Source organism: Artibeus jamaicensis, unplaced genomic scaffold (assembly GCF_021234435.1).
Source record: "Artibeus jamaicensis isolate MK-2021 breed Jamaican fruit bat unplaced genomic scaffold, CSHL_Jam_final contig_519, whole genome shotgun sequence".
Taxonomy (NCBI): domain Eukaryota; kingdom Metazoa; phylum Chordata; class Mammalia; order Chiroptera; family Phyllostomidae; genus Artibeus; species Artibeus jamaicensis.
This window is the reverse complement of record NW_026521871.1, coordinates 50722017-50830740: the sequence shown is the minus strand read 5'-3', so window position 1 is coordinate 50830740 and position 108724 is coordinate 50722017. Positions and strand designations below refer to the sequence as shown.

The following is a 108724-nucleotide window of genomic DNA, read 5'->3' as shown; positions in this document are numbered from 1 at the left end:
CCTGGGGCGCAGGGCCCTTCCAGCAAAGTCCTGTCAGGACGCAAGTCTCTGAGAGGCTCTGAGACTTGGCCAAGTCACACAGCTGACAAGTAGCCAGTCAGGATTCAAAGGGGATCTGCCTACCTCTAAGGGCTTACAGCTCCCCACAAATTAGCAACGGCAAGGCCAACAACAAAAAGGTCCATTAATCACAGTCTCATTTTCCAAAGACCGGGACAGAAGGTACTGATTGAACCATGAACCTATACTTACCAAGTGACTCCACGATGTATTTTTAGATTATGATGAATCCCATAGTGCTTACTCCCTACCAGGCATCGCACTAGAATATATTTATATGGCTCATTCATTCGCGGAGAACCTGCTGGGAATTCAGCAGTGAACGTATCAGGCAAGAATTCCTGTCTTCATGGAGCCTCCATTCAGCTGGGGGTGGGAGAAAGACAGCAACAAATAGTTATACAGTGTATCAGCTGGTGATAACTGCTATGGTAACAAACACCGTAGGGTGTGTGGAGCGACAGGTGAAGGTGGTAACGATTTCAGGTGCAGTGGGCAGGAGGGTCACCATATTTGAGCCATGGGAAAGGAGGGCTCCCGGCAAGGGCACAGCTGGAGCAAATGCCCTGAGGCAGGAAGGTGCCTGGCTCCTTCCAGGAACAGCAGGAGGCCAGTGGGGCTGGAGCAGTGAATGAAGAGGCGAGGATGGGAAAATGAGGACAGAGAGGGAAGGGCGAGGGGAGGGCGCAGGACCACAGGCAGTTCCCCCTCCGTGAACTGGGAGCGGCTGTTTATGTTTTCCTTCTAATTTGGGAAAATGGGAACATGCACAAAAGTAGACAGACTGGTACACTGACCTGCCATGTACCCATCGGGCACTTCAACAACTGTCAAGTCACGGCCTGGCCTCTGCCGCACCCGCTCTGTGAACCACCAGGCAGAGGCCCAAGGGCTGGGTGAAGAGAGAGGGAGACCACCTCCCTCCACCACTTTGCACTGAATCAAAGGAAAATGCCATCTGGTTTCACCCTTTCGATTTTTACTCATTTAATCTTCACACTCTCATCATGAGGTGGGTATTAGAAATGGACGTTTAGTTGGCCAGCAAATAGGGATTAGTCATATGTTGTTTTTAAACAATAAACTGCGCATATGGAAAGTATACGATCTGATAAGTTTTGACGTGTGTATATACACCTGTGAAACCGCCACCACAGTCAAGGTAGAGGACGCATCTGTCACCTACACGTTGCCTCGTGGGGCTGGTGACACTGGGCACCTGGCCTAGGGGAGCCCCTTCTGTTCTCTCAGGCAGCAGAAACAGAGACAAATTACAAATTAAGTTGTCACTGGAACCGCAAAAGTCGACCTGGGCCTGCTGGCTAACCCTAGGCAAGGCAACTGCTTGTTTAAGAAGAAAAAAGAAAAAAAAAAAAACAACCCGGAGTCTTCTAACACAATAGCCAAGATGTCCAGGATACAATAAAAAATCACCCGTCATAATAAGAACCAGAAAACTCACAACTCAAATGTGGAAAGAATCAACTGACAGCAGCACTGAGGCGCGTCAGATGCCGGGGAGGTCTGCCAGGGGTGCTGAAGCGGCCGTGGTGACAGCGCTTCCATGACAAATCACACGTCCTCTCCAAACAAGTCCGTACAAATGGAAAATCTCAGCAAAATCCTGGGAGTTGCATAGAAGAACCAAGTGAAATTATAGAACCAAAAAATGGAACAACAGCGATAGAAACTTGTAGGATGGCCTCGCAGGAGAGGGGGCGTGACAGGGGGTAAAGTCAGTGTCCGTGAGGACAGATTAAAGGACATACCCGATCTGAAGAACAGAGAGAGTGTGGAGTGAAAAGTAAACCGGGAACGGCACCGCAGGCCCACGGGACAAGAACAAAGGACCCAGCATCGGCATCCTTGGGCCCCAAGGACGGGAGAGGCTGAGAAGTTCCAAAATCTGGTGAAAGACACAAACACGCAACTTCAAAGAGCTGAGCAAGCCACAAACGGGATCCATGCCAAGACACATGATTAAACTTCCAGAAACTGAAGACAAAGAGAAAAAACCTTGACAGGAGTCAGATAAAAACAACAGAACCCCAACAGGGGACACCAATTTAAATGCCGGTGGATTTCTCATCAGAAGCCACGGAGACCAAAGAAAGTGGCGTAACATGTGTTAAGAGCTGAAGGAACTGAAAATGGTGAATTCTGTACCTGATGAAGCTCTCTTTTAGGAACGAAGGGGGAATAATCGCAGGGAAGCTACAAAACAAAACAAACAAAACACAAGAAACTTCTAGGAACTAAAAAATGAATTTGGAGGCTATAAGAAGAATACACAGAAATCAACTGCATTTCTATTTGTTCACAATGAACAGGTAGAAACCACAATTGAAAACTTACTAGCATTTATAATCACTCCAAGGAAAGTGCAACATTTATGAATACACTTAACAAAATGCAAACGGGCTCTGTGCACTGAAAATTGCAAAATGCTGATGAAAGAAATCGTAGGAGACCTAAATAAGGAGAGACTCATATTGTGTTTGTGAATTGGAAGATTCAACACAGTAAAGATGTTCATTCTCCCCGAATTGAACTATAGGCTTAATTCAGTGTCTTATCACAATCCTTGAAGAGTTTTTAATAGACACAGACAAGCTTGTTACAAAATCCAGCCCTGGCTGGTGCAGCTCAGTGTATTGAGCATGGACCTGGGAATCAAGGGGTCACCAGTTCGGTTCCCAGTCACGGCACATGGCTGGGTTGCAGGCCTGGTCCCCAGTGGAGGAGTGTGAGAGGCAACCACACATTGATGTTTCTCTTCCCCTCTCTCTAAAAATAAATAAATAAAATATTTTAAAAAAACATAAAATAAAATCCACATGGAAAGGCAAAAGCCTCAGAATAGTCAAAACAATCTTAGCAAAGAAGAGCAAAGTGGGCTTGATCACTCGACCTGATCTCAAGTCCTCCTGTGTAGTCACAACACTTAGGACTGCGTGGTGCTGGCCCAGGGACAGACACACAGATCAGTGGGACAGACCGCAGGACCCAGAAATAGATCTTAAACATGCTCAACTGATTTTGGACAAGGGTCCAAAGCAACTCAGTGGAGGAAGGATAGACTTTTCAACAAATAGTACTGGAGCGCAGAGGGGAAAAAAGCCTCAACCTAAATCTCACACTTCATATAAAAACTAACTCAAAGTAGATCATGAACTTAGAATGTAAACCATCTAAAACAATGTTGAAAAAAAGGAACCAAGTTGGAGATCTCACACTTCCTGATTTCAAAACTTACTGCAAAATGACAGAAATCAAAACGGTGTGGCACTGGCCTAAAGACAGGTACGTAGAGCACTGGAATAGAGCAGAGAGCCCAGAAATAAACTCTCACGGATATTGTCAAATGATGTTTAACAGGTGTGCCAAAACCATTTGCTGAGGAAAGGGCAGTCCTTTCAGTAGTGTTTGGAAAACTAGATATCCGCGTGCAGAAGAATAAAGTTGTTGTCCATCATCTGCAAAAACCAACTCCAAGAGGTAAAACTACAAAGCTTTCAGAAAACATAGGAAGAAAGCTTCACGATATCGGACCTGACAATTTCTTGGTTACGATGCCAGACACACAGGCAATGACAGACTAAATAAAATATTTTTAAAAACATAAAAGAAAATCCACGTGGAAAGGCAAAAGCCTCAGAATAGTCAAAACAATCTTAGCAAAGAAGAGCAAAATGGGCTACGTCTAAACTTAAAACTTTTGTACATCTAGGGCAGAGCGGACAGAAAAGGCAACCCATGGAATAGTACAAAATATTTGCAAATTATATATCTGATAAGGAGTTAACATCTAAAATATATAAAGAACTCCTAAAACTCAACAACAACAAACAACCTGATTAAAAATGGGCAAAAGAATTGAATAGGCGTTTTTCCAAAGAAGATAGGCAAATGGCCAATAAGCACATGAGAAGATGTTCAGTGTTACTTGTCACTAGGAAAGTGTGAGCCCAAACCACAAGATACCACCTCACACACCTGTTGAAAAGTCTACTGCAGAAACAACAAAACAACGGGTGCTGGTGAAGATGTGCAGAAATCGAACCCTTGTGCACTGTCAGTAGGAATGTACGTGGTAGGGCCGCCGTGAAAGACAGTATGGCCGCTTGTCATAAAATTAAAAATAGAATTACCGGGGACCCCCTTCTGGTTATACCCCCAAAGGTACTGAAAGCAGAGTCTCAGAGAGAGAGATGTGTGCACCCGCATTTGTTGAGGTATTAGTCACAGTAACCAGAAGGCAGAAGTAACCCAAATGTCAACAGACAATAGACAGACGAATGGATAAAATGTGGGACCCACACATGTACAATGGAATATTATTTGGCCTTCAAAAAGGAAAGGGATTCTGACACACACTGTACCATGGATAAACCTTGGGGACATTGTGGTAGGTGGAATAAGCCCATCACAAAAGGACAAAGAATGTGTGATCCCACCTACGTGAGGTATCCAGAGTCGTCAAATCAGAGATGCAGAAAGCGGGGCAGTGGTTGTCAGGGGCTGGGAGCGGGCAGGGGGAGCAGGGAGTAACTGTTCACGGGGACAGAGGTCCGGTTTTGCGAGATGCCAGGAGTTCGGTGGGTGGGTGGCGGTGACGGCTGCACCACAACGTGATGCGCTTGGTTTCAGTGCGCTGTCGGTGGGAATGTACGTGGTAGAGCCGCCGAGAAAAACAGTACAGCCGTTTGTCATAAAATTAAAAACAGAATTACCAGGAACCCCCTTCCGGTTATACCCCCAAAGGTACTGAAAGCAGGGTCTCAGAGAGAGAGATGCGTGCACCCGCGTTTGTGTGCTGCCTGCGTGCAGCTCGTCCTGGTCAACTTCCCAGCCACGACTGCGAAGGCCGCGTAACCCGGGGTAGGTCCAAGGGCGCTGCCAAGCCGGGGGCGCATGGCTTCCTACCTCACTGCGCCCTACTGTGCCCGAGACAGAAGGAGACCGGCCTCCTCCAGCAGCCAGCGCCTCTCGGACCTGCGCTCCAGGTCACGGGGTGTGAGTGAGCTGTGGGGTCCCAAAGAGCGAGGCTGACGAGAGTGAGGCTCCCGCCGTGTCGCCTGTGGTGCCTGCCACTCACGGCCAGGGCCACCCATCGGCCTCTGCCTCCCGGTCTCACGTGGCACATGTCCAAGGCTCCGTGGAGGGGACTTGGAAATACAGTCGGCCCTCGAACAACACCGAGGGGCCTCCCTCCCTGAACTGCATGGGTCCACTTATACACAGATTTTGGTCAGTAAGTACATACAGTTCCATAAATATATTTTATCATTTTCTTTTTTCTAGCATATTTTATTGTAAGAATACAGTGTGTAATACATATAATATACAAAATATGTATTGATTAGTAGCAGTAAGGCTTCCTGTCATCAGCGGGCTGATAGTAGTTGTTTTAGGAGATCAAAAGTTGTCTGCGGATGTCGACTGCCATGCGTTTGGCGTCCCTGACCTCTGGTGGTTCAAGGGTCAACTTTCACGACAGGGGCGGCGAGGCGGGGCTGCAGGGAAAGAAGGTGTAGAGACGTGACCCGAAAACAGATGGGCAGCAGGAGGGAAGGGAGCAGGAACCGAGAGAAACAGACCCCCCCGCCCCGCAGAGACCTGGGTGGGGGCGTGGCGAGGCCCTGGTCCCTCCGAGAGCCTTTTTCCAGGGTGGTCTGAGTGAGCCCTGCTCCTTACAGTCCAGGAAGTGGGACTTGGGAAGACTGTCCACACCCTGGGGACCTGCACCTCCCTGGCTGGTTAATGAGTCCACGCTCCAGCCTTCTGTCCTCCCTCCCACCAGCCCCGCCCCATGGGCCCAAACTAAGTGGCACCAACACAGGGGCCTCATTCACCTCATCTCCATGGGGCCTAGAAACGACCTAGAGCGGAGCCAGGGCTCCGGTGGTCCCAGGGGGAGCCACACGCTCCCCCCTCAGAGGTCCCTGCCTGTCTTCCACATGGGCTCCTGCCTTCCCAGCGCCATGACAGCATCTCCCATACTTGCCCCTTTCAGACTCACCTGCCCACGAAGTGAGGGGTGAGTCCACGCTGGCTGTCACAGAGCCCCCCCTTCCCCCGTGCTGAACGTTGAGTGCGTGGGGCTCCTGAGCCCACACACCTGGGGCTCCAGCCACCACACCTGCAGGGGAACCATACCTGCAGGGGAACCACACCTGCAGGGGAACCACACCTGCAGGGGCCCTGGCCTCTGGGCCTCTGTCTCACTAGCCCCTCGCTAGCCCTCAAGCGTGTTCTGCACCTCCCCCAGCCCCAGCATGAGTTTGGGGGTGCACCTCTGCTCTCGCCTCACTCTGGGTGCTGCCCGAAGTCCAGCCCACCGTGGGGGGAGAGAGATGGGGTCCGGGGCATGAGGCCCCTGCGGTCTGCAGCCGAGCTGTCGGGTTCCCTGCTCTGGTCGTCTCTCTCAGCGATAGTCAGGGCAGTCGACATGTAAAGAAGAGGCTGGGCAGCCCCCGCCGGGTGGCTCAGGCGGTTGGAGCACCGTCCCACAAACTGAAAAGTTTGCCAGTTCGATTCCCAGTCAGGACCTACACCTAGGTTGTAGGTTTGATCCCTGGTAGGGGCGTGTTCAGGAGGCAACTGATTGATGTGTCTCTCTCTCTCCCTTCCTCTCTCTCTAAAATCAATAAATGTATCCTTGGATGAGGATAAAAAAGTTTTAAAGAAAAAAAAGAGGAGGCTGGACCAAGGAACAGTTGTACTGACTTTATTCCCCTCACTCCACTCTTCTCACTCCTCCGCCTGCTGCTCCCCACACACTTTACGGGGCGGGTCCCCGGGCCTGGGCACAGCTGTTCTGCCCCCGCTGTGAGGGGCACTGTGGCAGCCCATGCCAGTGTCAGAGGCCCAGGCTCTGAGACCAGCCCGGCTCCCGGAACTGGGGTGGTGGGGCCCGAGTCCGGAGCCCTCGCCTCTCTGGCCACTCACCCCCACCTGGCCCAAGGCCAGGGAGCCCCAGAGGAGCTGGGCAGGGACAGGCCCAGGTTCCAGGCCCGAGGGCTGGTCCAGTGGGTTGACAAGTCCAGCTGGACAGAGGGACCTCCTCACCGCCAAACTCCAGGGAGAGGGGATGATCCTACACCCCACTCCCCACCACTACCGCCAGCCCTGGGGGATGGGTACGAACCCCGGTCCCTTCAGTCCAATATCCAGGTGCTTATTAATCTGTTGTTAAAATAAAAAGGAAATGGAAGAGCTGGTGGAACAAGAACCCCGTCCGTACTGGCGCTGCTGAGGTTCCATTATTGCTTCAGACCTTCGTGGTCTGGCTGGAAAGGAGTTCCCTCCCGCCATGGCCCGAAGGGGGAGAGCATTTAGCACCAGGGACACAGGGCTCCTGTCCCCACTGGGATGTAGCTACAGGACCATCCTGATCAGAGCCCAGTCTGCTGTCTGGACCCCTGTCCTGCCCTGGAGGGAAGGGATGAAAGGACAGGAAACCTCAGCCGTGGGACAGGGTTTCGTATCAGCTCCCCCACTCCCATCTCTGGCCTCTGCTTGTCCAAGTCTGGCCTGGCCAGGGCCCCAGGCTTGCTAAGGCCGCAGTGGGGCTAGCAGGTGACAAGGCCACCAGCCCCTATGGTAGAGCCTGGTGTCAGTGACAAGGGGTTGGGAACCCATGGGGGTCCCGGCCTGGAGCCCGTTGGGGAAGACCAACTTTTGGGGGGAAATGTGAGCCCGCTCTGGAGAGCTGCCAGGCACTGGGACCAGAGGTTAGAAAGAGCAAGCATTGGGGAGTGGGGAGGGGGGACCCTGAGGACATCATGGAAGCCCAGAGATAGTGGGTACGGGAGAGGGAAAGAGCTTCAGTAAAGCAGGGGCCGAGGAGGCCCAGGCTGGGGACGGGAGCCACAGAGCTGGGGCCAGACCAGAAGCCTTGCTCTCTGGGGGGAGGGCCCACTTTCAAACCCCAGAGGATGCAGGGGCCCCTGAGGGGGTGTCTGCAGGCTCTGCCCTGCCCCTGGGGCACAGGCAGCCCCAAACTCAACCAGGCCAGGACACTGCCCCCTGTGTGCCCGGAGAGCTGGCAGGCGGTGCGGCCTGGGCTACAGACCCTCAAATCACTCGGGCTCCTTGGGCCTGCCCGTATCTGTACAGAATAAAGTGCTTCGTTTATTGATGATTAAAATGTGCCCAGTTCCCTGCCCCAGTGCCACGGCCTCGCAAGGAGGCCAGAGGGGTTCGGACCCCCTCAGCCCATCGGCTGATGGGGCCCAGCCACCCCTGGTCCCCCTTGGGCTCAGGCCTCTTCCCACTCCAGCCGTGCTGGGAAGGTGATGGGGGGTAGTCGTGGGGGTTTAAGGTGCAAAGAGTATAACAAACAAAACCGTATAAACACAATAGGAAAGAGCTTAACTAGGAAACATGTAGCTTATGGAACCTTCCTCCTCATTTGAAAGGCAGGAATAAAGATGTTAAATGACAACCAAAAAGGGTGACCTATTAGTGCTGGCCTCACGGGGGGGGGTGAGCACTGTGCACAGGAAGGGGCTCCCCCACCCCCTGGACTCCACCCTGCCCTCGGGGCCTGAACGTGCAGGTCCTTTCACTAACGATGCCACAGGCACCCTGACACCAGCGCAGGGGCCCGGGGAGATGATGATGCCGGACACCAGCCAGGGCAGGTTGTGGTGGGGCCGAGGAGGGCATGAGGCCTGGCATTGCCCTCGGGGAGCAGGGACGAACACAGACACACGCGTCTCCTCCAGTGTGGGAGGCACGGCCAGGGCAGCCGGTGAGGGCGGGTGCTCAAGAACAGAAGCCCCTGCCTGCTGCCCCACTGATAGCACCTTGACACCTCAAAACAGGTGCCCGAGCCTCCCCCCCGGGCCCTTCCCCTGGGGTCCACTCATTTGCAGGGGCTCCTTGACGGCAGCCTCTGGAAGCTGGTGCTGTGGGAGCCGACCCATCTGCCGCCCAGGGCTCGATGCGTGGCCTGGTGTAGGTCGGGTGATGGGTGGGGAAAGCCAGTGCCTGGGGTCCAGCCCCTGCCTGCCCCGCTCTGCACAGCGCAGAGCTGGGTCTAAAGTCTTCACGCCTCACCGCTCCCCACCCACCATGCTCACGGGCACTCAGTCTCAAGCCCCTGTTCCATGTGCACAGATTCAGACTGAGCCCTCAACTGCTCCAAGGGGGCTGGGATCCCCCGCCTCCCTGAACCCCCCCAGGACAAGGGGGAAAGTCAGGGGGCACAGGGGAGGCAGGGGCGAGCCGCTGAGGCTGGCCAGGGCTCCACCTGGACGACCGCCTGGCTCAGGCCTCAGCAGACTGACAGGTCACACCTGCTCTCCAGGCCCCCCCTTCCACTGTATCTGCTGCCTCTAGCGCCCCCTCACCTGGAGGGGGGCACTGCAAATAGTTTCCTCTCTTTTCTTTTTCCTTCGCTTTCAAAAAACAAAAAACAAAAAAACAGGAAAGGCTTCAAGGAGTCGCTGAAAGGGAGCACTTGGGAGTGAGGTGTCCTCCAACAGATCTGGGGTGCCTCCAGCCTGCACCCCTGCTAGGGGCAGGGGCCTCAAGCAGAGCGTGTCCAGCCACCTCTGGGGATGGGGGCGCAGCGGTGCCAGGCAGGTGGGCACTCCCACAAGGCAGGGAGGGTGTGGGGGTGCTCCCAGCCGCCCCTGGGCTCTCCAGGTCCTGCACGTGTAGAGCAGGGTTAGTTGTCGGCACTCATCCGCCCTCCGCTGTTGGCAGTGGTGGGGAAGAGTGGCGGAGGGGTGGGCAGGTGGGGCGGCGGTGGCAGGGTCTGGGGCAGCCCGGGGAGAAGGGGCAGGGCGGGAGCCTGAGGCTGGTTGGGAGGCAGGCCTGGTGCAGAGGGGGGGCCGTCACTGGCCAGTGGGTGGCTGACGCGGAAGCATTTCTCTTTGTGGGCCTTGAGCATGTTGGAGAAGCGGAAGCGCTGGCCACAGACGTCGCAGGGGTAAGGCTTCTCGCCCGTGTGGGTGCGCCGGTGCCGCTTCATGTTGGGCCGGCTGGTGAAGCTCTTGCCGCAGATCTCGCAGATGTACGGCTTCTCCCCTGGAGGTGGGCAGTGATTGTCACTGGGGGGCTGCTACACCCCAGCCCAGGGCCGGCCTCCCTGCACCCACAGAACCACAGTGGGGCTCAGCCCTGGCACGCCAGGATCCTCCCCCGCCTGGGCCGCTTTGTACCAGCCTCACCGACCCTGGGAGATGGGGAGTGTGGGCCCCAGCCTCAGAAGGGCGAACTCAGGTCCCAGGCGGGTCAGGGCGGGGCCATCCTGGGCATCCTGAGTGGGGCAGAGACGGGTGGGGCCCGGCAGTCCCGGGGCCTGGGTACCTGTGTGGGTCTTCATGTGCTCGTCGAAGTACTGCTTCATGTTGAAGTCCTTGCCGCACCACTGGCACATGAACTGCTTGTGCCCGATGTGGATGCTCATGTGCGAGCGCAGCTGGTACTTGTACTGGAAGCGCTCGTTGCAGTTCTGAGGGCGGGGTTGGGCGTGAGGCCAGGGGCAGAGAGGGGGCAGCTTGCAGGGAGAGAGGCACTCACTCGCCCTGGCTCCTGGGGCAGAGCAGTGCAGGGCAGAGGTGACGAGGCCATGGGGTGCAGTGTCCCCGTGGGAATGGGGACGGGAAGCAGGAAAAGGCCACACAGTGGAGGCCGACCTCATGCTTAAAGCCGAAGCGCCCCCAGCCTTCTTCGTTGCCCTCGGCCCCACACCTGCGGCTCCGTCTGTCTACCTGAGGTGCTCCTCTCGCCCCCTCTCCCCCAAGTCCGCCCTGTCGTTCCAGCCCAGGCAGACTTCCCACCCCGAATGTGTGTGGTTGGGGTAGGGGTGGAGAAGCAGGCAGACGGGTGACCAGGTCAGGATGCAGTGGGACGTGACAGCCACAGACATCACACGGGGGGCCCCTCTCAGAACCCTGCACCCCACTGCCCTGACCCCTGGCTTCTACGTAGCTGCTGTCCCTGACCTCAGTCTCGGCCTGGGTGGCACCTGCGGCAGGGGAAGAATGGAACTCACCTCGCACCGGAAGGGCTTCTCCCCGGAGTGCTGCAGCGAGTGCACCTTGAGAGACATGCTGCGTTTGAAGGACTTGCCGCAGGTCTCGCAGGTGAAGGGCATGTCCTTGGTGTGAGCTACGGGGCATGCACCATGGCCGTCACAGCTCTGGGGGACCCTACCTGCCCTGGGTCCCACCATCACTGTCTCAGGACCTGAGGCTGCCTCCCAGGCCCCCCGCGTCCCTGTAGGCTAGGTGTCTGCCTGCTCTGAAGTCTGGTCAGACAAGCATGCAGGCCCTTCTGGTTCTTGAGCTTCTGGCCAAGAGAAACAGCCCAGGCTGCCTCACCCACTGAAGTTTCTGGGAGAGATGGAAGAATCCCGTGGGACTGACCCCGCTCCGACCCCGGCCCAGCCACTGGCTCCCCGCTCGGCCTCCATGGGCCTCAGGGTCTTCTATAAAAGGAGCTGGGAGTGGTATTGTGTCGCAGCGGCAGCTTGCGTTACAGGGTGTGACCCCTCCAAAGGTTGGCTGCACCCCCACCCCCCACCAGAACCTACAGATAGACAAGGGAGAAGGTCTGGGAGGCGTGATTGGAGGCAGGTAGGGCCCCCTCAGAGCTCACAGCTGGTGAACCTGAGCCCAGAAAAGACCACTGGTTCTGAGTTACCCAGCATCTCCTGGCTGAGACCTAGACCCGGGGGGTCCCAGCTTGCAGGCAGCTCATGCTGGAGGCCCCCAGCACTGTCTGGTGGAGAAAAGGGGTAAGGCCCACTGTGGCCACCTTTCCCTTGAGCCCAAGTCCAAGAGCAGGCAAGGCGGGGAGGGCTGCAGGGACAGACTCCCAGCCAGGCCCAAGGCAGAGAGGTGGCCCAACACACCCTCAGGGCGCATTCTTACTGGGTCCAGGTGTAACCCTGCGGGGAGGGCTGCCTTCATAAGAGCTGGAAGTCCTGTGACGGCCCCGATGTGAGAGGGAACCAGAGGCACAGCTGTCCTCAAACAGCCTGGGCCAGTGCCAGCTGGGTTCGGACCCTGTCTGCCAGGGTGTCCAGGAGTCCATGTGCAGTGCGCAACCCGCCTGACTGGACACGGCCATCCCGGCCTCAGAGCCTGTCCACCTGTCACTGCCACCAGCGACCCCAGGCCCCCCTGCCGAGAGGGGCCTTCTCGCCCCTTCACGATGCCCTCGGATGTGAAGTTTGGCCCCACACACCCACCGGCCGGCCAGCTCTGTCCTCAGGCTCCACGCCCGACAGGCCTGGACTTACCCACCATGTGCTTGCGCACGTGGGCCATGGTGTAGAACTTCTTCTCGCAGATCTCGCACGAGAACTTCTTCTCCGCGTAGCCGTGCACGATCTTGTTGTGCTCGTGGAGGGACCACAGCTTCTTAAAAGCTTTGCCGCAGGTCACACACTGTGGGGGGAGATGACTTCAGGCGTCGGGTCCCAAGTCGGGACCCTGTGACGGAGGGCAGGCCGCTGCCCCTCTCGGGCCTCACTCCTCCCCTGCATGGTGCTGGGCAGTGAGCCCTTGAGTCCAAGGAGCAGCCAGATCTGATGTTCTGGGGGCTGGGTGTGGCACCTCCCTCAACACCCGCCTGCCAGGGCCGCAGCCCGGGCCCTCCTTCATTCCTTGAACTTAACTAGGGCCCCGGGTCACCTCTCCCAGGAGGCCCCTCCTCTGGGCTCACTTCAACAAGGCATCTCTCTATGGAGGGGAGACCCACGACTGGCGGAAGGGCCCCCATGGGTATGGAGAAGCCCCTCTCAGGCCCAGACATGAGCTCTGCCACCTCCCTGCTGGGACCCATGCCCTGACACCATGGAGATGGCCAAGGGGACAGGTCTCAGAGGGCTGGCTGCGGGAAGTGTGGGGGTGGGGGTGCTGTAGGACCAGGTCCCATTGGGCAGTGCAGGGTGGTGGGAACCTTAAGGCTGCACCTGCCCCCTCCTCTCCCCCTGGGTCCCCAGGCCCATCCCTGCTGGACACCCTCAGAGACCTGGAGGCCAGACCAGGGCTCAAGCAGAAACTGGGTCAGGTTGGTCGGGCTGCCCAGGTCAGAAAGGGAACAAGGGTCTTCCCCCTTCAGAAGGGAGGCTCAGGTGTGCGGCAGGTGGAGCGCCAAACAGCGGCCTGGCAGGCAGGCAGGCAGGCAGGCGGGAACAGGTACGCAAGGGTGGGGCAGAGACCAGGCAACCCCCAGGTAACACTCTCTCCAGCCGCACTGCAATTAGCAATCAGTTCAGGTAATTAGCACCCACCTACCTGCCCTCACCTCACCACACCTTACCACCTCCCAGCCACAAAGGTGGTAACCTGTGCCGCCCACACTTTGAGAGGCCAGTCTGGCCCAAGGCCTAGCTGCCGGCCCAGCTTCCCAGCTTGGCCCCAGCAGCCCCTGCTTTTCCCAAATGTCTCATCCAGTCCCTCTTTCCCCAGGCCCAGGCCAGCTGGCATCTCCAAGAGATGAATGCAAGGGCTCCTTCCTGCCAGCTGCCCCTTACTCAGCCTTGGTGGCAAGTGGGAAATGGCGCCCCCCTCTGGGCAGGCCCTGCCTCCCTTCATCTGTGCTGCTGTGCACGGAACACACCACCGAGTGGCCCTGCTGGCTCATCCCCCTCTCGGCTGGCTGTCCCCCAGTCCTCTGTGCTCTGGCCACTCTCTCATCCTCCCGAGTCCATGCTCCCTTACCCTTCTGGCCAAGGGCACTGTTTGTTCCGATCCTGTCTGCACTTCTTTCCATGTGTCAAAGCCCGGCGCTATCCATTTCCTCCAGAAAGCTCTCCTTGACATTCTCACCGGCTTGGGCCTGGGCTGGCCCTGCTGTCCGGAGGAGGCTAAGTCTGATCTGCCCAGACTGCGCGTGCAGCGGCAGGATCCCGGGCGCCCAGGTTGGCCTGGCCTGGCCCGAGTGGCCGCGTAGCCTCAGCTGGCCTTCTGCCCCGTCCAGCCCCGTCCAGCCCACGGAGCCACCCAGATGCCCACCTGGATGTTGCGCTCACAGTCTGTCTGCCGGTGCAGCAGCAGCTCACTCTCCAGCAGGAAGCGCTTGCCGCACTGGTCACAGATCTGCATGCGGCTGTGGGTCACGTTCATGTGCTTCTCCAGGTACCAGCGGTTGTTGAAAACTCGCGGGCACTTCTGGCACGGGTGGTGCTGCTTCTCCTCCAGCTTCACCTTGGCCCCCAACCCGTCAGGGGCCTGCGGGCCTCGAGCCGGCGCCGGGGCCGCTCCAGGGGGCTGCTTTGACCTCTTCCCACCACGCTGGCTGGCCTCCTCGGGCTCGGCGGGCGCCTGCCGCCGGGCGTTCTCCCGGGACCGAGTGGCCATGTGACTGAGGGGAGGGGGCTCTGCCCGGCTGCCCCTGCGCCCTGCTGGCCCCTGCCTGGCCCCTGCCTCCCCCTCCTCCTCTTCCTCCTCCTCCTCCTCTGAGCTCTCTTGATCCTGGTCACTGTGTCCTTCCTCCTCCTCCTCCTCGTCCTCCTCCTGTTCACTGTGCCCTTCCTCCTCCTCATCCTCCTCTCCCTGACTGCCACCTTCCTCTTCCTCCTCCTCCTCCCCTCCACTGCCACCGCCCTCCTCTTCTTCCTCCTCCTCCTCCTCCTCCTCTTCCTCATCGTCCTCCTCATCCTCCGAGTGTCTTTGCAGCCCGTCCTCCCGGCCCAGCACCATGGTGGCCGGGCCCCCAGCGGCCCCCGGCTTCCCCTCAGGTGTCGTGGACACGTGCAGAGTCTGGTTGTTGAGGTTCACCTCCACGATGATCTGAGACTGCTCCTGGCGGCTGTAGGTGCCAGAGCCCCCAAGCTCTTCCTCTAACTCCTCCCCACCCTCCAGCTTGCACAAGCTGGCCGGGGGCCCGCCAGCCTCCTCCACACTACCCTCCTTCTCCTCCTTGAAGAAGGGCTGGGCTGGCCCAAGGGTGGCAGGCACCTGGCCCCCTGCAGTCCCCGCCCCGTCCTCGACACGCACAGAGTAGGGGTCAGGCCCCTCGCGGGCATAGATCTTGGGCAGGCCTGGGGTGTCGGCCTCCTGCTTGATGTCACAGTAGTAGGGTGGCGCAGCCGGGGTGCAGCTGGCAGCTGGCTGGGCTAGAGCCACAGCACTGGGGCCTGGGGGGCCCAGGGAGCGGGCATCCAGTAGCTCCTGGCAGGACGCAGCGATGTCAGCCATCTGCAGCAAGGAGGCGGCGCTGAGCACCTCGTGCACGTTGGCTGCGTTGACCAGCAGCTTGGACGTGTAGATGAAGTTGAGGATCTGCTGCAGGCCACCTGGGGCCAGCGCCTCCAGGGACAGTTCCACCCGCTGCAGCTGCTTGTTCTGGGTGAAGAGCGAGTGGAAGAACTGGCTGTAGGCGGCCAGCACGCCCTTGTGGGCCGGGAAGACGCTGCGCTGGGGCACCAGCACCAGGTCCACGTCGCAGAGGTCAGGCTGGAAGAGGCGCTGCTCGTTCAGACGGCCCATCAAGCAGGCGAAGTGCAGCGCCACGTCCTCCACCAGCGAGAACTCGGCCGCCGGTGAGTCGGTTGTCTTCTCAACCAGCAACTGCAGGGCAGAGGGCACAGGTCAGGTCACGGCCAGCCGAGCCCGGCCCACCATCCCAGAGGCAGCCCACCCATCATTCCTGGTTCCATGTTACAGAAAGGAGCCAACACTCCAGTGAAGAGGAGAAGGAGGAGGAGGAGGAGGAGGAACCAGAATGCGAGCTCAGATCAGGCGCCCGTCAGAGCTCAAACTCCAATTGTGATTTTCTGAGGCTGCAGACCAGTTAACTTTTCTGGGCCTCCAGCTCTTCCGCTGCAAAACAGGAAGTCCTCTGGGGAAGGGAAGAGGAAGAGGGGAAAAGGGACTGGGGCGACCCACGGTCCAGGTGTGCCAGCAACCTAGGGGGTTCCCAGGATGCAGGGCTTTCAGTGCTAAAAGCAGGACCATTGTGGGCAAACGGACTGGCTGGTTATCCCGGCAGGGGCACAGGCATTTTCTGAGCCCCGTGAATTCTCTCTCCCACACTCACACAAATAAAACCACACCCGCGCAACCCTAGACCCCTCAAGAATAGAAGCCAGGCTCCCTCTCTCACTGCCGACCTCTGGCTACTGCGCCCCTGGGAGTGGCACCTGAGGGAAACCCTGGCCACACCAATGGCCAGCCTCGCCTGGCCTGAGTGTGGCAGAGGTAAAAAACTCTGTGAAGCACTCTCCGCCCAGGGCCTGTGGCTTCTGCTGGCCCGGTGCTGCTGCCCCGCTAGAGGAGGCTGCTGAGACCCAGCCAGCCCCTCACCACCTGCCGGAGCTTGGGCACACCTGGCCCCCAGCAATGCCCCCTCACACAGGGGTTCTGCGGGGCGGGAGGACACCCAGCCTGTGTCGGTCCCAAGGCCTGCCCCCCTCCGGAGGCTCTGAGATGGCCCCATCTTGGAAGGCCACCCCATCCAGGGCCTCTGCAGCCACCGGGGGGCCCTGGAAGTCCAATGGCTCAGGTTGTCTGGCCCCTGTGAACTGTGGCAGTAGGGACTGGCTTAACCTTTCCTGGCTGCACCACAGGGGCCTCCCCAAGAAGTAGGCAGCACAGACAGGCCGGCTGCCCAGTCCCTTGTATAGGTCTAGCACACAGCATCTGCTCACGAACGTGCTAACTACCTGCCTGGTGGGCCCCAGCCCCACAGGTTCCCGGTTACGGCCCTCCTCAGACCCTGTCCAGCGGGGTCAGAGCATCCTGTATCTGAGGAACTTGCTCCAAAGCCATCACCTCCACCCCCCCACCAGACGACTCCCTGGAGGCCCTGGGATGAAACCCGGGGCCCCTCTATCCTCGCCCCACCCTTGCTCCCCATGCTAGTCCTTCCCTGGCTGGGGCAGCAGTAGATGGGCCAAGACTGGGCAGGGAGGTGTGTGTGGGTGTCTATTCTCAACTTCGGTCCCTTGAGTGAGAATCCGTCCCGGGCCTCAGGGAGCTCCCAGGGACAACAGGGGCCCAGGACAGCCCCACCCCACTTTCACTCAGACCCCACTCTAGCCAGGCCCTTGGCCATGGGCATTATCTTCCCCTAGTTCTCCCACCACACCTCCTGCCCCCCCCCCCCCCCCCAGCCAAGACGCCACCCATCTGCCCCTCCGTGTCGGGCTGCTGCCCAGTTCAAGCCTGGCCGACACAGCCGGGATCTAGTGCCAAGTCCCTCCCTTTTCCCTTCCCTGACTCGGTCTGATTCATCATCTGGGACCAAGTGCTATTGTACAGATGGGGAAACTGAGGCTCGGCATGGGAGAGTGCCGAAGCAAGCAGTGGCAGAGTGCCTGCCTTCTGGATTTTCTAAGGCCACCCTTCCCTGCTACGCTGGACACTACTCTTTGAAGACAGATTTCTTGACCTTTAATAACTTAAAAAGCAGGAAGAGGCAACTCAGGGCCCTCCTCAGACTCTCCCTTCTCGACCTCCTCCCAGAGCTGCTGCTACCTGTAGTCTCAGCAGTGAGGGCTCAGGGTGCAACCTGGACAGTAACCAGGGCTCCTTAGGGATGACAGTGGCCAGATAGTGGCGGAAGAAGCAACTTGGATAAGGACTCATCAAAGCCAGGCCTGTTGGGGGGAGCCCACCCCAGACCCCTGGGCCCTGGTCCAGCCTGCTCCCCTTCACAGAATGCCCTCCGGTGCCCAAGCTTTCCATGTGCGGGTCTGGACTCAGGGCCCAGGTGAGGCCTTGCCAAGGCCCTCTGGCTCTAGCCGAGGACGAGCAGTTAGCCTGTGGGGTAGTGCTGCCCCAGTGACTCCATGCACATGGCAGCCCCCCCCTCCCCCCCGCTAGGCCAGCACCATCCTCATCTCCTGAGGGGCCAAGAACCCCGGGACCAGGCACTGTGACTGCACTTCTTTGAGAAGACACACAGATGCCGCCTGAGTCCGGAGCTGGCAGCCCTTCAGCAAGGCACAGCTGCCCCCTAGCTTGGCGCCTTCCGTGCAGGGCCCACCAGCTGTGCCCGCCTCCCCAGCCAGATGTGCCAGTTCCCTGAGGCTGCAGATGCCCCTCCCCAGGTGGCTGTGCCAGCTGTAGCCACACACCCCGCCCTGAAGGCCAGCCCAGCCAGGCTAAGATGCAGGGCCAGAGGAGTGGTCAGGCACTCCGGCTGCCAGAGGGTTTCATGCCCTCACAGCCCGGCCCCCAAGCCAGGCTGGGGGAAAGCCAGGTGCCAGGGACACCTGCCCCGGCGCTCATCCAGGTCAGAGCTTCTACACCTGGGGGGTGCCCCACCTCATGGCCAAGAAGTCACTGCCTCCCTAACCTGCCCAGCGCCTCCCTGGAGGCCCCAGGATGAAACCTACACTCCATCTGCACCCCCAACTCCCACGACAATCAGTCCACCACCAGGCTGCGGTGGGTGGGCTGGGTCTGAGCAAGGGGCACAGACTCATGACTTCCAGGCTCCTCCTTTTGGGGACTGGGGTGTGTAGTCCAGTCTCCTCTGTGCTTATTCCCCTCTCCTTCCTGGGAAACAGGCCCAGAGAGGGCGGGGGACCGGCCCAAGGTCACACAGGAGTTTGGACTGGAACTGTGATGCCCCCCCCCAAACACCCGCTTGGCCCAGGAGCCCCAATCCCCAGGCAGGGCGGCTCCAGCGCCCACGTGGCCCAAGGCCCAGGCGGGAATCCGACCTCCCCCTTCCCCGTCACCCAGTCCGAGGGCGGCGCCGTCAAAGCTCAGGGGAGCGCCCCCCTCCACCAGTACCCAGCGAGACCTCAGCCTCCCGAGCCCAAGGCCCCCACCCCAGGAATTTAACCCCCTCCCCACCGAGGGCCGCACCAGAGCGCAGCAAGCGGGGCCCACGGGGCCCCAGAAGGGGGTCGGGAGACTCGGCGAGGGGGGAGATCCCTCTAACCCTTCCACCCCGAGTCAGCGGGCCGCGCGCTCGGGAGGGCAGAGCGGGCAGGTGGGCGGATAAGCGGGGGGACAGGCAGGGCCTTGCATACCATGGTGCCGTGGCGCTGGGGGCTCACAGGGCCCCGCGGGATCGCGCTGCCCCCGGCGGCCAGGCCGGGGCCGCTCCATGAAGCGCCGCGCTGGGGGCCGCCCCCGCGCAGGGCCCCGCGACCATGGCCCCCGGGGGCGCGGCCGGGCGGGCGGAGGCGCAGGGCCGCAGCGAGTCCAGCAGCCGAGCAGCTGCGGCCCCAGAGCCTCGGGCGCGGCGGGCGGGGGGCGCGGGGCGCCGATTGGAGCCCGCGCGTCAGCTGGGGCCGCCGTCTGGACGCTTAAAGGGCCAGGCAGCCCTGCGTGCCGGCGCGGGGCATGGACACGCGTGGTGTACTCCGTCCCGGAGCTGCCCGCTCTGCCTCGGGCCGCTGGTCCCTGCAGCCAGGCCCCGTGCCGCCCATCCTAGCGGATGGACCCCGGCCTCACTCTCCCGCGCTGAGCCCCCTTTCCGCCGCCGGGTTGTTAGTCCCAGAGCGCAACTTCGGTGCCCTCCAGCTGCGCCACAGAGGCGGGGTCGGAGTAGGAGGCGGCCCTGAGATCTAGAGGCTGGGCGCGCCCGCCCCCCAACCAGCTGCAGAAAAGGCTTCCACCTGCTCCCCCGAGCGATCCCACGCTGAGGACCAGATCCAGCACCCTAGCCGCGCTCACCACCCCCACCCTCTGCCCTGGGCTGCTCTGAGGGTGAGTCTGGAATCTCCAACCAGCCGGGCCCCTCACCACGACCCCAGGGCAGCCGAGGGCTCGTTTTGCTCTCTGCTTCTAGGACGTGGTTCTGGTGGGCCCGTACCTACCTGATGGCCTCCTCTGGCTGCCCAGGTCCGTCCACCCAGGGCAGGGGATAACAAGAACAGTACCACAGGCTCAGGAGGAGAGACTCGAGGAGTGGGGGCCAGAGGCCCAGGCCCCACTGCGCCTGCAGCCCTGGGACCTGACGGCTGCTCAGCTTCCTCCCTCAGTCCCTGCTGGGGAGATGAAGCCAGGCCTGCGGAATGCTGCTCTGGCACGGACGCCAGTGGGGGCAGGGGGCTGGCTGTGCTGGCGGGAGGCTACAGAGGAAGGCTGCCAGGCTGAGCCGGCAGCAGGGTGGGGACCACCGGTCTGCCAGGCACTGGGCCTGGCAGGGCCCAGGTGGTGGCTGGGCCACTTGCAGAGGGGCCTCTGTGGGCCTCTCATGTGGCCATGTCATTATTCAGATGCACCCTCCACCCCCCCAAGTTGACTGTGGCCCCACATCCTGTCACCATCCCAGTGCCCATCCTGGCAGTGCCACTCGGCCCCTCCCCCCTCCGTCCACGCCCTGGTGCTCACACATGGGCCACAGGAGTAGCCCCTGAGTGTGCCACCTGACTCTCGAGTGGGCAGGGACTCTGGGGCCTGTTCAGAGTGACTTGCTTCCAAGTGCCAGGGGAAAATGAGGCAGGGGCCATGAGCCCGGGAAGGCACCAACCTACCACCTGGTGGTCTGTCCTGCAAGATTGAATGGGCCTCCCCTAAAGCCAGAATGGGGAGGCCGTTACGACTCCACCGTCTCCGAGCAGGGCAGAAGAACACCTCAGGGACAAAGACAGGTGCCTGGGGGAAGGGAAGAAATGCACCAGCCGGAAGGAGGGTCAGGAGAGACCCTGGTGGAAAAAGAGATGGCGAGAGAGGAAGGGGCATGGATGGGGGCATGTCCCCAGAGGCAGCTGCTGCAGACATTTTGCTCTTCTGTGGCCATGGTAGGGGCAGACCAGCTCCCACAGGCCTCCGGCTACAGTCAGGCCACAGCGGCTTCCGTGCCACTCTAGCCTGTCACCTCAGGGCTGCCTTCTGCCTCTTCCTCCCAGCGACCCACCTCCTCATCTGACTCAGTGGGTCCCTGCCCCAGCCTGAGAGGTGGCAAGGGAGGGGTTGTGTGGCCTTTGGCTGGATGAGGACAGTGAGACCCAAAGCAGGACAAATCGCACAGCCCAGCACCAGCATCAGGAGCCAAGGAAAGGCAAGGCTGGGAGAGGGGGGCCTCCCCCACAGCTGGGGGGAGCCGGGCAGAGAGGACGGCAGGGCCAATCCTGGGCCCACTTCCCAGTCATGGCTTGGTGGGCCAGCGTGACCAAGGTAGGGCTTTGGGATTGGCCTTGGTTGCAGCAGTCAAACCAAAGGAGGGGCTGGAGGCTGGGTGAGGAGGGAATGGTAAGATCTCCACAAAGACCCCAGCTGTTCTTGCTTCTCTGGCCTACCACCCATCGGCAGGAGTCCCTGGGCAGAGCTGGGCTCTCTGTGAAGCTGCTGGCTCTTGGGGCACACTAGAGCTGGCAGGAAGAGGCTGTTGGAGGAGCCACTCAGAGCTGAGGCCTGCAAGCTGAGTGAACATCAGCTAGAACAGAGGGAGGGAAAGGATGCTCTAGGCAGGCAGAGCACCAGGAGGCAGGATGCAGGAGGCAGTTTAGCATCTGCAGGAACTAGAGGCGCTGTGAAGTCACGGGGTCCAAATTCTAGTTGGGCAGGAGTGCCGGCTGCATGGAGTGCTCTCTGGGCCTTGGCAGGGGCCCTGCCAAGGAGCTTCACTGCAGGCCTGGTCAAGGCCAAGGTGGGCTTTCTGGAGGGGGCAGGGTGAGACTGGGTTCCTGGGGAGGAGGATCCTGGGCCAGAATGGCATGCCCCGCAGGAAGCCAGGAGTTTGTGGAGACAAGGGTGAGCTTAAGGAGCCTTCAGACACCTGGGGCTGGGTCGGCAAGATCAGCAGCCAAGCCCCTGCCTCCAGAGGCCAGCCCGCGGTTTCCTCCCCACTTCCGCAAGCATCCAGCCCCGAGTGGCTCTCCTGTGTCAGGGACCAAACCAGCAGCCCTGGGCTTGGTTGGGGAAACCGGACTCACCCTTACTGAACCTGGAAAGATGGGGGAGGGTGCCCCCCCCCATGTGTGGCTGCGTGGCCATGCAGGCTCGGCGCCCCCTGGGCACCTCGGAGCTGTGCACCTGCTGTGGCTGAGGTGGGGGAAGTCGGGAGAGCAGAGCGGTCACTGGGGCTGGCACTTCAGCCCCGGCCATCCAGGGCCTTCCACAACTAAAATCTACCACCAGACCCTCTGAGAAAGGAGCACACCGACCTCCATGCCTCTGGCTTCATTTCATTTCGAAGATACAAAGTATCTCTATGAGCAACTATTCTGTGGCACCGTCCCTAAGGGTTTGGGGCCAGAGCCAGACTGCCTGGGTTCAAGTTCTGCCCTGCTGTTTCCTAAAGTTGGGGAACTTTCAGAGAAATTGCTTGGATTTTTAGAATTCAGCTCCTTCTCTGAAGAACTGGGATGGAGGCCTCCTCCCTCCTAGAACGGGATTAAATGCTTAGAGCCAGGCCCAGAGCCAAGCGGTTCGGGAGGCTAGTCCCAGGCCTGCCTCCAGGAGAGGAGGCCCACGGTTCCACGCAGAGGGCCAGGCTCAGTCACTAATGAGAGGTCTGGGGTCCCTTGTCCCAGGGTGGAGAGAACTCCAAGCACAGCGAGGAAGGCCTCGGATGCCAAGGCCATGACGCCCGTGCTGCAGGGGGAACAGGCAACCTGCTGGTTTGAATTAGGTCCCCACCCGCCAACAGCTGTAGCCTGTTAGTGCCGAGCTCTGAGGCGGCAGAACCTAAGCAACACCCCTCCAGCCCCCCACCCAGAGACCTAGCTCCCCTACCCTGCAGGGCCCTGGGTCAGCTGGGGTTGCCCCAGCCACCCACCAACAGGGAGGGAGAGGCAGGAGCAAGAAAGCACTGCCTTTTTCTACTGGAACCCTAAAAAACCCCAGACCTTTCAGGCCTCCCGGCCCTTGGTGTCGGCTTCTTGCCTCGCCCTCACCTGGCACTGACCTGAGCTGCCCAATCTGTCCGAGGCCAACAGCTACTGTCCCCTGAGAAGCTGCTGCCTTCACAGCATCAGAGGAAGGCTCCCCGCTGAGCGGGAGCCCCGTAGCACCCCTCCCAGCCCCTCCCAGCCCCAGTTCCTCAGGGGACTTCGGGCTCTGGCTGTCACTGTGGGCAGCAGCCCAAGTGGGTGCCCTCGCCCAGGCCCCTCGCCTGGTCAGGGGCTTATCTGCAGGCTTCCCACTGCACCGAGTGGGCTCTTTTCCTTTTTCGTGGCACGGTGGCCCACAAGGGGAGTTTTCTTTGGATTGTCTTAGCTCCTGTTCGAGGGCCAGCTGATTCAGAACAGTCAAGACCAAAGCTCCCCACGCCTTTCCCCCCATCCCGCCCTGCAGATGAAGACACCCACCACCGGAATGAGAGTCGAGATCCCAGTGCTCCCTAGAAAACGAGACCCTGAAGAAACCTCACTTGGGGATTTTCCACGGCAGACTTGCAAATTTTCTTGCAAGTTTAAAAGTTTAAAGCAACATATCCAGATTGGACTGTTGTCAGGGGCCTCCCGACTTGAGGGGCGGTCTACTGTGGACAGAATTTTGAAAACAGAATCTCTGCAAGCCTTACTGCAAGAGGTTGTGTTGTATTCACCAAGCAAATACAAATTCCTTGGAGTCTGGAGGAGAAAAAAGCTAATTGTACTTGCTCCAAAGATTCTCCCGTGGCTGCTTAAAATATCCCCATGTTTCCTCCAGGAGTGCGTGCCGTGTGCCTGGCTCGAGAGCCGTGGGGACGCAGGTGCACGGCTGCGCAGGTGGGTTAGCAGGGTACCGCCGTCCCCAGGCAGCCACTTGCGGGTGGAATGGCACACACATCTGCGTGTGGTTGCAGCCGGTGGCCACAGCAAAGCCCAGAGCCACTCTGGAGTCCCCAGCGGGGGCGCCAAGCACCACTGGACCTTCTCAGGAGAGGAGCGGCGGAGGCCTGAAGTTCTTGGCTATGGACGAAAAGGAGCCTCAGAGGTGGCTGGCAGAGGGGCCCAGTCCTGCCGCCCCCTCTCCCCCCCCCCCCCAGGAGGACTAGTCCGGTCTGCGTGGGGAAAGAAGGATGAAGCAGGCACACGCACAGGCACAGGCTTAGACTAAGTATATGTTTTAATTTCTACAAGGCACCCCTTTCAAGTTTTAGGGGAATTTAAATGAAGTGTATACAAATTAGACATTGCTGATATGTACAAAAGTTCTTCTAGTTTTTAAACACCAGCTATATCATGTTGCATTTGCAGTAAACAGGACGTTACAAAAACAGCCCAATAATGCATTTTCTATTAAGAAGCACAGTACGCAACATAATTCAATTTCATTAAAAATTACCTTAAATACAGAATAATCTTGTTAGGAAGAAAAGCCGTCTCTGTCGTCCATTCGGTAAACACGCTGAGCGCTGCGGCTGAGCGCCGCTCTCGTCCACAGAGACAGCCACCGAGGCTTCTGGGGCCCACCTGCCCGGCCCCAGTGGGCAAAGGGACTGCCCGCGGAAGGCAGACTTCTGATTCCATGCCCCAACCCAGGAACCTGTGCCTAGGGGATCACTCCTGTGTGATACGCTCTATGACCGTGAACTAGGGGGACTGCCTCAGTGGGCTCGATGGAATCGCATGAACCTTCAAACAGGAGGAAGGAGATCGGAGGCACGAGGACTCGCTGGGCCATCGCTGGTCTGCAGACGAGAGGAGCGCACGAAGAGGAGCCGGAGCCACCTCCAGGAGCCGAGAGAAAGGCCCCCACCAGGGGCAGAATAGTGCCAGCCGCCTGAATGAACCTGGAAGCAGCTCCTTCCCCAGAGCCCCCGGTGAGGGAAACGCTACCCTGCGGACCCTCGGTCTCTGCCCTGTGGGGCCCCAGCAGAGTCCAGCCATACCGAGCCAGACTCACGAGATACAGAACTGTGAGCTAAGAAATGGGTACTGTTTTAAGCCGCTAAGTTTGTAGTAGTTACTCACAAAGCAACAGAACACCTATCCACTGCCCAACAGTAACTTTTCTTAACATAATGAGATTTGGCAGTTTTTGTTTGGGTTCTGAATACCGATTTTTCCCAGAGTATTATTAAAGCAATATTCTCCACTGCAGGCAACTTCTGAAAACCGTTCATACGAATCACAATGTTTCGTATTCACCAGTGAGTACGGCTGTTTGACTATGGTCTTGTTTTCTGATGCAGTCCCCTCTGTCAACCTGGCAAACAACTGACCCCTTGACCCTGTTTAAGAACCGTTTCTGGGTAACGGTTTGAACACATCCAAGACCATCCATCCCTCTACCGAGGTGCCCCCCTCCTTCCCAAGCACACCGGGCGCGGCCTGGGTAGGGTGGCACCACATTCTGCCCGAAACACCCAGTGTGAATTTCTTCTGCGTGACTGGACTAAACTGGCACTAAGGTGATAAGTACACTTGGGGGAACACCAACTAGATTAAAAAAAAAACCACACCGGCTTTTGCAGACCACACATTTTTTGGAGGAACCACCCGGAACCGTGAAAACGTGCAGTTTACGCTGTTCCATTCACCTCTCTCCCTTTGTCCTGGGCTTACCCGTCATGCAAGGCCCCACCGAGCCGGCATGGGTCACGGTGCAAACTCGGAGAGCAGCTGGCGCTGAGGCCCGCTCGGCTACCGCTGTCGTCTACTTCCTGACTCAAAAGACCTGCGAAGTGCCTAGGATGGAGGCAGCTAGGTTTCGCCGCCACTCTGGAAGTCCGTTCCTCCATCCACTCTTCCAGGGGCTCACAGGCCAGCTGTGTGCAGGAGGCCTGCGTGGCCACACGGTCCCCTCTGCCAATCCTGCTGGTCCAGGAGACCCCCCACAGGCCACACCTGTGGCTTGAGAGAACCCCTCCAAAAATTCAAAGTGAATACAGCTCAGAAGGAACCATGTTTTGTGCCGGTGAATAAAAAAATCAACTTCTCTCTCTCACGAGACTGTAATGTATAGTAGAGGAGAACAATGCTTAAAGGGGCACCGAAAAGCACCAAGCACCGGAGGGTGAACTGGAACGGAATTGTTTTTACAGTCGAAACTTCTGACCGTATTGGTCAGAAAGCATGTGAAACAGGAGGCCCTTGGAGACAGTGCAGGGACGTGGAGTTAAGGCTGGTTTACTCTTCTCACCCTCGCCCGCCAGCTGGAAGTCGTACAGACAGCAGGCTGTACGAGGACCCCTTTACTGGTCCTTAGAGACGACAGAGGAAGGAGTGTGGAGAGTCCAGCGCCACCGCCCCTACTCCGGCTGCCAGCAGTGCGCATCTGGGTGGTGTGTCTCTGAGAGCAGGGTACTGGGCTCTGAAATGGGTATGTGGGCACCTGGCCGCCTTCAACAGCTCTCCACAGGTCTGTGCTCGGCAGCACAGATACCAAAACTGGAAAATGGGCAGGACGGATCTGTATTCTAAGGAATACGTGAATGGAGAGAAATAGTCTATCCAAAGTAATATTGCAAATTATATGAAGAGTTCATGGTTTCTTGATTCAAGAAAATGAAATTTCACTTCCATAGCTGGCTACTGTAAAATGTGGCATAAAAATATTTTTAGGAGACATATCTGTACTTTAAATTCTGCACACAAAGAACGAGTAACAAGAAGTGTCTACTTTTGAAATTCATCTCTAATATTGAAATAGAACGACAGACTGCCATTACGTTTCTTACACTTTTAAGTTACCAGGTATTTACAAAGAAGATATAATCTGTATCAAAAAAGGGGACATTTTCAACTATATCTGCTGCTTTCACTGGGACTCCGGCGATGAGAGTAACTCCGGTCACTTTCGCTGTCAGAGCCATAAGATCTACAACTCCTGTGCGACAAAACAAAACAAACATACAACACACTTTAGCCATCAACCCTCTGAACTCCTCTGGTGGCTTCCCTTTTCACCAGACTGGCTGAAAGCCCTACTGAGGTGGCATCCGGCATGATGGGTGGACGGGGGCAGGGGGCTGCTGGCTGTGGTAACACTGCGGACTTTTCAGAGATGCTTCACATGGCAGAGAGCAGTAATAGCACGGTTAAGATAAAGAAACATCACATCTTGGAAAGTTACTTGAAATCCACTCATGCAAATAAGCAGAATAATTTTCCGTATTACCCAAATGAACATCAATACTTAGTTAGACTGAGGAGTGAGGAAGTAAGGGGAAAAGGCGCAGGAAGAGCGTTTCGTTACAGATATGGAAATCAAAATGGTGCCCAATGGGGGCGACAGGGCGGCACAGAAGGAAGGAGCACTGGACAGGGAGTCAAGAGGGAACTGGCCATTTCAAGAGGCAGGAGGGGCGTCTCTCAGCAGAAGAAAAGCTTCCCGCACATTGAAGCAGGGAGACAGAAAGGCCTGGGCTGTAGCTGCAGGTGGGAAGGCCTTAGGGCAACGCTAAGGAGCCTGGCCCTGCCCGGGAGGGCAATGTGGACAGAGCCCTTGAAGCGTTTAGGACAAGGAAGTGTCCAGATAGCAATGACCTTCTACAAGGGTCACTGGTTGTCCCTGTAGGGGATGAGGGAAGGGTAAGGCTGAAAGCCACCAGGAAAGGGACAAAGTAAAGTCACCACAAAAACTTGCAGTATTGGGCAAAATGTTACATAAAACATGATATTGATAAATAAATAAAAAGCTATTTCCCCCAAATAAGTGTCGAGATATGAAATTTAATTCTACTGCTGAAGCAAATGACTATATCTTACTATATAATTTTTAATTAAAAAATTAACAAACTTGCCTTGCTATTTCTAGCAATGAGTCCCCTTTTAAAAAGTGGGCCTTGGTTTGGGTGGCCTTCTCTCTTTATTCCTCCCGAGAAATACATCTGTCCAAAGACATGTGGCTATCTAAAAACCCATTTCAGATCCAAACGTCCACAATGACCCGCAAACATTACCCAGCACCTTCAACACGAAGGCCACGTCTGCGGCTGCCTGTGGGCTGCTGAAGTTCAAGAAGAGAGAAGGGGATTTCTGTCCTAAGATCATTACGTTGTCTCTTCTGAGTCTGCGGCCTCGCAGGCCGGGCTGCAGGGAGAGACCCACCTGGATCGCCTGTTGTAGCTCCTGCCTCGGTGGTAACTGTCGCTCCTCTGACTTCTGCTGCGACTCCGACTCCTGCTGTCGTAGCTGTCGTAGGTGTAGGACCTGCTTTGACAGCGACAGCGAACACTAAGGTTTCCTATTCAAAAGTTCACCTGTTCCCACCCAACTTCAGGACCTTAAGAGAGGTCTCTGAGACCGTGGATGCGGTGTGACGGTGAGACACGTTCACATGACAAGTACCAGAAACGTTCAACAACCACCCCAGACCAGACGTGCTGCGCCAAACGGAAAAACATCACAGAATTAACACTGAGCTGGTTGGGTCAGGTCTGGCGGACACTGCACATTGTGCTCAGTGACGCCTGCACCTACAGCCTGACAGTGATTGTGCCTTCTGACCCTGGGGTGGAACCAGCCACCAGGAAAAACTGTCAGAAAGACCTCGTTTGGAAAGGGTGTGATTTCACGAGACAAACGCCATGTGTTTAGGTTCCTCAACAAAATACAACACATTTAAAGGGAATGAGGGTTTTATAAAACAAGGCCTCTCGTTCCGCCCCTGTAGGGCCCACCCCCATGCGTACCTGGACCGACTGTGGGGGTCATACGAGCTGCTCCTGGACCTGCTCCTGCTGGACGTCCTAGTATGAATCACATGAGGGACCATCACCGTGTGCGGCAGGGCAGCTACACCAAAAACCTGGACATTCATTTGCCCGTCAAGGAGAAAACAACGAAGTCCGGCAGCTGTTCGTCTTTATATGGAAAGTGTGTCGAGTTTTTAAAACAGCAGGTTGGATCTCATAAGGGGGCCTGAGTTTTATGCTCTTCTCTTCTGAGCACCCTAAAGAAGGTCCCTGGGGAGGCTCTAACTGGGTGCGGGGGGGGGAGGGAGGCTCTAACTGGGTGCAGGGGGGGAGGCTCTAACTGGGTGCGGGGGGAGAGGTTCAAGGCCTGCCCGGGCAAGACGCTACCTTGTAAGTAAAATGAAGCTGTAGTTGTGCAAAATACCTAAAAGGCAAATGAGGGCTTGAAGAATCTGTGAGAACTAGAAATCTGGGATTACCCTTACCCCACTTCTTTATTTGGTCCCCCTTTAAAATGCCTCCTATCCTGTCCTGGCTGGTGTGGCTCAGTGGATTGAGCACAGGCCTATGAACCAAAGGGTTGCTGGTCTGATTCCCAGTCAGGGCACATGCCTAGGTTGCAGGCCAGGTCCCCAGGTGGCGCATTTGAGAGGTGACCAACTGATGTTATTTCTCTCACATTGATGTTTCTCTCCCTCCTCTTCTCCCTTCCCTTCTCTCTGTAAAATCTTTTTTTTTTAAAGGAGGCTTACAGTTGTAATACAAATAATACAAAAATAAATAAATAATAATATAAGAATAAGCTGTTGTCTGTACTCAGAACTATAAACCTACTTTGGAAAAAAAAATAAGAACAACCCAAACCCTTCCTATCCCAATCTCTAACCCAAGTCGAGAGGTGAATGCGGATGTGAACTCAGGTTAAGGAAGACGTACGCTGGGAGTGGGAGGAGGCAGAGACATAACGGGCAGGGCCGCTCTTAAATATCTCTGCTGCTTGTCCTTCCTCATTCTGGGAAGATCCCATCCCAAGAACAGCCAGTGAGAACCTGACTGCTCCTTGAGACAGAGACCTGGCTGGGACAAGGGGCCTGACTGGTACTGAGCAATGACAGGCCTGGATGGCAGCCAGGATGAGACAGAGTGCGGGACCCACGAGCTCACCTGTGACTTTTGTAACTGCGGGAGGAACTGCTCCGGCTTCTCGTTCGGCCCCTGCTGTACCACCCTCTGCTCCGACTTCGAGAATAGCTTCTTGATCTGCAATTAGGAGTGTAAAACTACCATTGTATTAACCCCCGCGCTGTTACAATTAAATTACTTACAGGGCAGGCAGGGAAACCACAGTAAGAGGACAGGGCGTTGGAAAGGTCTCTCGGGAGCTCCTCGCAGTGTGGGTGTGATGGTGACAGCTGACAGGGGTTCAAACTGAACAGAATGACACGTGGGAAAGCCAGGAAATGCTGCTACAGGTATGCGTACAGAAGCCCTACCAGTAACACCAGAAGAGAGAGTCCAAGCCAATCTCAGAGATTGGCAGAATGGGTTAAAACACTCACTCACAGCTATATACTGAAATATTCTAAAGCAGGAAAATGAATGAGCTATAGCCTCGTGTATTAGCTGAGGTATCTCTTTGGAACGTAATATTGAGTGAAAAAGGCAAAGGTAGAACATCTCTATATAAAAGGATTTTGTTTGAAAACGTGCAAAAGCAACACTGTCTAAGGATAGAAACATGTGAGGAAAGACCACACAGAAAAGCACCAGACCTGTACCGACAGTTCGGAGTGAGGTCGGGGAGGGAAGAGAGAAAGCAGAGCAGCAGTGCGTAGGGCCACACCAGGGACCTCAAAGCTCTACCAAGGTTCGATGGCATTTTAAATTACGCTTTACACCTTAATCATGTATTTTATATCTATTTAACCTTTAATCAAACAAAAAAGGTAACGCAATCCTGCCCTCCGCACTCCTGCTCTTCCCCCCACTTCATGCCTGTCACTCAGGATAGGGACCGTAACCCTCCATTCGGCCTTTAACACATTGTGTTCTAGTGAGATTCTAGTTGTTAACAAACAATCACAGAGCAGACTGGGCGGGGACTGTAAGACCAGCAGGAAACAGTCTGGATGAGCAGACATGCAGTCCATCCGAAATGTCCACGGGCATCTTCAGCTGATGCCAAGTGGTCCTGTCCACACTTAAAAAAAACATCCCGGTTCAGATAACTCATTTACTGCCATTTTTACTTAATACATAAATAAAAAATCCATCATGTTTCAGTGCTCCAATAACTGTGGTGTGGCTGTATTGCCAACGACAGCCCCGCTCTCGCCTTGGTGGCCTAGGTGGTGACAGCACTTGGGGCCAGGCAGGGAGATCGGTTGGCATGGATCGGTCTCTGTCGGGGTCTCAGGTGGAGTCAAGATGGTCTCTGCAAGGTAGTCCCTCACTTCATCGAGTTCACAGCCTAGTACGGGAGTCAGACCCAGGCGGGGAACCAGATCAGGGAGGCAGAGTTTAGCTACCTCAGTCTACTACCTTGGCTGAACGGCGTAGAGCAAACTGCTTAGCCTCACTATGCCGGTCTTCATTTATAAGATGAAACACCAGCCACCCGAAAGGCAGTCGTCGGAAGGTACTAAATGAGAGTGGCCAGCATCACCAACGGCTGAGACCCATCAGTGAGCAAATGGGAAGGCAGACATTGAGCAGAGCGGAGGCTGGAGCAGCTCGACAGGTAACTGTACCCAGAAACATGAAACGCCGGGATTCATCAGCTGTCTGGGCCTGCTGGGAGTCGGGGAAGGAGGAGGGAGAGGAGTCCACAGCACAAACGCAGAATGGGGTGAGAGGGGTGAGGAGCGTTAGCAGAGGGCTTCCAGAAGGCAAGGACCGAAAACCTCAGTCTACTGAGGTGGGGGAGGGAAGGCACAGAAGACAGACGGCGAGCAACTGAGGAGTAAATGGGAGGCAGGTACTACAGGTGGCCAGTGTTGTTTCCTGTTTTTAAAGGAATCTGGGTAAGGAGAAAGACTGACAAGTAACCAGAAAGGGAAACAAAAACACTCAAAGACTATTACTGTACTTTAGGTTCAAGTGATGAAAATCAAGCACAAAATAATAAGACACGTGAGTAATTAAGAGACAGTGAGGTAAAACCAAGAGATATTTATAACACAAAGAATATGAACTACTATGAATAAGCATATGAATTACTCCTATCCCCATCACCACTTCTTTTTTAGTTAAACTTTCAGGCCATGCCAGTGACACGAGTTAGCTGCAACTTGAACTGGAAATAAATAAACCTAAAGATGACGGTTTTGACCGTCCCGCCAACCCCATCCCCGCCTTGAATAAAGATCATGGAATTGGGCAGAAAAGGCAAAGGGATTAAGAGGCACAGTCTGGTAATTAAAACAGTCACGAGGATGTACAGTACAGCGCAGGGCATACAACCAATAATATTCTAGTAACCATGTACGAGGCCAGGTAGGGACTGGAAGTACCAGGGGAGCACTTTGTAAAGCCCACGACTATCTAACCACTGTGCTGTCCACCTGAAACTAATACAAAACAATACTGAATGTAAACTATAATTGAAAAAGAGAATCAGAAAGAGCTCATCTAGATGCTCGCCATGAGCAGGCAGCTTGGTCTCTATGGTCCTCCGCTCCCTCTTTGTGGGGGGTTGGGCTGAGGGTCTCTAAATCCTCTCCATCCTGTCACTTGCCACCTCCCAAGGCAACCGATTCTGCTGCCAGAGAGCTTCAACAGAAGTGATGGCTTTTTACACTGAGCCCCAACTTCTTCCCTGAAATCCGCTCCATGTCCTCAATCTGCTCTCTGAGTCAGCCGGCACAAGACTTCTCCTTATTCACCTCCCAGATATTTGGAAATAGTGATCTTGTCCCTAATTCTGGTGTCCTTCCAAGCTAAACAGTAACAGACTCTCTTTGGGAGAAAAAAAGGAAAGAGAATAATATTGCTCACCGATAAGATGATGTGGAACTTCGCGATCGACTTCTTGAATGACTGTAGGAGACAGACCTTGTTCTGTGTCTTGACTTGGTTTCGGATTTACTCCGAGACCGACTTGGACTCCGGGACTGGCTATCGCCGTCCCGACTAGGTGTCTGCTCATCACTTGAACTCTCCTGGTTCCTTGGCCTCCGGTTTAAGCGTGCCGTCTTTCTTACTTCATCAAAGAGAGACCCAGGCCGCACTTTATTTTTGCTTTTAATTTCGATTCTCAAGCCCTGCGGCTTCACTTCAGGCAAAGCAGTCAACGCTTTGCCTTCCATGGCACTGGATGTGACAGCTGCTGGTGCCACCAGGTGGCCTGCCCCTTGTAGGGGCTTCCACTTATTGTCCAGGAGGCCGAGCTGGCCCCTCTCGGCCACCTCCTTCCTCGCCGTGCTTTCCACGGTGCTGGCCGAGCCCGCAGACCCGCTGTCCACTTTCCCCACCTCGACCACCACGGGGCCTTCAGCCACGTCGCTGTCCTGGGTCTGCGCCTCTGCCTGGGGATGCTCAGCCTGCACTTCCTGCTTCACCAGGCCTGCCTCGGGCACATCGAGCCTCGAACTTTCGAGAGGGGACGACCCCTCCACCTTTGCTGGGGAGCTCCTATCAGGAGTGCAAATCTCCATGTTGTCGTCAGCTTGGAACACATCCTCCAGTCCGCTGGGGACGCTTTCTTCGACAGGCTGAGCGGGTGGGGGCGAACTGGCCACCTCCTCCTCAGCACCTGCAGGTGTGGGAGAGGTGCTGAGTTTACCATCTTCGCTGGCCAGTGGCTCGGCACCTGAGGTCGCCGTCGTTGTCTTCGGTTTACCTGAAAGGCTGCCATCTTCACGGGGCTTCTCAGTTTGGGGGATATTTTCTTTTGTGGTTTCACTGTTTTCAGAAACTTGTTTTTTCTCTTGGGACTCCTGAGTCACTTGCTTTTCACTAACCTCCTCCTCCTCCTCTTCCCCGAACTCTAGTGGAGGCTGCCAGTGGAAGGCCTGTTTTCGCTTCGGAGCCTTGTGCTTTTTGTCTTTCTTGCCCTTCATTTTCTCTTTCACTTTTTTGGTGTGCTCCCTTTTGAGGTTCTCCTTTGACCCATGTTTGCGCTTCCGCGGCTTCCCCCCGGGGTTTTCTGAATCGCGACAGGACCCCTCGGAGTCCGAGGCCGAGGGCCGCTGCCTGCCTGACTTCCGAGCACCGAGGCCATCACACCGCGGGGCACGTGCTGCAGACTGCGCTGCGGGTTTGGCTTTGGGGTGAGTTCCAACCAACTCGGACTCCGAATCTGATGTGGCCTCCCCCTCCTCCTTATCGGAAGTCGGCCGGGAGTTCCTCTGACTGTTTTTGGTTACGTCTCGTTCGGAATTGGACTCCGAGTCCCATTTGCTCCCAGCGTAATTCCTCCTTTTGGACTTACTGCCATTTCTGAAGTGATCGGCAGGACCCCCTTTCCGAGTTCTTTTTGAACAAGGGCCTTCCCGTTCAGGCTTGGATTTCCCTCCATCTCTGTTTTTCTCTTGTTTGTTATTCATTTCCACTTGGACTTGCTTCCCTTTTCCCTGGGCGGACTGTGTAACCTGGACACTTGACCGTTCACTGTCTGAAGAATAATCCAAAGATGACCTGCTTTCGCTATACTTTCTCTGGCATGAAGACTTGTCTCTGCCCTTCACATATTTATTGCGAAGTGTCTTTTCAGAGCTGCTGCTGTGCCTTTTATTTGAAGCGCTATTTTTTTTCCCACGGGACCTAAGTTTCCTCTTGGCTCGTCTTCCAGCATCACTGCTGACAGAAGAGTACGAAGATGATCGACTGTACTGTGAACGGTCACTGTATTTGTTTCGCGAATGCGATCTGGAGGAGGGAGACCTGGACCGCGAACGGGAACTAGCTGCGCTTCGTGACCTGGAGTACGACCTGGAGTACGACCTGCTCCTGGAGGATCTGCTTCTCGACCTTGGTGAACTTTCTGAACTTCTGTCACTGTATTTTGAATACGCACTCCGGTCACTTTCTGAGTTTTTTTCTCTTTTGTGGTAGGACGATGAACCACCAGTCTCTTTAATACTTGCTAAATTGTAAGTGCTTTGGATGGGCAGCAAATGGGTTGTTTTTGCTTTCATTTCCTGAATTCGCTCATAAGAGGGCTTCCAGGGCTTCTGTCCAGGCTTCCACCTCGAAGGAGGGGGACTGTCACTCAGAGGTATGACAGGAATATTTTCTGCCACCACTGGTGGCTGTACTATGACGCTTTCATTTTGTGGCACTGCTGCTCTTAAAGGTTCTGTTTTAACCGGTTTGTTTTCACTCAGCTGAGAGGCTGTTCTTCTTGGTGATTCTGATGCTGTCCGTTGGTGCCCTGACTTAGAACTAGACCTGGACTTCGATCTGCTTCGAGAAGGTGATGAGGATTTCGATGGCGTCCTTGATCTTGAGCTTCCTCTGGAATAAGACTGTGAGCGAGATTTTGATCTGTATGAGTCTCTGCTGGAATGAGTCGAAGAACTCTGGTCATCCTTATCAGATTTAGACCAGTCCCTCTTTGACGAGTGATGAGAGGTCAATGAGGAAGATCTCGACTTCCTTTCTCTATCACCAGAGGGTTTCATCCGTTGGGTGGAAGATTTTGAGGATTCTATATCAGACAGTACAATAATCCTTCTCTTCTTAGTCTGTTTGTGTCTCCTGCAATGCTTCTGCTTCTTAGCCTTCTTTTTATGTTTAACCTTCTTCTCTTTTCTGCGTTTTTTATGGTGACCATCAGAGTGTCTTGCTGTACTAAGGTCTGAATAATACCCATTGTAAGACCAGGATCTTGATCTCTGGGACAAGCTTCTTTCATCCCATCGGCTTGAACAGGGGTCACTTAACCTACAGAGAGAACATGATATGCACGCGTTACTTGCAAGCATGCTTTCTATCCTTTGAAATGAACATGCACATCCATTCACTGTCAATACAAACGCACAGATGAAGGGCTAGTTAACAGCAGAGTGCTGACTCCGTGGGCGCACGTAGGGAGGCCACGACCAGGAGTGTCGGCCTGGTCCAGTGCAGACATGTGAGCAACTAACTGCTCACAGAGCCACTTATAAAAGGACTTTCCCAAAGCTAAGCAGAGAATTATAAATTTGTTAGGAAAATGGTTTTGAGAACCAACCCAACTAACCACAAGGCCACGGCTGACACACTGAACTCCCGGCTGTGACCGGCTCCTAAGCCGCTGCCTCCAGGACGCTGTCCAGCCTCGTTCCCAGGCAGTTTCACTGATCCGGTACAGGATCGCTGCCTGAACTCTAGGAGAAACCCCTTTTGCTCAAGAAGCTAGCAAGACTGTTGCTTTATCTCAGCCTCACAAAGGTAATTGAAACCTTCCCCTAACCTTCAAACACTTACTATGGGAACTGAGGAAAAAGTACGCAAACGGAAGCAGGCTTCACAGCCTCACCGGTCACAGCCAGGCTAAAAACCCACAGTTCTCAGGACCACCGCGCCCGAGCCACTTCCGCACGGCAGGTGCGCACTTTTTCCTTCCTCTTCCAATTTCAAACATGCCACAGGACGCCCCCACGGACAAAGACAATTTTACCATGAACGACTACAGAGGATCCCATTGGTGTACTTTCACTTTTTAGTATATTTTCACCAGCTATTCCAAGGCCAGCCCGTTTCTAAAATAAATGTTCCACTGCAGGGCAACACTGAGGGTAAGAGATGGGCACACGTCTGAAGAAGGCACACTCCCCGGGGCCAGAAGTCACTGCACACACCGGGCACAGATTTTCCCGTCTGCCAATTCATTCATCAGTCAGTAACTGTGACACCTGGCCGTGAAAGACTTCCTGTTCAATTTCCTAAAATTGAACAAGAAGTCTTTAAGAGGTCCGGCAGGCTGAGAGTCTTGGGAGGGGAAAACAGCCTCCTGAGAATAGCGCTGGCTGCTCTCACCAAGTACCCCAATGTATTCTCAGGTCACACTCTCATTTTAAATTTAAATCTTTAGTGAAGAGTCCAAAAGCAGGTCTCTATCCCCTTACACTTCAAGCGCAGCGGCAGTGGGACTGTGGGCAGACGGAAAGCCCTTACTTATCTCCTTTGCTCCACTTCTCCCCGCTGGGTGGTCTGTAGGCTCTCAGTCTCTGCATCTCCTCCCTCCAGTGAGGGGGCGTCTCGCTGCTGTCGTCATCGTCTGACTCCGAACAGGACCTGGACCTCGGAGGTGTGTGATAGCGCTTTCAAAACAAAGACGGGAGTCACGGTTTCAAATGCCTCTCAGGTACAGACTGCTCCGGAACAGAGTTAGGGGTGAGACCCAACCTCAGACCCCGTTCAAAGATAGTAATGACCGAAGCACCGAAAGGATGATATGAAGTTATGCCAAACATAAGCAACTGGAAGAAATGGGGACGGGCTCAGATGTGCCTGCAATCACACACGAAGACTCCCTCTTCGAAGTCCAAACGGTTGCATGCATTAGCCTAGAGTATTCAGCACACTAAGATTTCTCAACACACTCACTGGCTGTCTGACATGGTCATCTCCTCCTTAAACCTACTCACACACGGCAGCACATTCTGATCTAACAGCAATTCCTCCCCAGGATTATGGACAACACAACTAGCTCCTTGCACAGATTTTGGATTACACCTAAAATCAAAGCTAGTGTTTTGCCTACAGGAAACACATTGTACTGCTTAAATAATTTGAAAAGAGAAAAGTCTTAACAAACATACAATTGTGCCCCTTCCTTTAATCTTCCGTCCAGACTTTGACACAGATGGTTTCTGATCACTTACAGTGGGTGTAGCATCAGGAATCTTCCTGGAAAAGGTGATTGAAGATTAAAAATAAGCAAATGCAGGCAGTTTTCTCAATGTTTACATGCAGAGTTTATGCTCCTATAACACAAAAACACTTCATTTAGATCCAACACTTAGGTAGAATGAGGTACTCCACATGACCCAATTTTCTAACCCTTCAAATGCCAAAACTGGAAGAAAAAAAAAAAGTAACCCAACTGGGAAGAAATACATGATACTAGTATTTGTCTTTTAAGCACAATACTATTTTTAAACAAAATCCTCTTTTAGAAGTCTCTTGTCAGAACAGTAATGTTCTAAGGGAATTCTGAATTATCTCTGACTCATGCTTAATTGTGCCTTTTTAGTCGGTTTTTCTTCTACTTTATATTTTTTATAGTGTATTTGCCTCCATCTCTACTATTAACTGCTCCTCCTTCAATGCTCTGAATCTGCTGCCTTATCTTACAGGCAGCTTTAAGAGGACAGATTTTGTGGTGGCTACAGTTCCCTGTGCATGAGAAGTTTATTCATACCTGCTTGTTTTGTTATGTTCTTATTAACAGAATGGCTAGCTTTTACTGAGTGCTTCCTATGTGTCAGGCATTATGTTAATGAGCATTTTTAAATATGTTTTTTACTGGGTTTTTGTATTTCTCATACACAGTATATATATATACTGTGTCACACTAGAACTGGTCATTTCAAGTGTCCAACTCAGTGGCATTAATCATATTCACAGTGGTGTGCTGATGGCGCTATCTTTCTGAAACTTTTTCATCGTCCCAAATCAAAACTCTGCCCATTAAGCATGAATTCTCTGGTGCCACCATTCCCTCAGCCTCTGGTAACCTCCACGCCCATACAACACTCCATCGTGTGTGTGGTGTGTGTACATATTTGTTTATCCATTCATCTACTGGTGGAGACTTGGTTTGTTTCCACCTTTTTCCTATTGTGAATAATGTTGCAATGAACTCTGGCCCATAGGTATCTGTTTGAGTCTCTATTTTCCATTCTTTTGGGTATATAGCTAGGAGTGAAATTGCTGGGTTACATAGTAAATCTATGTTTAATTTTTTGAGGAAGCACTAAACTGTGTTTCCACAGCAGCTGCACCGTTTTACATTCCTACCAGCAATGAATGAGGATTCCTAGTTTGTTTGTTTTTTTAAATTAGAGCCATTTTCGTGAGGAGTGGTTATCTCATTGTGGGTTTGTTATTTCCCTGACGACTAATGATACGAAGCACCTTTCCATGGTTCCATATAAATGGCTTACTGGCCATTTATATATCTTCAAGATAAGAATTCATTGCCAAATCCAAGGTCATGAAGATTTACCTGTCTTTTTCTAGGAGTTTTATGGCTTTAACCCTTACATTTAGGCTATTCACCCATTTTAAGTTAATTTATGTACAGGATGTGAGGTAGTGGTCTAACCTCATTCTTTTGCATGTGGAAATCCAATTGTCCCAGTGCCATTTATTGAAAAAACTGTTCTGTCTCCACTGAATGGACTCAGCACCCTTGTCTAACATCAAATGGCCACGGATGTATGGGCATCCCACTGGTCTCCATGTCTCTTTTTAATGCCGGTACCACACTATTTTGATGATTGTAGCTTTACAGCAAGTTCTAAAATCAGGAAGTGTGGGGCCCTCAACCTCGTCCTTCTTTTTTAAGATTATTTTGGCTATTTAAGGGCCCCCTGCAATCCTGTATGAATTTGGGTTTTGACTTTTCCATTTCTACAAAAAGGCTGTTGGCATTTTATAAGGATTGCATTAATACGTAATTCACTTCGACATCTTTGTGATGTTCCAACCCATGAACATGAAATTTCTTTCTGTTTATTTAGGGTCTTCCTTAATTTCTTTCAGCAATATTCAATAGTTTCATTGACCAAGTCTTTCACCTCTTTGATTACATTTATTCCTATGTATTTTACTCTTTTAGATATTTTAAATTGAACTGCTTTCTTAATTTCCTTTTTAGATTGTTTGTTTTTGTTGTTAATAAGCATTTTATAGGCATTAGCTCACTTAATTCTCATCACAACATTATGGGTAGATACTATAACATCTCCATTTTGAAGAATTTTACGATGCAGTGGTTAAAAATCTTGCCCGAGGCCACAGAAACAAACGAAACTTGACTCTGGGTTTTCTAAGGTTCTAGGAATCTGGACCCAGATCGTTCTAACTACAAACTACAGTGTAGTTTGACCAGCCATTTCATTCTCATGACACCACTCAGTTCTCACAGCGCAGTAACTAGGCGGTGTTGGTAGGCAGCTGCTGGCCCCATTTTCCTCACGAAGGGAAAAAAGCACTCAACGCCAAATGACTTACCTACAGGTGTTCAGCAAGGAATAATGTCCACATAGAACCTTTTATTTTATCTTTATTATTTTTAAAAAGATTTTATTTATTTATTGTTAGAGGTGGAGAGAGGGAGGAAGAGGGAGAGAAACGTCAATGCACAGTTGCCTCTCGCACACCCCCACTAGGGACCTGGCCTGCAATCCAAGCACGTGCCCTGACTGGGAATCAAACCAGAGACCTTTTGGTTCATAGGTCAGCGCTCAGTCCACTGAGCCACACCAGCCAGAGCCACATGAAACCCTTTAGATACTGACCCAATACCGTTCTCACCTTCCACCTCTCCACCACCTTTTGACTTGACTTGCTGTGTGGCCCAGAAATTGGTATTTTTAAAGCTTGCCAAATTGTTGGCAAGTGCAGCCAGGTTTACGAATAAAGGAACTAAAGCAAGCGTGGAACTCGGCTTCTGCTCAGTGCATTGTGAGTGATAATGAGCTCAACTGCAGGTAGGTCGGCGGGGCAGCCAGCTCCACGTGGCTGCCCAGCCCTGCGTCTAACCCTTCACGTGCGGAGTTCCTGAAGCACACTGAATTCTAGCTCCCAAACAACTCATCAAAACCTCAAAGACCTGAGTAACCTGGATCAATCTGCCAACTTCATATGACGCAACTATTGGCCACTTGTGATTTAGAATAATTCTGCACAAGATAACTTCCTGAGATGTGACCAAAGAATAGAAATGATCAAATAAACCTATCAGCAATATTCAATCCAAATGCAGGACAGTGGTATAAACTACTTTAAACAATACCAGAAAACAGAGGCCATTAAATTAAGGCTATTATGTAGGCACTTATATAACAAGACAAACCCCCAAATTTTTACAAATATTTTATTCATGAAATTTAAAATATAACAACTGAGTTTCATTTTCTGTAATACACATCTATTAATGAGGAGACTGAAATTCTTTTTTGGGGTGGTAACGTTTCACTCAACTAGGGTTCACAGCATTTCCTATCGAAACAGATGACGTTAATGCTGTTTATCTGGTAATGCTGATCTGTAATGCAATTCTACGTATTTCGTTTTTGAAAACATCTTTCCCCCCATGAGCTCTATGGCAGCACCTGCAACACCTGAGAGCCGTAACCGCAGCACTGGGAGGCACAGCGTCCGGGCAGAGTGACGGGCAGTGACAGCCCACACGCAAACCGTGCCGCCGCCACTCAGTCCTGCTGTTGCGCAGGAGCAGGCCAAGGAAAGTGTGAACAAGTGACCTGGCCGCGTTCCAGTAAGACTTTATTTATGAACACTGAGTGCTGTATTATTCTTTTGATCGTTTCCCCACAAACATTTAAAAACACAGAACCCATTTTCAGCTCATAGCCTTCACAAAAAAACAGGCAGTAGGCCAAATCTGATCCACAGACCACAGTTCGCCAGCCCCTGTCATGGGACCTGGAAACTGACCTTTCAAGTCCCCTACCTTCCAAAAGCCAATGGAGTGGATCAGTGAGCTTAACATCTTGTCTTTTAAGAAAGAAGGTCTCACTAAAATTTATTCACAAGCTAAAGTTTTTAAAAATGAAAACACCAGCATCTTAAGCTATTAACTCAAAGATGCACCCTATTTTGTAAGACCTTTTATAAAATGAGATGATTCAGGCTAAAAGCTATTTAATAAATGACATAATAACCTCATGTAGACACCTGGTTGTGGATAGAACATTTGTATGACTTCTCAGACTTTAACCTAACTGACCCTTCACCAGGAATTTATCAACTACACCAGCAATATTATTATTATATTTCTGTTCCCTGTTCACATAATACTTCTTCAAATAATTCTGAACTTGAATCTAACACACAAAGTACTTTAAATACTACCCTTTGAGACCAAATCTAAAGCTATACATTAGCTTTCCCAAAGTAGAGACATTATCACTGGGGAAGTTAATGACAATAACACATTTATGACACTAAATTCTAGCACCAACAGCCATGCAGTTGATTTTACACTATTCTAATTGGAACACGCTTTATTACTCTGTTGGACCAAAAGAGCTGGATGCTAACTTTGCTCTGACATCTAAAATTCCACCTCTAACAAAAAGCCAGGTACGTAAGATCAGTGATGCAAAGTTTCCAGGTGTCCCGCAGGAACCTCTTCCCCGACCAAAGTGCCCAGTGCCCTTTCCTACGAGTAGAACCTGAGTTCTGAAGGGCAGGGTGCGTGTCCTTCTCCAGCCCCGCGTCTCCCAGTTACCTTTCAGAGTGCTCAGATGATGGGTGTGGAACTGCGATGAGCTAACGAAATCACCAATCAGAAATGAAAACATAGGGCACCACCCCACTTACGGTTCGGGTTCAACTGCAACAAGAGGCATATCTCTTCTGAGCAAAAACCGGTTCTCAGGCACGGGGGGTATCTCTTCCGGGCGGACCACCGGCTTTTCCCTCTTAGCATTCGAATCGACTGACCTCTTTCCGTTGGTATCGCTTCTCTCAGAGTGACTGTGAGAGATGTACCAAGTCACCAATTAAGATGTGTAATGTGTGCATTTCATAGTAAAAGTACATAAAATTAGATGTTAAATAGCAAAACTACTGATACCTTGTAAGTCTCACTCAAAAGGTTTACAGTTTCCCAGAGAGAACACATAAAATATCAACCCAGGTGAAAACCCCTAGTACAAAAATTCTGAAAACTGTCAAATGAGTCCTAACTTTTTTCTTTTAAGAGTTTCAGGGATTATTTTCAACTAACTAACTAAATCTTTGATATGAAATGTCTATGTTACTTAAATTTGCCAGATTTTGATTTACATAGAAAATGCTACCCTTCTTACAACAGGGAGCGATGCTAAGTTTACAGTCACACACACCTTACCCCCCCATTCCAGAGTTGTTGTCCTGTTGGTGTTTTGGAAAGCCGATCCCAGGGTCTCGCACCTACCCTCTCGGGCTCACTGTGTGTTTACTCCTCGGCTCTTCTGAACTGCTTGCTTCCTTCCGTCTCCTCTTGGAATGTTTAACTTTCGGCCTCCTCTTATGTTTCCTCCTTCGGATTCTCTCCTGTTCAACTTCGCTTTCTGAAGATGATTCTGAAGAGGAAGAGGAATTGGAAGAGGAATCCGATTCTTCTGAATGAGTTGGTTTCTTCCTTTTTTTCTCAAAAACTTTTAAGAAACATTAACAAAAATATTAGTATAAGAGTGTCTACCTTTCAGAGTAAAAAAATGTGATTACCAAATATTACAAAACATCCTTTATGTATAGCAAACTAACAACGAAATTTAAATAAGCCTTTTCTCAAGCTGATAATACAATCTGCTGATGGGACCATAAGGCACCAAAGCCCTTGCCTCCGTGAAGTCTAGTGGGGTCGTGTAAGAAAATACCCACACGATATGACAAATAATAAGTGATAAAAAAAGCAAGCAGTGTAAAGAGTACAGGGAGAGTCAGGGGTAACTTAAGGCAGCATTTGAGCAGGGATGTAGGGGTGAGAGAGGGTCAGGCGGATTTCTGAATGAAGAGTGCACCAGACTGAGGACAGAGCCGGCACCGAGTCCCCGAGTCCTCGGCACGTCTGCGTAGTCAAGGCGGACACGGCTGGAAGACAATGCATGATGGGGAAGAAGGCGGAAACAGCAGAGTCCCAGGCAGCCCTACAGGTCACTGTAAAGACTTTAGCTTTGGCTGACTGGGAAGGAAGCCCTAGAAGATCACTCGGTGGCTGCCAAGGACAGACTGCAGAGGGCCTAGAGTATAATTAAGAAGACTGAGTAGGAGGCTGCTGCTGCTGCTGAGAAAAGACTGTAGAGGAGTAAAGACCAGGGCGAAAAGAACACTCATGAGGCTGTCGCAGTAAGCCAGGGAAGAGGCAGCATTTGATAAGACCTGCTGATGGGCCAGACACAGGGCCTGACGTTGAGGTATCAGGGCTATTGCTGTACCACTCCTATGAGGTTTTTGCACCACTGAAATCCAGGAGGTATCTTTAAGTTACAGTCTTCAACACCAGTCACCTGTATCCTAGCTCCCTTTCCCGCCCCAAACTCTCACCATCTTTTGCTGATTTCGTGGCAAGCACCCCACAGTCGATAACTCGCACGTCTGCATAAGGTCTGCTTGCAGCATCAGTTTTCAAATTTTCAATTTGCTCGATTACTTCAAAACCAGAAATAACTAGTCCAAAGACAACATGAACCCTGTCACGATACAAATTCAAGAAAGAGCTGGTTTGCTGATAATTAAGCCACAAGCAGTAATCAAGATAATTATTATAAATGACATGTCCATAGACCTGAAAATAAAAGCAGTGTTTGTTCCATGAAGGGAATTAGAACTTGAGATCTGCTTCATAAAAGGGGGGAAAAAAACAACTACTCAAACTGGGCCTTAGTTTTCTGCCTTTAAAGTAATGGCTCTTAACTACTTTACAGTAAAGAGTCCTCTGACAGTCAGAACGCACTCGCTGCTCAGAAACCATCCTTGCAGGGGCCCTTCACTGAAAGGCCCATTCATGGGTTGCAGGCAGGACCCCTGCAGGAGCATGAAAGCCATGGAGTCTCAAGACTATTGCTCCAAGTGATCCTTAAGGAAGAGTCTGGCTGTTAGGCTAATCCAGAGACCAAGAGCGCCCCCTGGAGGGGATACCCAGGTCCAATGTGTCTGGGACCAGCCACCCAAACACCTCCCCAAGGGAGTAAGAAGGTGTGTAACTCTTACCCATCCAGATGCGGAGCAGGTTTTGTGGTGCTGTGTAATAAACATCGACACAAAGATGGCAGCAAAAACCAGGTGTGTTCAGGAGAACAGAGCAGAAGGGTTTAACACAGAGCATGTAGAAAACAGAGAGGTGAAGATAAAAAGACAGGGGAAAAAGTTAAACATGATATACATGTACATTTTTACATGAAAACCTTAAAAACAGCTACAGTAGCCATTTTACTGACAAAACCCTCATAATCATAATGCATTATAAAACCATGTGTTTCTCCAATATGAGTGTTATTATATATGTATTCATACATATAAAATAGATTTGAAATAGACTAAACATTAAAATTAAAGTTACTCTCAATTCCAAAATAACAACAAAAAGAAACAAACTCAAAATTTGTTAAGGTAACTAAAAAGTACCTATCCTTCACCCCATGGAAAGAAAAGTGTGACCAGCATGTACTCCACACGCTTAACTGTGTTCTTCTATTGCGCATGTGCCGCCGCAGCGAGCAGGCGCTCTCTGCTTGTTTCTCATGCTGAGTCAGTGTGCATCTTCTAGGGAGGCAGATGGAGTCAGGGCACAGGAATTCTGCTTCCAGAATTCCCTGCCTCTGCTCCTTCCCCGAAGGTCAATAAGGTGAAGCTCTGCTACCACTCACAGCAACTCTGAAAATGCAACAGGGAGCCGACCTTCCACCTGCCAGCACTTCTGACAGCAAAGTAAACAATGATGGGCAACATCAATAGACATTTCAAACTTCCACGGCCCAGAAAACGCTCAACCAGCTTCTTCCACAGCCATAAACTGGGAGATAGTCACTCTGGAGAAGCCTAGGGAGTACATCTGGTTAAGACATTTTGAACCCAAGCTGGTCTTCCCACAGCATTTTCACACACTTGTGAATTGCAGTAAGAAAAAAAAAATCAAAAGCAGATATATCTAGACTCGGAAGTATATACCACAAACCTACTTTAACTTTGTTAAACAGTCAAATTGTAGTACAATCTCCCAAATACAATTTAAACCTTCATCAAAACAATGCTGAAAACCTTTATTCTACAAGAAACTGTAGCATTTATATTAAGAAAATTCAGTTCTGTAAGACCACATTAGTTCCAGAATTTTAAAGGGAATCTTAAGTTTTTAAACCACTAATCTCAAACTTTCCTTAGAAGACTGAGAAGTGGTAATTAAAGTTAATGTAATAATAAAAATGAATAAAAAGAGTTGGAAGGAAGGAAGGAAGGAAGGAAGAAAAGAAAGAAGGAAGGAGTTGGGGAGGGGGGAGGAAGGGAGCCCTGGCCGGGTGGCTCAGGTGGGTAGAGCACTGTCCCAATACACCAAGGCTGCAGGTTCGATCCTGGTTGGGCGGGGCACATGCAGGAATCAACCAGTGAATGCACAGGTAAGTGAAACAACAAATTGATGTTTATCTCTCTCTTTCTACCTCCCTCTCTCTCTCTAAAATCAATAAATAAAAATTTGAAAAAAAACCTAGCAAACTGGTGAGACACTAATGCTTAAATCATTAAACTAGCGTCCAGAAACTACCTCAGTCAGTATCTTTAAGACAGAAATGTGCTTCCCACAGTTATAAAACTTAACCAAAGCACACTACAGAGAGGAAGAAATCAGTCCGTACTCCAGACAGTGATTCCACTGTGTGAAAGCTGCAAAGAGGTAAAAAAATATAAAGGTGAAAATGTTCTGCAATGTCAAGGCTCAGTCTCACATGTGCAGCAGTGAAAACAATGGATGGTCTGTGGTTAGACTTATTCCTCTTCCTTCCCTGGTCCTTTCTCTCTCAATCTTCTGGTGTTGGGGAAAGACTACAGATTTCTCTAAAACACAAAGAATCAATTCAATCTGCCACCCTGGCTAATAAAAGTGCTGTAAAAACACCTTACGGTAAACCTTTGGAGCCAATGGTGAGATGAAAATATTCTAGCTAACTGCATGATGTAGGAACATACTACTAGAGACTCAATTTGCAGCTACCTTTATGACAGACTAAACTTTTGTTTTTAATTCAAATGAAAACTGAACAAATGAACTTGGTCCTTTCCTGTGACAGTGAGGAAAATAAATGAAGACAGGAACCACGCTTTCAAGGGCAAGTTCCAGATGGCCTGCTGTAATAATTAAGTCCATTACTTACATCTGCAATTCAGGATGCAGCAATACAAACTTACACCTTCACTGGGTTAGACTGTATATTAAAAACGCTGAAAGGACCTTAACAAAAGAAAGCCCTCTGGGATCCTGAGGCTCCGTTCCAGAAGCAGGAATCCCAGCACAAAGCAGGCTCACTGGTACGGGGCTGGCACTCCGCCGTGGACGAACAGAGGATGGTGCCAAACAGGGTAAGGAAAGGACAGGGGAAATGATATGCTCTGTCCAAGCTGTCTATTCTATTAAAATGAACGAGATCTCATCCCAACTCTTTGTTGTACTGATCTTTCAAAACTGTGCAGTTGGAGAGTCCCATGTGGTGACAGCCTGCGCTCAGTAAGTTAAGACCTAAGGCCAGAGACTGTCGTTGTTCATACTTGTGAAAATATACCGGAAGGAGAAACAACCACAAAGAACATTTCAAATGACGAAAGCTTTCAATAATTTCATATTCTCCTGACACTTAAGACATTGATTTTCCAGGTTCCCCCAACCTTTGAATCTGCTTTAAAGTTACAGGGGTGGGCAAAAGTAGGTTAGTAATACTAATAAATGCCACAATTATTAATAAATAATACTACAAGAATAAACTCTGCATTTCATGTGCTCACAATGGTTAACCTACTTCTGCCCACCGCAGTGTACATGCAAGAGTTCATTTAAACCTCGTAAATGCTGGAAATTAAAAAATGCCACTGTTCCCCGCACAATCTACATTTTACACCATTATCAATGAAGTTTTGGCCTCACACAGAATTTAATAGTTCCATACGAAAATGATATAAACCCATTATACACAACATAGCACTCCCGCCCCGAAGACGTGTGCAAACAGCGGAAACGAGCCACTGAAATTAAAACATACTCCCCAGGTTAACCACGGGCAGTAACACACGCTTGTTTTACATGTGTTGCTGCCGTACAGATTAAGCAGAGTTTTTTTTTTTTTTCTTAAAATTGTTCAATGCACATAACAACAGGATTAAAGAGATAAAGGCAGAGAAAGAGAGAGAGAGAGAGCCTTAGAGTAATGAGACATTACCTTTGGAGCGCACGGTGTAACACTCTTTCTGTAAATTTTACACAAAAATGGCAAGAAATAAATTGTAATACACTTTTAAGACAAGACTGAATCTATGTTTTAATATCAATATAACTTTGAAATTAAATATTTTCAAGTTTTATGCAAAGCAAGAAAGCTTTTTAAAATGGAGGGCTCTAAATTTTCTTTCACACAGGTACGCATGTGGAAATGAACTGCACTTAAGAAAAGCACTGTGGCTGAAGTTGGCACCTGCCCCAGTCCTCACCACTGTAACGCTAGTGTTCGTACCTACTCACAAAATATTACCTTTCGCCTCACGACTGGCTAAGGCAACTACCACCTTTCTCGAGAAGAGAACAGTGTGTCCTGGGGCCCCGTGAGTGTCGACTCTGGCCGCCTGGAAGCCAGCCGTACCAGTCGGAGGCACAGATGCCAATGGAAAAAACTGAGGAGAGTTCAGAACACATCAAATTCCAGGAACTTTCATCCTGCTTCACTTCAGCTGCAGACCTGGCGTGCCCACACGTTTGAAACAACTCTGCCGTCACATGCCACAGCAGACCGCTGTCGGAAGTTCACAGGCAAGTGTCTGGCCTCTAGTTACTGTTCACTGCCATATATGTGCTGTAGCTGCTAGTCACTGAAAACAGTCCTAATAAAATAATAAAGCGCCATAACTAGAATTTTAAGAATCTTCTCAAAAGAAATAAGGGCAAAAGAGATGAATGTGTAAGACTATGGTATCAAATCCTGGCCACAGATAGTACTTTCTTTTCCTGTCTAACCTCTGATTTTCCCCATTATATATGTATTTTTCACAGAATATGCATGGCCTGGCCAATTTTAACTCCGACTTTAAACATATCTATTACTACTCAGATAAAAAACCTTATTATACAGAGTAGACAAAATTATTTATGGGGGTTTTGAACATATTAAATATTAAAATACTTAAAAACAAGCTTTAATTTCTTATAAGGGCATTGATACTTGAATTAAATCTGAAGTATGCTTCAAACAATGTGGAGTTTCCATGAGTGTAAAAGAAGTGGCTTTAGGCGTGAAACAGCACGGGAGAAGGAAACAAGGTAACCCGCTGCTGCCTAACGGACCCTCCAATGTGCATTTTTTCCTTCTAACTGCTGAAACTATCACCCCGTCACGGAGGAGGCACCCACAAACTGCACAGTGACAAAGCGGTGTAAGGGCAACAGAAACTCACCAAGCCACATTACAGCGCTCTACTTATGTGTCCCAAATGTCACCCCGAGGAGCTTTCAAAAATTCAGCGCTTATGTTAACACAATACCCATTGATGCATATGTCATATAAGTCCTAAATAATACTAAGACTAAATTAGGGCTGACACTTGACATTCAGAGAATTTGGCTTATGGTTAAGGTAACATTTTTGTTCTTAAAGAATTTTTGAAATGAATGTATTAGCCCAAAAAATGGAAGGAAAAAGCTAGAACCTCTCAGGTTATTACCACTTACTAGCATTTCTTCTCAAACCTACTTTTGCCATCAAAAATGTCAGTGAGGCTTTCCGAAGCCCTTCAAGCCACCCCCTTGCTCCACTACTCGGAAATGGTCAGCACTCCTCTCCCACTCAGGTGGGGGCACTGGCGAGTCAGATTTTTAAATGGCAGAACATACCCTCAAACTTCCTGTTTTCCTCCCACAGTCCTACTTAGGGCTGTTCCAATGCAAACCCTTTTTGAGCAGTCAAGTTTGATTTTTCTGTATTATCTTGTTTTCTTATCTTTTTATAATTATCATGACCACTGACAGACTTCTCCAAAGCTCTGGGGTCTATTCCATGGGTGTGATTTAAGGCCACACAGACTAAGCACAAAGGGGACAAGGGCTTAGCCACAAGCCCGAGAGTCCTGGCAGCAGCGGACAGGAGGCTGCTACTGCTGCCGCCCCGATCTAGGCACCGTGGCCCGGAGCTGCCCTGCTGCTGCCGCTGCCCTCATCTAGGCACCGTGGCCCGGAGCTGCCCTGCTGCTGCCCTGCCCTCATCTAGGCACCGTGGCCCGGAGCTGCCCTGCCGCACCCTTCAGACCAAGGGAACTGCAGCGATGGTGATGATTCCCTCCAGGCAAGGCGGTGTTTGCATAAAAATCACTCCACATATTCAGAAACTTAGCAACAATCTATAAAGCTTTCTTCTTTTTATGTCCACATTTTCACCCTAAAATATTTACTTCATCTTTGAAAGTGAGGTAGGCACTTTGTAATGTGTCATTTTATTTTCCAGTAATGCTGGAAACTTCCAATAACGGATTGAAATAAATTCCGAGTGGTCAAGAAGATTTCGTAGTTCATGGTGTGTAGCGTTCTCTTTCTAGCTACCATTCTTTTCTAGACTGTGAGTACAATTTCTACATAACCTGGACTTTATATGGGTTTTATTCTTTACTGAGCATTACCTACAGAATGAAAAGAATGGACTGGATTTCTAAGTACTTTCCACTCTAAGAATCTGTAATTCTACAGCTTTTATTGCCGTTCTTCCTAATCTTTGGCTTCAAACATAAATAACAAAAAGGACAAAATGACTAAACATTGAGTAAACTTGGTTACAGCTCTGGTCCCTGTTCTTTGACTTCTTTCAAAAATACCTCAACACGAGCCACTATCTCCTCAGTGATTCATGGGGACAGTTCCCTGTGTCACTTCCCTCGTGTTCCTTGAGCAGTACTGTTCCGAAGAGAATCAGTTTTCTTCTATGTAGGCCCCTCAAACAAAACCATGTAATGACACAGTACTAGATATAAGCAGTTTTATTGAGAAACTTACAAATAGCTTCATAGAAGAAAACCTGATTTCCATCATGTACATAACTGTTCCACCCAAAGAAATATATGCCAAATGCTGTGCAATAGCAATGCTATAAGCACAGGGGAAGTTTTCAATGTGCAAGTAACGAAGACGACAGCCACTGCACAAAGCACAAGAATCCTTGAGGGACGTTTGGAAAATACCCACACTAATAGTGTGAAATTTACTCCTCAGGAATTGCAAAGTAACAGGTTTAGAACATAAACTACGGTTGCAATTTTGCAAGATTGGATTAAAAGCCCTTGCTACGCCTGTAAACAGGAACTATAAAGCAGCTCTCGGCATTTCACCACCCAGTCTTAGGCTGCCCTTCCTTTTTCCAGAACGACTGCTCAAGATGCCACAGACGGCGCTGTGGTGAGAGGTGAAGGGCAGGGGAGCCGTCCGGCTCCCATTGAAGGGCAATGGTCTGTGACCATCGACCCCTGAACCTCAACTTCCAGACCTTCCATCTGGGATCACATACACCAACCGAAGACAGTACGTTTTACCTTTTTTACTACTTCCAACTCCTAAAGGATTTGCAAAACATGGATTTTCAAAGATTTTTCTTTTATGGAAAGAACCATCTCCATTTCCCTATCCTTTCTATAAAAGCAAGATGTTTTGTTTAGAAACGCTGACTGCTGGTTAGATTTTTGAACTACAACCCAGGAGGAAGCAGTACTTTTAGCCAGCATTAAAAAGCACATTCATTAAAAAAAAAAAAAAAAAGAGAGAGAGAGAGACTAGGATTTTTGTGAGTGTGCAAAAGCACTCTATTATTTCCAAGATTGCTTTTAACTTGGAAATTCATTTCCAGAATTAAATTTCAAACTTTAAGTAGAAAATTTTCTTCCAATTACAGGTTCACAGTGACTTTAATGCCATCTACAGTTAATTATGAAAACAAGTTTAAAACATTTAATTTTCATTCACTAAAGTTAGAATTTTCATTTGGCATTCCTTGTCAAAAACAGCAGTCTGATGTAAAATTAAGCAATGGCCTTAATTTTGTTTTGACGCTGAACACTCCTAGGAGAGACTTAAGCAAGCACTGAAGAACACAGAAACAAGATGCTCTGAATTTTCTGGAGGGAGAGCCTCACATACTGGATTTTAATTAACGTATGTAGGTGTGCCAGTTTTAACTCTAACATTTTATAAACAAGCTAATCAGTACGTAACGATGGGAAGAAGCTGCTGCTACCTGGTAAATCCAATTTTACATGTCCTGATATAAAAAAAACCTAAAAGAAACTTTAGAGCCCTCGGATGGTAGCTTCTTGACCAACGAATCATTAGTTTATCACGCGCAGTTCAGATAAGCTTAAAAATGGAAATGGGAAAACTCGATCAAAGAGCAAACAGCTTCTGTCACTAACTACCATATAAGAAGCTTTTCAAAATATTTCCCACTGCTTTTTTTTTGGCCCCGAAGAAGGTTAATAGAAAAATACAAAGAAGTGTAATAACTAATACTCTCTGCCTAAGGTCTTCCTTTTTTCCTGTATAACTCCAAGTGTCACCATCTTCTCTCAGCTTTCCATTTTTAGGACATTCTTAGGAACAGAATGCCCCTTATCTGAACTTTATCAGATCATACTGGACATCTATTTTTCAGACACATTAAAAATGTGAGATTTATTATATGTGAACTCCTTTAAAGACAGGGAAGCGCCATTCATACTCATCCATTTAGAAAGACAACCCCCCAATAACCCTGTTTCTGATAAACCAAGACTAAAACACTTCTCCAGCACACACGGCACCCCTGTCGAGATTTACTCACAATCTAGAGCATGGAACTTCGAGCTAAACAGTTACCTTCCATACCTTACGTCAGGGGGTTCTATAAAAACAGGCTTTGGAGTAGCAGTAGTTAAGAATGAAATTAATAGTATCCCAAAGGCCTTTCAGACAAGAAACAAGTACTGGGGTTCAGGTTGTTCATGCACATATATATAAGGGTGTTTGTTTTTTAAAGAGCAAATTTAGCATGCTGAAGTTTCCTGAGTGATAATCTCATAAATTTTGGTGGAAATGATAATAACATTGGGTTAATTAAATTATGTATAGAGATCTCATAAGCTTTGAGTTTTTTTTAAATACTGGCTTTACAGCAAATCACTTATTTCCACACAAAATCAGGAAAGAATGTCATCTCTCTCAAACTGGCTCAAAGAGACACAGTAGGAGAAAAAGCAACTATACAAGGATACATCTAGTACCCTTGAATGTTCATCAATAGTTGCTGTTCCAATCTAGCTTTGGTAAACTCAGCCCCCAAATTAGCTAAAAGTCAAAGACAATGTCTTTTTGTAAGATGACAACCTATTTTGAAAATAACATACATATTCAACTGATGTGTTTTAAGCATCATTGTTCAAATCCAGGATATATGCTGAACACAGAATTGGTTCCTGATACTGTAACATCAGGTAACTGGTACAGTACCAGTTACTGTAACATCAGAAATTAAAAATGAAATCCAAGTTTTCACATGAAATTTCGTTTAACTATACCATCTTTCCCATGAACAGCGCTTCTCTGTTTAAAAGCTCATCTCTGAATTACGCCTACTCACATGAAGAACTGGGAACCATTGGTATGTTTCCCTCGGTTTGCCATTGACAAAAGGAACGCTCTGTCATGTTTGAGAATAAAGTTTTCATCTGTTTGAAGAAAACACAAATTCGTCAGTCTCCAATTATACACCACTTCTCAAGTGTAATGTTCACAGAAATAAATAGAAAGCAAAAGATGAAATTCCTCTTCTGGTCAGTACAGATACTTGACTGAATATTTAGAAAAAAAGTTTTGACTAATCAATTAACAAAAGCATAAAAAGACCAAAAAATACTACTAAAGCCTTGAGGAAAAAGAACAAGTATTTAATACTTTATACAAACAGCCTTAGAACAGTCACTTTTAGTAGTAACATACTTTGGCTAAATATTTAAACGGTAACTTTCGGGGAAGACTAACAAAGGAATTTTCAGGGAAAAAACCCCCTGTATTTAGTAAAGCTCATTTCCTCCAAATTATTCTGCCTAATGTACTGTACATGGAGAAATTTAATAATCCTCTTACGTGCTTAATTTCTATATGGTAAATTTACTACTTAGCTGAACCAAAGCTAGACTATGAGAGTAAAAATAAAAAATTACATAAATTAAGTTGTAGAGACATTCCTGAATTAAATTATGTGGATTCCTTCTAGTCAATAGGATCACAAAATTATCTAAGGAAGAAAGTCCTGTAAAAACAACTTAAATGGCGAAATACAATTTTAAAATACACAGGTATCTGCCACAGGGAGCCGCCACATCCGAGTGGCCCACCAGCTGTCATTTCAAAGCTACATGCTAACAGGACCGGCTAAAGAGCTGTCCCCACCACTTCAACAGATACACTGTCATGAAGATCACTTAGAGATTAGATTAATGCAAGCAGAAGTACTTGAGAATTTAAACTTGCTTTTAACATTCATACAAACAAATCTTTCTTTAGAACAAACAGAAACACAGAAAACTTTAAAAAATGGTTACCTTGGGAACAGGCTTCTGAAAAAGAGTAGTAATCCATTTCCCCCAAAAGAAATATAAAAGACTATTATAACACTGAGGCTATCATGGCATTAAAACCGAGCACTATTGGATCCCATTATAAATCTCTGCAACTGACTTTTCTAAGGCGTTTTGGGGCAAGTGCAATAGTTAGATTTATACAAATACTACTACTATAAAAATAATACACAATCATAGAGTTCTAGTGTACAAAAGAAAATATACAAACCTTGAAGAAGAAAGAAATACCAACTTTTATTCAAGACATTGCATGGTTTAGGGAGAAAAAAGACACAACTACATTCTTTTCCCTGATGTGGAACTGATAACCCATCAGGAAAAGGAAAAAAGATACAGACATATAAAATAGTATAAATAATTTTCCAAGTCTTCAAGCAATATTGAAATCCAGCCACAACCTGACCCAGACTGTCCACAAATTTATTAGGAAGGGTGCAAGGGAACAGAATTGGAGTTCGTGTTACTGAGCTTCGTTCTCTTACCTTTTCATTTTGCAAAAGACCACATTCTCTATAAACAAAAGAATATGTTGACAGTTTTAGGCAGGAAGATAGGAGTTTTCATGTATATAGTTGCCTAACCTCCATGCTGAAAGTCATGTTTAACCATAACGTTAGCCTTAATTAATCTTGTCAATTAAGTTACATATTACAATATGATTTATCCCCAAGTTCATGCAAATAAAGTATTTTCATGCAGCATTAGTTTCATGCAAAAAGTGAACTATAAGTAAACCTGTTCTCATTAAAAGTACATGATCAAACTTGCTTTAATATCAGAACTGAAACAAGAAACAATAAAATTTTAAGGCTTACCTTTAAAATATCCACCATAAATTGATTCTCCACCTTTTCCATTACCTGCAAATAACAAGCTACATTAAACTATAATGAAAATTAGAAACATACTAGTATACATAAATTACTTTTTATGGTTTCAATTTGCTGAAGGAGATAATACCTTGTAATTGCTTCAGCAATCAAAATCCTAACAAACCTCATTCCATTATAATAAACACTATTACAATAATTATCTCCATAATCTATTTATTTCAAACACTAATCACACCAGAAGAATAAATACAATCAAACAGTGCTTTGGCATTCATCATAAGGTAATTCACCAAGTACTTATATTATGAAAATAGCATAAAAACAACTAAAAATGTCTTGGTATTTTGTTTTTTCATACATTCTTGGTCTACAACATTTATTCATCCAACAACTACTCAATGGCCACCTAATATTTACATTATACTGTAAGTGACAATATTTACAATGAAAAATAACGGCTACTTTAGAAACTGACAGATGAAGTTATTAGGAGCATAACTTTTAGCTCTACCTTCACTGAAGTCCCCACCCTGAATCATAAAGTTTTTAACCACACGATGGAATGTAGAACCTTTGTAACATAATTTCTTCCCAGTTGTTTTCCCAAGGCCTTTCTCCCCTGGAAAAAAGAGGAAAAAAAGAAAAAGGAAGTTTAGCTGCAAAGACATCCTTCCATGGAAAATACCATCCAATTACTCCTTTGTCAAATCACTCCTGAGTGTTGGGCACTGTACAAGAGGCACACAGCATGGCAAATTAAAACACCTCCCACCTCAATAAATAACACAAAGCAGCATATAAATGTTAAATCGAGGCCTGGCTGGTGTGGCTCAGTGGACTGAGCTTTGGTCTGCAAACAGAAAGGTTGCCAGTTCGACTCCCTGTCAGGGCACATGCTTGGGTTACAGGCCAGGTGCCCAGTTGGGAGCATATGAGGCAAGCGATCCACATTTCTCTTGCACATCGATGTTTCCCTCCCTTCCTTCGCCCCTCTAAAAAAATTTAAATAAAATCTTTAAAAAAACAAGGAGAAAACCTTTTTTTAAAAGGGTTACATTGTGTGGTGCGGACTCTACATGCTACAGGAGAAAAACGGGTCAGGACCTGTTACCATCCCAGAAAAGAACGAGAGCAGGGCGGTGCAAAGGCTGCACATGCGTGTGTGGACACCCGAGTCCGGACTGAAATGTTTCAATTTGCTGCTTCTAAGGTAACGTTACAGATGTTTCCCTCTCCATGTTCGTACTTTTAAAAAATATCAACCCAACATTATATAACAAAGAATAACTTAACTATCTTTTGCTTCTCTCTCTAAATCCTAAATTACTTGTGAAGTCTGGATTGCTAAATTTATACAGAGTACTGAAGCTTCTGAAACTGTACCAAATTGGTTTTCAAAATGCTATTACTTTATAAACTACAACGTCAAGAGATTTTATTACACACAGTAGTCCTTTATTTATCATTTTTAAAGACCATTTCTTTCTTCTCTCTTCCCTTGGAAAAACAAAATGCTTCCCTGATTTCATGTAGGTGAAAATATTTTTTATTTGCTAAACTCATCTCATAGCCAAATAATCATTATGCTTGAATGATTTTATTTATTTATTTTTAGACACAGGTGGGAGGGAGGGAAAGAGAAGAAAGGAGAACATCGATTTGAGAGAAAAACATCGATCGGTCGCCTTTCCTACATGCCAGGAGGACCTAACCTGCAACCCAAGCATGAGCCCTAACAGGGAAGCGAACTGGTGACCCTTGGCTTTGTGGGATGATGCCCAACCCATCAAATCCCATCAGTCAGGGCTCATAGCTCATTAGTTTTTAAGTAAAATACCTACTTTGTTAAGCAAGGAAAAACTGTAAGCCATGACTTCTCATTGGAAAGAATTTTTAAAAATTTTTTACTTATTTATTTTCAGAGAGAGGGGGAGGGAAGGAGAAAGAGAGGGAGAGAAACATTAATGTGTGGTTGCCTCTCATGCACACACACCCCCACCCCCGCCCCCGGACACCTGGCCCAAAACTCACGCATGTGCCCTGACTGGGAATCAAACCTGGGACCCTTTGGTTCACAGGCTGGCTCTCAATCCACTGAGCTACACCAGTCAGGGCTCTCACTGGAAATACTTTCATGGTTCATTTACCTGAGCATAGGCAAAGGAAGTTTTTGCATGTTTTTGGACATATATCTGAGAAGAGCTGAAACATTATGCGACCAACTGAAATAAAACACAAGAAATAAGGTAATCAGGTTGATTAAATACACCACATTTTATATGAAAGGAAGAAAAATTAGATACGTAGACTTGAAAAATGGTGAAGTCCATTTTCGTCATCCATTTTAATTTTTTAAAAAGATTCAACAGGAAAGAATTTAACAAGAACTCTATTTGTTAGGATTAGAATTCACATGCAGCCAAAGTGGTTTCAGCCCTAAAAGTGCAGGATTTTAGGTGTCTTTTAGAGGGGCCTATGTTATTAGATCCCCTGTAGTACAGACCCTAACTGAACTATTGGTTTTCTTTAAAAATACTCTCAATTTAGCTGATCTACGCCTGGACTCTGCAGTGATGGGAACATGTCATGCCTTAGGACAGCCATTCGGGCCAGCTCTGTTAGAGGAAAGTTCTCTGCTCTATAGTCAGCATTCTGCCTTTACTCAAGAACCATTAGAGACAACTTCCTGCATCGCCACCTATAACCAAAATGCACATTCTATTCCCTGAAAGAGCAGAAAAGAGAATAGGTTATTGTTCCTTAAAAACAAAAACAGCTCTATGATAAACAGGAAATGAAAGAAGCAAGTCTGCAAATTCGATTAATCATGCCTTAGAGAAGTTCTTCACAAACTTTTTGGTCTCCGGACTCATACATACTGTTAAAATTGCCTCCCAAGTTAATAAACTCAGCTGATGCCTCTTTGGAAACTAATACTCCTTTGAACCAATGGGTAAGATCTCAGGAACATTTGTTACTCGACACTTCGTATAATTTAGTGGGATTTAATAATCTTTTAGAATCAATCATTACTGTCAATATTATCTTTTATATATAATAAGATTTATTCCACAGAATTACTGCTATGCCAATAAATACACGGCTCTGTAAGGATAAGACTAAATCTAAAACCGGTTAGTGTAAACATCACTATGGTGTTAAGGTAAAAAATATATGGATGGTTAAGGATAAAAATAAGACAGACCAAGAATGGCTTCTGACCTTAATCCCAACATACCAACATGCAGATCCTGAAAACTAACTAAGATGGGGAACAATACTAAGATTAATTAGTTACTATCAATACATTTTAAACACTGGCTACAGGAAGGAAAAGCCAGGACTATGTCATGCTTTAATCCTGACATGGCCACCAGGTGGCAGGAATAAAATCTGCAAGTCCCCAGAATCTGGATAAAATCAACATCACCTTTCAATAACATTACTGTGCTGGAACTGCAGGTGCAATGGTGAGAAAGGAGATACACATCATGGACATAAAACATATGGCAGTTTTAAAACTGAGCACTAGTTGGGAAAAGATGGCAGGTGGTACCAAGCCACTTACTCAAACATTATTTACTGATACCCCCTGTAAATCAGGCTGTCCGATGGTATGAAGACACAGTGCTCTTCTGGGCAGCTCACAGCTCAGCTGGAAGTGACAGGCACAATGTGTTACACAGTGTGACGAGCCACCAGTGGTGTGAATGGAGAACACTCACATCTACCCGGGGTTTGGCTGATGTGGAAGGGCAGGGCGATGGGGACCATATCTGCTTCACTCACCTCTCTATCCCCACCGATTTGCACAGTGCCTCGTACAAAATAAACATGTGAATAATAATAAAAACACTTGAAACAAAATTATTCAAAGATAGAGATTAACAAAATATAAATGAAAGAATACCTAAATTTACAGATCAAAGTATTCATTGTGTACCAGGAAAAGTTATTGTAAGTGGAAAAGCATCAAGATGTTGCTTAATAAAATCTCTTTACTTTCAAAGATATAAAGGAAAAGAATCCTTCACGCATCCAGCAGCAGAATTATGCTACCCACAGAAAAAAGAAATTGCAGTATAAATAAAACCAACATGGGAGAGTTGAGCTGGCAAGAAAAGGTACATTTCCTGATATTTCAGACTCTGCTTAAAGTAGATGAAAAAGGAAATATGGGGTTAGGAATATGTACACATGTAACCACCTGTAGGATTAAAAGTGTATGAAACGCCTTTTAAATCGCTGTGGTGGAGCAGCTCACAGAAGCGGAAGTAGTGGGAGGACCTATGGAGGATGCGAGACAAGAGAAAACAGCCCTATAATTACTTAGGCACCTAAAATGTTTTTCGTGTCATTCAATACCCAACTAAAGGTATACTGAAGATAGCACAAGTAAAAACTCAAAAGAGAATTTATTCACTGGCTCATGTGGTTAGTTGACAAGGATGTTGGCATAAATTAGAGAACCGAAAAGCTCGAAGAACCAGGATGTTGGGGAATGAGGCCAGATCTTAGAGCTGCGAAGTATCACCAGGCAAAAGTACTGACTACCATCCTTCCCTGTCCCAATCAATGCGTAGGGTCCGAAACATTTTCATTAACACATATGGCCAAAGAAAATTGAATCACTCAACTCGGGATGATAAACCACTCAACTCGGGATGATAAACACAAGCAATAAACCTAAGGAAAATATAAAGATACAAGCAGAAATAAGTTAAAAAAACAGAAAGATATTAGACTTGATAAATATATCCCAAAGTTGCCATGGTATAATGGATAAGAGAGAAAATGTGGCCTAGAGTTCTGGCCTTGACAATTGCTAGCTAGCTATGTGATTTTGCATCGGTCAATAGCCACTCCAAGAGTCTCCTCTCCTGTTAAATGGGTTAAATCTTTTATCACAGTGTTGTGTAGGTTAACACCCTGCAAGCACAGGGTATATTATCAGAGCCAAGATCATTACCCTGGTTTCCAACACATTCTGCTGTTAACATGGCTTATCAAAGGCCAGCTCTGTGAAAATGAACAGAGGCAGAGCCACAGCCCAATTTCTGTGTCCTCATCTCGTGTCATTTTCAATACACTCGGCTGCCTTCCCAGGTTCTAACATGATGGACTCTCCCTGGCCCCAGACGTATTCCACAGAGTGGCTCTCTCATCAAGCTATTAAGAAGCAAGCAGCCTTGCTGCATGATTTCAGGTCACGTGTGAAAATGAACCTTCCCAAAGGTGACAGCATTCTTAAAAAAAGGATACTTATTTACTTGGATGCAACCCAGATTAGTATGTAACAGTAAAATGGAAACTTTTAGGCTCTCCAGGAAAGATCATTATCTGGGGGCAGGAGTTCGCTACTCTGAGGTTATTCCTGCTTTCGGTCTCCTCCTACTCCTGGAATCAGGTTTCTGAGCAAGCATCACGTTTTGGGGCAGTGGTTATAGGTGAGGTAGGGAGGCAGAAACAGAGCAGGGGTGGCACTCCGCACTCTGCTTGGTTCGTCTGGGCCGTTTTCAATCTGCTAGTGTCACTGCAGTTCTCTGGTGAAAATGTCAGGCCTTTTTTTTTTGTCAATTTTGTTTTTCCATTAGTTTATATTCAATATTATTTTGTATTAGTTTCAGGTGTACCACATAGGGGTTAGATAATCACATACTTTACCAAGTGTTCCCTCCGATATTTCTAGTGCCCACCTGACACCACACAGTTGTTACATTAGTGACTACATTCCCTATGCTGTACTTTACCTCTCTGTGACTGTTTTGTAACTAACGTCTGTACTTCTTAATCCCTCATTTTTTCACCCAGAAAATGTGAAGGCCTTTGCACTATTTTACCTAAAAAGGCCCCTTCCTGCAGCTTAATTTAGGAACGTGACTCTTTCCGTTTCCGCTTCAGACTGGGTACTCACAGATTACCTAATTAAGAATCAGGCATCAGTGGCTTGTGCAAGTGTAAGGGTGGGAGCAGGAATCGGGATTTCACTGGGTGACAATCTATTTAAGACACAGTCTCTTGAAACACAACGGGACTAAAATTAAGCACTACCACAGAAAGGCATTCATAGCTAGGGGTTTTGAATGCAATTTGAGATAATCTGGAAACCATTACTTAGTTTTAGATAACTGTCAGTTACCCAAGTCTTGCCCTCTTCCAGCCTGAGCCTTTTTTTCTGCCTATCTAAAGAAAGCTTTTTAGTTCCCATCCGCTTTTTATTCCCAGTAAGGTGCGTATCTGCAGAATACCTGACCATGTGTGTAAGAAAGTGCTCTGTCTACCAAGAATTCAGGCTAAACCACATACACTCTGGAAAGCTTTAAGACTCTCCGGACCCAGAGATGAAATAAATCATGCACAAATCACAACAGAAAGGAATCATACTGGATTGCTAGTTCATACCACCAATGTCATAATCCCCCTTGCGATACTGACAAAGGTGTAAAAATGACAGAAAAGTACAGGGGCTCACATGGGTTAGGCAGACAGAACCAGACAAGCAGCAACCATTTAATGTAAAAGACAGAAAAGAAGGAAAACCTTGTGTATTTAACTTGAGCTCTGAAGCAGAGCGAGGGGAAAGAAAGGGGGGCACTAAAAGGTGAACTTTTTCTTGATAAATCCCTGTGAAAGTCCGTAAGAGTTTGCCTTCAAGACCATCCAATGGAGACTGTTGTTATTAATGGGATTCCCCCCAGGTCAAATTTCTAAAAAAGTTAAGAAAAGGGGAGGGGGGAGAGGCAGGAATCCCAAGCCCTCTTGCTTACAGAAACCTGAAACAAGACTTGTTCCTAAAATGTGAACAAAAAGCTCAATCTCCAAAGGCCTGCCTGCAAACACCCTGATACAAAAGCCCCTCATATCGACTCAGTGCTTGTGCTCATGCAACAATTTAAGCAATTTTAAAAACACACGTTATGGGGCTGGGATGGGAGTAAACGGCAGAAAACTGTACTTGAACAACAATTAAAATAAAAAAATACATGTCCACGTACACACTTAACCCACAGACACAGAGAACAGTGTGGTGATGGCCTGAGGAAGGAGGCCGGGACTGGGGGAAGGTGGGGAAAGAGGGAAAAATGGGACATTGTAACAGTATAAACAATAAAGTAAAAACAAAGAAATAAATGTCAGATACTGTGCTTTTTACAAATATAGTCTGCTCTACCGTAACATGACAGAATTTAAAGAAACTGCATTTCAAAATCACATATAAAAACAACTGTTTCCATACAGAAATAGGAGTTGGGGTGGGGGGCAAGGGAATTTCAGGCAGCGGTAAGAATGACTTTTCTTTAGGCATATTAGCTGTAAAGTATGTTATAAAACCTAAACATCTCTGCAAAAACCCTGCATCTGATGACACCTCCCTTCTGCCTCCTTTCCCAGTACTGGCACCAGCACAGGTCTTTCCAACTGCCGTCCGGACAGACAAGAACAACTCAGAGTAGCAGTGCTGACTAATTAGGGTCCTCCCTGCCCACACCACTAGCCCCTAACTTGTTGTCTGATTGCATTGTAACACAAACTGCAGTCTGCCTAATTAAAATTGTGCTTAATTAATCCATCCCATTAAATTCATGTTACAAAAACACAATCTGCAAGAGATAGGTGTAGTATTTAATTAATTATTCTTCCTAACAGCCTTATTATGTAGGCACTATTACACTGCAGTCCTATATAATTTATGAGGACATAAAAAGGGGAGACATGAGTCGACAGTGCAGACCACGGCATCCAGTCACTCCACTCACGCATGAGTTTATGATCTGGAGTGGGCTCGAGATGGGAGACAGATTTCTTCTGTTCCCTCAGTACGAATCAATCCCTAACCCTCTCAAACTATGAGCTACCTTGAGTGTGAGTCTAAAGTTCACAGGGTAATTCTGAATATGAGCAAACTACCATGCTGCTATCTTCAGAACCATATTTACAAAGAGGACAAGTGGCCTGCCCAAGGTTGTAACATTTGTCTGCCTCTACTTAAAACAAAGTTTTTGCTATCACTTCCAAATACTTTACAATGCTTAATAAGGATACATTTTTTAAAAGATTTTATTTATTTCTTTAGAGGGGAAGGGAAGGAGAGAGGGAGAGAAACATCAATGTATGGTTGCCTTTCATGCATCCCCTGCTGGGAACTGGCCTGCAACCCAGACATGTGCCCTGACTGGGAATCGAACTGCGATCGTGTGGTTTGCAGGCCTGCGCTCAACCCACTGAGCTACACCAGCCAGGGCTAGGATACATTTTTAATTCAGTGTTTTGGGTCCATGTGAATCTTAAGCAGTAAAGTAAAAATACCCACTTCAACTATACCCCCATTTTTATCTAGTTTGATACACTGCCAGGGTTTTATGACACTGCTCTGAGGCCCACATAAAGAAAAATTCCAAAGCCAAGCATTCACCCTGGTTATTACTTTCAAAATCAATTGTAAGCCTCTGACAATCACAAAATGAGTAATGTTCTCAAACTTTTTGATCTCAGAACCAGGAAAATCTCATAAGGAAAAAGACAACCAAAGACAGCATTCCACGATGATACAGATGTTGGGATATTAGACAAAGACTTTAAAACAGGCATTACAACTATACTTCACTAAGTAAGGACAAACGTGCTCTGGCTGGTGTGGCTCAGTGGATTTGAGCAGCAGCTGGCGAACCAGAAGGTCACTGATTCAATTCCCAGTCATAGCACAGGCGTGGGATGCAGGCCAGGTCCCCAGTAGGGGGTGAGTCAGTGGCAACCACACTGATGTTTCTCTCCCTCTCTTTCTCCCACCATTCCCCTCTGTCTAAAAATAAATAAATAAAATCTCAAAAATAAAATTTAAAAAATGTTTTAAAAAAAGTAAGGATAAACACTACTAAAAATTAATGGAAAGTAGAAAGCTTCAAGCAAGAGACACAAAAAATGTTTAATGACAAAACACAATAATGAAAATTAAAACTTCACTGGGCAAGCTCACCAGCAGAATGAAGATGACAGAGGGAAAAGACAGTGAACTTGAAGACCAATTAACAGAAATTATCCAATATGAAAAACAGAAAGAAAACAGATTGAAAAAATAAACAGAGCCTAAGGGACCTAAGGGACCTGTACGGTACTATCAAACGACCTGAAATCTGTGTCACTGAGGTCTAAGAAAGAGAGGATAAAGAGTATTGGAGAAAACACACATTTGAAGAAATAAAAGCTGAAAATGTCCTAAATTTGGCAAAAGATAGGCGCAGATTCAAGAAGATCAGCAAACCCCAAGAGAATAAAGGAAAAGAAACTCACATCTAGTCACAGCACAATTGCACTGCTGAAGTCTAGGGACAAAGGACCAGATCTTGAAAGCCAGTCAAGAACATATTACACACAACAACTTGAGTGACTACAGACTCCCTATCAGAAACGATGCAGACCAGAAGGCAATGGAACACTTTTTAAGTGCAAAAGAAAATATGTACCAACCTAAATTCTATACCTAGTGAAAATATCTTTCAAGAAAAAAGGCAAAACAAAATGTTCAGGTGAAAGAAAAAAAGAGAATGTTTCTAAAAAAAAAAAAAAAAATAGGAGAGAATGTGCTGCCAGAAGATTTGCTCTAAAAATATGCTTAAAACACTCTTTAGCCCTGGACAAGTGGCTCAGTTGGTTAGAGCATCCTCCTGTACACCGAAAGGTTGTAGGTTCAATTCCCAGTCAGGGTACATACGTAGGTGGTAGGTTTGATCCCTGGTTGGGGTGCATACAGGAAGCAACCAATCAAGTTTCTCTCTCCCAAAAAACAAACAAACAAACAAACAAAAAACACTTCAGGAAGAAGGTAAATGACACCAGAGGGAACTTGGAACTATAAGAATGAACAAGTAGCAACAGAAATGGTAAATACAGTATGTGGGTAAATATGAGTATTTTTTTCCTTTTAAGCTCTTTCAAATATGTGTGATGTTTGAAAGCAAAAGTTTTCAGTGTTTGTAGATATAACACATATGACAAATACAGCATAAGGTGAAAAGTAAAAGAATGTTATATGGTGAGATGTTTTCAACATTTCACTTAAGTGGTAAAATAATATTAATTCTAAGAGCACTATAAAAAGCTGTGTGTATGTGTGATAATCTCTAGAGCAGGGGTGTCCAATGTTTTGGCATCTCTGGGCCACACATTAATTACACTGTGACATGTAACCACAGAAAAAACCTCATATAGTATGCCCTGGCTGGTGTGGCTCAGTGGAGGACTGAGTCCCTGCCTGTGAACCGAAAGATGACCAGTTCAATTCCCAGTAGTGGCACATGCCTGGGTTGCAGACCAGCTCCCCAGTTGGGGGCGTACAATAGGCAAGTGATCGATGTATCTCTCGCACATCGATGTTTCTCTCCTCTTTCTCCCCCACTCTAAAAATAAATAAATAAGATCTTTTAAAAAAATCTCACAATGTTTTAAGTAACTTTACCATTTTGTGTTGGGCCGCATTCACAGCCATCCTGAACCACATGTGGCCTGTGGGCCGCAGGACAGACACCCCTGCTCTAGAGTAAATACTAAAAATTCAGTTAAAAATTAAAAATACTAAAAAAAAAAAGTTCAAATAATCCAAAAGGCAATACAAGGAAACAATAAAAAGAGGAAGCAAAAACAAATGTTGGACAGACAAATCCAAATTTAATATAAAATTATATTAAATTTAAAGTCTAAAAATGCCAATTAAAAGGCAGAGATTGCGAGAATAGATAAAACAAGACCTATTTGCTTATCTATGAGGAACCCACTTTAAATATAATGCTATAAGTAGAACAAGTAAATAAAATCTGCCAGGACACAGAAGAATTTAACAACACTCTTAGCCAATGGATTTAATTGATATTTATAGACCACTCTACACAAAAACAGCAGACTGTATATTCAAGTGCAAAGAGGAATTTCACCACACTAGAACTTGAAAAACTGCAATAAATTTTAAAAAACATTTCAGTTTTTTAAACATTTCACGCTAGTTATGTCTCTGACTATAAAGTAATTAACCTAGAAATCATAAATAAAGACAACTGTAAAATATTTAAATACTTGGATATTTTAAATCACTTCTAAATCACAGGAAATGAGAAGAAATCAATTAAATTGAAAACAGAAAATAGGGGAAAAATGAAACCAAAATCTGGTTCTATGAAATGACCACAAAATTGATAAACCTCTAACCCAACTGATCAAGGAAAAAGACAAAAGGCACAAATGATCAGTATCGGGAATGAAGGAGAAGTGATCACTACAGATCCCAGATACTCAATTAAGGGACTATGTCAAACAACTCTATGCCATAAAGTTGACAATTAGATAAAATGGACCAACTTCTTAAAAAACACAAACTACCAAAAGTCACTCAAGGAGAAGAAACATGAAGAGTTCTGTAACTAGTAAAGAAATGAAAATCTCAGTTTAAAACCTCAAAAACATTTCTAAGGGACAGTCCTGGAATTATTTCTAAAAGGAATCTTACTGGATTCACAAAGAAAAAAATCGTAGATACACTTTTCCTCTTTCGAAACATACCTGCATTCATTTGATGACTTTATGATTTAAAAGTCTAACTTGATTGATATAAAATGACACATTTCCACTGATTGCAACAAAAAGCCATACTGTGTAGTACTCAATTTTTATCTATACTTCTTGATCTCTTTAATGTGGACAGTACAGCCACTCTGAAAGGACCTTTGCTTATCAAAGTAAATCAAAGATACTATTTTGTACTCCTATCAAGTGAAGTATTAACTATTAACTATACAATAGTACATAGTTATTAACTATACAAGAGGTCAAGAGTATTACTTGAGTAGGTACTCAAAGACAAACATATTAATGGTTAAATCCCACAAAGCAAGATCACTTCAAACTGAAGTGATCCTTAAAAGTTGTACAAAAATCAAGTAATCTACTATTTAGATAATTTACTGAAAAGTGTAGGTAAAAGTGCAATTACGTGAGATTGGACCATAGCTAACTGCCAATTTTACCAGCCGATTCAACCAAGAACAATGTGTTTCCTGCTCCATATGTGATTCAATCTTCTCAAGAGTGCTACTTCCTTCTACCAGGAAGGTATTATAATTACCTTGGATGTTGGAGACTGAAGTTCATTCAACATTTACTGAACATACTTGAGATTTTTCACAACAAAGGTTATTTACAAATCTAGGATATGAACATATACCAGTAAAGGAGTAATTTACATGGCCACAGAACCTTTGGTTTACTTCTACTTTTCAAGGGTTTGCTATTTTTAATTCTTAAAAAAACAAAAACATAAGCCCTGCTATCTGATGCTTTGATTCACTATAAATACTACAGCCTATAGCCATTTCCTGCCACTCTCTTCCCTCCCCTCCCCAGCCACCCTAGGCTTTCTGAGGCTCCTTAAATGTATAAGGACTTACACTCCAAGACCCCTCTATTAACCAGTCCCTCTACCAAAAATGCTTTTCTCAAAGATCTCCACATGGCTCACCTCATCACCCTCGGATGTCTGCTTAAATGTCATCTCCTCAAAATGACCTTTTCTGACCAACTTATTAAAATAGTACTCCTACTACAAGCCACTGTATTCGCCCCCCCCCCCCGCTCCGGTTTATTGTCTGTCTTCCCCCAATAGAATATAAACGAGAAGCCTTTGTTTTATTCATTACTACAACGCCAACCATCTAGAACAGTAGGAGGCTCTCAATAAGAATCTGCTGAACGAGAGAGTGCACAAAGACTGTACATACGACTTCAATTCAGAGTTCTGTTACAGATACTAAAAAAAGCTAAGAAACCAGTTTGAAACCCTGCATGCTCTGCTACTCAGAATGAAACAACAACCCTTTAGAAGAAAATATTTTATTTTCAACAAGATATGCAGACAAAACATTAATGTTAAGCACGTGCATGCTGCAAGTCCATTGGTACAAAATGCTTTGATTTATCACAGAAGATTTCCCCAGGTCATTTGCCCATGAACCAGAAATTAGAAATTCTAGCTGAAAACACTTAAGGAAAAACAGAGACCGAGTTGACCTATTAATGCAGAATACTGTTAGTGTCTGCCACCTAGAGACACTGAGAGAGAAAAAAAATCCTTAAAGGATTGCACCCCTTTTCTTGGCTCCAGGGATGGTATGAACACTCAGTCTAGGGGTGCAAGGGGGCATGGAGTTTGGGAGAACGAGGCCCGGACTTCCGAGTTCAGGGGGAGTGGTGTACCCGAGCCACCCTCCTAACCACAGATTTTGCTTCAGGAGAAACGGGATGTTGACTGTGCCTACTCGATGCCAAAAAGGCTTGGGGGGAGTTGAAGAGGGTAAGACCCCTCCCCTTCCCCAAGGTAAGCCCGGGCCCCAGAAGGACTCCCCAGTCTCCGGCTCACCCGGCTCCCGGTTGATCTCGATGTCGAAGTGGCACTGCGGCCGGTCCTGCGCCCCCATCGCTACCGAGGCGGCGGCAAGAGCTAGGAGAGAGGGGGAGGAAAGCGGTAAGGTCTGAGGCCAGGGCGAGGGCGGGGCGGAACCCGAGCCTCGGTCGCCTCGCGCCTCCTTGTCACGACAGCGCGGGAGTGTGAGACCGGGCCCTCTCCTGCCCCGGGCCCACCGGCTCCCTTACTGCACGCACACAAACGGGCGAGCTCTTCACCTGACTGGCCTCCAGCCTGAGTGGCTCCCCGTGCACACAGGACAAAGTGCCGGCACACCGGCCGAAGCCCAACGCCGATAACGGACCCCCCGCCCCCTTCCCAGGGCCGGGCGTCCCGGTGCCACGCTTAACCCCGCGAGAGTCAGCGCACATACCGCGAGAACACGATGGTCCTGGGGCTCTTTAACCGAAATGAAGCGCACGTGGGCGTGTCTGAAAGCTCAAGCGACGCCTCTAATACGGCGCTCCAATAACTGAGCTTGTCCTTTATCGTCACGCCCATTTTCTCGTAATCCTTGGAGTAAGTTGCCCAATCAGGAAGCCCTGAACGCGCCTGCGCCCTCTACATTGTCTCGTTCCCCCCCCCATCCCCGCCCAGGGGGCCGTGAGCTTCCGCGCATCTTCAGTTATCGCGAGGCTTCTCTTTTGACAGCCAGCCAGTTGTGTGAATTAAGTCGTTGAGGTTTAAGTAAGCACATAGCTTTTAGCCTTTTTTTCTTTTTCTCAAGAATTCACTTCAGAAAACTTTTAGGCTGAGGTGCGTGTTCGCTCCGCTGGGGCGCCAGCGTCACTGAGATAGTTTCTGTTTGTGGCAGTTTTATGTTTTGTATGAGTTAGTTCAAGTCCTTTGCCCATTTTTAAATCTTCGTCTTGATGAATACGAGAGTTCCGGATACAAATGCTTGTTACATAGATGATATATGTATGTTCTGAATCCAAATCTTTTGTTGGTAAATGATTGCGAATATTTTTCTCCCAGTCCGGGCCTTGTCTTTTCATTGTTTTGATGATGGCCGTGCAAAGCCGTTTTGAATTGGAAGTCATTTGATCGATTTTTTTCCCCTCGATGTCTTTGGAGTTCAGTTTCTTCATCTGTAAAATAAGCAGGATGAAATACCTTCTAAGTGCCCTCTTGATCGGAAGTTGTTTATTCTGTCCTGTGAGTCGAAGTTACATTTCAGATGATTTGAAGGGAAGGCACGAAGGTCTGTGGTTAGGGCGAGTAAACTGCTGTGATCAGGCAGCCCTTAGCGTCCACCAGTAGGACTGATACCTCCTCCTTCATCCCCAAGAGCGGTAGGAAATGGGTATCCAAGGAGATTACAAATTCAGGCTTGGTTTGCCCGCGATTACCAGGAAGGAGAATCCTTGGTAGGAATTTTCTGGTAATAATTCTGGGTATTTAGTCTCAGAGAGGGATCACACCAGCAGCTGGAACTTCAATCAATGGACAGGACGTTGACGAAACTAATTAGGAGGGCTAGTGGGGAAACTTAGATGAAATAGATAATTTTCTAGAAAATAGAAATCATCGTATTTGACTCAAAATAAATGGCAGGATTGAATAAAAACAGTTACCATTGAAGAAATTAAAGTAGTAATTCCAAGTCTCCCTGCAAACAACTGTGAGACGTTCTGACACAGCCAAATGGGCAACTTGATTATGGTCTAGATTGTAGATGAAACCAAGGAAGTGTATTTAATTTTGCTAGATATGATCATGAAATTTCGGTTAATGAGGCTAATGACTTTGGTTTATTTAGAGATGCATACTGAAGTATGTAAGAATGAAAACACATGATATCTACCTATGATTTTCTTTCAAATACTTCATCAAAGAAAAAAGAATGCATTTAAAAATAGATAATGAGTGAAACAAATTTGGAAAATTTTTGATAATTGTTACCTCTAGGTGACAGGTATAGGGTGATTTTCAAACTATGTTCTCTGCTTTTGTATATCTTTGAGATTATTCATAATAAAACCATTAAGAACCACAGTCTTCCTTTCCAAAAAACACAAGCTCCAAACTGTTTCATAAGCAGATTTTTGTCAGACCCTCAAGGATCAACAATCCCTTTCTCAATCAGAATATTTCAGAAAATAGAAAAAGAGAGAGTTTTTCCTCTCTCTTTTTGTGATTATTTTGTGATACCAAGACCAAATAAAGATAGGACAAGATAGTTATAGATCAATCTAATTATAAACATTAATTTAAAATCCAAATAAAATATTAGAAAATGCAACTTACCAGTTTTTAAGCCCCAAAATGCTCATGACCTAATTGGCTTTAACTCAGAAATGCAAAGATGGTTCAACATCAGAAAACCTATTTCTATAATTTGCTATATGAACAGATTAAAGGAAGAACACATTATTTTCTCAATGATGTATTGGTTACCAATCTGTTGCCTCTCGGATCCTTCAGTGTATCCTCTGTAATACACAATTCAGCTTCAAGCAGGGATTCTTGCTCCAACCTCTTCCCAAAGTAACTTTTACACTTTTATGACTCAGAGAAGGGAGAAAAGAGGTGAAAAAAAAATTAGAGAAAAGGAATCCAGTGAGAAGGTACATAAACAACTCTACCTCTTTTGCTTATACTATTTTGAAAAAATATTCTAGATTTTGAATGGGAAATTGTGCAGAAATGAATTAATATTATAGTCCCGAGGCTGCTGTCTTTAGAAAGGCCTGCTTACAAGATTGGCCCTTGAGTGGAATCTGGGAACTGGAATGGTAATCAGTTTCCTACACTTAAAGAATATTTTCATTATATAATAAGAGTGCTCCACTATGCCTAAACTATTTGTGTAAACAAAAGCATTATGCTGAACACCTGCTCTCCTTTCGGGAATCTGGGATTTAGGTATGTGCTAGGCAGAAGATGCACATGTACCCAGCCGGTAACAAAAACTTTGGGCACTGAGTCTGTAATGAACTTCCCCGGTAGACAACCTGTCTCATGTGTTGTCACAGTTCATCTCTGGCTGAACTGAGCTTGTCCTTTGGGGCTGCACTGGGAGAGGGAAGTTTGAACCTAATTTCCTGTGGGCTTTGCCTTGTGTGTCTTTTCCCTTTGCTGCTTTTACTTGGAGTTCTTTTACTAATAACCATTCAGAGTACAACTGTGTGCGGAGTCCCGTGAGTCTTTCTAGCGAACCATCCAACCCGGAGGGAATCTTGGGATCCGTGGCACAGAAATAATTATTACCAGAATTTGATAACAAAATCTATCTATATTGAAAATTTGGAAACACATATTTTGAAATCTTATCATTTCTCTTTTGTGGAAAAATGAGTAGACCATTTTATGCAGTAAATGAAAATGTGTACTTTGCTAGAATAACATCCTCCTGTTAGTCAAGATCAGATTGGCTTTCTCCAGGTGGGGCAGGGAACTTGGCCATGGCATCTTTAAGCTTATATCTCTATAGCCCGACAACCTGAAGGGAAAGCATTTTTCCTGCCAGCACCAGTGAGCAAAATCCTGAGGAGAGATTCCGATTGGCTTGATGAGGTTCATATGCCCATCTCTTGATGGCCATGGCAATGGGCAGATATTATGATCGATCAGCTTGGGGTGGCGCCAATCACCAGGAGAAAGGCATGGGGGTGTGGCAGCAGAGATGGCCACTGGGGCAATGGCTTCAAACCATGAAATCATGTTCATTATGGGTACTACACCCATCTTTGACCCTTTAGGTGTCTTTTTTGCCACTAACTTGTTTTAAGGCATGGGTACGTCTTCACAAATGTCTGCTGCTTCATTCTCTTTACAGGGTAGTTTGGATCCCATCAAATTCATTTGAAAACCCCTCTACAACAAACACTTCCTGTCAGATAGGGTCCTTACTCATTTTTTATTGATCCTACTTGTTTCATTCTCTAAATTCTGCTTTGTGTCCTTGGCTCTGACACTAGTTTTTGCAAATAGATTGAGTTTTGGTAAAAAAAAAAATTCATCTGCCCTGGGGATGACCGGCACATAGCTGGGCTGGTCTATCTGGGTCTGCCCACCAGGAGTAAGGCACTAGACATCTGGTGCCTGGTTGTTTTCCTCCGAAGACTCTGAGACACAGCGGTTTGAGGGCAAGCTGCTTACTTAGGAAGTGGTCTCAGGAAACTATTCCTGGAGTGGTGAGGTGAAGCACAGGGCAGGTGGCCAATAAAGTAGGTGCCGTTGAGCCAGTCACCGGAGCGCATGATGAGAGTTTAATCCCACTGGCGAGCTCTGGCCCCCAATGTAGAACATCTCAGAATTGTTCTTACTGTGGGGGTGGGGTTACTGATACTCCCATCTCCAGAGAGTCATTAGTTGAGAGCTGTTCCCAGGGTGATACAATGCCCAGGTTCTTCTAGCCTGTTACACCTGGGGAAAGCAGACTCCCACTTTTAGGAGAAAGTCCTCAGAATAGAGATACAGATACAGACTTTGGGAGCCAGTTGGAACACAAAAGAAAAAGTTCAGCGAAGTTGGAGTCAAGTTCAAGAAATGAGAGTAGGAGGCTGATAGGCTCTGCTACCACTGGCAAGTTTTGTTGGAAAACAAAGGGGTGTTCAGGAGTTAAAAAGCATACTTTTTCTATGATGTGGAAGCACTTGATAATTTCCACAAGGAGTTCGGGTGGCCTCAATATTTTGTCCTGCATGGTGCCCTGGTCTGTGCCTGAGTATGAGTCTCCTTCATCTTGCCAGGAGCCCCTGAAAGCAAAGCCTAGTGCCTCTCCTCCTCTCTTTTCCTCACTGTAGAGCCCGGCCCTGTGCTGGTCAAATGAGGACTCAAGTTATAATTGAATGGATGACTACATAGACACACACTGCTCTATAAATGGACTCAAGAGAGGAAAAAAAAAAAAACAAGCAGTTGGAATGAAGGGTCTATGCATAGCTGTTGCATCTGCCTGCACTAATGATCTCATATCAGGTTCCTGGTTATTCCTATCTCAGCTACAGTATTACACAGGTCATCCCTGATACCATCAGTTAAAGTAGCTCCCCACTCTCCAGAACATTCCCTGTTGTAATTCTCCACAGAGCACTTATTACCACATGAAGCTTTCCTTGATTATTTATAGTTTATTGTGTCTTCCCCATGGATTACTTACACTGTATTGTCTTCTTTATACTAGAATAAAGTTTCCAGGAGAACAGGGACAATACATGGCTTCCTCATGCTGTATCCTCAGCATGTTAGTTAATAAATATTGTTGAGTGATTGGTGACAGAAATGAGAACCCCTCTTGGATCCTAGACTCTTACTGAGATTTAGGAAGAGAATGTCCCAATGATTGAAGAGAATGTCGAGATTCTAGGGGATTATGTGGGATTTTCACTGGGGGCAGATTAACTAAAAATTGCTTTTATTAAAATGGAATCAAAACGATGTATGTGTGAGGCTCAGTAACCATAAAATGAAGATGTACACAGACCATCCTCACTAGTGAAAGTTCATTGCAAAGGCTCAAGGACATGTGAGAGACCACTGCACATCATTTCCTCCCTAGCCAAGTTGTTACTTGGAGTTCCCACACTTCATACTGGGATGTTAAGAAGCCGCCTGAGAAAGTGGAAAAATAGCTTAACATTTCATGAAATTAACCTGACCTCAAATTATCTGCTTCCTTTGTCTTATTTACCATTTCCTCATCCCAGGAGAACGTAGTAATGACAAAAGTCACTGTTACAAATCCAGGCTTAGACATCCAGGACAACAGGCTCTGCTGGTCGGAGAGCGGCCTGACCTGAGAGTTGGAAAAGGACAACTGGGTGGAGTAAAAAAGTATGCTGGAAGCAGGTGGCCTGAGAAGACAGCAGGTGGCCTGAGAAGACAGCTCACATTGTCTCGGGCGGGTCTGGTCTGTGCCTTCCAACTCATCTTTCACAGCTACACTGAGCTCTCTGTTCTTCCAAAGGGAGGATAGATACTTGTGCTTCAGACTCTCTCTGGAGTAGACAGGCAGAGATGGGCTGGGGCACACACGGCGAAGGCTAGCCAGCTTCTCCAAAGGGTCTCTCCAGAACAAGGCCCTCTGCAGTGCAGGGTAAACTGTGGCTAAAGCAGCCTCACTGTTCTCGAGGCATCTCACGTGCCTGGATTCAGTTCTCTGCACACGGCCTGAAATACCTGAGACAAAGGGAAGGGAAACTGCAGGTCACAAACCACTTCCCTCTGAGGGAGAGCTGGGCTTCGACACCAAGGATGTGTATTCCCTCTGCCACGCAGAAGCCGCACTTGACTGCTGTAGGCCTGCTGCAGGCCACCCTGGCTTGCTCAGGGCCCATACTCTGCACCATGGGAGCCTCTGGTACTGTCTGTCACAGACCCTCACTCAGCTTGTCAGTAGCAGACAATTCCTTGTTTAACTTAGAGAGAGATTGACCTGCTGTTCCCTCATCCACACACTCATTGGTTGATTACTGTATATCCCCCAACTGGGGATGGAACCCGCAATCGTGGCATATCTGGATGACATTCCAAGCTACCTGGCCAGGGTTGCTTTCTACTTTCTTCTATCTCCTCTGACGTCTGGGTCCCTCTTGGGCACAAAAGTGGCTTGTTAGAGTGGGAGGAGCCAACTCCCCTGCAGGCGGTATCTCTCCCCACAACCAGTGTCTCTCAGGTGGACACTTCTGGGACGTTCTGCATGCTTACCTGAGGTCCCAACAGCAATGAGCCCCTGCTGAGATAATGCAATTGAGAGCTGGGCACTGATGTGTTAGCGCTGTGTCATCTGAGGCCTCTGACCCTTTCCAGTCTTCTCGGGCCTGGGAGGCAGCTTGTTCTTTGCTCCCTCCCCCATTCTGTCAGAACAGCCACCCCACCTCCCCCCGGACCAATGTGTGGATCTTGTTTGGATCCTGTCTCAAATAAATCAACAAAGACATTTTCTGATAATTAAAGAAAACTGAACATCGACAGGGTCCAAGATACACTACTACAAAATATGGCACCTTGGCATACTGAATATTTTAAGCTGAAGGAAATTGAGAAATGGCAGGTGCTGGAAGGATTCCCTGACGTCCCCTGAAGCCCTCCATATACCCAAAGGAGCACTTTTATCTCTAAAGACTGAGGGTCACAGAGAATGTGAACAAACAGGCCCAAGTTTACCCCAGTTCCCTACACTTAGCTCATACTCCTTCGTCCTAGACTTTCTCCTCCTTTATCAAACCTAGTAAAAATGCTCAGGTTTAACTGCTTCTTTGGGTCTTCATTTCCTTATGAAGTCTCTCCCATGTCACATAGCATGTTTATTAAATACATTTGTATGCTTTTTCTTTTTAAAGATTTTATTTATCTTTAGAGAGAGGGCAAGGGAGGAGAGGGAGAAAAACATTTATTGGTTGTCTCTCACACTGCCCCAACTCGGGGTGGAGCCTGCAACCCAGACATGTGCCCTGACTAGGAATCCAACCAGGACCTTTCACTTTTGTGGGGTGACACTCAACCAAGCCACACTGCCACATCATTCAGGGCTCGTATGCTTTTCTTTTGTTAATTTGTCATCTGCTATGGAGGCCCAGTTAAGAGCATTAAAAGAATAGAAGAAAAAAGGTATTTGTTCTCCCCATAACATCATCTACTGTTAGATGATATTAGATAATAATTAGGGATTACTATGAATTTTCTTAGCAATAATAGTGGTGTTGTTACGTACATTTTTAAATTTCTACAGTTTTCCTGGAAAAGGAATGGAATACTTAATACATGAAAATTTCTAGACCTCACCATCAGTCTTTTGTGGAAGGGCAAGCTGTGTTTCAGAGCAACCCAAAAACTGCGGTCAAGGGGCCCACCACTAGAAACCAGGAGAAAGGAGAACACAGTCACGTGTTCAGTTGGCAGGGTCTCAGTCCAGGGTCTCACCAGTTCCTGCTGGTCGCCAAGCACCCGCTCAGTTTCCTCCTCAGGCTGAAACTAAGATCACAGACCTGAAGCTGTGCATGGTCCATTATCCAAACACACCTATTTCAGGAAAGAAAACACCTGGAGGCAACTTAAGTGGGGGAATCTGCTTAATTATTAAAAATAAATATTTACATTGAAATACAGTTAATTTAGGAGCTTCCTTTACATTTTCGCACGTTGAAAAGAGTCACAATGATTTCCTTCATGTCTTCAGCAGTTGCATTGCTAAAGATCCCATCTCCATTTCACAGGAAATGGATTACATTCAATTGCTCCTCACAACGGCCGGTGGGAAGATTACTCCATTACTTTTGAAGGACTGGTTGGGTTGGCATCTGCAATGGTAGCCAAATAAATGAGATTTCTGTGTAACACATGCTGGTACCTATGGGTGAAAAACAGCAAAAATTAGTTTTGTTTTTACTGAATACGAACAGACAAATGCAAAAATTTACCTGCTCTAGTGGAATGGCTCATCCACTGACTGGATGATTCAGTGCTGTCAACCTTCTTATTTAACACATTCAAGGAAAGTATGTCCAGAATCTTACCTTTTCTCACTTATTTCCATCGCTACCTCCCTAAACCAAGGCTCTTTCACTTCTTGCTCAGACTAGGGTATTGGACCAGTCTCCTGGCGGGTCCCTCTGCTCTATCTCTCTTCTGCATGTTAGCAGCCTGAGTGATCACTGTACAATTTAAATTAAGATCATGTCTTATGCCTGCTGAATACCTTCCAAAGCTTCCCATCTCATTCTAAGTAAAGCTGAGCCCTTTTCATCACCTACAAGGCCCTACATGATTAGAGCTTCTAGTCACTTCTCTGATCTCATCTCCTACACTCTCCCTTTGGTCACTGAGTTCTGGCTACAGAAGCCTCCTTGCTGTCGCTTCAAGATATTCAGCACGCTCCAGTCTTGGGGCTTTTCTGCCTCCTGCTCTGCCTCAGAAACCTGAAGAGCTGACTCCCTTACATCAAGTTTCTCCACTCAAATGCCACATCAGAGATACTCTGTATAAAACAGCACCCTTCCACCCACTTATCCTGCCTTATTCTTATTTAAAGAGTTCTCAGCATGTGCCTAATTATATGATTTCCTTCCTCTAGATTTTAGTGTCTGGAAGGTAAGTTCCACACACCAGAGCTGCTGTTTGGGTAGATTCCTCAGTAGCTGAAACAGTGCTTAGTACTCGGTAGTAGTTAAAAAATGCCTGAGCTTAAAGCAGGGACAAAATACTTCCACAGGAGCTTCCTATAGTAGTGATTCTCTATCAGGGAGTAGAGCTCCCTACCCAAGAAGAAAAGTCAGACCAGAGGGCAGGAATCAGGGCTTGTGCAATGAGAAAAAGCCCACAAGGAGATTCTGGTAACACTCTTAACCATAAGTTGAAAATTGCTGCTCTAAGTGAAATGCTTTGCAACTATTTCCATATAGTGTTTACTACAAATTGTAAAAACTCAAATTACCAAACGCCAGAGTCGAATATAAAAACTTCCCCAAAGTGGTTATCTCTACTATTTCACTGAGCTGTTCAGTGAGGGACTGTAGGTGATCTTTAGGGGGTGGGAAAAGCATGGCTTTCTTAAACATGACTTCAGTAACAATGAAATAATGTATTTCTCTGTAAAAATTGGGGCATAATTCCTGGACCACATTTAGGAAACAAACTATTTTCTCTCATTTTGATATATGACTAGAAAGCACATTAAATTACTGTGCAGAATTTACCTGTGACTTAATTCGGAAATCTTTCATTGGTCTTTGTGTTACAAAGAAACTTACACAAAGGGAGGGAACTTAGCAACCAAATGGTCTGACTCCCGCAACTTGGAAAAAGCATGGGCCAGGGAAAAAGGGCCCGCAGGAAAGCAGCCACCAGCCTCATCTCCTCAGACTAGTTTTCCGCGGGCTTCCCTCCCCATCCCCGCTGTCATCAGCTGACATGGCTCCACGTGAAGAAGGCTTTGCAATGAGCACAATTCAACTTTTGAAGACGGTGCCACAACTGACTCCAGGCTTCAAAATGAAACGTCCCAATATACCTGTCCAATGGTCTTGGGCAGGTAAGCAGCGTCTCTGATCCTCATCTGCAAACAATCCCCCCAAACTACTAGTTCAGGACAGCCGCTGTATCTCCACATTGGCTTCCTCTCCACTCAAAAGTAAGTGGGTGGAGTTGGGGACTTACTGGACGCACTCATTCGCCCGGCCTTTGTTCTGATACTCCACGATACAGCGGATCAGCTGGTCATTCTCCTCCAGGAGCTGAAACATCAGAGAAACGATCAGTACCACACGATATCAAGACGTTAAGTAACCTGCCCAAGGTCTCACAGCCCAATGCTAGGCGGTCCAGGCCCGGTGCGTTCGCTTACTCCTACCCCTAACAGTCAAGGTACTAGACACAGTCTCAGCTGGGGCACCGCCCACTCCAGGAAGCTTCCAGGGCCCGCAGCCCTTCAGTTCACCACTAAGAAAGCCCTCCTCTTTGCATTAGCGCTCACCCGCTGGATCGTCTCCTGGTTGACTTGCGCCTTGCCTCTCAGCCAGTCTGGTACGAAGGCCACAGACATTGCGGGAGACCAGGCTGGAACCAGGGCTCAGGCCCTGTGAATCAACGCGCAGTTAGACCACAACCACCCACCACCAGCTCCAAACACCTTAAGACTGCAACAAGACCCACAATAGGTGCGGGCTTACGCTTTCTACGTTGATTGGACCCTCCCGCTTAGAAGGCGGGAACTGGCGGAACGTCGTTTGTGGTTGGGCGCGCAAGAAGGACGCGCAGCTCTTCTCTTGGGCCCCGCCCCTGGGCCCTTTGCGTTTGCGCAGTCTGGAAAGCTAAATTGGGGGCGGGGCCCGACATCAGCTCCTTGCTTTTAATCACTCTGCTTTTAATCAGACTGTGTCAGAGTACCATGCCCGGGGTCACTAGAGAATCCCGGCTGGAACCCAGATGTCTGGCTCCAAGTCCACACCTCTTTCGGCATAATTCTTGTGCCTCCAGGCTAGCGTTTGGAGCGTGAACCCTGGGCATTTCACTGTGCCAAGCCAAAACGGCAGGGCAAAACACTAGTGTGAGCTTTATTCTCTCCTGAGGGAGAAACTCACCTCAATGCCTGTTTTTCCTTTGGGCAATAATAATGCTTTATTAGGTTTACTAGGTAAAAAGCACCATTATTTTCTCCATTTTACAGATGAGAAACTGTAACTAACGTGCTGAAGTTCTCATAGCTACTCAGGGCAAAGCCAGTATGTAAACGCAGGCAGCCTGGATTCAGAATCCTCACACACTTTACCACTATTCTACACTGCCTACGCACAATTCTGTAAAAGTGGTTTGCTACAAGATACAGGGAGAAGGCTGGCCTACGCTCCCGAGCCACGTAGTTACTGTTGGCAAAAAGTAAAACTCTGAAGGGGCTGTCTTCGAGTTTGTCCAACCCATCTACAGTGGGCAGAGGAACTAGGTTGGTTTTCCCTGCAGCACAGAGTGAGCGCAGTCACATCATTTGGGTGGGAGATCCGGGAAGCCTTTGCTCCTCAAAAGAGGTCTGGGGGCAGTTCCGCCTCATAGAGCTTCATTTCCTTGAGTGAAGGCTCAGATCCAGAGCAGGCTTTTGCTGGGATTTTCCTCCACAGTCCTTTTATTCAACCTTGTGAGGAAGCAACTTTCATCCCATTTCACAGAGAGGCAAACCCTGTGAGAGAAGTGGGGCAACATGCCTAAGCTGGACCCGGACTCAGGGTTTCCTGGTTCCCAGGTCTGTACTGTTATTCCCCAAACAGGCTCCGTCCCCGTGGAAAGCTCCCAGAGCTTCTACAGAAAACAGTGAATAGAGGAGGAACCATCAGGAGCAAAGTGCAGGACAGAAGGTCCTCTCTGAAGTGCACATATATCAGTGTGTATTTAAACACGGGCTGTGTAATTGTTTGATGGATGCCCTCTGCCGACCTCTCTTAACATAGTTGTTAGTGTCAGAGTTCCTCACTACATCCACAGTCCCTGGCTGGCATAGTGCCTGGCACGCAGCAGGTGCTCAAAATTTGTTGAAAGCATAAATGGATGAACTCTGCTTCCCAATCTCCCTTCAGCTGGCCATTCCTGTGTCTCCGACCCAGACTGGGGTGTGTCCCTAGACTTTGGCACCTCATCCAGGCTGGCAGGAGGCTGTGCTCTTTGGTTTGCCTATCTCGGTCCTCCCAACCAGTGGCACGGACGTCGGAACCCACGCCCGGGGCGTGTCGCGCCTTCACGCTGAACCTCCTTGCCTCCGTGCCTGACGCACGTCAGTCCTGTCTGCTACTCCTGCAAGAATCGAGCTTAGACCGCGAAGCCTCCTCGAACCTCGCGACGTGGGAATTACAGACTTGGACCTTAAACCCACGTGGGTGAGAGCCGGGAAACGGGAAGTTGGGCGGTGCGAGTCTAGTCACGCCCCCTCCGTTTTAGGGTCGCAGCCCTTTAAGAACCACATCCTTCCAGACGCTGCCGGGCCCCTCGGAGGAGCCGCGCCAGGATTGGTCGCGTCGGGTGCGGGTGTTACTTAGCAGCAGCGAATGGAGGTTGAAAACTTGCGCACGCGCACTATCGCCTACCTGCACCCGGGCGGCCAGTGACCTGGGCCGGGTCCTCCCTGTGAGCTAAAATTGCGGAGGGGGCGGCAGGTGGCTCGGCGGAGCGGAGGGAGCCCGCTGACTGCCGGAGGCCGCTGTCGGGGCAAGGTGAGGGCTGGCGGGCGGAGGCGTCCCGTTAGCTGAGAGCAGGCGGGGTCGGGTGTGGCGCAGGGCGGGCCTAGAAGTAGAGGCGGTTCCGGGCCCGCCCCTCTCGCAGCTCAGCCTAGCCCGGTCGCGCTTCTTGGGGCTTCCGGGAATCACCGGTTTCGTTTTATCCAGCCCGCTGCTCCCCAGACTCCGGGACAATCCCAGGCGCGCACCTGCAGGAACCTCCTGCTGATGGATGCGCGTGGAGCGCTGCTTCCTGTGGGAGGAGACGGGGTGTGTCCAAAAGAGAGCGGGCGATGATTTCCTTAATTATCCACGAAGCTCACATCAGAGTATTGATTAGTTTTAATAGCAAACTTTCCTTAGCGTGCCGGTATTATGAGACTTGGTTTACCACATACTGGATGCGCTAGACCAGCTTTTCTGAGCAGCAGGTGTAGGAGGGGGTGTGTACTTTGGGTCCATTGTAAGCTGACGTCTAGACCTGCAGAGCCAGAAGGATAAAGTACTCTGGGGAAAAATCAGGGTGAAATAAATGAAAGCCACAGAAGATATTACCAGTGAAGAAAAGAATTGGTGAAATCTCTTACATGGTCAGACCGTTGGGTAGGATGAGTGTTCATTAAATTTGACAAAGAAAGGAATTAATCCTGACAAAGAATTTTAGCGAAATGAAAATGTAAATAATCGAAAACAATTTAATATTGCTAAACAGGATTAAAATGGACCTAATAGCGTTTGCTCTGGAAAACACATCTTAGATGATGATGTTATAGTGTTTATGTTTATACACAGAGGACACTTTGGGGTCCCAAAGTTTTTTATTCTTCAAAGAGCTGCAGAGGTCAACTGCCTCTGAAAGGGGACTGACAGAGGAAAACTGACTTTGTCAAAGTAATACAGTGAGTAAAGAGCACTTGTAACTGCCTCGTCTCCTAGGGTATCACATATTAACAGGTCTCTAATTAGTTTTCAGTGTCAACACCCTAAGAGAAGGCATTATTTTAGAGAAATAGAGTAGCTGTAGTACTAAGTACTGGATTTGAGAAACATTGAATAACATTATCAGTGTAAAAGTTTCTAGCACAATGCCTGGGGTATGATATTAGTTGCTATCAAGTTCAGTTCCTTAATCTTAGCTCTTAACAAATGACAGTTGACTTCTACCCTCCTCCCCAAACTATCCCCAAGCAAACTGGAAGGAGGAGCCTGTGTGGTCTGCAGGCCTTAAGTCCTGTAGCTGACGGTGAATCCGATAAGGGTTCACATTTTTCTTCTGTATTATGTTCATGAGGAGTGGGCAGTATACCTTATGGTGAAAACTTGTGTTTGAATATTTGTGTGCCAAATGAAACTTGTTTAAATTACTGTTTTGCAAGGCCTGGTCATTTAATATTGTGTTTGTCTCCCCTTTTCTTTCTCTCTTGGAGGGAGGGAGGAGGAGTGTATGGGGAAAGGATTTGGGAGAAGTTCTAAGAGTAAAGGAGAGAGGAAAAAACAATGGGAAGAAGGATGGCCTCCAGCTAGGCACAAAGTCTTTGCTGGTAGAATAGGGGTCATCTATTTCATGAGCAGTTTATAAATAGAGCTGAGAAGAGGATTTGGGAAATGGGAGGCAGATTAATATTTTAATCACACCTAGTAATACTTCGGGTGCCGTATATTTGATTACAGTTCCACTTTCTGCTTTTAAGAAATTCCATATATGTACACCTCTTTCTTTTTTTTTTGTTAGATTACTCATTCTTTTTTTTTAATATAAATTTTATTTAGTTACTTTTCAAGTACATTTTTTTTTAATCTATTTCTCCCATCCCACCCCACCCCCCTGCCCGGTCTCCCCCTTCCCTCCCATTCCCCCCCCCCAGTCCTCATCTCTGTGTCTTTCATACTTGTTCCTCAAAATCCCTCCCCCTTTTTCCCCTTAAGTTCCCTTCCCTCTCCCCTCTGGTCGCTGCCCACTTGTTCTCTATTTCAGCGTCTTTGTTTTTGTTCTGTTTGCTTGTTTGTTTTATTCTTTAGCTTCCTGTCAAAGGTGAGATCATATGGTATTTGTCCTTCAATGCCTGGCCTATTTCACTCAGCATAATGCTTTCCAGTTCCATCCATGTTGCTGCAAAAGGTAGTAGCTCCTTCTTTCTCTCTGCTGCATAGAATTCCATTGTGTATATGTACCACAATTTTTTGATCCATTCGTTTACTGATGGGCACCTAGGTTGCTTCCAATGTACACCTCTTTCTATTTTTTTTCTCCAATTAGAGATTGATTGTGGGAAAATGTTCAAAATGCAGGGTGGGCAAAAGTAGATTTACAGTTGTAACTACTAGAAATGTAGAGTTTATTCTTGGATTATTATTATATATTATTGTATAATCTTCCACATGAACAACTGTAAACCTACTTGCCCCACCCTGAATAGGTCAGAATATGGCAAGATCTGCAAACCACATTTCTTGTTTCAGTGAGAAGAAATAAGGCAGCCTCTTGGGTCATTCATTCATTGGCTTAGCAGTTTTTATTGAGGGCTTCCTAATACGTAGTAGGCATGGTGTTAGGTTCAAGGTCCACTGGCCCATCAAAGGAGCTGTTAAGACCTGGAAGACAGACCTGTGTTTCTGTGTGGCACTCTGAGGCCACTTTTGTCCTTGTGTAATTGACAATATATTTTTCTGTACTGTGGCATGATTTCCCAGACTCATGCAGTTTTCCTGTTTAAAACCAAATGCTAGTTACCTGAAAGCAGCTTTTATGTTAATGAGCCCAGAGGTAATAGTACCTTCCTGACTGAGAATGTTATGTAGTTATGCAGCTGCTCACTATAAACACACATTCCAGTGTTCATGCATAAATCATCAGAACTACAGTTAATTAGTTAATTAGTTTAAGAAAAAAGTTATTCTTCTAGTAGAGACATTGAAAAATGACATTTGAACATAAAAAGTCTGAGCATAATTTAAGTGGTATAACGGCAAGTTAATACTCTTTTTTATCAGTGTTTAAAAATACAAGTAATTTTAGTCACAAGAAGTTGGAAAGATAGAACATTTTATAAACTATAGTATAATTTCAGATCCAGGAAGTTAACATTAATATAAAGTGTGCGTAGTTATTTTTTATTGATTTTTAGAGCTAGCAAGTGTGAGAGAGAAACATGGGTTTGCTGTGTCTCTCATCTGTGCACTCATTGGTTGCTTCCTGTACGTGCTGTGCCTGAGGATCTAACAGGCGACCTTGGCATCTGTGAACAACTCTCTAACCAGACGAGTCACCCGGCCAGGGCGAGGGTGTGCATAGCTCTCTCAGATCCAAATTCCTGTGACCACCATCACAATCAAGACACAGAAGAACTATTCTGTCACCTCAGCAGTTTTCCTCTCGCTGTCCCTTTATGGTCACACCCACTCCCCACCTCCCCACCGCCCATACCCTTGGCAACCACCAATCACTGTAATTTTCTCATTTTCACAATGTTACATAAAAGAATTCATGTATATGTGACCTTTGAAATTGACTTTTTTTTTTTTACTCAACTCAGTGCTCTTGAGATCCATCGAAGTTGTTCTGTGTTCCAACAGTTTATTCTTTTATGCGGCTAAGTAGTATTACATGGTATGAATGTACTGTGCTTTGTTTAACCATTCATTATTTGTAGGACATTTTAGTTCCCAGTTTTTGGCTGTTACGAATACTTGTACACAGGTCTTTGTGTGGACATAAATTTCTATTTCTCTGGGATAAATGTCCAGGAGTGTGATTAATCATTTGGTAATTGCATGTTTAGTTTCAGAAGAAACTGTCAAACTTTTCTAGAGTGACTGTGCCACTTTCCAGTCCTACTAGAAATGTGCGAGAGATCCAGTTTCTGCATGCTTGTCAGCATTTGATAGTTATGCAGTATTTTCTTATCGCGATCTTAAGTTGCATTCCCGTTAATAGCTAGTGATGCTGAACATCTTTTCATGTGCTCATTTGCTGCCTGTGTGTCCTCTTTGGCGAAGTATTCATTCATGGACTTTGTGCATTTCTGACTGGATTGTTTTTTTGTGTGTCGAGTTTCGAGAGTTCTTTATAAATTCAGATACTGTCTAGCACGCGTGATCAGATGTATGGTTTACAGATAGTTTTCTCCCAGGCTCTGGCTTCTCTTCTCGTCCTCTTCACATGGGCCTTTGCAAAGCAAAATTCTGAATTTTGGTGACATGCAATTTGCTGATTTTTCTTTTATGGATGGTGCTTTCAGTGTCGTGTCTAAGAAGTCTTCCCCAGGTTCTGAAGATCTTCTCTTACATTTTCTTCCACTTTTGTAGTTTTGCTTTTTTATACTTAAACTTGTGACACATTTTGAGTTAATATTTATGTGATGTGTGAGGTCAGGTCAAGGTTCCTTTTTTTTTATTTGCTGTAGATATCCATTGCTCCAGCACCATTTGTTGAAAAGACTATCCTTCCTCCGATGAATTGCTTGTGCACCTTTGTCAAAAATCATTTGGCTGTGTGTGTAGGTGCATGTACTTCTGTATTTTCTATTCTGTTCCATTGATCTCTGTGTCCATTCCTCTGCCAGTACCACACAATCTTGATTACAGTAGCTATGTAATAATTTTATCTATATCCACAAACTCTCTTGTTGATATTTTTTATAAGAATTGTATTAAACCTATGTATCAATTTGGGGGAGAATTAACATCTTTGCTGGGTTGAGTTTTGCAATCCATGAACATGGTATATCTCTGTATTTAGGACTTCTCTGATTTCTTTAAGCGATGTTTTGCGGTTTTCAGCATACGAGGCCTGTGCAGGTTTTGTTAGAGTCACACCTAAGTAGTAAATCTAAAAAAAATTATACCTTTACTGATATCACTTTTTGAATGATTGTAAACGATACTTTATTTTTGTTTCTACACGTTCATCGCTAGTGTGTAAAAATACAGTTGCTTTTTGTATGTTGATTGTTGATTGTGTGTTCAATCTTGCTGAAGTCCCCAGTTTAGAGAACTTCTGTTCGTCATCCTCTCACAGCAGATGCGCTGGAAATGCCTTCTTTTAGTGTCCTTTCACCAGAGTCTATTTTAATTTTCCCTTCGCTCTTGAGAGAAATTTTTGCTGAACACATAGAGTTCTGGGCCGGCAGTTCTTTTATTTCAGCACCAGAAGAATGTGCATTCTTTTGGCTTCCACAATTTCTGTGAGAAATGTGCCATCCTGTGACCGGTGTTCCCCCAGATGTGACGTGTTATTTCTTGTCCCTCACTGTCTAGTTTCCCAAAGTTTGACTATCAGAGATGTGGGCATGGGTTTCTTTGGGTTCATCCTTCCTGGGATTTATTCTGCTTTTTGATTTTGGTGGTTTATGTCGTTTGCCAAATTCGGGAAGTTTCCAGACATTGTTTCTTTGAATACTTTTTCAGTCCCGCCTGCTTTCCCCTGTGGTGCAAGAATCCAGTGAAATGAATGTCAGATGGTTGGTTATGTCCCACGGTCTGCGAAGCTCTCTACGGTATTTCAAAATCTAAGTTCCTCTCAGATTTTTCACATTAGGAAATTTCTATGTTCTGTATTCACGTTTACAGATTCGTTCTTCCATCCCCTCCATTCTGCTGTTAAGCTCATTCACCAAATGTTTTTTCTTAATTCACTTCTATGGTGGTGTTGTTATTGGAAACTTTTACTGAGGCCCTTTCCTAAATTACTGGCTACTACCTGTGCAAAGGAATGGTTTTCATAATAACCATGCTCCTAAAAATCCCGAAGTATCCACTGGCTTGTCTACAAAAATAGCCTGTAGAACACAGCACACATGACTAGTTCCCGGTGCGCTGCAACACACCCGAACAGTACACGCGCTCTTTCTCATCTGCAGTTGTCCTCTCCCTGCCCCTCCTTATCTCTCATCATGGAACTCGAAAGGAGCACCCTAACACACCTGTCTCCCTCCTACATACAAGTTCAGTGTTTAGTCATCACTATTAATTTCTGTGTCTTACCTCCCTACGTCGCTGGCAGCCAGGACCTCACTGTTCCCACCGCTCCCAGAGACACACATGGGGACTCCATTTATTCACGGCCGCAGCCTTGGCACTTCTGTAGTGTCCAGCCTGTAACAGGCATTCAGTAATTTCTCAATATCTGTTCACTGAATTATAAAGTAATCCAACAGTTGAAAACTACATAAGCTAGTAATGACTCATGAAAACTATTAGCATTAAAATGCTTCTAGTTCCATGTACCAGTCAGGTTCTTTAAACTGGTGGTGTGGTTCGCAGCGTCTGTTCTCTTGCTACCGCCATGGGGTCTCCTCTTCCCTTTGCGGCTTCCCCTGTAGTTTTCCCGTCCCCAGCTTCCTCTGCCACCCTAACCAGGACGGTGACTTCTTCTGGAATGCTGCACCTCTGCAGAGGCAGAGGACCTTCAGCCGAGAGATGAAGCCAAACCGCTGTCTTCTCTCTCTAACCACTGCGACAAAACCCCCACAAAATGGCAGCGTGTTTTTTTAAATTCTAAAACTTCTGTTTGGTTCTTTATATTTTCTATTTCTTTTCATTTTTTATTGGTTTCAAGTGTGTTTATTACCGCTTATTGAAGTATTTTTGTGATGGGTGCTTTAAAGCCCCAGATAACGCTGTCATCTGGGTCACATTGGTGTCGGCACCAGTTGGTTGTCTCTTCTTATTCAAGTTGAGATTTCCTATCGAAATATGGACATTTTGGGCATTGTGTTATGAGACTCTTGATCTTATTTAAATCTCCTATTATTTTTTAAAGATGTTATGTATTTATTTTTAGAGAGAGGGGAGGGGAGGGAGAAAGAGAGGGAAAGAAACATTGATAATATGGTTGCCTCTCACGTGTCCCCACCTGGGGACCCATCCTGCAACCCAGGCATGTGCCCTGGCTGGGAATTCAACCAGCGACCCTTTGATTTGCAGGCCAGTAGTCAATCCACCAAGCCACAACATCCAGGGCAGTAGGATTGCCTCTTGTACACGCCTTGACCAGGGACTGAACCCACACCCCCCGGGCATGTGCCCTGACCAGGGATCAAACCAGCGACCCTTTGCTATGTGAGATGATGCCCAACTGACTGAGCCAGGCCGGTAAGGACTGAAAACCAGTTTTTATTTATTTCAAATTCTGTTGTTTGAGGAGAAGCAGGTTCGATCACCAAAGGATAAAATGGGAGAAGTAGAGGCTGGGTAGACTTCTCGGTTCTCTAGAGAGTGGTGGAGCTGCTTTTTATGATTACTCTCCCTTGGGAAGGAGACTTTCCCTTTCATTGGCTCAACGAGATACGTGGCATGTTGTTGATGCCCCACAAAGATAGCACCGGAGAGGATATTCTGGGGTTGACAGTTGGAGTAAATGCATATCGTTTTCCCTTGGGAGAACTTACAGTTTACTCAGCTTCCAAAACTCTTTCTTCTTTTGCCTTGGTGTGTTTCTGTCCTGTCTCTCATCTTGGCATCTCATCATTCGTTGTATTTGTTTTTAAAGCAAGCACTGTTCTTAGACACATCTTTATTATAAGTGTTCTTGAACACTTCCCTGCTTGCATTGCGGAATGGCTCTTACTGATGAACACTGTTCTCAAGGTAGTAGGCAAGTTGAAGTTCTGGTTTAGACCCTAAACCCTAGTCTCAGGCTGACCTTGTAGTCTCCCCCATCTCTTTCAGGGTTTTGTGCATTATAACTTGAAAATTTTTTTTCTAAGTGAAATATTTCAAACATTCACAGAAGTAGAGAGGATAATGTCATTAACCTCCATCCATCTATCCCCTGATGCTCTTTCTGATCCTTGAGGTCTCAGCGCTGGCCAGGCAGCAGGGGGATAGACCGCAGACTCATCTAGCAGTTGGGCTGGCCCTGCTGATGGTGGGGGGACAGTGGTGTGGGGACAGTGGTGTGGGTGTATGTTGCTGGGGAGTCTCACGTGTTTCCTCCTCAGTGTTGGGGGATAAGACAAATGGACTGTGTAGGATCTGTTGGCTGGTAGATTTTTCTTTTTCCCCTCCGTGTTTTTATACCAAGGCAGCTTCTACATATGTAAAATGGGGATATCATTCATTCATCCATTCCCAATGTGGTCTTTATTGTTAGAACTTACTTACACTTAGGTGGTGGAAATGGCCAATCAGTAAACTAGAGAAGAAGAGGAGGGAGAGGTCCTTCCAGCTGGGCAGGTCTGGGACGGCCTCATGGTGAGGGTGGACTGGAGACAGGCCTCGATGTGGCCTCGGATGTGGGGAGACTAGAAGAGTGGCAGGGTGTAGGCAAAGAATGCACAGAGGTGACGAGAGCAGGGTGCATCCTGAGGGCTCCCCTTTCCTCCGGCTCACGGGAACTGAGATGTGAACTGAGGTTACACCCACAGAGTCCTCTGGAGGGAAAGCCCACCAGCATAGGAGCCCATCAGCATCCCGTCCAGTAGAGGAGCTGGTGAACAGGATCTGTGAGGCGGGATGTGTGGTGCGCGGGCAGACCCGCCAAAGCTCTAATGGCCAGCTCACTAATCCCTGCTTGCAGGGCGGCCATGTGCGCACGTGGTGTCTCGCCCTGTGCAAGCACCTGCAGAGTTAACAGCTGGGGCTACAGCCCAGCTGGGCTCTGCTGGCAGAACTGGTCCAGGCTGCTTCTACACAGAGGAGTACCTTGTTCTGGTTTGCCAAAGGCACATGAGGGCTCTGAATCTGTTTCCCTTTGTTTCTTAATGGTGCTCACATATCAGGGCCAAATATTTAGTATCTTTCCGTCATTTAATCTGCCAAATTACTTTAACCATCTGTAGGAGCTCAGTCATCATTTTGAAGACTGGCTTTGTATCAGAAATTTGCAGAAATTCAGGAGGACACACTATACTCTCTCAGTTCCATTTTGCCCTCTGCTGTCCTTGCTACCTTCCTGCTTTAGGTTAGGTGCTCAGAATCCCTCCTCTGGGGTGAGGGTATGGCAGCTAAACTGCTCAGCACCTGCCTCCCTGGGTGACCTGAAACGCACAGGTCACTGGACTCCATTCCTGCTGCTTCAGCGTCAGCTACGCCCTGGCCCTTTGGGGTCATCTTGCTGCCCGTTCCCTGCTGCCCACCATCATGGCTGTTGCTCCTGAGCCCTCCGGCCCTGCTCCCTGGCTTCTCCCTTCCTTTCTGCCTCATCCTGGTTGGTCGAAGTCCGGAAAGGAGGACTGCAAGCGCAGAAGAGACAGAAGGGTTAATGAAGGGGAAGGTTGGGAGTGGCATAGCCATAGAGGGCAGGGAAATGACAGTAGAAGCAACATTTGCAGTTACAGTGGGGGTGAGGGTGAAACCGCGTGTTTTGAGGGCAGGGTGTCTCTGGCACCGTCACCCGGTCCTTAGTAACAAGGTGACCTTGCTTCCCTCAGGTGTCCTCATGACTTCTCTTGTGGACCATGTCCATGATCCTCTTTGCCTGCGTGGTAAGGGTGAGGGATGGACTGCCCCTCTCGGCCTCCACTGACTTTTACCACACCCAGGAGTTCCTGGAATCCAGGAGACGGCTCAAGACTTTGGCCTTGCGGCTGGCCCAGTACCCAGGCCGAGGTTCTGCGCAAGGACGTGACTTCAGCATACAGTAAGCAAGCATGCTCACTTTTCCAGAACATCAGCCAAGTCCAGGGTACTTCTAACCGTATGTTGAGGTAACATTACGCTCATCACATGGTGCGTTGAAAGTAGGCCTGAGGTCAGTCCGTGGTTGGAGGCCATGTGTCTTTACAGCAGAGTCGAGGGGACTCGCAGCGTAGCTGCTCCCGCTGCTGCCTGTGTTGGTGGCACATCTGTGAGCGTTGCATCGGGAGACCCAGCTTTGACCAGCTTTCGTGCCTTTGGTTTTTCTGCACTAGGTGCAGCGGTGGAAAAAAGGTGCGGGGCGGGGGGTGGCGGGGAGGAAAAGGAGAGGGAGAAATCTATGAAAATAAAAAAAGACTTACAGTTCTTGCCTTCAGGTTTTGCTTTAATTTTTTTTCCACTTAAATAAATTATATTACAAAATTTTAATTACATGTCAGGAGCAGGGCCATGAAAAATGAGCACACGTAGGTTCCTCTTCTCAAGGAACTTGAAAGTCGAATGAAGGAACAGGAGACACAGAACTAAATACGATGGAGTGGGAAGTGCCCCAGTGGAAGCAGGAATCGGGGGTCACAGCCATCGCAGTGATAACCGCCAGTATCATTGAGTGTTTTCTCTGGGCCAGGCACTAGTATTATGAGTGCTTTCTGGGGCTTACGAGGTCGCCAGTAGAGACACAGCGGTTTTGCAGAGGAGGACGGAGGTCAAGTGGCTTGCCTAAGGGTTACGCTGTTAGGAAGTGGCAGCACCAGCATTTGAGTGCCAGCAACTGGGCGCCAAGGCCCGATCCTCCTTTGTGTGTGTTCTCCTTTCTTATTCCAGGGCTTAGAGCACAAAGCCATTCTACGGAGGTATCCGGGCAAGGCAGGTTTTAAAATATCAAAGTGGCTTAGTCACGGATTTTACCTCATTGTTTTCTAGCATGTAGCCTTCTTCACTTACCAAGTCCCTTTTGCTCCCCTTAAGTAGTAAGTGTTTGGTTTACCTGGTAAGGTGGGATCCTTTTAGGGCAACTCAGTCTCCTAATCAGAAAAACAAAAGGGAAAGCCCAGGCCTGACTCCAGGCTCCGTGGCTGAGTCAGGTGAGAAGGGACGGTCCGGGAGGGGGTGCCAGACAGCAGGCTCATGCAGCTGTCACCCTGCGGCGTGGGCTGTGGGTGCCCAGGAGCAAACTCTGGGCTGCGTCGGCCGGCGTTGGTGACCCCTTTCTCTGGGTGCCGGCCACCGTCTTCGTGATGGATGCAGTGATAACCCAGCATTCCTGGGAACTGTGTGCGGAACCTCAAGTGGGAAAACTCTTCTCAGTTAAGAAAAAAAAGCCTGTGACTTCAAATGAAATTCTGGGGACTTCAGGTTTTTTTAAAAATGGAGTATAAAATGTTCTACTCATTCTTATTTTGGATTTAGTTTCGCCATTTTCACAGAGCAAACAGACTTGTTTCCGTACAGGTGAGCCGTGCCATAAGCTCATTTTGTGGTTTAAGGAACTGAACTGTTTTCCAGGGGCTGCCATGTCAGGTCACCATAAACTGCCCTGAGACAACAGCAATCGATTCTCACGTTCTGGAGGCGGAATCTGAAATCAGCGTGCCAGCTGGGCCGTGCTCTCTCTGCCACCTGGTGGCGGCTGCCAGCAGTCCCTGTCATTCTGAGTCTTACCGAATCATTACTCCAGTCGCTGCCCCCTTGGTTAGGTGGGCTGCTTCCTTCTGCCTCCGTGGCCAACCTTCACACCAGTCACTGGTCGGAGGCCCACCCTGATCCATTATGGCCTCATTGTATCTTGAGTCCATCTGCAAAGACTGTTTCCAAATAAGGTTACATTCACTGGTGCTAGGAGTCAGGACTTCAGCTATCTTTTTGGAGGACACAGTTCAGCCCACAAGTAGGGGGTCATCTTTCCAATAGAAACACCTCTCTCCTAGAGAGACTTAGGCCCTGCCGGGCACTTCCTTATAGAAGGAGGAGGTCATCCTTTTTTAAAAAGCAAAAACATGTTTTGTATAGAGACTTACAAAAAGGTGGTAGATCAGTATAACCTAAAATCCCTCCTGCCAGAAATACCCAGAAATGTGTGTAAATATTTATGAAAGTTTTTAAAAAATGTGAAGCTGAGCTTGAAAGAAAGAAATCTCAAAGTTCCAAAAATGAGGTGGGAACAGAATGTCAAGGGTGGTAAGTTTGTGAGCTGTGTCGCAGTGAACTCGGGGTTTGCATGTCAGCACCCGTGAAGGGAGAGGCCTTCGAGCTCATGTGGAGTGAGGTGTGGGAGCAAGACCCAAGCAGCAAGGTAGGGCTCTCCTCAGGCTACAGCCCCGGGGCCATGGTAGGTGAGAAATAGCCAGCCCACCAGTACCAGGGAACACATCTCTGTTTGGCTTTGAAAGGGAAGGGCAAATAAAATCTCACCAAAGAAGCTGAAACCCTGCTGCCGTGCCTGGTGTCGGATTGGAGTTTGAGCGTGTACTCTGTGCTCCCCGTGGCCCAGGAACCCCAAGCCCAGGGTCACACGTCAGTGTTGGCTCCAGACTGCTGGTGCTGGCGGAGTCACAAGCCAAGGCACATGCGGAAGCCTTGCAAGAAGTGTGCCCGACGTCAGGCCTCGAGGGAGAGAACAGGCTGCACAGGGACCCTCAGCACAGATGACAGAACCCTGGAGGAGACAGTCCACAATGAGTGGCAGTCAGTGGGCACCACAGGCAGGGGGACCGGAGCCCCCAGCACTTGAAGTGGCGGCGTGGCAGTCTGAAAGGAGTAAGCTTCGTTTCAGGACGCCGGTGTGATTTAACGTCAGAAAATCTTTTGGCGTAGATGGGAAAAGAAAAACATTTTCCTCTGGGAGGCAGGGACGTCTGAGGCTGCTCGCCTCTAATGGACCATGCGTCCTGTTGCGTGAATGAGTAGGTGATCGCACATGGGCAATGGCAAGTCCCGCTGTGTGTTTTGGAGGAAGTGTGAGGAAGGCAGCATCCCAGGCATGGACCTGACCGTGGTCAGGTCTGTCTGGGACACAGCGTGTACAGCAAACAGCTCCAGGGCTGTTCCAGGCCGAGCGAGTCTTGAGAGCCGAGGCGATGCTGTGTCTGGGTGTGGGATGGGACCCGTGGGCCTGTCTCTGGTAATGCAGATGTCGCCCTCTTGTTGCAGCTTTTCTTCGTCAGGGGATGTGGCCTGCATGGCGATCTGTTCCCGCCAGTGTCCCGCAGCCATGGCCTTCTGCTTCCTGGAGACCTTGTGGTGGGAGTTCACAGCTTCCTGCGACGCCACGCGGGTCGGCCTCGCCTCCAGGCCGTACACCTTCCTCGAATTCGGTTCGTAACCCTCTTTTGCTTCGCTGTTGGCATGTGTAGCTCGGTAGCTTAGCCTTCACTTTGACTGTCAAGGAAAGTCATTGGAGGTGCAGTCAAGTACCCCTGGGGAGCAGCCGTGTGTCATGAGATTTCACAGCGGCGCAAGAGGCCTGGCAGCCTCAAGGTCTAACACTCTGGTCTGTCGTCCCTCCAGAGCCTGGGGGCAGGGCAGAGGCACGGGGAACCTGTGTGCCACAGCCCTTGGGAGCAGGGGCCAGCAGGCTGGGGTTACACTTGATATGTAACTAGCGGCCGAGTTCTTCTCCCCCCTCATCTCTGCATGTGCCTTCCCTCTAAAGCGGTGTGCTTGATCTGATAGACCGTTTGAGCATCATGTTTGCCTGTGACTGGTTCAGAGTGGAGTATGAGCCCTGGTGGTGTGGCCCAGTGGACTGAGCACCAGCCTGTAAACAAGGGTCTCTGGTTGGATCCCCGGTCAGGGCCCACGCCCGGGTTGCAGGCCAGGTCCCCATTAGGGGCGTGTGAGAGGCAGCCACCCATGGATGTTTCTCTCCCTCTCTTTTTTCCCCTCTCCTCCCCTCTCTAAAAATAAATTTAAAAAACCTTTTTTTGAAAAAAAAAGTGGAATATGAGGAAATGTACCCTGGTATTAGAATTATGTATGAAACTTTGCTTCAGATACTTATTAGTACTTGGCATAAATTGATACTAGCATAAATAAAAGAATTAATACTAATACTTTTCAACGATATAATCCCAGTTCGCACAACATATTCGTGTTGATTGGTAATTTTATGCTACTTGAGAAAATCCGGTCCAGAGTACCTGTCCTGTCCCATTTTCTAAGATAAGAAAAAATACTCTGTGAGTTGCTTGGGACTATACTCTCGCAAGTGGCTAAGCTGAGAATCGAGTCCTGGTCCCCCGACTCCCTCGTTGCTGAGGTCCAGGAACAGGTTGCTGCCTTCTCTGTGGATGGCCTGTCGCATCTTATCTGCTCTCTTGGGACAGATTGGTGAGGCTGGTAATGACATGTAGTCATCAGTCGACCTTCAGGTATAGCCTGACACTCCTGACTTCGTTCGCTTGGAAATGTGGAGTTCATTTTGCACATACTGTCTTACAACATCCGTTGTGATGAAATGCCCACTTGGGCTGCTCTCTCTTTGCAGACAGCGTCATTCAGAAAGTGAAGTGGCATTTTAACTGTGCGAGCTCCACTCAGATGAGGAGCAGCTTAGAAAAGGTTCAGGAGGAGCTGGAGTTCCAGCCGCCGACAGTCCTCACCCTGGAGGACACGGACGCGGCCAACGGGGTGATGAACGGTCACGCACAGATGTGTTCGGAGCCTGGTGAGTGGCCTGCTGTTCTCTGACGCCAATGAAGATGAGGGGACGTTATGTATTTCAAAGGGACATTGGTTTCTTTTATTAGGAGGGTGGGTTTTTTTTGCGGGGGGCGTGTATAAGATATGTGGGGAGAAATATGGACTGATGTTGTGTCCAGGCAGCTGTGATAAAAAACTTGACCATTATGACAGTGAATTGGTCTGAGGGGAGGTGACTCTTATAATGAAATTCAGGAGAAGAGTGACCTGGAAGATTGTTTTCTTAACCAGGGGGAGGTCTAGAGGTTTACATGTAAAGGATATTCATTCTGTTTTGTTGGAAGCCCTTGCACGGATTTGTACATCGTCTTTATCTCTCTGCTTTCTCTCTGTCTCTTCTCCTCGGACAGTGAACCCTTATCTCACCACTTACTGACACACTGCAAATCTCCCTTGAGAGCCCCCTGCCCTCCTTGATGGAGGGAGGGGAGAGCTATGGGGACGAGTGTGGGTAGGGCCAGAGCCAGGGCCTCCAGTACTGTCACCTGGCTCTCTCTGAGGCCTGGCGACATCCCTCCACCCCAGCGGGCAGCCAGTCCCTATCTGGAGAGTGAGGTGTTCGTGAGTGTGACCGCAACACCCCGGCATTCTGTGCCTTAGTCTGGCGTTGGCCACGCAGGTCTAGCATGTGACGAAGCCTGGTTGTTGTTGGCACTTCTTGTTTACAATTACAATTAACCCAATTTTAATCGAAGTGGGTATTTACACTGTTAGAATTTTGTGGTGGTGTAGAGCTGAATTTTGCTGTGCAACAAAGAGGTGTATACTATAACAACCTAATTATTTTAATTCTTTCATACTAAACTGCTTAAATGTTCAAAATTCTATATGTCATGCTTTTGGCTTAACTTTGTGTTTTAATTTAATGTTTCAACCAATAAATTCCTGGATGGGCTCTCACGCCAATCAGTAAGTTGTAGTTTATGTCGGGAATGAACCTGACTTTTGCAGAAGGGAAAGGCCGGGCAGTCGGACCCTGTGCTTCTCCTTCGCTGCATCTGAAGACGGGGTAACTTTGTGTGTTCTGTTTTCACTCGCCCAGACGAGAGGAGCAAATCCGGAAAGTGTCACCTGGCCTACCTTTCTAGGACATTTTCCTCTGGTTTGACTCACCCTATTGTCCCGAGGCTAGAGTCGTTACAGGTAGCATGTTCTTTCTAACAGGAACTTGAACTTGTTCAGTGGAAACTCTAACACACTAACAATAGGCACCAGTGGGGTTGTGGCTAGATATTTGTGTGTATGCGTGTGTGTACGTGTGTGGGGGGAAACGTAAGGACAAGAAAGGATGATTTAGAAAGAGCAGAGCTCGAGAATGGGCGGGACACCCTTTAATTTTGTGAGCCTGAGTCGACTCCAGCAGTTACCTTGAAGGAGAGAATGATCATTTGTTCCTTTTAGAGTTCCAGAAACAGCTTGTGGCTTAAATAATCAATGTTTCCCTCCTCTTCCCAATTGTGTTAGAATTATAAAAATTACACTTGCAGGAATTACTGTGAAAGCATGCTGACACTGCATATCGTCCTTGTCACAGAAAGAGGGGAGCGCTGTACAGGCTGAGGGCTGATGTGTGTGATGGACATGCTTCCGGAAATTGATGACTGATTTACACAGAAGGCCATAGCTTGCTCTAAATTGGGATTTCTCGAGCCCAGTCACATTTTGTGCTGGATGGATAACTTTTTGTTGTGAGGGCTGTCTTGTGCAAGGTAGGATGTTTAGAAGCCTTCATGGCCTCTCACCCAGCAGGTGCCAGTCACACCCTGTCCCCCCATCGTGACAACCCAGAATGTCTCGGGACATTGCCACACATCCATTGAGGGCTGTACTGCCCCTGGCTGAGAACCATTGCTCTAAACAGAAGGGAAATTAAACGCTGGAAAACCTGTGCTTGCTAGACAAGGGCCTCTTTCTGGAAGGAACGTACCTTGGGTTCCCAGATCCGTTCTGTCCTTCATTTCTTGCCTTTCCCCCTGTAACGACAGCTGTTTTTTAAATTAACATGTGTGTTTAGCAAAACCTGTCATCGCTGCAGGTCTAGTTAATGTCTTTGTTTATTTTTCTTTCACATAGAAATTATTTTCACTAGACACCTTTTTTTTCTCACTGTGAAGCTCCAAATTTCCGAATGGAACCCGTGACGGCCCTGGGCGTCCTCTCCCTGGTCCTCAACATCATGTGCGCCGCTCTGAACCTCGTGCGCGGAGTCCACCTGGCGGAACACTCTCTGCAGGTAGCCTTTTCTTCACACTTCGAAGTGAAGGGCGTGGCGGGGGAACTGACGGGGACACGTTTTATTCATGAGATGATTATGCACAAAGTTTTAAAAATTCAAATAAAAATTTCATTTCTGATTTTATTCTTTGTAGTAAGTTGAACAAATGTGAAATGTGTGCTTTTGTATTTGTTTTTCTAAGGAGCCAAGGGGCCCCCAGGATGCAGGTGAGAGACGGACAGCTCGGTACAAGGAAGCCTGGCCGCCCCTGGGCCCGTGGGGCCCTAGGGGTCGCTGCAGGGGCCGGGTCGTTCACTCAGGGCAAAAGTCCGGGCTCTTTGTCCCTGGCGAAAAGTTGTCTCAGGGTCTGATTTATAGGATGCAGATACCAATTCTGTGTGTGCTTGTCAAAAACGTCGCTAGGAAGTTGTCTTTCCAGCCTCCTCCTCTGAAACCACTTTTTTATATCACCGTTTTGAAATACTGTTTTCTTCATTTTGAAGTGTTTCAAACACTTTAAAAAAGTATGAGCCTCAACAGATAGATTACTTTTAAAGATAGAGCCATGCAGGCTCGTGGATTGAGTGCCAGCCTGTGAACCAGATGGTCACTGGTTTGATGCCCAATCAGGGCACATGCTTGGGTTGCAGGCCAGGTCCCCAGTAGGGGGCATGTGAGAGGCAACCACACATTGATGTTTCTCTCCCTCTCTGTCTCCCGCCTTTCCCCTCTGTAAAAAGAAATAAAATGAAATCTTAAAAGTAAATGAATAAAGGTAGAGCCAGGGTGCTCATCCATGCCCCGGTAGTTCACGTCTGAAGTGTGGCGGTGTCGGCCTTGGGGCACTGGCAGCCGGCCTGAGCCATGGGAACGGTGACTGCCCGTCCCACTCCCCGTCCTTGCCCACGTGTGGCATGGTTCCCACTCCAGTTTGTGATGACTCACAACCTGTTCGTTACCAATGTCTCACACACTAGAACCATTCCCGGCCAGCAAGATAGTTAAGACATAGTTCCTGCCTTGGGGACACGAAGCAGAATATGGTGACGTAATTAAGGAGGTGGCAGTGCCTGGGAATGGGAGGAAGTAGGGAAAACCTGGTGTTGACAGATAAGTAAGATTTTGAGAGGCGGTGGGGTTTGGGGGGTGCGTTTCAGGTCAAGGGCTGAGCACAGACGTGTGGGGACATGAGGGTGCATGGTGCATCCGGGTCACTGAAATCCATGGCCTGTCAGCCCCTGTTCTGAGACCTAACCAGGGACGTGTGTCTCCCCCAGGCAGGACCGTGTGCTGTCAGCCACTCCGGCAAGGCGGGGAGTGACGCGCTTCATGTCACGCAGTGTCTCATCTACATACTCCTGTTCTGTGTTCCTGTTTGTTCTAGGTCGCTCACCAGGAGATTGGAAACATTCTGGCTTTTCTTATTCCTTTTGTAGCCTGCATTTTCCAGGTGGGTGAAGTGTTGGTATTTGGGGGCATGGGGTAAACCCATGGCCTTATTTAGTTCTTCTGTGGGAAAACCATCAACAAGTTTCCTAGGTTCTGTTTTTGTTCCACCAAGGCCTTGGATCAAATCACAGACAGTGCCAGGCTCCGTGGAAGGACCTAGGCCCACCCGGCCCAGTCCTGCCCAGTCCTCTCATCTAACAGAAAAAGGGCTTTGGGCTCAGCAAGGAAAAGCCAGTTGTTCTGGGCCACAGGGCCTTTCAGAGTGGCAGACAGAATCCAGGGATTTGGACTTGACCCCCAGAAAGGGAGGGATGAGATTGCAGTGGGGATTGGGTTGGGTCTGACCAGAACGAGGCAGGGTCTTGCCTCCTGCTTCGTGGTGGACGATCCAAGTACAGGAGTGTCCTTCTGCGGCCCTGGCTGCCGTGGCTCAGTTGGTTGGAGCCTTGTCCCATAGACCGAATGATCAAGAGTTTGATTCCTGATCAGGGCGTGCACCCAGGTTGCAAGTTCAATTCCCAGTCGGGACACGTGTAACAAGGCAACCAATTGATGTTTCTCTTTCACAGTGATGTTTCTTTTCCTTTCTGTCTCTCTTGCCCCCCCACCTCCTTCTCTCTCTAATGATGGAAAATGTCCTTGGGTGAGGATAAAAAAAAGAAACGTCCTTCTACAGAAGTCATGTCTTTGTATGCATATGTGTTTTTAAAATGCAGGACTAAGCAAAAAAAATTTTTCTGTTGTTTCTTTAAGATTTTATTTATTCTTAGAGACAGAGAAAGGGAGAGAGAAAGAGAGGGAGAGAAACATCAATCAGTTGCCTCTTGTACACGCCCCAACTGAGGACCGAACCCGCAAGCCAGGACGATGCCCAACCAACGGAACTCCCTTGGTCAGGGTCTGGTTTTAATAGTAATGCTACCTGACTCAACTCTGTCCTCGGGAAACGAAACAAAAATTGTAATGTTGACTAGAGAGCTTTGCATATTTAGTTATTTTTGGACAAGCTGCATATGTGAGGTGGAGTGAAGAGTTTTGAATCTCCTATAGGCAGAGTTAATTCTAGTAAAAGCCTGACTGTAATTCTCTCTCCTTGTCCGCCACTGGGCTAGGATTTTAGCACTTTCTCTTCATGCTTAAGTTAAAAAAATTTTTTTAATTAATATTTTTGTTCTTAGGGTACTTCCTCTCTCACATACATCCTAAAATGATTTGTTTTTAAGAATTAGATGATTGTAGCCCTGGCTGGCATAGCTCAGTGGATTGAGCATGGTCCTGTGAAGCAAAGGGTCGCTAGTTCGATTCCCAGTCAGGGCACATGCCTGGGTTGCAGGCCAGGTCCCCAGTGGGGGACACATGAGAGACAACCACACACTAATGTTTCTCTCCCTCTTTCTCCTTTCCTTCCCCTCTCTCTAAAAAATAAACAAATAAATAAAATATAAAAAAAAAAGAATCAGATGATTGTGTAAAAAAGACATTTCGACCCCCAAATTGAAAATGGACTCACATTGTAGAAACGAATCTCTGGAGCCTTGGGCGTTGCCAGTGGGAGGCTCCAGCAGCGGCAGCTGCGTTGCAGGGGACCTCCTGCCCCCTGCCCGCCCTCAGCTGCGTGCTCCCGTGTCAGCTCTTTCAGTGGCGGTCACACTCCTCCCTGTGCAGCAGAGCCATCGTCAGGTTGCTCTGTTTTGAGAATGTGCTTTTAAAACAAAACAAACAAACGACCAAAAACAGAGAACCGAAAACCTGTTTTTACCTTTTGCAGAACAAGGATGGCCTCTTTTCCACATGGTAGCCCTACAGGAAGTATCAGTCACCGTCCCTTTCTCGGGCTCAGCTCCGGAGTGCAAGGGGAGGGCACTCAGGAACCGTAGTCCCCCGTGTGGTTGTGGCTCCGGAAAGCCGAAGGACTGAGGGCGCGGCTCCTCTCCCTGGCGGCCTGCCTTACTGGGAGGCCTGCCCTGACCCCTGACTTACTGGGGGGCCAGTCGGTCTTGCCAGGGCGCCCTGGCCTCACCACCTGCCCCCTACGCCCACCTGTCCTTTCTCTACAGCGTGCAGCCCGGGCACTGCTGTCTGTAGGTCCTAAACTTCCTTCAGGAGTGTAATGTTCTAATTCCTCCTGTGATGTCTGTTCCCGTCTCTTCTCTCTTCCGAACTTCACTTTCATCTGGTGGTTAACAGGAACTCACCCGGAGAGCCCCGGCCTCACGGTAATAAGCTAGTGCAGGCGCATCTGACCTGTGGCCGGTCTGCCGCCTCTGATGGGACTCCCCCCCTGCTGTCATTGCAGTGCTATCTGTACCTGTTCTACAGCCCAGCCCGGAGGGCGAAGGTGGCGCTGATGCTGCTCTTCATCTGCCTGGGCAACATGTACCTGCACGGGCTGCGGAACCTCTGGCAGATCCTTTTCCACGTCGGAGTGGCCTTTCTGTCTTCACACCAGATACTGACGAGGCAGCTGCGGGACAAGCAGTTGGACTGTGGGGTGTGAGGCGTGGATCCTTCGACTGTCGCGTGAGGGTCACCTGTGTTTCCCTTTCGGCTTCTCAACTTGACCTCAGGTTTCCATCCTCGGAGTTCATTTTGACCAAACTGGACTGACGGCGAGACTTGGGGCGTCTGCAGGTGCAGCTGGAGGTGTGAGGTCGTGCAGCGCCCAGGCCGGGCGTCATGCTGGGCGCCACCGCAGGCTCTCCGTTCGGCAGGCTTTACTCGGACAGCGGGTGCAGGGGCTCAGTTCAGGGAGCGTTACTGGAAGGTCAGAATGGGATTGTTTCAGTCTTTTAAATTGAATGATGCAATAAACCACTAGATTCAATGATACTAGTGTTAGTAATTGGCAGTTCTCTCTGCGGAACCATACGAGTTAAAATGTGACTTGGTTAGTTTTTCAGAGGGTCGATACAGGGTGAATTAAAAACTTAAAAATATGGTTCATGGATATCAGCAAGATAAATTTTGTTTACAACTTTTTGATAACATAGGTCCAATATAATACCTTTAGAATAGTTCAATATATTTTAAGTATAAACTGAACTTGTCTTTGTTTAGGGTAAAGATGGACATAAGCTGATAAAATGGTTAAGAAAGCTCAATTTACTTAATTTATATGTAACCTTTTATAGTGGTGGGACTGTGGGTACGGAAATGTTTCGTATTTATCTACAGGGTATATCTGAATATTTTACAAGTTAATTGAGCAACCAGTGCTGCTGGATTGTGCACTGATAAGCATGAGCAGAAATGAGCACTTTGGGACTCCTCGCAGGGGTCACAAACTGGAGCAGGTGAGCCACACGGCCTCACATGGTGGAACTTTACAGATGGCAGAGGGTGGTGTCATCAGCCTTGCACATGGTGGCCGAGTGCCTGCCATTTCAGCGATGATGATGAATGCTCAGCCCTGTGTCCCAGAAGACCCCCTAGTTGAACTGCCCCTCTACCCTTTTCCCAGTCCTCTGAATTAGAACGAGGGCCTCAGTTTTTGTGAACAAGAGTTAAAAGTAGGTGTTAACTTTTTAAAGGCTTTATAAATACAGAATTAACCCTGTGCTCTGAGAAGTTACTTTTCTTTCTGTCATTGTCAAAGTATGGATTGACCGTCGTTGTCCAGAACGTGGCTGTGACTCAGACCCCTTAGGTTATCCAGTACCATTTGGGGGCCGGTTCGGGTTCTTGCCCTCGGACCGCTCTTGGTGGAAGTCTGGGGTCTGAATAGCTCAGCCGCAGTGGCATGGAGTGCTCCAGGTTGAATTATGTAGTCTTGGTAAATTAAAAAGTGCTATTTTGATAGTGTGTGAAGGTTCTAGACCATTGCAGGAGACACTGAGCACAGGGGGAGGGCAAGACTGCTGTTTCGGGGCATGCAGTTGGGCTTAGCTATCACTGGTGGTCATTGTGACCGAGCTGCCTTGCTGTCTCTTTAAGAAAAACAAGTTCATGTGACTGGGAACTGTTGGGGAAATGTCGCCAGAGTAATTTTATTTTCCTGTAATGTTTTATTTTTAATCAAATGAAACATCTGGATCTGAACGTTCCATTGGCAACACCCTCAGAAGGAAGCTTCACAGTTGTGTCTCCATTGAGTGTGGATCTGTGTGATTTTCTGCACAGCCAGCCAGTGAAATGTTCAGGCCTTCTGGGAGATAACTTTGAAGAGACGGTAAAATAGAGTGGGAAGCCCAGGAGGCGAGACGCGCCCTTTTATGGCAGAAGCACAAAAAAAGCTGTAAAAGTTGGTCAGGACAGCTTACAGACGACTTGCTTTCTGTTCGAGCCCGTGTGCCGTCGGTGTTGCTGAGTGGCCCTGGACCTCAGCTGCTCTGGGTGCCCGGGCCTGTGGCCCACATTCAGTAGGCAGTCCAGGTGGTGCTCGATGCACACCCCCTCCTGGGAAGGCTGCCTGCGGGCGTGGTATCCGTACTCGGTGAATGGTGGGCTTCATCAGTTGACATCTGCTTGGGCACTGAGATTTACTTTTGCAAGTTAAAGGGGAAGGAGACACCAGACAAGCAGTCCAGAAGAGTAGCCGCATGAGCGCCGTTGAGGCTCACTTCACTGGAGGAAGAAACTCCCGACTAGAAAGAAGGTCCGGAGATTTCATCCGAGGGAAACCCCAGGCCCAGGGTCTACTCGGTCCAGGCCTGGGGTTCTGAGGCCTCCTGGGTCATCCTCGATGCCAGAGAGCCGGCTGCACGTGGCCGTATTCCCACGTGGGCGCTATTCTCACTCCCCCAGGGACGCAGGGCTGTGCCGGCACCTTTGTTTTCCCAGCGGTCCAGTGCCGCCTGCCCACCCCACCGCACAGGACGAGATCTGGGAATAGATGAAATAAACAAAACCTCAGAAGTGCCTTCTGCTACTACAAGTGACAAGTCCCTGAGCATCAGAGCGTGTCATGCCCCATGGACGGGATCAGGCCGGGAATGTGCTCAGTGCTCTAGAGCTGGGCGTCCCCTCCCCGGGCAGCTCTGGAAGGAAGCCCGGGAGTCTGGTCTTCTCCCAGGCTAGCCTGACCGTGCAGAGGACCGTGCCTGGGTGTCTTTTTCCTGGGTGGGGAGAGTCCCCCCAGTACGGGAGGCCCCACGGCCTGCAGCAGGAGGGGCGTGGCCTTCACCCCGGGTCTGGCTCCCCACGCTCACACTTCTGTTACTGGGAACTCCGTTGACAGGTGTTGTGAATCGAGGCCAGCAGTTTAAAGATCTCTGAGAGGTGGGGAAGAGGGTGTTTGGAGGAGTGCTGAAGTGAAAACATGTCATCATCATTTCTGTCAACCTCGCCTTGAGCTCCCCGCTCTTTGCCTGGATGCCGTTCTCCAAGTCTCCCCTGCCTGTGCCCCCCACACTGCAGCCCTGGCCACGGAGGCTGGCACTGGGCTCTGCAGGGACGGGAGAGCCACCTTTAATTAGACAGATTGGGTGGGTACAGGAGCTCCAGAGGGGCAGCAGGTTGCCCCAGGGCCCAGCCTCCTCCCTGTGAGCCCCAAGGAGCCTCAGCACACTCCTGGGGTCGGGTCTCGGAGAGAAGCGGCACTTTGGTGGGCAGCCAGGCTGGTGGTTTGGGGGTGTGGGAAGCAGGGACGTGGGGGAGCTGAGCTGAGGGCTGTCTGTTGGAAGACAACAGCTAGCAGCTGCCCCTTGGCAAGTGGGGACTGCAGGCTGTACCTCCATCCAGGGCTATGAAGGAGTCAGCCATGTATTGTAACACACAGGACAGGTTGTCTCCTGAGAGCCTGCTGCCTGCTCGGTTCTATGGGCGAGGCCCAAGGACCAGTGTCTGGGTGTGCACCCCTGCTCTGGTGCTTTTGGCCCATTGTAAATTTCGTTCCTCCATGAGCCCTGCCCTGGTGCAGGGAAGCTCCACTTGTGCACAATGAGTGTTGCTGATGGTGGAGGGAGAGAGAGCAGATGTGCCCTTGAGAGATGAGGCTGGGGAAGGAGCATGCTGGTCAGCTGGCTGGAGGGTCTGGCTTGGCTCTGATGCTCAGCCCTGCACCACAGTGGACAAGTTTTTGTCCCTGGGCCCCAGTGTCCTCATCTGGGAAGTGGTGTCAACACCAGCCTGCTCCCCCGGCATGCTACCCCGAGGACAGACACCTCCCAGTGGAGGAGAGCACTGGGTGAACCCACTGGGCGTGTGCGGGAGGAAGGCTTTGAGTTCGCCAGCTCAAAGTTGAGCTGAGTGCAGAGGTTCTTCCGCCTCAGGCAGGGCAGCACCGCCGCGTCTTCTGGCTCTTCTGAAACAGGGGCATTTTATGGTACTGAAGTGTGAATGGCCTCATTCTGTCCCCTAGAACCTGCCCCCCCAGACCTGCCTCCTGCCTTTCAGGCTCAGAGCCCCTGGGTCTGTTGGCACCAAGTCCTCCAGGGTCCAGGGAGGCCGGTTCTGCTGGTCGTGGTTGAGGCCTGTCCTAGGGAGCCAGGGACCAAACCTCGAGGTCTGTCCCCAAATGAGGAGCGTTGTAGTTTTCCCCACTGGGAGCAGTGATGTCAGACTTCAGTTGCTGGGGCAACATTACTGGCAGGGAACCTGTGGAAACGGCCTGTCAGTAAAATCTGGGAATGGCCGGATATGGAAACATCTGGCCGTGTGTACCGATGACAGAGCTGTCCGCTGCAAGCGCCTTTATTTAGGGTGAGTTTACCAACTCCATTCTGTTCCTCTGATCCGTGCTTTGAACAGAGGACCTTCTTTAACCTCTACGCCTGTGTGATCCGGGGCTTGCTTCAGACGGCGTATTTAATGAGTTACTCATATGACGCCCAGGGTTCTGTTTGTTTAATGGACTTTTCTACTAAGAGCATAAAGATTGAGGCTGATTTAGCAGTCACTTCACACACTCCTTTTTGTGCTCATTGTCTGTGCTGTATGTTCATGGGTCTTACTGTTCTTGTGTCATAACTAAGATCTATTTTGAGGAAACGATGGGTACCTTTGAACAAACTTCCTTCCACACAGCAGTGAAGCCTAAAGTTACGTTAATGTACGTGAAGAATGTTGGGTAGCCATTTATATACTGTGTATATGTATGTTAAACACGGTAGCTTCAGAGGGGGCAGGAAAATAAATCTAAGGTGCTTATTAACGTGTGTGTTTGTATCTGTGTGAAGCACTCGGTTCCAGGGGCCCACGTTCCTGGGCCTGGCATGGTGGAGGGGAGCGGGGTGTGAGAAGTAAAATTCGGGTCACCCTGTCCAGCGAGGCCTAGACCAGCACAAGGGCTCAGAGGGTCTTCGGTGCTGATCCCGACTCTGAAATGCAGTCACGGGTCCAGGAAAGACCTTGGAAAAAACAAAAGAGCAGCTGCAGCACTGCCCTGGGGGCTGGGAGCCCTGCCTTCCCTGTAGGCTCCGTCCCTGCGCCGCTGGGTACCCCAGGGCAGCCGCTTTCCCTCCTCTGGGCTCTGGGGTCCCGTCCACTCAGAGGATGACAAGGGTTTTCTCCCGGGAGCCCCATCACGAGACGGCCGCCAGGAGGCGCAGCTGCTGGCGCCACGTCGTCCGGGACTGGGCCCTTCTGCAGAGGTCGTCCTGCGGCAGCTGATCACATTCCCAGAAAGGAAGCCAGTGCACCAACCTCTCCTGTTCGTGCTCCAAACATCGGGAAATGCACGCTCTGAGCCTCTCTCCGCCATCTGTCCTGCACGAAATCTCTTGGAGGAGGGCAGAGACTTCCAAAATAAACGTCTGAGTGACTGCCTTCTGGGCTGTGGCAGTTGGCAGAGACTTTAAGCTACCATCTGGTTCAGCCCCCTCGTTGCTCGGGTTGGGGAAGTTGAGGCCCATGGCAGGGAGCCAGTGTGGTGCCACCCAGAGTGCCTTCTCCTGGGCTGAGAGTGAGGTGCTGTCTACCACTGGGCAGCACCCACAAAGAGTAAGAGGAGATCTGGGCGCACCAAGGTGCCCTTTCTGGGCCAGGGGGCCGAGTGCCAGTTCAAACTGATGAAATTCCTTTCTCTTGGGCTCTCCCCACACCCCCGACAGGGCCAGGTAGCAGAAGTTCAGCCCGACAGCTCCCAAATAGCTGTGGCCATGGCAGTGGAGGAGTGAGGCCCAGAGGGAAAGGAGCCTGCCGGTGTGCCTGGCAGCGGGCGCTGCCTGGCCCTGCCGAGTCAGCCCTGGAACACCACTGGGTCAGATGTGCAAGGCGCAACCTACGAAATCTCATCGAAGATCGTGAAGGAGGGTGTGGGACCTGGGAAGAAAAGGTGCTTGCTGAGCAAATGTCACAGGCATAGCCCTTAAAACAGAGTGAGCGATGAATTCGATCATGTACAAATAAAGATTCCTCGGGCGATGTTAAGTGATAGAAGATAATTACGATGACTTCCCATAAGGGACTGGTACACGAGCAGTTCCCGTAAGTCAGCAAGAAAGACAGCCACCTCCCCAGAAAAACAAGCAGACAACTTGAAGAGAGAAAACCCCAAAAGCCAACACACATACATAGATATTTGAGATCAGTAGACATATAGGGAAATACGTATGATAACAGTAAGGTATCCCCTTATACCTGTTAGTTCAGAAAGAAATTAGGAAGCTGGATGGCACCAAGTGCTGGAGGGGCCACGGGGATGGGCGGCTTCACGCACAGCCACCTGAAGAGAGCGATGCTACTGTCTGGGACTGAGTGTGCCACCCCCACTCATACGTTGAGGGCCTGACCCCCACCCCCATCCCACTGCTTGGAATGGGGCTGTATTTGGAGACAGGATCATTAAAAGGCAGTCAAGGTAAGATGAGGTCCAGGGGGTGGGCCCGAGTCCAGTATGACTGCTGCTCCTGTAAGAAGAGATTGAGACGGACATGGAAGTGACCGTGGCAAAGTTCGGAGAAGATGGCTGCCAGCAGGCCAAGCAGAGGGGCCTCAGAAGAAACCAGCCCTGCCCACAGCTTGGTCTCTGGCTTCCAGCCTCCAGAACTGTGTGAAAATGCATTTTTGTGTTTTCATCCACCCAGTCTGCCATCCTTTGCGATGGCGGCTCTGGGTGACTGATGCGGCTACCTCCCCAAACGGAGTGTGCGCACGCCTCGAGATGTGGAGACTTCCCCCCTGGGTTTACGGCCCTGGGGCATTCTGCACAGATCCCTGCGGGGCCGTGTCTGAAGGTACGCGTTTGCTGCAGTGTCATTTGTGCTGGGAGGAAGCTCCTCCTGGTGCCCCTCACGGGCGGTCAGCCCAGTGCAGCAGGTGGAAATACCAGGCTTAGAGGTAACCTAGCGGAGTGGGTGGAGCTTCACCATGTAGAACTGAGTGGAAGATGACATTCCTGTGATTAGAAATAAATGCACACAAAAGGGTAAAAGATTTTGGAGAAGTACTCGCATATTTAAAGAGATACCTGTTCAACGCATTTGAACAGTTGCCTACCAGGGGCCAGGAGCGTGGGAGTTAGGTATGGAGGTAATGAGGAATTAAAAATAGTAATTAAAAATAGTAATAGTAAGAGAGGGTCAGCGGCCCAGCTCCTGAGGCCCCGGGAGAACCAGGCCCCAGCTTTGCCCCTGGAGATGCTGCCCTGGGTGTGCCTGGGTCTGGCTGGACTTGAGGCCGAGAAGGCCTGCCTTCTGGGGGCTGTGCCCTCCCAGGCTACCAGCGTGTTTGTCCCTCCGGCGCTTCTGCAGTGGGCCAGTAGGATGGGAACCGAAGCCACGTTCAGGGGCTACAGTGGGCAGGGAGGGCTCCTGGAATCCATGGGGCCATGAGGCAGGGAGAGCAGAGAGAAGGGGACCCTAGAGGGGAGAGCAGGCAGGTTTGAGCTCATCCTGGTCACCGGAGACTCTGTCCTTCCAAGAGGCAGCCTGTCTGACCAGCAGCTTCCTGGAGGACATGTTTTCCCACATGAGGC

General features: G+C 48.4%; 4 protein-coding genes across 18 annotated transcripts; 1 reads left to right on the top strand and 3 right to left on the bottom strand.

The window, feature by feature from the left end:
- Positions 1–8548: 8548 nt before the first annotated feature.
- On the bottom strand, positions 8549–19506 carry ZBTB47 (zinc finger and BTB domain containing 47). Its single transcript, XM_037148320.2, has 6 exons — positions 19016–19506; positions 14043–15599; positions 12323–12470; positions 11072–11187; positions 10384–10528; positions 8549–10101 (listed from the first exon to the last, which is right to left on the bottom strand). The coding sequence occupies exons 1-6, from the start codon at positions 19016–19018 to the stop codon at positions 9740–9742; spliced, it is 2331 nt and encodes a 776-aa protein (XP_037004215.2). The 5' UTR covers positions 19019–19506; the 3' UTR covers positions 8549–9739.
- Positions 19507–23969: 4463 nt separating this feature from the next.
- On the bottom strand, positions 23970–68681 carry NKTR (natural killer cell triggering receptor). Of its 12 annotated transcripts, none has more exons than XM_053669542.1 (17): positions 68663–68681; positions 68245–68325; positions 56993–57067; positions 55357–55464; positions 54828–54872; positions 53010–53097; positions 44380–44409; positions 43714–43859; positions 42602–42824; positions 42004–42159; positions 37251–37338; positions 36604–36749; positions 32500–35388; positions 29668–29763; positions 28501–28671; positions 27917–28021; positions 23970–26693 (listed from the first exon to the last, which is right to left on the bottom strand). In XM_053669542.1, exons 2-17 carry the CDS (start codon positions 68300–68302, stop codon positions 26606–26608), a joined length of 4512 nt encoding a protein of 1503 aa, XP_053525517.1. In that variant the 5' UTR covers positions 68303–68325; positions 68663–68681; the 3' UTR covers positions 23970–26605. The 12 variants fall into 12 exon arrangements, with proteins under 12 accessions (XP_053525517.1, XP_053525516.1, XP_053525519.1 ...); XM_053669541.1 differs by lacking the exon at positions 68663–68681 and adding an exon at positions 68487–68652; XM_053669544.1 differs by lacking the exons at positions 53010–53097; positions 68663–68681 and adding exons at positions 54495–54522; positions 68508–68652.
- A 7608-nt stretch (positions 68682–76289) lies between these two features.
- SS18L2 (SS18 like 2) lies at positions 76290–78894 on the bottom strand. Its single transcript, XM_037148389.2, has 3 exons — positions 78707–78894; positions 78391–78467; positions 76290–76585 (listed from the first exon to the last, which is right to left on the bottom strand). Exons 1-3 carry the CDS (start codon positions 78773–78775, stop codon positions 76498–76500), a joined length of 234 nt encoding a protein of 77 aa, XP_037004284.1. The 5' UTR covers positions 78776–78894; the 3' UTR covers positions 76290–76497.
- Positions 78895–80442: 1548 nt separating this feature from the next.
- On the top strand, positions 80443–105961 carry SEC22C (SEC22 homolog C, vesicle trafficking protein). Of its 4 annotated transcripts, none has more exons than XM_037148290.2 (7): positions 80443–80590; positions 90302–90510; positions 93657–93820; positions 94993–95172; positions 97322–97440; positions 98807–98872; positions 101168–105961. In XM_037148290.2, exons 2-7 carry the CDS (start codon positions 90329–90331, stop codon positions 101366–101368), a joined length of 912 nt encoding a protein of 303 aa, XP_037004185.2. In that variant the 5' UTR covers positions 80443–80590; positions 90302–90328; the 3' UTR covers positions 101369–105961. The 4 variants fall into 4 exon arrangements, with proteins under 4 accessions (XP_037004185.2, XP_037004184.2, XP_037004182.2 ...); XM_037148289.2 differs by having other exon boundaries at positions 80444–80594; XM_037148287.2 differs by lacking the exon at positions 80443–80590 and adding an exon at positions 80761–80927.
- Positions 105962–108724: the final 2763 nt, after the last annotated feature.

What these genes read in the sequence shown, in the direction of transcription:
- ZBTB47 (XM_037148320.2), bottom strand. An exon ending in AGAAGCCCTTCCGGTGCGAG is followed by an intron (nt 10,529 to 11,071) that starts GTGAGTTCCATT and finishes CCCCGCCCTCAG; the next exon opens with AACTGCAACGAGCGCTTCCA. An exon ending in GCACATGAAGACCCACACAG is followed by an intron (nt 10,102 to 10,383) that starts GTACCCAGGCCC and finishes GCCCACCTCCAG; the next exon opens with GGGAGAAGCCGTACATCTGC.
- NKTR (XM_053669542.1), bottom strand. Translation starts at nt 68,302, where the DNA reads ATGGGGGCGCAGGACCGGCCGCAGTGCCACTTCGACATCGAGATCAAC. An exon ending in TTATGGTGGATATTTTAAAG is followed by an intron (nt 53,098 to 54,827) that starts GTAAGCCTTAAA and finishes TTCTTCAAACAG; the next exon opens with ATGAAAACTTTATTCTCAAA. An exon ending in CACACAGTGAGCCCGAGAGG is followed by an intron (nt 42,160 to 42,601) that starts GTAGGTGCGAGA and finishes CATCTCTCACAG; the next exon opens with TCACTCTGAGAGAAGCGATA.
- SS18L2 (XM_037148389.2), bottom strand. Translation starts at nt 78,775, where the DNA reads ATGTCTGTGGCCTTCGTACCAGACTGGCTGAGAGGCAAGGCGCAAGTC. An exon ending in ACCAGGAGACGATCCAGCGG is followed by an intron (nt 78,468 to 78,706) that starts GTGAGCGCTAAT and finishes CTGATGTTTCAG; the next exon opens with CTCCTGGAGGAGAATGACCA. An exon ending in CGGGCGAATGAGTGCGTCCA is followed by an intron (nt 76,586 to 78,390) that starts GTAAGTCCCCAA and finishes TTTCACCCATAG; the next exon opens with GTACCAGCATGTGTTACACA.
- SEC22C (XM_037148290.2), top strand. Translation starts at nt 90,329, where the DNA reads ATGTCCATGATCCTCTTTGCCTGCGTGGTAAGGGTGAGGGATGGACTG. An exon ending in GTACACCTTCCTCGAATTCG is followed by an intron (nt 93,821 to 94,992) that starts GTTCGTAACCCT and finishes CTCTCTTTGCAG; the next exon opens with ACAGCGTCATTCAGAAAGTG. An exon ending in ACAGATGTGTTCGGAGCCTG is followed by an intron (nt 95,173 to 97,321) that starts GTGAGTGGCCTG and finishes CTCACTGTGAAG; the next exon opens with CTCCAAATTTCCGAATGGAA.